Source organism: Helicoverpa armigera, chromosome 14 (genome assembly GCF_030705265.1).
Source record: "Helicoverpa armigera isolate CAAS_96S chromosome 14, ASM3070526v1, whole genome shotgun sequence".
Lineage (NCBI taxonomy): Eukaryota > Metazoa > Arthropoda > Insecta > Lepidoptera > Noctuidae > Helicoverpa > Helicoverpa armigera.
This window is the reverse complement of record NC_087133.1, coordinates 6,773,994-6,918,172: the sequence shown is the minus strand read 5'-3', so window position 1 is coordinate 6,918,172 and position 144,179 is coordinate 6,773,994. Positions and strand designations below refer to the sequence as shown.

Here is a 144,179-nt window from a genome sequence, read left to right as displayed (position 1 = left end):
GAAGAGCGAGAGGGGAAAGGAACTAGATTATGACATAGGGATTTACGCCTAAAGCCTTATACAGCCGGGACTTCTAACATCCAACGTCGAGAGGGATTCGACGTTCCGTTCGCCTAACCGCGCCCCGTGTGCTGTGTTAATAATCTAAGCTACATAATAATAACTAATAGACTCTAAACGTATAATAGGTGTAAAGGTTTTTGATGTCATAAGAAAAACTTGATTTAATGATTTAAAGAATTGTAGATCCTGAAACTGTTACTCATTTGATGTCCGAAAGATTAACATGGGCTTTGTCATAATAGAATGTTTGTCATAATATAATAAATAACTTATTTTTATGATTTTTATTTTAGGAAGACCCGTTAATTTGGTAAGTCACTTTTGCCGTCCCATACGACCAACTATAAAGCTGTGTAGTGTCAATAAAGCACAACCAAGTGAAAAGCCGGTTTTAATAATTAATAATAAAAAATACATCTTTATTACCTTAAAATTCATGACAAAATAAACAAATTATTTATAAAGGAACACATCGGCCGTGCGGCGGGAGTGTGGTCACAAAACGTACGAGCGCACGGCAGACGCCCTTGCATTCCATTTCTCTTATGTACACCATGCCTATAGGTACGTACCTACTACGAGTATATCAGTATGACCGCAATGTCGCCCGCAACGCTGAACGAGACTTTATTTATGCTCAAAATGTTTTACCAAACTAAAGCCGGGCCCAAAATGTTTGCGTTAGATAGAACAATAGAATTTTGTTAACGTGAACAGAAAATATTAATCGGTCACTGGTTTGCGAAATTGTTTGGTATTGTTTTTCTATTTTTTGCTGGTCTATAAAACAATGGAAAAATAAAATACCAAAACCTTTTATCCCGGCGATCGTGTTCGTGACTCATGTGTGAAAGCGCAAACAGAAAAACTTGACAAATAACTGAGTTAAAAACTATTCCAGACGATGAAAAAATCTTACAAACTCGTTTCCACAAAAACAAAATTTATGATCGATTTTCTTTTTTTCTAAGAAACCTTTTCGCTAAACCTAAAAATATAGCTAAAATTGATACGTTCCGTAAATTGAATCACAAATCATTATCATGACCACCATTCATTTTCGGACCTTCAATTATAATAAATCGCCAGTAGTTTCTAAGCCCGTATATTTTACTTCAGTGGCAGTTACAACGGCTGTCCCCTATTGACCCGCTCATCCATCATCCTCCAAGTTGTTATCCCTTCTCTCAGCTAGTTCATTATGTTCTAAACCCTGGACATCAGCACTGGGAGGCTGGTTATGTATTTATGACAGGTAACGTAAATCGATTAGGTGGCTTGGAGGATTGACGTATGGATCGTGTAATATGAGGTAGCTACTTTGGTAAGGGGTGTAACTAAACAATTGAAGAAAGTCATGATGGTAAATTGATAATTCTATTTTTTTGTTTGAAGGCTCTAATCATGGGAACCACATGGTCCGATTGGAAAAAGTCCTTCAGTGTTAGATAGCTCATTTATCGATGACTATAGACTCTAGCCTTCTTCTTACCCGGGTGCGCATAGTAATTACCACGGAACGAGGATAAAACATCTGGTGGAAGATAGTTCCTAATAGATACATAACAGATGACATAGTTACAGTTGACACGTATCCCCAAGTCAACCAAGGATGATTTCACAATGTAATTAGTATCCACATCAAGCGTATGTATGTCATGAATTGTTAATTTAAGGACAGCGCTCATGCATTAATTCCCACAGTGCGCTGAACTAAGATTAAACCATAACCGTAGATGGTGGAACCGTACCTAATGATGAAGGGATCAGGATGAATTTACTTATTTATTTATTTATTAGGATGATAAGTGAGGTTAGGAAAGGTCTGAGTTATGGTAGATACTTGGGAAATATTTTACGGATAGTGAGAAGAGAGCTCTCAAGAACTTTTGATATTAATAGGTATTTTATGAAATACTTAGGAACCCCGAATTTTATGATGAAAATAACGAACTATGGTTATTCTGACAGTAAATCGATTTTGGCATCGTTTGGTACGACCTGCGATAGTTTTGAGTTTAAACTAGATATTTTTATTGCAAAAGCGTATCTGGCGTTTCTTTATCTATTGCTAATGCTAGTTTCCATTTATAAATTTCAACAAACATGAATTTAAAATGTAAACCAGCATAAATACGCGAATAAAAATTTCTGTAGCTACGTAAATCTTCGCGATATAGTGTCATTTTAAAGCATAAGGGTAGTAACATATGGCCCGTTTACAAGACAGTACGGAAATAATGCAAGTGGTAAAACGTACAGGCGAACTATGGTATGATTTAATGTGCAGTAACATTGCCGCTATTCACTTACATGGGTATGACACAGAAACCGCAAAGTGTGCAACGGTTTGTAGTCGTTTTACTTGCATAGCTGTTATTTATTGTTGTGTTGTAATAGTTTTTCTAGGGTATTTTGCGTAGCTGCTGGTATAAAGAGTGTACTGAAATATGCTACCTACATGTTTCAAAAGTAAATAGGTAGATTAGTACTACTGGTTAGTTAAAGCTTGAATAACAATGAAGTGGATTACCTAAATAGAATAAACGTGATGAACGATCTGTAGTAATGAATTTTACAAAGCTATTACACAATTCTGTAACTGCTATTTACCTTTCTTTTTAATAAAGAAAATGTGACACGTGTATTCATGAATGTAAGACGTACCTAAATACATAAAAAACATAACCATTTCCCAATACATTTTCAACAAAGGAGAAAGCACAAAAGAACAAAAAACATTGATTCCAAAAACAGTCATGTACTACACCCACTTTCCACAATCGAGCACACATAGAGTTTCCCGTCACGTCACCGGTTGCCGTTCTAATATTTCATAGAACGGCAAAAGGGCAAATTGTATCAACGGCGAGGCGCCTAGAGTGGTATGTGACAGTAGAGCCAAATTGGAGGCGACAACATGCTTTTAGCGTCTCGTCTCAGCCTCAGACCTCTGCGGATAGTGGTACAATAGGATCACAGTGATGCTGTGGTTCAAGTTACAAGATAAGAAAGGAGGATAATGTTGAGAAGAGGTTTTACTTTTAGTGGTAACGATATTGATGTGAATACCTACAGTATTTAGGATTTTGTTCCTTGGCATTAATTCAGAAGCAGTTTGATCTTTACTCTCACAGTTACGAGTATATTAGGTATATATCTGTTGTACTGGGTAGGATGTCTTTATCAAAACCTTAGTATGTAAACATTGTAATTGAAGCTAAAAAAGGTATGTACATATTCTATTATGCCCACAATGTTCATAATGTTGCTAAACCCCATTAAAACCTGCTAGCAAAAATGTTTTAATGTGCACATAAAGTATCATACCCTGACATAATTTGAACAAATGATGTAAGCAGCTAATTACGTTTAATTTAGACCACACAACATACCGTCTCTTCGCGAGTAACTATTATAAGCATCTTGTTTACGAGGAGTTACTCCAAAACTTTAAGCATCGTGCACAATTAAGGAGTTATCTTTAATGCCGCTTTTGGCTAAATATATCCCAGCTGCTATATAATTTAGCGGTAAGTATATTCTTATTATATAAACGCGCCTAGAAAATTTAAATAAAAGCTAGGGTAAGTCTTCCATATTAGCTCTATTATGAATACTTCAATTGAAGATGAATATAGAATAATAATCAATAGGTATGAAGGATTTATATGAAAAACCTTATAAACTGTTGCATTAAAATGGTGTCTATCTAAATGGCGTTCGTGCAGAAAGCTTCATTTAGATTATTCCTAGGGCTTATTCCCATCACATCACATAAGAAAGTAAAAATGATTGTGGCGCCGGAGTAGCAGATAAAAATCCTCAAGCCTTAGAAACTTTATATTTTCCATCACCACTTAATCCACGTCAATAATTTACAATAACTCGACAGATATTCTTATTCGAAAGCATCTAAGAGGTGTGCTGTTTTCGCAAATAAACGTTCTTCTTACACTATGTTGCAGAAATAGAGTGCCAGTAGTAAAGCACAGTTAAGCTAAGCAAATCTGTATGCAAATTAACACCAGCCTGTATCACTAAGATTGTATACAAGCCCCATATACAGCTTATCTATTAAATACGATTGACTTGTAAAATTGACTGCTATTACTCCGATACGATAAATAGATACACGAATAAGGCTGGTTGTAATAAACTTAATAGATTCGTTGGTCTTAGTTCAGTAGCTCGATATGAATTATGAATGTAGGTTTCTTAGTTAAATTGGACGTTTTATGTTAAAGTAAACATTGTACATTTGCATGGCAAAAGTCTTGTTTATTGATTTTGACAAGTTAGTGTTGGTTTTGTTATAACGAGTTACCTACCGAAAGGTGTTTGATTGCAATTCAGATTACATCAATGCGAAGAAAATGTGACTGGGTTATAGTTTTGCCTTTTAAGCCTAATGAGTAACTAACTTATTATCGACCTGTCGAGCAATCACGTAACGGACAATATCTTACAATTTGGTTTGCCATTTTCTTCACATTGCTGCTTTACGTTTATTTTTCTGAAACTTTGAAAGTTTATAACTGAGAAACTTATGCACCATTCGCTTAAACGCAAGGATTTTAGTACACTCAAATTGTTGTAATAGCAGTGAAGGTTGTTTTTCTACAAAATTGTACCTAAAGAGAGCAAGTTTTTATACCTCCTAGCTTAGTATGGGTGTGGAAATTTTCTTTTCTTGGCGTACTATTCAAAGGGTTAGAACTCAGACATGCACGCTGCACAATCTAGTTCAAAGCAGTCTGTTTTATAAAAACAGTTGTGTAGTCATTTCAAGAAAGTGACTCTAGTCGGTACAAAAGCATTATTCTTCACAAAGAACAAACATATCCATCCGGGGCAAGACGCTACACTCTCGTTGCGGTACATTGTCCATGATTTTGTATGTTTTAGGACAGATGATTTTTTCGCTTAGATAACTCAAGAGTAAAAAACCGTTTTTAAGGAGAAGGTTATCTACATAGATTCTAGCTATAGTCAGAATATTTATATTTTGTCAAATAATGATAATAATGTCATTTCTACCAGTATTTTCTTAACAACCCCAACATATACCAGCTGGTTACCCCCAAAGTATACCTACCCAAATATCTTCAATCAATGACGATGTTATCCTACAACCCCTCACCAGAATTAATTGATAACAAATTGAAATACAACAGAAAATGCACTTGAATATTCATCCTTTTCTTCATTACCAATTGATTTAAAACCAGCCTTAATTTCCGTGCATAATTCAGATGGCACTTAACGTCAGCAGAATAGCGAGAAAGGAAAATAATCACAATTATTTATGATCTTACTCTTAATTAAGATTATAATATTTATGCACAATGGTACTAAAGTCCGCGTGACAGGGATCATTAATCTTTGCGGGTAGTTTTATTTTAATTAACTTAGGTATTTTCATCATTGATGTTACGCCTACCCGCGCCCTGATTTCTAAACTCATCAAGCCTTGATTACGTTTGAAAAATCTGCCTAATGAAGGATGGAATAAATCCAGAAACTTTAGAGTTTACATGTCTATGTAACATGGCCTGAATAAAGGCTTCGAAATTATATTTATTTATTTATGTAACATGAAAGACTTACAGCTAAAATAACTAGGTATAACACAATTATAGTTAACAAGTCTTCACTTATTGGAGAACCTTTATTGTTTTGTATCATTAAATGATTTGTTGGAGGACTGACTACGACCTTATTTTACTTTTCTTTGATGCAGTAAGTATATTTTTGATACTTGATCCACACACCCAAATACAACTTCACATACTGATATTTCAGGGCTTTCCAAAAAACGAAGAAGTTCTCAATTTAGACACATTTTTGTATAAACTGACATTAATTTACTTCACCATAAAACTCTAAGCACCATGTAAACGCTACTCCAAACTTACATATCATAATGAAGTGCATAGCTTAATAACCTTTATGGGTTGCATGCCGTGACAATGGCGTTAGATAGCGCCGGGTATCGCGCTCGCCATAAATTGTGGGCGACTAACATGCATCGAGGCGGCTCACCATGGAGATTGACACTCGATTAAATGGGGGTATGCTGAACTGTTCAACCTAATATTGTGTGTGATACCAAAGGTACTGCGAGTGTGTATGTAGGATATGCCTAAATTATTATTTTATTTCTAGTATCAGTGTGAAAACATTTATACTTACAGATGGATGAGAAATGCATTTGATGGACGGTAAATAAAATTAGCTAGTTCCACGTCGCTATGTATTTCTAGCATTATGGGATCAGCTTGCGCTGCTTGGTCAGCTTAACACCGACACTACTATGATACTTTATTGTAGCTATGTGTAAGCGTATATTTTTGCCCTTATTTTTTATATCTCTTAATTATAAATTGATTGTCAATATATTATTAATAACATAAAATAACAAGAAATAAATCACGTCTAACGGTGATTAGTGACGAACCCAAAACAATATTACCTACTTACAAAGTATGACTGTGGAAAAATATGATTTCAAACAAAATCCTGAAACATGGTGTCCCTACTTTTACACGTCGTCGTCGGAAGAAAGTCGCTGGCTCTCATAACGCTTTCAGCTGACGTCATGAAAGAGCATTCTTGAAATTTCATCTTGCAAAAATGTCTTCTTCTTAAAATAAAACACAATATGTAAGGAAATTCGGTGAGACGCGAAATGAGATTCATCGTTTAATATTAAAGGGAATCGTGACTTTCGGGGGGTAATTTGTATGCTCGATTTCATTAAAAAGGAAGTCTTCGTGGTACGAAAAGATCTACACAAATTGTTTTTTCAAAACTTTTTAGTCAGTAGGTTTAATTTTATTTTATTTTATTGTAATAATTTTTTATTGGTCTTGAAGGTATAATTGTTGGTTTGTTCTTAATTATTAATTTTGGTAACCAAACTACTTCTTTTTAATTGTTTTTTTTTTATTCACTATTTAAGAGCGTGTACGTCAACCGCGCGCCATTTGGCCTAAAATGGTACTTTTCAAACCACTGTTTCTCAGTAACTACTTATCCTATAACTATGTTATTTTTTAATAACGCAAGGTAATTTCACTGTCTATATAGTTAATTGAACATAAATTTCAATTTGTGTAGTTTAAATACTTAAAACCCCTATAACGTAACAGATGTTTTATAAAATTCCCGTTCAGCGTCTATTTCGAAGCTTAAATTCATGTGAAAACAGTGGCAAATCTAATCATATTTATTTTTTTACTCATAGACGAAATCCCCATGCCTATAGTTAGTTGAAAACATTTTTTGATTTAGGTCTCTATCTTTCAGAAAAAAATATTTTAACAATGTGAAAAATTGTGAATTTCAAATGCTTTTTTTACCTATCTATCTTACTTAATTTAATATAACAATTATTTACTATAGTAATATAACTCTTTCTTTAAAACATAAACTTTATATTATAATTTAATCTCTCGTTTTTATTTTTTTATAAATTATTTAAAAACTACTATAAAACGCTGCACGCGAGTCAACTCAAACCAGACCGCCGCAAGGCTTCACAGAGAGAGAACGTGTCGCTCCGTCACATCGCGTAGGGTGAATAACCTCTGCCGTGGATACCGAGAATAGAGTACATTTCAAGCGCGACCAACAAATCTTGATACATTACTATTTTATTTAACGCTCAATTTTGAAGCATATTTTTTTTATCGATTGAGTTGAAATTTTGTTTGAATGTTCAGTTTTAATGACAATGTATGATTCTATATCCAATATGGCGGTATACCCAAGATGGAGAAAAAAATGTTTTTAATGCATTCCTACGACATGGGTATCAAATGAAAGGGCTTGCTATGAATAACTCGAAAAAAAATGTGTCGCGAGTCTAAATCCAATATGGCGGACTCCTTAGGCTAGAAATCACTTATTGCAGATGTCTGTTACCAATCGAGCTATAATTTTTTTTTTTTTTCATTTTGGATGTACCCAAATTTTGACTTTTGATCTCGAATAACTTTTGAAGCATAAAGGATAGATAACTAAAAACTTTATTTGCAATGGTAAACCCAAGCTCTTCACCAATATTTGGCTTTCCGGCAATTGTTGTTATTTGACCACAATTTTTCGGTCTGGAATAGTCTGGATGGACTGGACCATTCATATAAACAATCAATTTTTCAAATCGGTCCAGGCGTCTTTGAGAAATCGAGAACAATCAAATTGAGAACAATCACAAAACAATCTAATTGAAACCTCCTCCTTTCTTTTTTTGAAATCGGTTAAAATACAGAAACTCTTAACATTGTCATTAATCATCAGTCGACTATTTAGTAGGTACTGTTGAAAATTGTATGTAATATACAGAAAGTCCTCAAAACCAAGGTTTTCATAGGTGCCCGATTTTTTTGCAAAAGAGTGTAAGTATTAACGACTTATTTTCATGCTTTTATATTTTAGACATCCATAGACTTACACTATTTTCCCGCTATTAACTATTTACTAAATAATATATTTTTTGTTCTACCAATTTCACTCGAAAGGATCAAAATGGTTTGTGTGACTATACGTGAAGTATGATAGGCACGCACACAGCCGCGACGCTAGTCTGCGCGGTTTTTTGCGTTGAATTACCTAAAGTTGACATCGCGCGCCGAGCGTACACGCTCTTAATAACCGTTTTCTTTGCATGTGGTGTTAGCCTTTAAGAAATTGTTACACGTGCTTTTATATGTATTACTCAAGTTTATAAAAATGTAATGTGTAAACAATTGTTGGCTGACCTTAAATAAATAAATAAATAAATTACCTAATGTTGTACCTATTGTAAAGAAAATGCGCATTGAAAGTTTGACTATCTGTAAGCCCAAAATAGATACTAGCGACAATTGCCTTATTTTATTTACCTTACCTACATACATAAATGAGTCAATAGTTCGAAAATACTCAAGTAATAAAATAGGTACTCATGACCATCATCTGCCTAGCCTTTTCCCAACTATGTTGGGGTCGGCTTCCAGTCAAACCGCATTTAAATGGCAGCCGGGACCTACAGTTTATCGTGCCATCCGAAACACGGAAGAACTCATTATGACAAGATGGTCACCCATCCACGGACCGACCGCGCCAAGCGTTGCTTAACCTTACGATCGATCAATCCGCTCGGCTTTGACTTAGCCACGAGCTCTTGACCAGAACAAAATAATTATACAGATAACTAAAAGTAACAACAAATAATGTAGCTACATCAAGCCCCCATGAGTGCATTTCGTTCAAATATTGGAATAAGCAAAAGCGCCAACAAACGGACACTACCATTTGTCATCGTATTGACACGAGTTACCCAGCAATTAACATGAGTGACCCCATCCGTATGTATCCGCCGATCAATCCATTATAAGGCCATTCTATTTACTAGTTCGGTATGAGTAACTTTTAATTGAGATGGGAGTTTTAAGGGTCATCAAAGTATAAATTACAATATGTACTTTCTTCATAAAACTTCAAAAAGAGGTTAACTTTCCTGAAAAACTTGTATTGAATAAACTAAATGGATCTGTGGTCAAACTAGCATAAATTAGGAGAAGTGAACCAATGTTAATAGGTTAACGAAAACAAAAGCTATTTTTTAACCGACTTCCCAAAAAGGAGGAGGTTATCAATTCGGCCGGTATGTTTTTTTTTTTCTATGTATGTACATCGATTACTCCGAGGTTTATAGACCGATTTACGTGATTCTTTTTTTGTTCGACTCGGAATATCTGCCAGTTGGTCCCATAGTCATCAGGTCAGGATCTGATGATGGAAACCCTGAGAAATCGAGGGCAACCTTCGAAAGTTGTAGGCATACATAGGGTAAAAACTTGATACTCAGGTGTATGCCTAAAAGCACTATTCAACAGTGAAGATTTGGAGCTGACCTGATGATGGAGACCAGAGAGGGACGAGGGAACTCGACAACTGAATATGTAAACTACCTCGTGTTTGGGCTTAAATTATTTGTATTGACAAGACCTTTGCAACAGTGAAGGTTTGGAGCTGACCTGATGATGGAGACCAGAGAAAGTCGAGGGAACTCGACAACTGAATATGTAAAATACCTCGTATTTGAACCTATATTCTTTGTATTGATGAGAACTTCCCACTTATATGGATATTGACAACTATTCGTATCACTGAAAAGCTTTAAATAAAAAACTTTTTTACAAAAAAATTAAACCGACTTCCCAAAACACTAAAAAGCAAAAAAAAAACTAATTTTAGGTGCATCGGCCTAGAAGTCGGTGGCAAAATTAACTTAGTAACATCCATTAGACACCGACTTCTAGGCCGATGCACCTAAAATTAGTTTTTTTTTGCTTTTTAGTGTTTTGGGAAGTCGGTTTAATTTTTTTTTACGCATTCCTGTTATCAAGTTTGCATTGCTAAATCCAACTTTGCTGAAGTAGGTATATTATGCGAATTAGGAACGTGGGGAAAATCATACATACACTTGGATACTTCACATTAATAAAGGGCTCACAAAAGTACCAGTCAGACTAAACTCGGTAGGTATACCTACTTAAAAAAACCTCTCGAGGCTTGAATAGTCAGGACTCGTAATCACAGTCTTACATAGATTACCTCTGCAAGTCTACAAGGCAAGTACTTGAAGTAAATACGTTGAAACAAAGGGAGCGGCCAACCCAACCATCCCAGGATTAACCACGAGCAAATTACATGTAGGTATACTTAACCATTTTCAGGAGATAAACGAAAACTACTACTGCCCAGCCACTTTGCTAAAACATTTTTTCTTATATTCTGGGTTATTTTTATTTATAACTAGCTTTTGACCGCGGCTTCGCTCCCGTCAACTGACTTCTCTACTTTACCCTATTTTTTTCCATAAGAACCTTCTCCTGACAATAACAAACACAACAAAAAAAGAATTAGCCAAATTGGTACAGGCGTTGTTGAGTTATGCGCTTACCAACACATTTTGCGATTCATTTTTATATTATAGATGGTAGTATAACCACAACTATCGATTATTGTCAAAAATCTAAATTATTTTACCGAAACTCGAAGCTACATTTGCAACAGGGAGTAGAAATCAATTCATTTGTTTAAGATATTTCTCGAAAACAAATGAATGATAACTTTACTACGTTCGAAACTATTTTTAGCATACTTACATGGGAAATGTCACGCACTTCTACACACTAAACCAATATTATTGTCCTAATCTGAAGCAAAACCAACTCGTTAATGTAATAACCATTAAAGTCAATTCATTAATATGTTTCGATAACCTTAATGGTATTGTTCATTTTGGTGTTTAGGGTAATAGTAAGCAATAACATCCTTTGTCAATAATACGACTCAAATTATTCACGCTGTGTATTCTATGGCGTCCAGATATCGTCTGTCTTTGTGAATGAGAGAATGGCCTTTAAGTATGCTCGTAGTAGTTCGTGTAGGCAGCCTAAAAGCGTTTTCTACATGTCTTTTATTTAGACTTGGTAACAAAAAAATATAACCATCTATAAAAAAAAAAACAATACAAACGTCATTTTTATGTTTTCTTTTCCATGTACAAAAAAATCTAGATTAGATTTGTGCGAATGTGTATTTATGAAATAAAAAGATACGCAATCAGATTTCAAATACTGCTCCACAAATTAAACTAATACTAACCTAACTCTACCTTTTTTAAACACAACCATCATTACCAACTAAACCGAACGTCTAAATCAAGTTCCCAAAACAACAGCATATAAACAATATTATGCAGCACAATCAGAACGCACTCGGTCCCTCCATCATCGAATCAATAGTCGGAACTAATGCCGCCCCTCAACTGCGGCCAACAGGCAATTAGTGCTAGCCCGCCACCCGCACGGATATCCGTGTGACAAGGATTATGGAGGTAATGGAGAATTTGGAAAATGCGTTGACAGTTTTTCTTAAATGTCGATTGTGGTGACGTACCAAAAAAAAGAATCAGTCTATTTACGATATCTATACAAGTTTTACGATGATTTTTTTATTAAAGTAGGTACATTATTTTCAGAACGTGGTGTTTTTTATAGACACACACTTATAAATGCCATTTGAAGTAAAATCCATCTTTTAAAATACACACAAAAACCTAAGCTATGCTCTTGTAATTTTGAAATATGTTCTCGTTCACAGAAAAACACGACGAATTTAATTTATTAGTAATTTAACATCTAAAGTCTCATCTGGTAATAACGGACGTTTGAAGGGGATATTCACATTAGCAGGACTAAAATTATCATCAAAACACTCCATTTTCTACGCACTCAATGGCGCCTATCGATTTGCACGCGGCAATTATCCTTGCGTTATGTCTGGCTATACTCGGCTTCGATTCGCAGACCAAGGATCGATTACCGGTGTCGGTTAGTGACTGAGATAAGCTTATGTGAGGCATATGTGTGCTTAATTCAGGAAAGGACAAAAATATATAATTTTGTTAGTGATATGAAAGGGGTGTTTAAAATGTCAGCGTCTACGTCCTGCTAGTCACGTATGGATTCGATATTAATTTATAGGCGCATATGTATCATACGTACCAAGTCGATAAAATGGGTCGTAATAAAATTATTTAAAAAAAGTAAGTATTATCCATCAATACAATTCATAAAGTAAAAATTTTCATTAGCTAAATAGCAAAAATAAAATATGTTAAAGTAAAACAATTTTACACTATACTTTTTGCTACTTTTGCCAATTGCATAAAATATGTACCTAAACTTTTCCAAATAAATGTAAAACTAGCTCCCAAAACTAAAAACTCTAGCTTAAAACAAAGCGAACTAGTAAAAGCATATGAGCATCCTAAACTTTGCATACTCGATGAACTTGACGGCTTATATTCAAACTTTGTTGAACAACTTTCGAGACATGCTGCCAATGTTATCTTTTGTCTAAAACACTTGAACAACTACTAGATCTAAACCTTCTTTTGTTTTCTCCAAATATCCTAGACTTACTTTTTTGGAAACGCTAAGATTAAGCGTTGAATGCGTTCCAACACATTTACTTATCCTACCAGCATCGAAGTCGTGGATTTAAAGCATTTTTTTTCTTCGCTGTCGCGTTATTTACTGAAGTCGTTCCAAAGTATATAAACATAATCTACGAGCTGCAGTTCTGATAATAATGGCCTTGTTTATAGACTTCTAGCACCCTCCACTCAAGATATCCTCTTAAAGAAAAATACTCTCAGGATTACCAAACGAATATTAGGGGATCCTACTTAAGTATTAAAAAAATATATACTTAGGTCTTTTTATACGTTCCAATACGCCATTTCCTCAACTTCAAGTCTAAGGCTAACGATAAAATGGTTGTGAAAGGGCAATGGAACGTGAAACGAAATGGAGATTTTCTCGTTCCGTCCTTAGATGGGAGGTTCCCGGCTGTATCGGATTTTCAGTCAGGATTAAAAAGGGTCTCGCTGCATAAATTGATCGAATTATTCTAATTTTTGATGGAACGTTCAAGAGTTTTTATGTTTTAGATAAAATTGCTATGTTGGTATCTTTTGTGACGATAAAAAGGGGTCTTTTGATTTTTCTATTAAGGCCTAGGCATATTTCCGCTTTGCTGGGGGACATCTTCGTTTCTGGGCCGTCGCTTTCATACACCCACTAAATACAGCTGATCCAGGCATGGACTCGGGCAAAACTATATAAAAAAAACTTTCAAATATTTCACAAAGGGATACGTACTCCTTTTCCTATTCCAATCAAGATTGATGTCTTCCACACATGTCTTCAAATATATTATGTTCGGCGCATGATAATACAATTTAAAGTTTTGGAGCCCACATGAGCCTTCGTCTGGTTGCTATGGCAACGCCCTCGCTCACGGATTGCTCGCCTAAATTCCCAGTAAACGCACGACGTGTGTGGATAAAGGAAGCAATTTTCCGAGAAGGTGAATATCATTAGCTGATTCTATCGTATTCCTGTTTGCAGATTCCATTAGCTATACAAACGGAATCGAAAGCCTTATCATAATTCCGACTTTGAATGATGGCTTTGATCTCTTTAATCAATCATTTTTTTATGCTCCAGTATTCCACCATATTGCAGAGGAACTTATACCTACTACTCTTGATCCAAACAAGAACCATTGATCCAACCACCAAGCTTTCACCCATATCAGTCGCTGGGCACTACCAGACAGAGTTCCGTTGGTATTTTTTTAATATTATAAAACCATACTTTCATAATTTTCATCGAAAAACCAAAAATATTTATATCGCCTGCATGAAAGTTCTGTGCGTAAAACTGAAATAATCTTCCATCGACACTACGTAAGCATTCGAGCACTCTTAATTGTATGAAAGGCAAAATAATCCTTTTAATTTTCACGAATGAATGAAAACGTTCATTTGTTTTGTACTGTATCTGAACGAATTAAATTAAAACTTCAGCTGAATGGAATTAATCAGTTCTTTCATTCATGAACCCACTGTGATTTTTTATTTTTCATCAAGGGAAGTTAAAAGTATAAATATAATGTTAAAGAGTGCTATTGTTATTTTAGCTCATTATTCTCCTGCCCAATTCCTCTTCTTTCTATTGAACATGTTGCCTTTCCTTTCCTTAATGTGAAAAGTAGCCATCAGTTCTGGCAAGTAGTAAAACAAAAAAGATGAACAAAAAAATATTTACCTCCATACAAAATCCTCAACACTCCCACAACCTTAAAAAGTATTAGTTACGTAAACCAGACCAAAAGCCACAGTATATTTAAAAAAAGAGATTCAAATCTTCGGGATTGTCGGAATATATCAGGGTGCAATGAAAAAAGAATCGTTCAGGCACTAGTCGCGTCGGCATTCGTTTATTCACCCTCTTTATTTACAGTTGGGATTTTCTGATTTTAACCGGGATTTTCCCCGCACTATCTGTATCGTTCGTTCGCGGTAGTTGTTTTGCTGGTTGTAGACTGTTGCTTTATAGAAAACTGTGTTAGTGTTGTTTGATTTCGGTTTGTGATATTTTATTTTTTATGCTATATGTGTCTTGATTTTTAGCGTACTAAATTAATATTTTAACCATCTTTTAGATGCTATTTTGTGTTTGATACAGCACATAAGTTTACAGCTAATAAAAGTAACACTGCTAATAACTTTGATAGGTAAAATGTATAAACAAAACTTTACTGCGCATGCTAGAGGCATTCAAATGTAAAGGTATTTGAGAATAAAACATCTACTAAAATATGACAGAATTCTAACAGTAGTATTCTGAAGGTACACTAAATAATCATATAGGTAACTTTATTATATTTCTGGGTTCAAATATTCTATGAAACTTCACCCAATACGAACAAAATTGACCACATCTTACAAGCAAAGAATAACCAAGCACCTAGACCATCTAGACACAATACAAAACAACGTATCTACGAATAACAATAAACATAAATATTGTAGTAATACCACAGACGATTCTCAGAAGCTATATCGATAGAATCAGTTATGAGGGTGGAAATCCTTGGAAAACCCTCGCTTATGGAACAGCCAGCATCGCTTTAGACAACGGGTAATAGTTTCTACATGAATATGTAATAAACTACCTACTGCTTCTAGGTTTTGTGACGGTAAGTTTGAAAAGGTTGGATTTCATTTTTGTTTATTATTCATTTTTCTATTTACGGTACAGAGTATAAGAAGTGACAGTAGGTATACTTTATCACCTAAAGTTTAACTGGAAAGAATGCCTATGGCATTAAGTCCGGCGTTATACCTAAGTAGTTTGCATAAAGTTTAAATAATAAATCGTAAGGTATGAAGGGCTTTTTCGGGCTTTTATTTATGGTGTATATGGGATTAATTTTGATAAAAATCATTCCCTTATTTTGAAGATGGTAGGTATCAATAAATATTTTTCAGCATCGTTTATTAAAGTAATTGAAAATCTGGAACCATCGTTTTTCTATTTTAAATTCGGGAACATTATTTCTCACCATATTTTATTACTTTCGTTCATATAAACAAGTAAACATAATAAAACATTTGTTTTTATTTGATCAATACCTACAATACGATGGGTACCAGTTTTTCTAACAAAGAATGTCTTGAGACGTGCTCCATTACATTTACAAACATCCATCCAAATATTTGCTTTGATATGGGAATCGAACTTACGATGGATCACGTAACCAAGGCGCCGCCCGCCTATTTCTCAATACAATCATAAACATACTAAAGTCTATAATATTATCTTCAGTACATATTTTCTACTAGATTTAGATAAATGTTACTTATTTAAAATATAATACATTCACTTTTTGGACTCACGTTGTTTTAAGACATTTAGGGTTTTAAATGCAGAAATATTTTTGCCTGGTAATTTGCAGTTAGAGGTTAATTTACGCAAAACACGCCCGTCAATCTCATAACAAATTATACCATCAACTAAAGTTATTTCGTGAACCGCCCACTCATACACCTCACGTCAAAACTGATCCAAACAAGTTATTTCGATTAACACAATGCCCCATAAAATTGTGAATAAATTTGATTTATGAAAACAACTGCGTACCTTTATATTTTCACCAGAATTACTCGCCCACGTGCAAGGGCGGACAGATGAGCAATTAATCTAAATTAGAGCAATTATTTAACCCTTACCGGTTATTATTCAAAATGAACCGTGCATCAATTGTAGCGGGTGCCTTCGCTCGCTGTACCGAACGGGAAACAGTTTATTATTCACAATTTGTCTGCGATCGTTTTTCGTAAAAATGTTGGTTAATCAGGTTATTTTCAGTTAAGGTGAAATTGGATTTTATAAACTTTGATCAAATTTCTATTTTGTTTTTAGAACGAAATAATGAACAACGACGAAGGCACTGCCTAAAATAATACAAAAACTACTTATGCATGGTTCGGTGAAAAATCCTTTGTATTTTTGTTTCTGATATTTATACATAAACTGCTATGAGCATTTTATGAATTGAGGAATTTACTGAGTCAGTGAATTCCTTTCTCCATCTTTCCTGGTTGGTTAACGTCACAAACCTCAGTGCGAGCAGTTTGTCCATAAAAGGTTTTAATATCATTCCATGAACACGTAATTTAAATGTCAAAATGGTGAGTCCTATCCATTCCACAGCTTAATGATATAAACATTGAGGCGAAATAGTAATTATACTACCACAATCCGACGTTTTTAACCGATTAACCGATGGGACCGATCCCAGCTTGACGCGTTAAATTGCAATTATAAATCCAAGGCGAAACTTTTCGAAACCTATTTAAACTTTACTATAAGAGGGTATATAATGAAAATTGCATACTTCGTGTCAAAACGGAAAGTTTTTCAAATTTTCTTGTCAAAGTTCCGAGTGACGACAAGATTGATCGTCTTGTCGACATGGAAGAAAAATAGCCACGCCGTGTTTTCATGGAAAATAAATCAGGATCTGGTTTTGTTCATTAATTTTTTGTGAACTTTTCATGCTACGAAAACGATGTATAAGGAGCTATTGTTAAGAACACTCAAAGATGACGTCCTTTAGTTATTAAATTTTTGGGGATTTTTCGGCAATAAACGACGAGCGCCCAAAATATTTATTACAAATCATTTTTCATGAATATGGTCAACAGCCAAATAATTCCTAACGCTTTTAACAAACGCTGAAAATAAATAAATAATTAATCATCGTAAATATTAACATACCAAACGGCGAGAACAATATGCACTATTGTGTCTAAATCAAAACTACTGACTGGATAAACAAACTTTTAAATGACCTAGAGGAATGGTCACTTTAACAGTTGATCAGTCAAACATCATTTGGGAACAGGTTCACTCATTTAAACGCAGTGCTCGCGGTATTTTAGCAAAAGAGTGTAAATTAGGAGCGGAGTGAAGTTGTTATTGTGTGGTCGCTCGTTTATCGACCGGCAGAGGTTATCTCATTCGTCGCCGCACAGTCGCATAAGCTATACTCACTTGTGCAACTATGTGAAATAAATTCGAAATGCGTTTTGTTCTCTCGCTATTAATATTGTCGTGTTTGTTGTGCGTGTTTGTGTTGTGTTCAGACATGATTATCGGCGATACTGTACACAGGAAGATGGTGTTCCACCAGAGAGTCAAAGATTTTGCGATACCCTTCAAAAAGAGAATACAGACTTTAACGTATACCGATCCAGAAAAGAGAACGATAAAGGTAAGAACTTAGTTACTTGTTGTTATACCAAAAATATAAATATTAAGTGTTGTATTAAATTGAATGAATAAAAATAAATTGGCAATGAGCAATAGTTACACAATATTTTTGATAATTTAATATCTGTTTACAATTCATGTAAAAGTAAAATAATTGAAATACATTAGAATTAGAATCAACATGACTTTTAATTTTAATTTGAATAAATAAATAAACAAGTTTTAACCCTGACAAGTCACTGCTAATAATTAAATTAATGCCCCAAATATTTATTGAATTTACTTACGAATACTTTTGACATTCTAGAATATTTCACATTTCTCATTAATGGCGTTAAATTGTACCTTGACCGATCTACGTCAATGCGACTCGCTTTACAATTTTACCTTATTTAAAGAGCAATGTTTACACTACGTAAGCAGTACAAAAACTACCGTGAATCATGATAACTTTACTAACATACCAAACATGTTGTAATAAAATCAATTTAGATGATTTTATACATTTTTGTGTGGAACATTCTTTCGTAATATCTTCCTTGATCGCATCTTTGGGTCAAGGATGCTTAAGATATTCTTAGTTAGTTAAAATTTTATGTTGATGAATTCGATTTTATGGTTTTGCATTTAAATTAGTGGGCCGTTCAATTCTGCATAAGCAAGTAGGTAGAATCTTAGAGGACAGATTCCTGCATGCAAATGAAATCATTCACAAAATACACCATGAATAAGGTACCTAGAATAAACCTAATGATTTTCTAAGAATAGAATATCTAAACACAAACAGAAGGAGTCATAATTAATTTAGTAAATATTAAAATTGTTATCACAAGAAACCGGGTAGGTATAATGCGCTAGTTCATAAACAAATGACTATCAAAACAAAAAAACAATTACCTATCAGCTAGGAAAGAAAACAAATATTTTTGTAAACAGCGCTTTGTTTACAATAATTTTAGTTACCGCTGTGCCATTTTAGGTTCTTTGAGTATCTCGTTGATAAAATGTGGTTATAAAATTCCATATACATATTTTGAAAGACAAAATTAGAAGAAACCATACCGGCTTGCGGTCGAGTGATGAAGTCAGCAATATAAAAAGTAATAAGGCTAACCATTGTTCTGAGGCGCAAATAAAATAACAACGTAATTAATGTTGCTAAGAAACAAGAAAACATTATTCTTAATAATGTATGAATATAGAAAAATGTTCGTGACTTCTCGTTTCGTAAATACTAGGTGATTGACGAACTGACGAATCTTAGGAACTATTGGACCAACTTGAGAAGTTCTTTCTGTATAAGATATTTCTGTTTCGAGGAAGGATACTTTTTATTCGGGTGCACGAGTAGTTGGTATAGTGCGTTAGTATAGTGGCATAAATATCATAAAAAATCATTAACTATGATTGGACTAGATTGCTCAAGTTTACCACTTATTTCATGTCATCATCCTTCTGCGCTCATCCCAATTCTTTATTTGAGGTTGGCGCAGCAGGTTTTTTTCTTATTTTGTGGATATCATAATAATTTATCTCTTCTTATTCTCTGCAGGGAGTAGCAGCCATAGACAATGACTTCTCCCACGCCAGTGCCAACATCACCGATGGTGGCGTAGGATACTCTTACGTCACAGTGAGAATGAAGAGTCAGAGACATCATCCTCTGAACTTTGAAGTGGAAATATACGTCTAGTGCGATAAAATGGTGGAAGTGAACAAGGTAAAGAGACTGCAAGACAGCTCTGAAACTTGATGTAAAAAGTGGAACTTCTGATGAAGAAAATTTGTTGTGTGAGAATCGGAATATGAGCAAATGTGGTGCTTCTAGATATTGATTTCTAAGTTAATGCTAATTAAGAATGAATTATCGATATATAATTGTTATCCTGAGTCTTCTAGTACACTACAAATAATGGCTGACTGTACCAAAAATACAACTTCTTATAACCTTACTTTCTTCAAAGATTACCAATAAAGTTTTCGTTCGTTTGCTCTTCTATGATTTGATTTAAGGAAACCAAAGTTAATGCTTATTTATCGTAGTAATATCCTTTGTCCCTTTGTATGCAGTAGGCACCCAGGGTAGGGGAACCCCTTTACTAGGATGACTAAGCGGTAAGGAACCGTCTCGCCTAATGTCACTATTAGTAGGTACCAAACTGACATTATCCTCAAATAGTAGGTTAACATCATCATTAGCCGTTTCAATACTTCATGAGTCATAGAAAGCGTTATAAATATACTTAAAGTTAAGTAATGTTCAAGTCTTTAACAAACCTCTTTTCTAATGGGCTGCGTGCCAAAGTGACACATTGATTTGGTACCCATATCTGGATGTAGGAAACTAATTGTCGACGAAAACAATAGCGCTTTTCCTTATTTGATTAGTATTGATGTCAGGCACCTGACATGATATAGTGCGTCTATGCTACATACTTTTTATATCTATACTAATATTATAAAGACTAAACATTTTTTGTTTGTTTGTAAAGGCTTTGACAGTACTGATCCAATTTGAAAAATTCTTTTACTGTTGGAAAGCTACACTCTTCCCGCGTAACGTAGGCTTATATTCTACCTCTTTACGGAATTTAAAGAATAGAATATAGCTCTTCCAACGGGACGCGGGTGAAACCGCTGGAAAACGGCTAGTTTTTTCAATAAAATTAGTAACATCGGTATGTCTTCGTCAACAACGTTCGTATCAATGCGTCGAGCGTGATTTGCAATCGAATCTAGAAACCCAACAATACCTGTTTGAATAGCTATTAACTCATTAGTAATTAGAGTACATTTGAGGATGTTTGTCGTTTATGTTTACTGTACAAATGCTCTACTCTAAGATACATAATATAGTGATGCGTAAGTAGTCACGTCTGCACTAGTTAAGGCATGATTGTATTTCAAATATAACTTCCTACATTTAGTCTATCTATTTGAGAGAATGTTTAAGTTGAGATGACAAACACACATGCCTACTCGCTTTTATTTGTAAAGTAAAAATGTGATTTTTTTATATTCTTGTTTGTTATATTTATGGCAGTTTTTTGTCAAAGGTAAGGAAAACATTAAATGTATATAAACAGCAATAAAATGTATGAAGTTAGGCACCCTTAGCGGCTTGTATATTCATTGTAAAGGTAAGAATTAGGTTATGGGCTTGATGCTCAAATATTACAATGACAATTTAAATGTTACTTTAGTTTAAAGGACATTAAAAAAATAGGTAACTTTTATAATTTGGTTTTGAGGATTTTGTAATATCATAAATAATTATAAAGATTATTGCTTTCGAAAATGTATTCAAAGATATGGTCAATGAGTATTTGCTAAGATTTTAATGAATATTAATAGTTCCTTGGCTTATGTATATTATGTAAAACAATCTGTATAAATAAGTAATTATAGTAGAGAAGCTGTATAAATAGGAGCACTATAATGTATAATTAAATGCAAATCAATGAGATGTTAAGTTGTTTTATTGCAATATTTCCTTTTTTTTGCCGATATGTGAATTTTTAACCTGCTTATGTGTGGTTTTAGTAGGTCATATTATAATTATGCAAATAACTTGACCTTGAACTCTGCAAACGAATAGATTCAAACAAAGCAAAACTAGCCTAAAAGTACAAAAAGGCTGTATGCCTATATAACAAAAGCAAAAACTTATGAACTGTATTTTTGAACATGGCTTACAAAGTATTCCAAATTATTCTTATAACACTTTTTTGTACACATTGGGTAAACGCTATTTTTCTAAGGGTAACTTAAGAATATTTTCCAAAATCCGTCATTTCTTCCACATCTTCATAGGAACTTTTAAACCCATCCTGTAGACACAGTGACAAATAGCTGGCCCAATGCCAGCACGTTATTAAATAACCAATTTCCCGCCACCGAGTCTTTCAATATGCAAAGGATGACATGCACCTCGTCTGAACAGATTTCGGACATTATTTATAGTGATCGATTTTTTGAGCTGGCCTTATTCCATCTTTTATTTTTCCGAGAAATAGTGAAAGCTGGTTTCATATCTAGGCAAAATAAAAATTGAATTTATAAGTTGTTTAACTTAAGAATCTTTAAATAGTGCCAGCCTTTATAAATTATTTAACTACCTTCAACAAAATGTAGGAATTATAATCTTTTTGGAATACCTAAAGGTGTCTACACACCAAAGCCGCTGATGCCGGCGGCACAGCCCGGCGGCATCAGGCCGCCGGCCGTATTTTGTTAAACAATTTCACATGTTAAAAAATTATATACATATATCTGATATCGGCTACATTTTATAATAACAGTTTATAAAATAAGTAAATCCATATCAATGTACATGTATTTGCACACCTTAAAAATTAAAACGCATAGAATACGTTCACAAAGGTACCAGTAAAACACAATCAACGTACTCCGCATAAAATATACCTCGTGACATCAAATGGAGAGTAATATAGAATTTACATCACGTCCTTTTCGTTCAAATTTTCGTTGATGTTAATTTCACGCCCGTCAATCCCAGAATACATTGTCGTTCGTATATTGGAAACCAGTGGTTTATTATTATCTGAATTATATTGTATTATATTCAGCCGCTCTTGTTAAAGTTGATTTTAACCAAGGTTGATTCTGTTCGGGTTGATAAATATGAGTTGGTAAGGAAAGTTTAGAGGGCGAGTGGATTTTCATCCCTTTTAATGGTATCCCATATGTATCATGATATTATGTCGGATTCTCAGTTTTTTTTTTGGGTGAATAACAGTTATTAACTTACTCAAAAAAATATTTAATTGACATGAAGCCTGTGCAAGCACGTTCATTTAGAAAAAGTATAGCTTCAGTAACAGTTAAATATGATTTGATGAAATATTTAGGAATTAAATGACTGGAATAAATCTGTAGGACCCAGATTTTATGATCAGCCAGCCAGCTCCCAATCAGCCAGAATGGTAATTGATTACAGAACCTAGTTTCTAGTGTCCCTAATATCCAGACCGACCCGAGACCCAAAAAAACACTTATTCAGATAAAGGTCTTATCCAAAAGTATCAATAAAAACCTCTTTGATGACGAAAAACGTGTTGCAAATACATAAAGATACTTATATAAAGAGAAACAGCTTGGATGAGCGCCTCGCTTTTCCTGAGCATCGCTCGCCTCGGCTATAAATCAGGGGAATCCACTGCCCAGTGCCCAATGGTCAACTGACGTCGATGTGCGAAGAAATAAAAACCCTTAGTACGATATACAGCCAGAAAAATGCAATCTATATTTTAGAAGTAGGTAGATCGTAAGCTAGTGATAAGTACCTATCTTGGTTTATCTCGAACTGGCCGATGTGTGTTTTTCCTTTTGCGTCTTTAATGTAGATTTTTGAGTTAAAATTTATATTTTTATACAAATGAAAAATAATTGAACGAGTTAGCAGGATAACTAATATTTTTAATTACCTCTTAACCTTCGTTAATTGATTGCATCATTAAAATGTTATTACCTACGTAGGTATCAAGTTTATAAATTAATATAATCAGTTATAAATAAGGCAAACAATACCATTAGTTGAATTCCCAACAAACGTTGTGATTTCGCAACTCGCTATTTAGTGAAGCTATAAATTACAGTGTTATAGTTCAAATGTTTTGTTAAAGTGTTTTGGTTAAATACCAGTCCGCTGTGATATTTGATGCCGGCCACTTGTTCCGGATACCAACTTTGGAAATAAATTATTGTTTAGTCATTTAATTCAGTAACAAATGCATTATATCCTGTTACATCTACATAAATTCACGTTTGTTTCTGTAATCCCAGTTCTACATAATCTTGAGCAAAAAGGAGTTTCAAAGTCTCAAAAATATAAAGCTTTACCTAAATAAGGTAGATACTCTAAACCTTCACTTCACCAAAAGCCAGTCAGAATTTCATAAAAATATTTACACGTTCAAAAAAGGAAGCCGACGTTCCACATTCATACATTTGTAAACTGGCATTACGACAAACACGGCGCGAAATAAAAAGCATAGACAACGCCCGGAATATTTACGTTTATATATTTCATCAAAGAGACAAAGAGGAAGTAGCGAGGGATAAACAAAAAAGGGTAGGGTTTTTGCCGCCCTCCCTTATTAATGTAATAACTGACACTTTGTTTTATGCGAGTTTCTACTTAACTATAAGTTCGTTTGTGTACCGCGATTACTGGGATGCCTTCCGAGTTGTGAATATTAAATTACTAATTTGCGGAAATGGTAAAGTGCGGGAATTAGTTTGTTATGGAATCATTAGCTGGCTTTTGAAAATTTTAAGACGTAATTTAGTGGGTTCAAGTTTTTATAGATTATTAACATTAATGAAAGCGTAAAAAAGTAATTTTTCAGCATGCTACTTGCTAGAATATCCAATTTGGTTTGGTTAAATTATTTGATGATCTTAAAATCACAATAGCAAATGATAGAAATGCCATGACATCTATGTGGTCCTGTAATACCGCATACAGGACCGCTAAGCTCGTCTTAATTGGTTTTCCGTTGGAATGTTTTCATTTTCAGTCCATGAGTGGAAATGCACCCGATTAATGCCGATCTAGACACACGGCAGTGTGTCCGCCAAGTTCGAGCAAAAAAAGCGACACACCGGCCGTGGGTTATATTACACGAACCATTTCGGGCCAAATTCGACCCCCCTGTAACTCAAAATCTATTTTATTTACGCATATCAAATTTCTAGTATCTGTTGAGACCCCTTCACTTATCTAAAATACAAAATTTCATTAATATACCTATTGTAGGTCTTGAGATATTGACGTCAGAAAATCGCTATTTTTACTATACACTTATTCACTTATTCACTGACTCACTCATCAAAAACCTAGACCACTTCCAATGGTCGTATTGACTTGAAATTTGGCATGGAGGTAGGTCTTTATGTCAAGGTAAAGGAAAAAATCTGAAAATGGCCAAGTGTGAGTCGGTTTCAAAATAATGAAGGTGTTTTATACCCGGTGTAAATTTATACCCCTAAGGAACTAAAACGAACTAAATTTATCTATATTTATATAATATATCTTCGAATGGTACAAAGGTTTGTATTTAGTCAAAGTAAAGTAAAAATCTGAAAACGGCCAAGTGTGAATCACTTTCGAAAATAACGAATGTGTAACTTTGATCCACGAACATAATATATGATAACATGTCATGTCAGTCAGTTGGTAAATCTAGTCCATTTAGTTAATCTAGTTCATTTCTTTGTAAGAAACATGGTGCATATTAAAAAATCTAAAAAATAGTATAAATGAGACATTTCTTTAACTAACTTCAGCATAAGAAAAAAATAAAATAAACAACCTTACAAAAATAAATGAAATCCCACCCAAAACAAAAATGTGAAAGACTGCCAAGTTCGATAATATGGGTATGCTTCGCCTATAAAAGAAGTGAGATCTGAATAAGTACCAAGTTCCATACACATACCTCAGTTAAAAATAGTTACTTTTTAATGATGATTACTTGGCAAGTTTTAATAGAAAATTAAATACTTGATTCATTGCGTTTAGTAGGTTTATAACAAGGTGTATGAAAACTTGCCAAGTAACATCATTAAAAAGTAACTATTTTTAACTGAGGTACGTGTATGGAACTTGGTACTTATTCAGATCTCACTTCTTTTATAGGCGAAGCATTCCCATATTATCGAACTTGGCAGTCTTTCACATTTTTGTTTTGGGTGGGATAAGATCTACCCTATCGCATTTGGATTAAGTACCTACAGGCGTGATCGATGGTATAATAGAAACGCGTATACTATAGCACAGCTTATTCCACTGAGCTTTTGTGTCCGTACCTAATGGACATATTTATTTGTTCCGACATTTCCTTTATATTCAGACAAAATAAATGTTTCACAAATATATTGTGGAAAATTTTCTGACACAAGCAGTTCTCTCCGACGTTATACGAATGAAAAGCTGTGAGATTTTCTTGATACACTTTATTTTGTGAAACAAAACAGAATGCCGCGTCACGCAGCGGAAGCCTTCACGTCCGAGACAGGAGTTCCCTCCAATCGCAGTCCAACTATCGTCTACGTTCCATATCAGCCGAACGTTCCGAACGTTCAGGAATTTCCAATAATACCTTCCACCTAACATATATTTGCCACCTCACAAAAATATGTCCAAGTAATTAAACTCTATCACGAAGGTGTAAAGTTCAATATCGCCTGCACTTTAAAATGAAACGCAAATAGAATTTTGCGAAAGGACTTTCGCGATACTAAAGGTAAATTCGAAAGAGTTTCCAGCTCTCAAAGCTATGTTGTTACCAGCATTAGGTACTTCGCGACGGTAAGGTTAAATCGTTGGCAGTAAAAGGAAATTGCTTCAGTAATGGAATTATTTTCTTAGGACGCTCGGTAAAAAATTAAATTATGCTAAGAAACGCGAATAATTTTTCATTTTTCTTCAAACGGGACAGGCTTAACGACTTTCATAGGAAAACATTACGTCGATCTGGCTATATAAAAACAAACGACTATGAAATTGCTTTATTAATCTATGCTATCGCGTAACAAAATGCATAGCGTGTTTGATTACAGCACTTTAAAAGCATTTTAGAGTTGTATCGAATTCTTCGTATAAGGAAGTTTACTTTAAATATTCTCTTGCGAAACTCTGAGTCAGTAACGAAATAGGGCAAAAATATTTCTTATGTTTTAAATACCCAAGTAGGTAAGGAGCGTCCGGGATTGTTTTAACGTTTGGTTCCTACATAAAAAATGTTTACACTATCAGAGTTGTGCGTCTGTGAGGGTAGCTTTCATAGAGACGTTTAGACGAGGGCCGATAGTATTGAAAGGAGTCATTAACCCAATTCTTTGTAGATATTTTTAGTCCATTCACGGCTTTGTTATTGAACTGTGCTATCAGAACATTGAACTTCCTGATGCGAGTCTTATAGGTACGTAATCCGTCTTTATAGTTTGTGTTTTATAGTGCAGTTTGATTTGTTGATTTTGCTTCGAATATAATGACAGTAGGCCTATTAAACTTTATTGTCTTCAAGAATTTTGACTAATTTTGGCTCTTGAAAAGACAATAAAATCAAGAATTTGTCTTTTCCTCAGTTTTAGGTGGTTTTATTTTTGTCGGTCGTGGCCATTTATGATTTCATATAAATACATTTCACAGAAGCGAACATAAGAAGGAATTTTTAATATTTTTTCGTCGTCTAGCAGTTTTGAGTTATCCAAAGTAAACTGTAGCGTAACAAACTTTTTTTAACAAAAACTCACCAACGTACGCAATTTCGGTCAAACAAAGTTCTACAGCAAGTTCTTATGGCTTGTCATATCAAACTCGCATCTCGCCATCACCAAAGCGGTTTTAATCTTCCCATAAAACGTTGACAGAGGCGGGGGATTTGCTGAGAAGCTAATTGTATAAGACTTGGGGCCATCCATCAATCAGGATCTGTCGGGGACCGGGTAGAGACTAATTTGCTCGTTTGTTTTGCTGTAAGCGCGGCTCGGTCATCCGTTGATAGATGTTTGATTAAACACGGACCTTCGCGCTTCGGTGTCATTAGACGGATTTGTGATAGGAAGGTACGAGTGGTAATTGTGCATGCCGGTTTTTGTGATGTTAAAGATAAATTCATTTGTTTGTTGTTTGATTAGGAAGTAAAATTTGAATTCTCCAAAGAATATGTCTAATTAATACCGATGTGCATTGCATTAGCCTCTCCATTGTGCCAGTCATGCAAAATGGATACAAACGTACGTTAAAAAGTTAAATTATATCGAATTCAAAACTCTTTAACCTAAACATAAAGTAAACAAACAAATTACAAAAATTTTCAATGCATCCACCATAAAAAGAGTAATACCACACATAAAATTACACACACCACAAAAAGCTTGTGTTTATCTCCCTTATCATAAAACCGTTGTTAGTGGTATCGGTGTGCCTATCCAAGACTCGTAGTAAAACGTTGAAACAAAGAGGAACTTTATAACTGACCCAAGCGTCAGGGAGGCTTCAACCTACAAAATGGCAGCCATAAAATAGTAACAGCCGAATTGGGACTAAGGAATATATGCGTTGGGGATAGGTGCAGGGATTTGTGGAAAGACTGCAACGTGGTGTAGACTCATTATTTGCAATGGTGTGTATAGGAAAGAATATTCGTTTAAACTGTTTGGCATATCTATAGATGATCTAGATGCTGATTTCACTCGATTATTTTACGTAGGTTCCTATATGAACAAGCAGGGAAATTGAAGAAGTCGGAATTATTTAGCCTAGTCAGCAGTAGTATCTCTCACCAGGTAATAATCATCCAAGTTTTTGAATGTTAGTTAAACTAATAGCAGTAGTAATAATTTTTATTTGCGTGTACGATTCCGAAAATCTACTGTAGAATATGTAGGTATATTAGAGATTGTATACTATATAGCTAGGGTAGATGGTTCTTTGAACAAAGTATGACAACTTTTATTGCAAATAGTGACTGGCCATCAAAGAGGATTTTAAATGGATACACACCTGGATGTTTTCAGCACCCGTGTTCAGTTACGTACGCTTCGTTTCACTGGAATGGCGCACAATATAAATTCCGACACAAAAATGAACAGTTTATTGGATTTTATTACCAGATTGAATGATTTACGGCATGCCCGATTTGTTTTTTTAAACGCTCAATCAAAAATCACTGGTATACAGACTTTGTTCACTGCTAAACTTATTGCACAGAATTTTTAAAATGCCTTTTCTTACAAATTACGAAGAAATAAAGTTTTCATTGCTTCCGAAGATAAATAAAAACGTCTAATATTAAGTGTAAATAAACAAAAGAAGTCTTATAAAAGTAAGTTATAACAGACCAGAATAGATCGTTCTTCGTCTTCCCCTTTTCTTTGCTCAAAAAAAAGAAACTTTTTTGCTCATACCCTCTTTGTCTTCTCGAAACAATTCACAGAGAACTCCAGGAAGTTTTGTGTAAAGCAATATAATGAAACTTTGGTTATATTATTAGAGTCTGCGTCCGCATCGGTAACACAATCACGAACCACTTTGAGAAACTTGACGAAGGCTTTTTGGTAAGGGAAAGTTTCCTAGGAACGGGTGTGTCCCGCACATACAAATGACTCCAAATGGAGTGGCAAATGTAAGGGGGAATTATAATCTAACGATATCGCTGAAAGAAGTGGAGAACTGAGTTGGTTTCGTTTCCTTGCAAATTTAGATAGGCTCTTTGTATCTGGTTACGTTAATTGGGTCGATTGTGTGGTGTCGTTTGTTCTACAGATTCAAGGCTTTTATGTTTAAATTCCTAAGGGATGCCCGTGATGTGCTTCCTTACAATAATGTTGATATACAAAGTAGAGTATCAACCGCAAACTACATGAAGTCTGTCTAACTTAATACTGGCACCAATATCTTGTTACGTTACATTGTTTTGTTATAGCCTAACCATCGCCTTAGTATCTTTATTACAATAACTTTCATATTACAATTGTTGTTGGTGTATTGACTGGATATTATAACAGGCTACAGAAGCTCGCTTGCTAAATAATTGAGGATTAGTTTTTGCAATAAAAGGAAATATTTACTATTTTATTACATGTGCCTATTTTTAACGACTCCCAAAATAAAGTGATCGTATTATTTTTACGTGTTTCACGGCTACAATTTGTGAGGTCGTAAAAACTGGCGTTTACCAGTTTCGCATTCAGCGTTGTAGTTTTCCGACCACTAAAACGAGGTCCTTAACACTTAGCTCGCTGTAGCATCTTTTTTGTATGGGAACATAAATCATTGTAACGAGCGGTCTTTTCCTGAAGCGTTTTCTCGCGTTTTCCTTGTACGGATGCTGCTTGATGATAAACTACTTATGGGTTTAGAAAAAGTTTGTTTATGTGCCAAACTTCGTGGTCGTGTTTGTAGCTTTTATTTGTTTTTGGGTGAGCGTTTATTTATTTTTTCTGAGTTGTTCGTGTTCTCTGTTGGAAAGAGGTGGAACGTACGATTAATGTACTGCAGTTAGGTGAACTTTTATGAAGTGCGTTAACTTTTTTATTGAATGCCATATAAAACATATCTATGCAATTCAATGGAGCTATAAATGCCCAATTGTATTTATGACATTCCAAATAGGTTTTAAAGTTGCTGGTACCTACAACAGGATATACGAATGTAATCTAAAAAATATCATAAGTGTAATTATCTTCCAATTACAAAAAGCAATCTCATTTCTACGCTCATCAACTTAAAAATAAATACAAATAAACACGAAGCTATTACATCCACAAAACCGACGGATATTAACAGTCGGTAAAAAATAAAAACTGTTTAGGTATTCCTAAACACGTGCTCCAAATAGAGCACAGACAGACCGACAAAACCGTTCATAATTAAAAATGACACTTTTATAATTATTTGAATGTGAATAGACGAGTGTGGAACCATAGAGGTGGCTACGGGCCTATTAAATACTTTTTATGTCATTCAACGATGTAGGCCCGACGAAAAAAAAAATAAACAAGCGTGAAAGAGGGCCACAAACGTCAGAATAGTTTTTAATTTATGGCAACAATTATTTTGAATACGGAAATCTTGTGGATTTTCATTTCACTTTGGCACTATTAATATCGCCCATCAAGATGCGCGCGCGACATTATTTTGCTTAATATGAAACAAAACCGTTATTCCTTTGGTGATAGTTATCATAAATTCAAAATCATGTGTTTTATTATTTTACACTGTTTGCCAATATTATGAGAACCTCAATAATGATTTCTTTATTCAAGTAATTTTTTTGTCCAAACTTTCATCGTACGTTAAACGTAACGATATAACGATATCGGGCTATGACTCATTATTGCACTGCTTATCTAAAGGTTAATTTAAATGAATAACAGTGTTCATAAAGTTTAAAACATTGGTCATTATCGCATAAAAGTTATGATGATGACATTATTATAATTTCTGTGTTCAGGGGCATACCGTAACTGTAAGTACCTGCTGTGCTTGGATGAAACTTGGTTTAATAATAATAATATTTTTATATATTTTTTATGTTATATTTAAAAACGTAAATAATATACAAATGAATAATCGAAAAATAATAATTTTATGAACCCAGTAGGTACATCACCATAGTACTTAGGTACAGTAAATATCATAAAATCCTGTATACTGGCTGAAATTCAATTTAAATTACCTGAAGTCTTATTTAGCCTTTAAAATAAAATGTTTTGGTCATTGGCCTTACAAACATTGTGAAATATTGCATAATCAATAAACACATAGTTAACGTACCGATAAAAATATCATTTCTTAGTCGTTAACAGACGCTTACGACTGATATCTATGTTCAATTCTAAACCCATTCCAAAACAAGCTTTAAACACTCTAAAAATAAAACAAAACTTCACTCAAAACGAATCTAGCGCCTGCTTATTAAAAACATACAAACATAAAAACAAATTTATCGCATCATAAAAGTTATCTTATCTCTCCAGCAATTAAACACATATTAGCTTTTAGAAAACTTACTAACGCGGTTCATTAAATACAAATCTTGGCTAATTACCGCGGCGAGATGTAATTAAAGAACGGTTCCAAGCTGTGATCGGTTCTTACTACAACGAGTTTGCACCAGGGATCGTAAGATGGTAGGCTGTCCACTTCATTAGAGGCTTGATAGTAAGAAATAACATATTTCAAACCATATAATTACTTTGCATATACAGCGTGTGATTATTCTGTGGATAATTATAATGGTTGGGGGTACGGTTTCCATTTATTACACCTGATCAACTCATACCTATCCGATCATCATATCTACTTATTTTCTGAATTATCTTAATTTTGCCGAATTATTTAGATGGTACGGGCGTTTGCTTTTTTGTCCAAGTTATTTTAGAGCATTTTTATAATAAAGAATGACTTTCCTGAGTGCCTTTAAAATGAGGTTTCACCTTTTCTCATGTTGGTAAATAGTTTTTCTTCTAACAGCAGACTTGGTATATCCTACTAATATCATAAATGGAAAGTTTGTGAGAATATATGGAGGTATGATTGTTATTCTTTCACGCAAAAACTGCTGTAACGATTTGGTTGAAATTTGGTATGTAGATAAGTGAGACCCTGGATTAACACATAGGCTACTTTTTATCAACACACCTCGCGGGTGAAGCCGCTAGCAGAAGCTCGTTGATAATATATAATCCAGTAGTTCGGAATCATGTTATAGCAAAGTGATATGTAAATACGTGATAGTCACTTAGAATTTTCCCATGAGTGTTGAATTAATGTATTCGATCGCTTTCATCAATAAATTATGCAAGTGTTAAGTGTGTCGTTCCATTTGAATTACTACGATCTTACCTATTCCCTATAGCAATTACCTATCCGTACACAAGTTTCACTCAGGTACGTATCTATAAGGCACTTAGTTTACAATTTAGGTATTGTAAGTTAGTTTACTAAGAGCAATCACTTTTGTATCTCATGTAATACTAATACACAATATCACATAGGTAGGTACATAAGCAGTGCCATAGACGTAAACTCTAGTTTATAAAATCTAGACATTGCCTTTGACGCACGTTCTCATTTCGAAATGAAGATTCTTAGAGAAGGATGGTCAAGAAACTCATTAATTTGTACCTCACAATAGTACCTAATGTGATATTGGGTTATCTAAAGCATTCATACCATTAAATATTATTGTTTTCTATTAATAGGACACATGTTTATGATTTTCATCTCATATGATTATTTTATAGCTTGTTGACTGTTAATGTGCATGTTATATGTTATAATTAACGTGCAGCTACTTAACATCGCAAGATATGTGATACATTAAATGGTAGCAGCTTGCTGTGACGCTTCGCAGCAATTAACTTGCTCATGTCACTGCTTATGCTGTAAATTATACGCAATATATCCATTGCATAGTTAAACATGCTCGTTATCGTAATAGAAATAGAGCTCATGTTTCTGTTGATAAAGTTTTTAGCCAGCAAAGTTGATAATTATAAGCTTAGTTCACCAATTTACAAACAAATCCTTCAATAGTCGTCCTCAGTAGAAAAGCAGGTTTGTATTATTTTACAAGCCGAAACTTATCCAAATTATCATAAAAAATACATCCTTTTTGCAGTTGAATAAAAAATCATATTGTTTTCATTACACGTATTGTATCTATAACACATTATGGTTAGTAGTAAGTCTTCTTTCTAGGTGCATTTGTAAGTACACAGGGAATACTAGATATTCATTTTCCACTTTTAAATAAACATTTTCCATTGCAATGCAACAGTGGCTTTTAAAAAACATCAAACCACTTTGGTTCGCGTAAACATTGGCCAATTAACTGTAATTTCAGTTCCCTGAAAATTACGAGTCCGGTCTCTGGGGAAATTTTTCATTGAAATAGGAGGAGGCAAAAAGTCGGAACGACATTAATCAGGGAAGAGGAAAAATGAATTGTTCAAACCCTTCATATAGCTGCAGACACTTTCAGTATTTTTATGAAAGATTCTATTCTTGACAAATTGATTCGATTTATGACGGTTTATTTTAGGGTGGACCACGTCTGCAGTAGAAACTCTATCACAATTGATAGGCTGCCGAGTGCCGTTTCACCACTCCACCGCGTTGACTTCTGAGGTGTTTTCAGAAAATTATTAATGAACTCGCATAATACTCGTACAAGTTGTGCCCAGTTCTGATGCAGCCATGTGAGATTAACAATTATGCCTTAACGTAGGTACCTTAAATCCCTTGTTTATGAAACTGTTTAAAATGGGATTCAAATGTTTGCACTTGTTGCTTGTACAAAGATACAGGAACGTTTCAGAAATATCGGATCCCAAAGTAACATTCCATAAAGTACCTAACAAGTTGGAAACCTGCCGTCTACGTAGCGAAATCAAAATATCCTCTATTTCCTTCTGTTGATAAAACGGATTTTGTGCGGAAAGAAAGCAGCTGATACATTCTTACTTTTCTTTTTACTTAAGAAAAATCTCGGAACACAGAACATTTACACAGAACATTTTGTAACAGCTGTGGCGTTTAAACACAAATATGGGGGTATCGGGTATTTTTCCCAAGTGCCCTTTAAAAGAATAGTTCTTGACTCGTAAAGTGCCCACAATACGTGGAATACAATTGCTGTACGACGAAGTTAGGGCTACAAAGTGGGCATCAAAGTTTAAAATTTTCTATTTCGATTGAAGTATGTGTGCGGAAAGTGAATGGTGTCGCGGCATACAGCCTCACAATGTTGGGGGAAGTAGTTTTATGACCCTGGCACCCCAGCGCGCTGTAAGTCCGGGTTGATTCCTTGATCACATAGTATATGGAATATTTTTAGACAGTTGTGTAATGGATTACCTGTCATCTTGGTGTTTGAGATTTAATTTAGCTAATGGTGTCCGCTTTTTCAAACCTAATGAAAATATTTATTTTTAGTAGGTAGTATTTTTGGACCTTATTTCTTCCTCGGCCATTAGGCACGTGGACGTAATGGTAGCTGTTTTTATATTCTTCATCAAATAGGTACCTACGTTTCGTCTTACATGCACCCATTTACCTGAAGTTAGATAAACAGACTTGTAGCCTCTTTAATTATGGGGAGATTGGGATTAACAGGTGCATATACACAGAAAATACTCCTAAAGTATTTTTACGTACCTATATATTTGTCCCTGGCTTATCTCCACCTTCTAAACTCCCAACATATACTATAATCCTAAGAATGCACGAGCGTCTTGAGACGTCTCCCCCAAGTCAGTTGCAATTTTACGAGCGGCCGCCCCAAGCCGGTGTGTATCCCCTGCGTTGCACGCAGACTTCGACAGAAAGTAATGGAAACAAACAACAATATTTTGTAGACGGAAAATTGCTGAAGCACGGCCGAAGGAAAGAATTTGATTTGAACTTTTTAATCTGTTGGAAAGGGTCCATTGGATGTACTTACTGACACTATTCGCGAATTGGTTTTGGTGAAGTTTTATGACCTTCTTTCTGAAGCTGTATTGGAAAATAAAGTCGTACCTACCTACATAGCTACCACGACGTATGTTTCTATGTGTAAGTGCCCAATACTATGTCAGGGTGCACAAAAACGTCTCTATCATCTAGAAATGCACAATAACATCTTACCAATTCTCATCGGTCTACCACCTGCCTATTTACTGGGCTTACTAATTACCTGCATAGAGCTATTAAGAACCGAGTAGGTGCTGTACCTAATAACACCTACGACTAATACGTATAAAAACGCTGTTTCAGACAGGAAGAAAAAACAGTTACCTCACAACCCACGTAATTAGAAATGACGGAACATATATTCACGCACGCTATTCCCAATTTATCGATGTGTAAGATCAGTATTATCGCGGCCGCATCTTGACGATGATTTATTGCCTGCAACTTAATAACGATAAAAATGAAACTATAGGCCCAATAGGGTTGTTTCCAATTTTCGGAAATCTATTTAGATAGCTTCTAAATAATTTTAAGATCACCCTCTCTTTCATTTTTCGTCTCAAATCTTTTTATTTTTTATGTATTACATTTTTTTCTATTTCTCTTAGAATATTGCTCGGAAAACGCTAGATCACGTGACTGTGACGTCAACGTTCTCTGTTCATTCCTTTACATTTTAAAGCACATCTAACGAGAAAAAACTAACGTACCAACTAATGGATTTCTTAATTTTTATAATGTATTTTTATAAAATAGCTACAAAAACTATAATATTTTATACATATAAATTATTTTTATACATTTGCACAAAAATAAAATACCTCAAATGTTTTGAGTTGTGTACGCGGAAAAATGAAACGGTGCAAAGAAACGTAAAGTTTGTGTTTATTTATATTGAGGTTATGTTTGTGTCCGCGTTCAAAAAGATTTGATGCTTTTTCAAAAAACTTAAATTAAATGAATGTCTACAAGGTTTGTGTTGTGCGAGACTGGAAATACGACCATTAGTGCTCCAAATAAACTGTTCATCCACGTTCCGCTGAAAAATCTTGGTTATTGGCAAAGAATTGAGCGACCATAGAAGAGTCTACTCTTGGCAGATTGGAACTATAAGCTTTCATAAATCCTTTCTCCGTAATTCTTTAGCAGTTGTATCACTTAAATGCAATTAACACACAGAACTTCACAGAAGCAAATAAACAAAACATTAATTCTGAGGTTATTTCGATATATCTGTCACAGAGAGAATGACGTCATCGGTCTCTTCTCGTCGTTTTTAATGGCGTGACGTCATAGGCTCTAAATTAAGATTTCATAAATTAATTAAAAAATATATGGTCAGTTATAAATAATATGATATAGCTTATCGTGTTTCTAGTTTTGTGAACTTTCGGTGCATTTATTTATTTTTAACTAAATGAATACTAGGAAACAACCCTATTATGCGTCATTTATAAGAACTCATGCATATAAATCAATGTAATCACGGTGCAGCGGTAATAACAGGCCGCGAAACCGACTTTACTATGCGCCGGTCATACTGAACATGTCACTCGTGTCGCTAGCTTAATAACATTGGGATATTGAAATACTGGGCCTTACACCTACGTGGTGAAGACATGATAACAGGTTAGTATGTAGGCATAGCATATACACCATAGAAGTAGGCATAACATAAATATTAAATATGCATCCACCGTAAGACCTATAGGTACTACTCCTCAGGTAAATTTACCAAGTTGTGCCTAGCGGACGGTGTATGCATCAGTGCATCCTGGTAGGCCACTTAGTACAGCCTTATTCGGGGTCGGAAAAATAATCGCAATTTCGCAAATTCTTCAGATCAGTCCCCCGATCCGACAACTTCTTGCTTGTGGTAGTTGTGGTGGACTACTTACATTTAAGAACCTACCTACAGCCCCAAAACGTAACCGTAGGCTGAGGTGAAATTGGACTATATTGCACCTAAAACTCCAAAATAGAATGGGTTGTTAGGAGAGAAAAGAACATTCGCAACAAAATACCCTAACCAGTTTCGAACACTGAAGCGCAAAATCTTTAGAAATCCTGTGATGCATTTTCACTTTCAACTTGTTTTCCCCAACATAGCCACACCATTAAAGAAATTTAGGTAGATACCCATTTAGAAGTATCCACTACGTTCAAAGGCGAGAGCATGCGTCAACAATGTTTGTGCCCTCGCAAAGCATGAAAGCGACAAATGCAGTCGGACAAACTGCAGGCCGTTTATTCCGAAGCACCATGGGAACGGACACGACTGCGAATTTAAAATTCCATTTCCAGACACTACGAAAAGTTCAAATTGCTTCCATTTAAACATAACTATGTATGCGGGCACATATTGAAAAGTTACCTTACATGCTGAGTTTATATTACGTTCTGAAAGTAAGTTAGCATGGAATAAGGTGGAGTAGGTAATCCTAGTGGCTGGATGGCATATATGTGAAACATTTAGTTTTAGGTTGCCTAGTTATACATAAATGCTAGTCATATGCTTGTTATTGTTTTCTTTCTTTAACATTTAGCACCTATGTATCGTGCAACAATATTGTTGGTATGTATGTACTATGTATGGTGGTGGTTGTTGCTGAGGTGGGCCTACCTAAAAAATAATTCTATATGCACCTAAATAGTTGACTCGTCTATAATGATAGCAATAACAAAGTTTTTGGACTGTGCAAACTATTTCTTTCACCCTTATTTTGACGATACTCAAGGCAGGCCAAAGCACATTTTACAACTGACACTAGCGCCACCTACAAAGTAATGGTGGCAGTTTTTGCGGTACGTCAAGCATTCGGACACACAATGAGGTTCGTGGTTCAATTCTTATATTCGTGGACAGTGACGTCATTCGACATTTTGGCTAGATGGCGCAGCGATCTAATTAAATAAACATTCTGAAAAATTTTATGGGGACCACTGGAGACCAATAATGCCTCTAGAATAATTTTGTTTCCGTGTTTTAGTGTTGTGTTTTGTGCTGGAAATTAAACATTCATTCCTAATATTTACGCTGGATGTAGGTATGAATAGTATCCATGATGGTGTGCCTTATTAAGGTGGAAGTGGCTTTTTTCAGTTATTATCATGTAAGCCAAGTGTAATTACAGAAGAGTGGTAGGTAGGTAGTAGGCGGTAATAAATAAACACATAGTTACGTTTTTTAAATATTTACTAATACCAAATCAATCTTAAACACACATCAAAACATACATAATATGCACAATCTCACTTAACTAAATTTATTTATTCTCTATAATATATTGTTTTTGGAAAACAATTTTAGATTTTGTTATTCTCCGCTATATTAATACTTTAATGAAAGATAATAATAAATATGTACAAGTTCTTTTAAGGCACTCTATTAATATTCGCCTTAACGATAAGTACAAATTAATATTAAAAAAACAATGACATGTAATAAGCCCGTCTGCTGATGGCACTAAGCATGTTTCAAGAAACAAAATTACTAAAGTTATTGCTTATGAAACACAGTATATTACTAGTTATTTGCAGACTATAAAATTATTTGTACGTTAAACACATCTATTTCATCACATATTTTCACATTATTATATGAAACGGATTCCTCGAGTTGTTATGGCATTCGCATTTTATGATTAAATCTTTAAATGCTTATTTGTATTAGTATGATTTGTACGAACTATGTAGATGCATGTATGAAGGGTGAGTGAAACGCAGTCTTCGTCTGATTTTGAAGAACTGCTTGCAAATAAATCTTCTGATGTCCTATGTTTTATATCTGTGAACTCAGAGGATACCAATAAAGTATTTTGAACATTGTTAGATATTGTCCAGCATTATATCTATGAACAAGAAAATTTAGAGCTTATTGTAACTAAATAAAAACGAAATAAGAAGTACAATTATATGGGATGACGTTATGTAAGATGAAACCAAGCCAATATGTTGACATGGTAATGAAGTTTTCTATTCTTTTTAAATATTTCACGGGTACTAACATTTATTATGATATTTTTAAGTGTTAACACGTTACATAAATGAGGAGATGTCTCAAATGATACGTACTTAACTATGCATGAGTGGGAGACCAACAAAATTAAGTACTTATTTATGAAATAATCATGGACGGAGTGTTAACAACTTCGATGATAAGATTTTTTAACTGATTTATTTTTTAGAGGATATTCAACAAAAATGTAGATATTCAACACAACTTTTCTAACATAGAAGTGTAAAAAAGAATTATTGTAAATAATTTTAAACGAATTTTTCTTTTCAATCGATTCCAAAATTTTGACAAAAGCACCTAATTAATGCAAAACGATAAAAAATTACCTACTAATTAGCTCTTCTACTCTAATTACTTAAAAACAATTTTAATTTTAAAGAAAATATGTATCTTCACAGATAACAATCGTGATAATATACTTTTTACCTACCGCATTAATCTCAATATCAGATCTCTATATAATCTTGTAAAAATATTCTCCCAACTTATTTTAGTCGAGTTTACTTTACTAATAAAATATTATTTAGTATTATAACATCTCTATTGCACTAATCGTGATTCATTATGTTATAATATTGCTTTTAATTACATTATGTAAGCTCTATACATAACAATATACATGTAATGACGAATAATTGCCCTTGTTACATTAAACTTGAACGTTTGTGTAATCTTTGAGATTATTATTGGGTAAATATTTTTCACTGAATAAACTTAGTGCAGATCTCTGATATTTGTATAAGATAAGAACGAAATCTAGAGATTCCCGAAGAGATTGTAACGAAGGCACTTATAAAGTTAATAATGTTGCCACAACTAACGTACGTCTACTAGACACTAAAACATTTGGGTATTATTATTTATATACTTAGATAATTAATATTTCAAACTGACGACGATAAATGTATAAAAATTAACATTTAGAAAAGTTAACAATAATTTAATCTCTTCTAACTTAGCTATTAATTAGCATTATAACAATTTCTATAGAACCAAAAAGGTAAGAACATTGTACATTTAATTAAGGCACATGGGATGTACAAATATCCAAAGTTATCTATAAATATTAAGCACTAAGAGTAAAATACAATGCTATAAATATAATTTATTTCGAATGAGAATCCATACACTCATTGACCAATATAAATCGCATTTAACAAAGGAAGACATCGATGATTTCAAGTTTGATCAGAAAAATATAGTCAAATATTACTATAAAATATTTAGTCTTTGGTTTTAAAGTAATGTAGAATAATTGCCGAAGGTTTGTCGGGTCGATGAGTATATGAAGAAACAACCTATATTAGACTATAATCCAATGTCAGTCCAATTATTTAATGAAAAGCAATTTAATATATTTTAGCATCGTAGGTACTTACTTGACCTCTTGCATGACGCCATCCTGTTCTTGTGCGCCACAGACTATCCATGTAGCGTAGAACGATCAACGTTGATACGTATCAATTTCGTGAGCTGTACTTTTTACAGTACAATCTTTTCTGATTGATAGACTTTTCGTCTAACAGGTCAGACAGTAACTTAGTTGAAAAATCATGACTGCGTTACAAAGCTCAATTCATAGAACAGTTTAAAGCAACTAATGAAGGATTTTCTTATTTTGTTTTTGGGAAGAGATCAAAAAGCAATTTGTGTTAGCAAACGTTTTTCAGTATCAAATTAAAATCTAGCTACTCCATGAATTAAGCTTTAGTTAGAAGTCAATATTTTATTCAAACCATCTTATTATCGTGACGGCGCTAAAAGTGCGTCTTCAAATAAATTCTAAGCAAATAACGTTAAACAAAAAGTTTTAAATAAATATCTATAGATTAGGTATAAAGGTGCCACGTTTAACGCCGTGATTTGTCCGGGTAGCCTAACAACACTCGTGCTTCAACAACAACACGTTCAAGCGACAACAGAAGTACAATAAGATACAATATAGTAAATATAGTCGATGGCGTGTGCCATTTCATAAAAAAAAAGTATATAAAAATGTTAATAAAGTTCATCATGTTATAAACATAACAGGCATATAAATGTTAATAGTTAGACTATTATAATACATAGTATAATGTTAAACGTGAAAGGCCCAACAGCTAATAGCTACATGGTGGTCGATGTTCCGATGAGTATGTTACGCGGCGACATAGGGGGCCGGCGTGGAGCGGCCGGCCGCGACTCCTGTTAGTTCCTCGGCGCCGTTAGCACTCACCTAGCCGGGTTAACGAGAAGAGAGAAAAACAGAATGTTAGTATCGATCAAAATGTCATGGTCCGACTACACGAGTACCCCCAATCGCGAGTGTGCACGCTTTACCGCTTGCGTTGCGCTGCCGGAGCCGAGCCGTGACCTCACGCGGGTTAGCGGGGAATGCCAAAATGCAAGACTTGTGCCTATGCAATGGAGTCTCAATATGCGAAAGATAGAGTCGGGTACCGGCAACATGCAGCTATTCAACAGAAGCGATAAACCGTGGTCTCGGATTGATATGACTAGTGTACGGAATTTCTCATAAAAATAGAAATTTGAATAAAAAATGAGGGGGAGTCTATCAGGCATTCGCGCCGCGACACTTGTTCTGTTTGTGGCCCAGTTAATACTATACGGGTACTTCATTAGTTTACGCAGTTAATGGTTGAAAAATGTTAAGTCAATTTAGTATGTAAATGATAAATCTACAAATATAGGATTAAATGCCCAATAGTTCCCAAACGAGCAATGCTTGAAACACGAGCGGCGGTGGCCGCGATGTGACGAACATTGCTCAGACAAACAAGCATAATAAATTTATCACTTATGTATAACCATAGCACCCAGATGCAAGTATGTAAGTTATTCAACACATTGCTGCAACATCTCAATACTGTATATGGCGGCATTCTCATAAAGTTGTTAATAAGTTTGTGATAAACGAATCAATGTCATTACATATTTGCATGTTAGTGACTCATATAATATAAATACATAGTTACAGATAATCTGCAAGTTGTGACAATAGCAGTTATGATAGTGCACTTAATAATTATTATTATGTAAACAAACGGGAACTTGGCCTTGTGGAGTTGCATGTTAGTTGTGTGAGGCTACAATTGACCAAATGACTGCACGTCATCAACTTTATCGACATATATACTCTTGTAACACATAGAACATTTACTTTAGCACCGCGGACCTAACGAGACTAAAGAAAGAAAACAATTAATTTAAATTTCAGACAATTTATTGCGTGTATATTCTCAGAAAATGCATTTATTTACAATCAACAACGGAAACAATACTTTACAAAACATTATCGCATATTATCATCCATTTTATAAAATTACGAATAGCATTTCGACTTAAAATCATTTCATATAAAGAAGCGTGAAAATACGTAACCGACATAATGGATGTCGGATTTAAATCCACAAGGACACAAGTGCAAATTATCTTAATAATAAACCACTTTCAAATAAGAAAGTAGATATAATACCTAAGGCAAAAATAAAAACAACTAGCTTAAAAAATTTCATATAAAAATCTTATATTGACTAATAGAAAGTTGTGATGATTATGAAAAACATATCAAGTCAAAGGAGGGGCATTACGTTTAATACTGGATTGATGGCACAAATTCTGAGAATGCTCTTTCCTTTGACTAATACTGGGCGAGACTCAGGAAAGAAGGATCTCACAACCGGCTTGTAGCACCTCCGTGGATTATATTTGGTAATATTGAACACTACCGTCTACGTACGTCTACGTCAAACTTTGCAATTAAAGAATAATGTAACATCAATCCTTCTTCCCTCAATATATAATTTATGTATACCTGAAAATATGACGACTGTCCGAAGACATGTTGTGATTTCAATCGCGTTACTATAGCATTGAAAACAACTAGGTACAGACAATTAATTTGGTAACGCTGATGTTCAACTTTGAATATAATGATAGAGCGTCTCTAATAATGCCTCGCATCACAACATGTAACAGATCTAAAATATCTATAAAAAGAAATATAAAAATCACAGTTTTCAAATTATGCAGTGTCACCTCAGATCCGGTATGAAGAGCGATAAAGCGTCTTATCCTCATACAAACTATTCGAGAACGTAACTAATAAGTACACAATATAATAAATATAAATAGTGACACAGAGAGACAGTAAAGCAAAGGTACCCACGCATACTCGAGACGAATATGCTTGCTCAGAAATGTAAAATTGAAAAACATACAAAAAATAACAATTGAAACTTGCAAGAATATTGAGATGCATTCGAAAGAGGTTCGGTATAAAAATGCAAGTTCCAATGAATGCGACACCAATAAGACACAAGCAAACGTATTCACCTAGCTGCATGCGTGTGCACGCGCTTCTCACCTTGTGAACAAAATGGCGGCGTGAGAGCGTTTTGGCGGGAGTTAAGGCGCCGGTAAGGCAGTGCGCTGGTAAGGGTGCTCCCTGACCTGCGCGAGCCGTTGCGCCCTCCTCACCACACCTAGCGGCATATACACATTTAACATCTGCGTCTTAGCTCAACATCAAAAGCTTCCAACACCGAGTCGGTGAACCCAGACCTTTGCTTACGGCAATGCGGATATATAATATAGAAATTCACTGGAAAATCAATTTGGAATACAAATACATTTAAAGCTGCAAGACTATATAGAAACGGGCGTAGCTTTACATCTAAATGCTGCAAAGAATTTAATCTCATTTATAAAATAGAAATAGAAAAATGATTTCGTTTTCTAGACTTAACGATCGCAAGTACCTAGATATCACTGCCAAATACTCGTCTCTGTCGTTCGGTAATACTAAGATATAATTTTATGATTAAATCTTCATTTGGCAGTAACACTAACTTCTATTATTATGCTTAGGCCTATAGATTACTCTATTATCTATTTTATTGCTTTGGAAAATATAACAAAATAAAATATTTAAACGAACGGGTCTACGTATGCCCGGTCAAGGTACAGGTAATGGCTGGCTTCGATAATTTCATGATTTAATTAAAATTGACTACAGTGTTAACTGCGATATAATAAACCTAAACAATAATATACGGGTGTATAATATTTTCATAAAGCTCACTCTTTTCTAACCTAACTAGAAATCTTTTAAAGATAATAATAATACTTAGCCTATGGTATGTTTATAAATATAATAATATGGCTAATAAATTAATAAGTTACGATATAATATTTGTAGCAATAACAGTGTGTAGAATGCAGCTGCAAATGTTATTGCTACACGATAAACGTATATAAACATTTAAACCGCCTAGAATGTTCCACGTTTTGTTCGTAATATGAGTGTGTATCGCGTTATTAATTTTGTCAGTTTTGTTAAAATATAGTTAAATAATATGTAAATGTGTTGTTTTCGTAAATCAATTTGTATTTGGTCCCTTTTGCTTGTAATTGCTGAATTATCTATGCAACTCATTGCGTTCATTCAGATTAACTATTGTTAATACGAAATTTCTTTTGTTATTCACAAGTATTTTACTGGAAATATAGAAAAAAGGATGAAAAAAAACCACATGCAAATGGTGGAATTTTAGAATAAATGATAATACTTTAAAGTAAGATATATCTTAGTCCAAAACTCAATGAAGTTTGAATCTACATTAACATAATGTTAATAAATTAGTTGTGTTACAAGCAAGGGTTATCACAAGAACTAATGATGGGTTCTATTATATCTATCATCATTCGAGTGAAGTGTATCAAGTAACAAGACAGGTATATAAATAGGTATATATAAAAAACTCTACGTCTTTGTATATTAAACATCGGTAACTTATATAGAGTTTTCTCGGCAGTTTAGAATTAACTAAAATAATATCTAATTTAAAACAATTATTGAACTGCCATCAGCCCTAACACGAAACAACTGCTATAAAAGAAAATATATTTTCAATAAATATTCTGGTAATTATATTAATTTGAATAAATAGTAAATTATTCTGTTATATAATAAATAATATATCTTTGACTGTCAAGTAAAACAAAAATTATAATTTGTATTGAACTGTACAAAACAGCTGTAGAAGAAAACATATTCGTAAATATTAAAGACGTTAACATCGTAGGTACAAAATAATGAGTTCGTAAGCTAACGTTACTTAAAACAATAAAATCTTAACACTATAAATTGATCATGGCGTTTTATTATGACTGTAAAGAGGACGTCCTGAGGCGTTTAGAAGGAGGATTATGATATCAAGGACGGCAATAATGATGCGTAGTGCGATACGGCGCTTGCAGTCTGCCGTATCTTATTGTGGGCTGATGCGGCCAATGTCAAAAGCCAGCTAGCAGATATCTCGACGCTGCAAACCCCATTAAAATATTTATATCACACACAGTTCAACATAAGCTCGACACCATACGTTAGAATAGTGTACATTAGTATATTAGTGCTGTGTAATCACGAGCCTGATTGTTCTTTGTTAAGTTTTAAATAAGTAGCTGTATTTAGTGAACTAGCAGCATCTAGCATCTACAACCGTTATCGAGTTTCTGTGTCTCGTTTACTCTGTTTGGAGTTATTAAGTCTAATATCGCGCAGCAGGATAATCCCTCCAAAAATGGCTCCAGATGTAATCGGTCAAATCACGTGCTATGGACAAGAAACAATGGCGTTACAATTCTGTCCGTTATCTTTAGTTGTTAAAATCAGTACCATCCCAAACCCCTTAGGAATTATGGTGTCAATATAAAATACATAAAATATTATGTGACGAGAAAAGGCTATAATCTTGCCAGTTTGTAATATATTTGGCATTCAGTATGTCGTATATAAAGGCCCCGTTTAGTAAACTGCTAAAGGCACATGAATTGACCGTTAAAGGAAGCAATTTGTGGAGATTATTCTGCTACCATTCCATGATGTTGCTGGAGACCAGCTTTGCTGAAAGCTTTTAAAAAAATAAGGCATGCGACATACGAATGTAAGTTATAGCCTATGGCCGTAGCCTTATACTGCACTTCTTGTGAACGAGGGGACCTAAAATCTATTCGTAAAATGAAGTGAAAAACCCCATAAGGGCGTAATACTCACTACCTTATTACTTCGTAAACTTATGACTATAATGACTGTTATAGCGTTGATTTTAAAGTCGCTTTTCCAATAGCATTCAGATATCTTTGAGGCTTCGGCCTTTGTGTGTGTTTGTAATTGACATGCGGTTATTTTGTTCGATATTTGTTCCTATTTCGTCGACATATCAAGTTGTAATTTGATCAAATGTTTATATTGTTGTTTTCTTACATTTTGTTCAAAGACGTTTGAAGATTGAAAACCCGGTACCGTGTGTATGTAGCGTTAGTAGATGATAAACGATGTTTGATACATTGGACTATTTTATAACAAATTATTTAAGCCAGTGTCCAGCAACAGGCTTTTAAAAATACTGTGAATTTTGATTAAAATTAATTAACTGTTAAAGTGCTCGTTTATTAAACTGCCCTTTCTTATTATAACGCGTAGAAGCAGAAACTGACTGGCTTTTGAGCAAATGAGCAATTGAGGGCAATCATTGTAGCTGCTCTTTTAAGACAAAGTTTGTACTAATTCAATAGTACTTCAAAGGCAAATTTAGAAAATTCTAAGGCTGCAGTTATCAAACATCGTCCATAATAAATCAACGGGCGAACAACCCACCCGTATGGTCGGCGGCGGCGTACTCGGTGGTGAGCAGCGGGTTGGCGGCGGCCGTCAGAGCTGCGTAGTTAGCGTAGTCGTAGGGCGACGCGTAGATGAGCTGGTGGGCGGGCTCGCCCGGAGACAGCAGGCCGGCCGCGGCCTGGGCCCCCGAGCCGTTGAGGAGCCCGGCCTGGGCGCCTTGCGACATGCGCGGCGACAGTATCAGCGGGGCCCCCAGCGGAGCCTGCGAGCGCAGCGCCACGCCGCCCACTCCGCCCACCCCGCCGCCCGGGGCTAGCAGCCGCTGCGTCTCGGCCGCGGCCGCAGCCACGCGCCGCCACTCCTCGTCCGCTGTGGGATCGTCTGCGTTGTATCAATCGAACGAAGGTCAGCCTAGCGTTGGGTACTCGCTACCCTCATGTCAACCCGTTGTATTAGCACAGTTCTCAATTCAAATGGAAAAATCTGGTTTGTTAGTAGAAAATTTACAAATTGGCGTGCGCGTTTGCGTGAAATTCTGAACAATATCGGTGATTTAAGCTTAGATATACTGAAGTATATCAGACTGAATAGAATGAGAGGATGAAAATATAAACATTTGGTAATCAAGATATAATTTCAGAAGTTCAAATTAACGTGCACGTATAACACTTTCATAGAAACCCATAAAATATTTATATATTATGCCCAAAAGAATATGTAACATTGGAAATCAATCGTGATCATAACTCATTTCGTCGTCTGTAACGAATTCCACTTAGGCTCGAACGGTTTCCAATGGCTCTTAATTAACGATAAGAGATCTTGGTGTGGTGAAATCACCCATGTTAATAGTTAACAACCGTAACATGCCACAAATCAATTAAGTTAGTCATCTTAGCAGTCGCCTCGATGACTCACATCCGCAAACAAAAGACACAATTTATGCTCACTTCAACAATAGGAAACGTAATGAAAACAGACCAGAATATGTACAGTTGTCAGAAAACAATCCGATGAGAAAATAATCCCACGATTATTATGTAATTTGCCATGCAAAATAATGTGTCCCACAACATTGTTCATCCAGGAAACAATCACAATTACTAGAAAGTACCTCGTTATCCTCCCACATTTCTTCGAAATGATTGAAATTCCTTAGAATGTGTGTGTGAAAGGCATGATAGTTGCATAGAAGTGTAAAGTATCCCCCGGCCCTTTTCACTAATTAGCACCCTTGAAAATTTCACTCAAAACCCTTTAAGCCAATTCGATGAATATCTACTCCATACAGTTGTCTATATTCTGAGTATACAATGTACTGATATTTACGTCAATTTTAAGAGTAAGCCAGCTGAGGACATAGGACCTCTCTTAGTTCTCGTAAAGAATGTGTTCGAAATAGTTTTCTTCCGTAGACTGTATGGAGTAAGATAGCTAAAGATAGATGTGGTCACGAAGTACTAAGAAATGGAGTGTTAATGAGAGCGAACACGTCTTTGCAAATCGCTGAATTGAGGACGCGCCATATGAATTGAGGATAGAGAAATTGTGTAAGTAGATGTGGATTGTCATGAGTATTCCATTTCTTACTTCTCCGTAACAGTGTTAGGAAGTCTTAGTGGGTAGTTTTAGTGACAAAACATGAATGCGACCATACTTATGAGGCACTGACCGTTGACGGGTACCACTGCCTTGGTGCTGGAGTCGCGGTAAGTCCCGTTTATAATTGCCAACTCCATCAGCTGACGTTTCTTCAGCTCATCTTCGCCATCGGCTTGCTGTGAAAGAAAAGGGATGTTTATGTGATTCATGTTTTTTTCAATAAACAAAAATAAATAATAAACCATCCGTGTTTTATGTTATTTTATTCAAGGTATGTTTCAAAGCGGTTTTTCTATGACACATAGGCCAGGTTAGGAACCAGTCTAGACGATACAAGCCACGATCGTTTAGATTTCTAGTTTTTGCGTTTTGTGTGTGCACCAACTCCGTAAGTCAGGTAGGTCGACAAACCACTTTATACAGTTTTTCTTTAGACAAGGGGGGAAGTTGAGGCAGTCCAGTAGGTACAATAAGTCTAGAACTAAAATAAGGTCACTGTCAGTAAAATACTGTATTATTACTGTCGTAAGACTATATTTAGGCAGAGTAACTCGTAAATCATTTTTGACTTTGATGGCAATTTTGCAGCCAAGAATACAAATTGGCAACAATATTTAGAAAAACACACATTGAACCGAAATAAAGGAAATGAGTCAGAATATTTTACTACACTTGTTTGTCCTTATCCAAAATAATATAAGCTATAAGCTAGGTACTGTTTTAATAGGTCAGCTACGGAAAACGATGCGAGTGTAAAAAAGGTTCGATCCTATCACATACATGATAAGTTACATCATTTCTATTTGCAATTCTAAAGATCAATATCATATTTTTGTGGTAACTGTTTTCTGGGCTGGGTTGAATGCATGATTTGCTTTTTCTCTATTAAAAAATATGAATCCACTTGCGAACTCTCAAATCTCGAAAGTTGTCGTTGCCCTAACTAAATTTTTCAAGAATGATAATGGCATCACAACATCCATTGAGAAGAATGAATAAACTAAAAACTCCATGACTTGACCATTAAGTAAAAGTAGAACATACTATCAAAACAGAATTATTGAGGTATCTAGGTAGAAGGTAACCAGTGTCTGTTAATTAGTAGTAATGAGTCCGAGCCTTGCCGCGGTTCAACACAATTGCTAATGACGTCATCACGCCTTAAATGCACGGCAATGAACGTAACACTCGGGGAGATCTTTATACCAGATAGTAACACAATGTTACATTTTTCTCAGGGAAGATTCTACTGATATTCAGTGGACGAGAAAATATTTACTGTATCTTATGAGGAAGGAAACCGGAAAGCGATAAGCTTTTTGTGTAAGACTCTGATTTGTGCGTATTATAAAATTAGGATTTGTGGTTATTGGTGGTACAGTAATGAGGACATTAAAATAATTTGCTACATAATAAAACTCGCGGAACCATTACTGTTCTGGAAAGTTCTATCGTAATGACGGAAAGTTCCGGGCAACATCTGAAGGGAAGATCTTATCGGACGGACGTGACAGCGTCTTCAGGTTCTATCTTTAACTTTGGAAACCCTAAAAGCGACGCAGTGAGTGAGTTACATACGAGGCTAGTGGAGTGTGTGCCAACATTTCTATTTGGCATAACCGTCTGCCAGTTTCTTAGAGAGTTTATCTTAAACAGATAGTATTCGCGGCAACTCGAACCATTCAGTGTTCGCGTGGTAACAGACTATTAACTTAGCCATAGTTTACTATTACGGAATATCGTTACAAGCTGAATTAAATTAAAATTCAAAGATTCAAGATTGCTTTGGTCATTCTATACCAAACCCACGCGAAAGTATTTAAAGATATTATTTTATAGTGATAGGGTTTTGACGGAGAATAATAACGCATTGAATATTTGTTAAGCTGTTGAGTCTGAATATACCACACAGAGAATCAAGTCATCTTCCTTAGCTACTTCTACAGTCATGTCAAAATTAAACCTAAAGCTGCACCACAGAAATACAAAAAATATGTTTATAAATATGTTGTGATGCAATTTTTAAGGTGACGTTATCAACTAATTGGTAACATTCCTTTTTGTGGTAGTAATAAAAAAGTAGTCCAACTTGGGGTTTTTCTTCAGATTTAATTCGGTTAGCGAACACATTGGTCCAGTATGAATTATGGATATTTTGGCTTCGTAGTCAACAATGGCTATTGCTGTTATTTTTAGAACCAGCTAAGCTATTCAAGTGCCCGTATGTATGTACTTCTTAATTGAAAGCTAGGCACGCCTAAAGAATCAACGTGTCGTTGACAAGTGTAGACAAAAGAAAGTGTACTTTCGATTCTATAATGAGAAATAGGACGGGCTCGTTTTCTAGAAAGATCTAGAAGAATACTTACAGGTACAAGCAGACGTTTGACTTCGTCGACAGCCCTGGCCAACTTGATCTTCGCCCGGTTTTCGGTATCCTCAACTGTGAGTAAGACGTGGAGATCGTCGGCCAAATGTTCCCAATTTGGCTTTCCTCTGTTTGCATCCTCCTGAAATTTATTAAAAACATTATTAATATTGTATACCAACGTATCTTCAAATTTTTACTGCTCTCCCAATTTAGCAGTAATTAGGGCTTTGAGGAAAAAAGAAATGACGTACAGCCAAGATCCGATGTTTATGTTATTGGGGATTTCTTGCTTTAGTAATGGCGTCATATCTAAGACTATTTCAGTATTTTTTACTGAGAGTTTATTCATGCCGTTTATATTTTTCAAACCTTCGAATATCAGCGTCCGGGATGGCTAAACGATAACGAACTCATTATCTGGGTTAGTTCAGAATTAGAGAGCGAAAAAATAAATTAAAACTAGCTATTACTTTTTCAGTATCCACAGAACAGTCAAGTAGGTACCAATACAATATTACATTTTACTATTGATAGTTGAAGTATGGTTATGAATATAAATAGCCCCGTACATTGCTATAGTCTCAAGGACGCAACTGAACGTTAATGGCTAGAGCACTTCAAACAAGCCCATACAAATCTAAACGGAAGATCCATATACGTTTCTCAATGTTTGGGTAATACTATTCGTAGAAATTGATTCAATCGGAGAGTTATGTTTCGATATTCGGAGCAAAACCACATTTACAGCAATAGGTAAATACGAACTGAGTTTGAGCCAGAAGGCATTTTGAAGTGTTAACAGATATATTAAATATAAATGTTTCGTTAGTTTTCTTCTTATGACAATAGCTGTTTTAATGGCGTGAGGAGGTAAATGAGGTTTATAGACGCTTGCCACGGCAATGCAAGCCAGTCGATATGCAAATAGCGAAGAAGTGAAGTTAAACTTGCACTCGCTTCAACAGAATTAATTAGATAGCAAGCAAATAGAAAAATATTCTGCTCTACAGCTCAGTAAATTATATGCACGCCTGGTTAGGTGTGCCTAATGCAATGACGAAATACATTCTAAGTTTACTTTTCGTGATTAAGTAGTTAACTACTTCCCTCTTGCAGTGAGTGGAATTCGAACGAGAATTATCTAAAATAAAAACATTGATCCAGCTAGAGACTGCTGACCACAAATCCATCTTCCAATAATTGACTGGGACATTTTTATTTACTCCTAACATGATTATAAATTTTTACAATAATGTCTTCATCAATTAAGTTCTATTTAAACGATTAAAATACGAGTCTTTAGAAATTATTGAAAAGTGAATTAACCTGATACGATTTCCAATGGAGGCTGCGTGGAAAATATGAAAGTTAGTTTTAAAATGTGCACCAGCGATAAACTTTAATTAAATGATTTATCTATCAAGTTATTAAAAGTCTCAAGCAATATATTGCTGGAATATTAATAAAGATTTAGATTTTACCTTTTTCTTATCCCTCATTGATCCTTTTCCTCTGACCATGATTTTGCAGCCTGTTTCTTGTTCTAACTGTTTAGCTGTCATGCCTCTGGGTCCTAGAATCCTTCCAACGAAGTTGAACTGTAATAGAAGAAACAAAATAATATTAAAAAAATATAAAGTGGCAAGAAAAATCGATTGAAATGCAAAACTATTCACCAAATATTTTGTGAGATCATCTTGCATCAAAGTCCGAATAAACGTAGGTTGCAACACATGTAACGTGTTTCAATCCAATTAAAACCCCGAATCCGATCCACAGTAAGATTTTTCATTCATCATCTCTCTGGTAATTCATTCAAAGTTTAAGATTACGAAACGCTGCGACGTCGTCGGCGCCACATGCGAAGACCTAATTCAAGTGTGTGACTACATTTAATGCCATTAGCTGTTGGATTAATTACTCGCTTCGTTTCACATAAACCATATTTCCTGCACATACGCATCGTGTACATACGTTTAACCTCAATACGTTTGCTTCAAAGCATCGGTCAGCTCGGTGTATATGAACTGTGAACTAGTATCATTCTGCCGTCCACGAGCAAAGCTGAGAAATGGACCAGTTGGCCGCCAGCCAAACGCCGGTTCACACTAACGTCTTTTTTTCTAAAGGGATATTTCAGGAAGCCGAACTACGGTTCAAAATATACAATAAACAAGCGTAGTAAATAAAAATCGAGGTTAGAAATTCGTCACATGTCTCATGCTAAATTGTTTTGCGTGACAGCATGCAAATTGCTCGAAGATGTTATTATGCGACAGATATGTTAAGTGACGTTGGCCGCAAAATATTCATTTCTTTTGGTATATGGAGAAGCTAATTAGGCAGTTTTAAAGTCTTTATCTGGGTACGTTTCCTTTTCAATGACAATGGAATCTTTTTTTTGAAGTAACACCATATTCCATTGGAAATATGAGATGCGGAAATCAGTGCCTCAAACGAACTGGGATCATTGGTAGCCGTCGCGGTCCAGCGCCTGCCACGACGACAGGCTACGAATTGTAAATCACTCAAAGAATAGACGGACCGAAGTAACGTATGCCGATGCATATCTTTATAGTACACATAAATCTTTTAAAACAAGTCAACTGGACCAGCCTAGACAAGTATTAAACTGAAGCTATGAGAAAAGTAATGAGCCTATGCGGTACGATTTTCCATAGTGCGCTGCAACGTTACAATATTTAGATAAGCTTCAAAACACATGAGAGATTTCAACACGCTGCTTTTAAAATTTCACCAAATAAAACAAAACAAAAACGTTTCAAACCACACAATCTGAAATGATTGAAAATATCATTTAACCACAGGTTTTGAAAGCTTATTTTCTTTGATGTATACACGTAGGCTGCGGGTAAAATTTCCCTGTAACCCGTTTATATGACCGTGGTTTCTAAGCAACATAAAACCCTAGCCGTAATCTCGTAGTGATCATAATTCCAAAGTGGAGGGCCGTCCTGATGCTGTTTAGTGGTTGGCCACAAACAGCTCGCTTTAGAACACTTCCTTTGCTTGTCGGCCATAACGTGTGTATCCTATTGTACATCAAGGACCTCGTAAAATATTGCGTTCAAGCTTAGATATTCATATAACGCGTGTTAAAAGAACACGCGTGATTCAAAGGTTTTTATAAGTAAATCGACGTAAAAAGATGTCTGCCAATGACCTCCCAAGATTTTTCTTAAAAGAAAGATCACACTCTGTCTCTATCACAGTATATTGAATCATAACTAGAGGCGAATTCCAAACTAATGAATTCCTGTCTCCCTGTGTGTGTCAAATTATATATCTCCGACGACTAGACGGGTGTAATGAATATGGGAGTGTCTGAAAACATTTTCATGTCAAGAAAACGTCACAATTCGGCCATGTGACGGGAAATAAAGTTCGGTCGCATACGCTCGGTCGCCGGTTGAGCCGGTCGCCGGACGTCGGGCCACGTCGAAATAGCGACGCGATTGTTGGCGACGCGCCCGTGTTTACTTTATTGCATTTTTTCACTGTTAGTAATATTTTTATTAGAAAAGTAATTATTTTATTTTCCACATTACAGAAATACCCACCTGTAGACTGGCTTAGATTCACGTTCGTGGCAATTTGTCTCTAGACTTATTTTACATTTAACCTAACAGATTCGATTGTATAATTGAACACAGACTACTTACTCAGTTGCTAAGGTAGCGCTTAACAATAATACAAGAGTCATAATTTAGTTCATATCAATCCGTTCAATTAAATAGATACGTGGAAATCGAATTGTACAACAGTAAACAAAAGCTATGGGAAACGTACACCGCCGCCGGCGCATCTAATCGATAAACATTAACCAATTGCATTCCAGCCCGCGGCGCATGCGCCCTTTACCTATCTATATGTACCCAAGTATCTACGATTACAAGAATTAATGCAAACACCACTTTATCTGTTTGAGTATCGGCTATTATCGGAATAAATGCAAATAAAGTTATTTGTTTGTGCAACAATAAATCAGTAAACGCTACTAGTATTAACGCATTATGAGGTCCGTAAATAGGAATTAATGATAAACTTATCGGTGTTGCAGTACAGGTATTGTGGTACTTTAATTCGTGTTTTTATATTTAATCTGACAGGTAAGACGATTTACGTCTGCAGTAATTACGATTGAGTACATTATTTTAATGATTCTTGCTTACAAATAGCGTAATTCAGACTTAACCTAGACCATATATTTAACAAGTAAGTAACACGAGTACATAAAACAGGTAATATAAGTTAAAAGATAAAACAAAGTCAGGAAGGAAAAATCATTGCGCAAGTATTCCGCTGATCAACAATAATAACGAAGAGTTACCAATACACCGCACAATTTACTGTTTAAAATAAATGATAGCGGTACAATTCACGTAACGTACGGTAGTCCGTAATGCGGATATATTGGTTATATCGCAGTTAGTGACGTTGTCCCCTAACTGAATCACAATAGTGTTTATGTTGTGTAGAAATGTGCAAGTTTTCCGTACGTAATTGCCAGTGGTTTTGTGCCCTAATGATAGCGCTCCGATAGTACCGCAAACCACGTGCAGTGGGAACCATAATAGTTAGGTGAAGTCGCTTTGTTAGCGAACATAGATAAGAAGTATTCTTTATATTGTCAATACACGTAGTGTTTTTGATAAATCAATTTAACAAGAACTGGTGCAAGTCTACATATTCATTGTTATACCTTTAATTTGTCCTAAATAACTCTGTTCATGTTCAAACAACAGACAAGATTTGAATCAAGTCAAAACTATTTACCATAATTGTAATTAAATGTTATTTATCGCAGCAATTGTTTCTTCAACAAATGAGAAATATTACATTTAGAACATTGCAATATCGTCAATATGATATAAACATACGAGCGATGATTTTGTAATGAATATTAAATCAACAAAACACGCTTAATGATTGCTCTTGTAACCTTACATGCTTGATTTATTGATATTCCTTTAATTAATTATACAATTCATTTTGTTATGCACGTGACTGCACTGCAGAATTTATAATATTGTACAATTAATTCTAAATGCTATTCCTGGAATTATCGGTTTATCTTAACCTACAGCGGATTTCAATAACCGAGCTATCGAGCGAGTGGAGATCTAATTTTGACATTAACTAGACACGGGTAGCCGTCATTGCTATGAAAATCCTTTTGTAAATGCTACGAGTTCGCTTATATCATATCATTGGCACAACAAACAGTTTCTTTGGAAATCCATGTTATTTCAGAATTTCTCGGAAAAGTAGATATTTCTGATATAGGAATGAAGCACAGGTGTCCTAAATATCTAAGTATGTAAATCACAGAATATGTATCATTTATCAAAATGCATCTGGAATACTAAGAGCTATTTCGTAGCTCGATGAGTGATGGGATGACGAATCTACCAGTAGTGTTACGAAACAAAAAACGTGACAAAACTGAATACTAAGCACAATAAACGGGTGTATGTTGTCATTACACCGCCCGTGGCCGTGCAAAAATTATAAATTGCGACATGGATTTTCCGACAAAAAATAATGTGCCTACGTGATGGGCAGTTTTCACCAATAACAAAACTATCCTCCTTTTTAAACAATTTGAATAAACATACACATTTAACATGAGGCAAGTCCAAAGGAATGGCCAGTTCTGATAAAGAACCTATATTAAAATTGATTTTAACGATATAGAATTGAATAAAATAAAGGTCAAGAAAGAGTAAACCAATGATACATAAATAAAAGTTATCAGAGATATCTTCCACTCGATAACCAATATGCGGAGTATTTGTATTCATAGCTGTGATAATTTCAAAACAATGGAGATTTTTTACTGTTACAGATTAGCTTATCAGAAAATAAAAAGTAGACTGCAAGCTAGTAATAATTTAAAAATAATCTATGGCTTCCGGCTATTGACTTATTGTCGTCATGGTGCTCCAGAATTGTACGTCACTACTATGTTTACAAAGAAATCCAATTCATTAGTAATCCAGAAAATGGAACTCTATGTAGAACAACTACTTCTGCAGGTAAATTCCTAAACCATTTTCGAACCAAAAATAACCAACCGGTTAAAGTAAAAACCTAACAAACACAAACAGTATATTTTTGTAGAATATACAAATAACCATACATTTTAGCCCTAATAAACCAAACAAAGAAAAGTACAATAGAGCTACAATAACAAAACAAGTGAACTATTGACCGGCGGTGATTGGCCATCATTAGTGCGAGACTGCGAGTATGCCGGATGAGTGCAGGTGGGTGTGTACCTACCATATTGCAATTGATTGATGGTATAATTCTAACATAATTGTCGTCCAACGATTGGTCACGACGCGATCCGAAGTCGCCTCGGGGCTGACTGCTGCTGCGCCGATTGTCAGTAAAGCTTAGTACATATTATTATTCTACAGATAAATTACTAACCTCATGATCATTAACTACCTTTGCGTTCAGCTGTATTATCATCCAACCTTTTCGAAGCTTACAAGGGGATAGTTTCTTGGCCAACCAATCGCGGAAGTATATTACACGGATCAGTGCCATCTGACTTGTGCAACCCAACTAAATGATGGGGGACACTGCAGCTATCCTTAAACTATCCTACTCAATGTTGCGTGTAACCTATTAACCTTTCCCGCATTTAGATGCGTATTTGAACATTCTGGTACTTTATTTATTTATATGTCTATTTACGATAAAAACTGTGTGTATGTATGTGGGTGTTTGCGAATAGAACGGAATTTTGGCTACCAAGCGTAATGAAGAAACGTGTCAATCGTTACATACGGATTCTGCTTTCTTCTTTTTTATTTTGCAATGCTTTAGTTATTTCGGCATGATGCCAGGGCAGTGTAGATGCATATTAATAAAAATATGTCGCGTTATTACATTCTTATTACAATTTGCAGGATTCTAGATGGAACAAGAGACGGCGAGGGCGAGGTGTGACTTGCTATCCACCCACGCAAAACGTAAACGTAAAATAAACAGATTTGAATCACAGCATGCTGGCAGACAACAAGCGAACCTCTTCTACCTTTTCTCATACTCACACAACTATGCTTATATTATTTTCAGAAAATGAGGCTAACAATATACCTATCTATTTTTCAAGTACCAGGATCTAAAAATATGGTGTCTAGTCAAGCCTTTATTAAGGATCAGGCCTTAATAATAGAAAGATAAAATGATTAATCCATAAGTACAGTATATTTTACGGGACAGACAATATCTTACCGTAAATACAATAGCTAGGTAATATTGATTAATAAATCATTCCATACTTTAATGACTTAACAAGCTTTACCCGGGATTAGTCACGACCCTCTGTACCCATTAATTTGTTGATTTTCTGTATAAATGTGACGTAAATTTTAATTACAACAATATCTTCATGTATTTCACAGAAATTTGATATTGTTTATGTTTTTAATACTAAGTATAAATTATATTTTATGAATTTCTAATCCGAGCCAGATGTCATAAAACAAGTGTTTTATTGACATGTCAATGCAAATCATGTATCAAGTAGCTTTAGATTAAAATACACGAAACGATGGTACATTTATTGAAGATGGAAGATTACCAGCATATTGGTAAACACTGAACAACACGGATGATTCAATAAACAAAGCAAACGAGGATTAACGAAGTAGATACGAGTACTACGGAAGTATTGGGCGCAGTTGCTTCTAAAACAATATGGAAGACAATGTACTAATAGATACCGCTGTTAGACAAAGTCTAGAGCGGGCTGCGACCCGTGACCCGTGGCCGCTGGAGCGCGACCAATCCGATCAACCTCATTACGGGTACCGAATGCACTGCTGCATCTAGCCTTACACGTATGGAGGTACTAATGAACGAGCCCATTGCTTGCGTTTTGACGATCCAAACAAAGGAATGTTAGGGTCGCGTGATCCGTGACAATTTGAAGTGTTTCAAGTGGTGATAAAGTACATCGTTACGTTCATTATACCTCTCCACGATGTTACTTTGGATCGAAATTTAATAATCTAACACTTGAATAAGATTTTAATGACATTCCAAATAATTAAGCAAAGGAAATTCTTAGTTCAATTCTTTGACAGACTCTTCCGTGCACTAACTTACTGAAAGATTAATAATCTACGCTATAAATCTTAGTTGGAATATAGAAAGCAAGTTTAATAGCAATGTGCTCGTTATCAACATTATTTGTAGTGTGCGTTCAAGTCGGTAGATACTCTTGTACTTTCATTCACAATGGGGAACGTTGATTCATTAAACATGTCCAGCTGTTCCCGAGCGTTTAAAGTTAAATTTTTCCTTGTCTTACTGTGTGAAAATGTCAGCTGGAATCATTAATCTCTATCATGCAATTTGCATTTAAGTTTGTTTCGCGTACAGAATAATGTGGGAGTTTGCAATTGTGAAACAGGCAAGAGGTGAAATATAGAATTTCTTATGTTTCTTGCACATTCTTTTGCTGTCACTTTATCTTTCTTTTCATACATACGTAATTTCTCAACCGGTCATTTTTTTGTTTCTATTTTGTAATCCCATAGGAACTACTTAAGCTCCTGTATAAGTAGGTACAGTCACATGCTTACTCTATGACGTAAGCTATTTTGTGTAAAACTGCCGTCATCCATTGTTCCTTGGAAACGTGATTGAGTTACAATCATTAGGAAGTAGTAACGTTGACCATAATATCCATGCTTTATTAATGTAAGCTGCTACTTTTATTTTAGTTTCGTAATGTTTAAGCTTTACCTAAATAACCCTGTTAGCACATACCTTTTGGATGGAGTCACTAAGCTTGTGCGTTTTAGAGATAACGATAGAAGATAATCAACAAGTAGTTACTCGTAGTTAATAGACAAAAGCGTCCGTTATGAGTTAGTGTCGAAGGCGACTGAACTGTGACCCTTACGTGAAGTAGGACCAATCCAATCAACCTCATTACCCACACACACCACTCCTTGTTATCAGCCGACAAATATCAGACCAACTATTAATTCCAAATTGCTTATATCATTAAAATTATCTAGCTTAGGAACCATCCGATGAATTCGTATGAAAATCAATGTGAATATAAAACTGCCGCGATGAAAATAGAGACTATAATAGAGTTCAATGAATCCATTCTTCATTTGTCCAGATTTACAGTGTAAGAGATAAATGGAACGGATATTAGCGGCACACCCACGCATGCGTTTACTGCATACGTTATAGCTTAATATTGCGGACTTGAGCCATAAGAAAACTTCATTAAATTATACAAAGGAACGATGTCAGAGAAAAACACAGGGCAGTATACACCCACGCACTGCCACAAATTTAGATAACTACACGAGCAAAATTTAAAAGACAGCAAGACAACTCCAACCGGTCAGCTTTTGTTTGTGAAAAACATGTTTGAATGTGAAAGCCTAAAAACCGTATAAGAAACATAAATTAACGCCAATATAGTACTTCTCCTGCGATGGGACATTATGTTGAGCCGCATTTTCTCGTAAATTTATCTTTTTTATGATTGTGGGTGTAGATTATTATTTTAAACCAACCGTGATATGCAAGACCGCACTCTGAGCCAATTGATATCTAGCTTTTGGATCTGTGAACGTCCCATCATTGCTTTCCCTTGAAACGCGTTTACAATCTATTCGTTCTTGTCCCGAAGATATTGCAAGCCAAGTATTTCTGTTTGAATCAACGCGATCCATAAAACTTAAGTATTCCAATCGATTTATTGATGTATAGATCGAAATATCGTTAATCTAATACTCGATCTAAAATTCTCGGCTGGTCGTAATCTAAACAAGTTTCTCGATGGTGCAGTAGCGCGAATTGTTTAATCTTTTTGAAACACATTCGCGAGCTTTTACTGATGTTTGCACTCGCGAATGATAAAGCACACACTGCTAGTGCCAGACATGTTTTCACTAAAACAATTCAGCCGTCCGGCCGGTTCGTCGGCGAATATAATTCTCTTTTACGTTCTTTCCTATAATAGTCAGTTTATAACTGCTGACTATCGCGATAAGATTACATTTATATCATTTTCGTAATTTTACGGCAATACTTGATTATTAGTGAAAGTAATTTTATATTCCCTTCACTTATTAATGTGTTGAAGAAGTGGCAACATCATGGAGGAATATTTAATTATCAAGAACCGTGATAATGAATAATACAAAAAATTCCCCTTATGAACCTGAAGTAAAACACCTATCACAAATTCAGTTGATACAATCATAGTTATAATCGAAATAGAATAGGGTTAGGTCAAACATGGCAGAACCGAAAAAAAACGCACTGCCAAAAGAACTGTGCGTGGGTTTTATGGCTACTCTCTCTACTACCGAATCGGATTCAGCGAATCCAAACTTATCGGTCGATGTCATTGGCTTTTGGGCCATCATTTTATTGGCTGTTCTGCCACACCTAACATTGTCTTAACAAAGTAACAACCAGTTTTATAGCAATTCCTACTTGTAGGTACCAATACAAAGTCTTATAACCACTTATGTATGCTCTGTGCGTTCAGAATAAGTAGCTAAGCTCTCCAGAATCATAATGAACTTCTAGGCTTTCCTCTTTTATGAAAGTAATCAAGTTTCCACTTGAACCCACAGATAGGGACAATTGCCTACATATAATTCAAATAAGTTCCCATTTAAATTCCCTTTATAAAGCAACAGATGCCCGTGTTTTCTCTTAGTGTGAGCACGGCTCTAAGATCCTCCATTAAGACACGCATCAACTGGTACTTCTTGAGAAGCAAAAAGCTAAAGTAACGGTCCCCACCGATATGGCAGGATTTAATAACTTCTCCGGCCCTAAATGGAGAGAGGCAGATTTCGAGGCACGGACCTGCGAATGTATCGATGTCGATTCTTTATCAAGATCGTGACTTTTGCAGTCTGAATAAAAAGAACATCTGTTTGACAAAAAAATAATATAAATAATGCAGTCAAAATCGTGGGAGAGCTAAACTCTAAATAAAACTCTTTTCATACGAAATTATAAAACTTGTAAATTGTTTACAGAGAATCAGATTTATCAAAACATATTCCACGACACATGTAGTGTGTGAATGCTTACGTGTTCGCGATTTATACACTGAAGCCTCATAATTTCGTTTAAGATTAATCTGTGAGAATATGCGCGAATACGTTGAGCACATTACAAATGCAGGCAGAACATCGATATTAAATTATTTGCATTAGGAAACATGTATTTTATCGATGTGTTAACATCACTATGCAACGCGAGCTAGAACCTGTGGGACCAGAATGAGGTTGGAGCTCTCCATCTAGTGGACTATGATCGAACAGCTTCGAGCGCACTCGTATGTGCTCAGCATATCATTTGCAACACCAACAATGCGGAATCCAACATGTTCCGCATTTGGTTCGCATTTTTTTCTATAAAGGACTAGGAAAAGAATTAATAAGGTAACTATCTATCCTGCATTTCTATATGTGCATAACGTCTCAATCTTGAGACTGAAATTATTGCTGTAAATAGAATATAATACTTACGTGATTTGTTTATAAATCAATGAATACCTAACATTCAACTAAGTGGAAATATGTGGTTTGTTACATTTTTCTCAGAGTTCATGCCGGAATAGCTGTATGAGCTATTATAAATCCAAGAAATCAATCAGGGTGAACTTGAATATGAATTTTCTTATTTGTCTAACCCAGTTTCGCTAATATAAACGAACAGGGACCGCGTGGAAAATATAAACCAGAGTAATAAACGCGTAAATACGTCCTGGAACCCGCATAAACAGGAACATAACGGTGTATCAAAGAATTAACACGTCGCTATTTTGTTTGCGCTATAAAGATGCACGGTACAGTTACAAAAATAAAACGTTTTAAGACGTTAGTCACAGCAGCCGGTGTACCAAAAACTATTGTTTCGACAATGTGTGGAACATACGAATCGCATTGGTACTGCTGGCTCTATTTCAGGAATAGTTAACGTTTACTTCACGCCGCAGTTTTTGTGAGCAAATAAAACATTGATGGTATGATTACCAATTGTGAAAACATTTATTTTAAGAATTGGCAAAATACAGCGATTTGTTTATGCAATAAAATCTTTCGGCGTGTCTGCAATTATTTACGATAGTTTCTTAGAACTCCATCATGTGACATCCATCCGCATCGTTAAGGGTTTCCATCATTATTACTGTGAACGTGACCGATGTCTCGGGACGGTTCTTTTGATCGACAATCAATATCATTCAACGATCAATTCATCTTAAGATTTACGTCTACATTGTTAGATTCCTAGCAGTTATTCAGATGATCTATGATAATTTAGATATTACTCGAAACATAAATATTCATGGTAATGACTTATATCATTAGACAAACGAGCATGGAAACATCGCCACAAATAAATTCATACTAAACGTCTATAAGTATGAAGAACTTAAAGAAGCATCGAATAGATTCTTTCAAGTTAAAACCTTTTGACGGAACTCGACTGCCATTAGTGCTCGTGTTTCTCACATCATCACGTGATAAATTCAGAAATTGTTATTCAGCTACTCAAAATTGTAATAAAATTCAACTAAATTAATTCAGTGGCAGAGGTTCGTTAGATGACACCATATAAGGTGATCCAGACGAGTTGATGGCGCCAACAATATATCTCTATGAGTCAACACACATCTCGCTAATGTTGATCAGTTTCTAAATAAGCTTTTAAGGAAATATCGGAACCATAAATTTTATTTCAGTTAGAAAAAATAATTAACACGTAGGTAAATTATTATAATCACCATTGAAAAGTTAAGATCTTTAAAAGGGAATATCGTTAAAGTCATCCATGATATATTTATGTATAAGTTGCAAGTCTGCTCTAATGAAACCAAACCCAAATAGAGTATGGTGAACTTTTCGGTCTACATGTTCAGTAAGTACTTATTACATAAATAAACTAGCTAATACATTGGAAGCCAAATAGCGCGACATGTGAACTGATGCATTGACAATATTTTCATCAACTGCAATCGAACTTGGCACCGACATGAATATAGTGCTAACCGATTTTAATAATGAATTATTCAGTTCATTGAACTCCTTGCTTAAAAAGGTACTCTTTTCGCTTGTAAATGATTACAAATCTCTTAGTAACAATGAATGGACGGTATCGCTGAGGGTCGCCCAAGAATCAACAATCATGCCAAAGACGAGATAGCCCTGACATAAGGTACCAAATGTAGCAGCCTGCCAACCTTGTATTTCTATTTGTATGACTAACGCAACTGTTACCTACAGTAAAACTCGCTGTTTGCAACAATTAACTCGATCAACGAAGAAATGTATAGAATTCTCGTCTGTTTGAAAAACCTCAGGAAAGCTAAGATGGTTAAGATAGCTTTACGTGTATCGTGACGTAATTGACAAGCGTCTTCCTTTATTACCTTTTTGCAATTCAATCAATGCTATCATTAGCCGAAGGATCATTTAAAAACTGGTATTTTTCTACAATTATTTCGAAATGAGTTTGAGTGTACCATTAAAAGCATATACATATAGCATATGAATTAATTGCTGTTTTGTTTGCACAGCAATACAAATTCATTACGGTTATAATTGCTTGAGCACATCTCAGGAATAATGTGCATACAAGTTTCGTTTGTCTCTGAGCAGTGTTTACACTCACTTATTACAAATACTGTTCAAAAGAACTCTTGACAGTTGAATAATTAATGACACAACAATTCTTATACTCCGTACGTTATGAAAGTGTTCATTGATATGCTGATACTTTAATGGTTGATGAATGAAATATAAGGTGTATGTATGTATACGACAAATTAAGTTGTAAACAATGACATTATGCGTGCATGTTTCCGCTTGAGGTATCAAAACAATGTGGGTAAATATAGGGTACAACCCAACAACCGAATAGGAAGCAAGATGGAAACAGCAATGAAATTTAAAAAAAAATATCTATACCAAAATAAAAAATTTATAGGTACAGTATTGATACCTAAGTATTTACCTGTTAGAACTATTTTTATGAAGAATTGTTCACCGACAAGATGACTACCTACATGTTTTACAGCTACGGAAAATTCACACTCGATAATGACCTAAAACTGTGAAGCAGGTTTGCCTGTCGTATATTTTCTGTAAATCCATAAAGTTTGAAACGATACGGCTTTAATTAGAATTTCTCGGAGCTGGAAGTAATAAAGCAGATTGGTGCTACGTAGTTACGCAGTAAATTGGGGGCTAAATTTTCTAGAACAATGGGAAATGCTCCAGAAAACGCCACTAACCAATTGCAAGAACCGTAACTTCCTGGCTGTTAATCAAAAGATTGCATATGTGAATATAAATGGCGTCATATTTTAATATAGTCTTAAGTAATCATAGTTTTCATTCCCTTGACCCCGCGGACTGGCGTTTCAGATAAACCCTAGGTCCAATGTAAGAACAGTATGAATTACGTCATTACTTACATCTGGATGTTCTTTGACTGGCACGTAAACTTTTTCTGTGAGTGTGGTGACCATGCCTTCAGGCTCTGGTAGTACGAGTGGTTCTTTCTTGACTCCATTTATTTGGAATAAACTTGCTCGAACTTTTGCTATTTCTGAAATGAAAAATAACATTTTGTTAGTTACGTGGATAACATCTGCTGCAATAAATTTTACACATGAAACATGTCATATTGACTCGTTAATTTTAGAATACCGTCCCAAACGTTTACTAGTAAATATAAAGGTTTATGTCCCGTGGAAAATTCCTGTTTTTACGAGGACACATTTTAGTTTTCGGAAAACTTACAATGCCTTATTACGATCGTTGGTATTTATTTGTGAAATTTGGAACAGTCATTCATTGTGGCTTCGTGAAGTAGGTAATCAATATTTTTAGTAACCATCGGATCTGTAATAAGTTTGAAGGCTACGACAATAGACCAGCATGACATCATTGACAGACATATTGATAGATCTTATGCTGCACCTCTAATAATACGGCAGGCCAACATACCGTGCTGAGGCCACTCCAGCGACAATGATGTAATTGAGTTATGACATATTTTGATCATTAATTTACGCATGACTTCAGCGAGTGGACGAGAACAGAGAAAAAAGACACAAAAGTACGGCGAAAACAACAAGAATATTTTTTACATACGTTCAGATTGCCTGAATAACACAGGTATCTTTCATTTTTATTCGTATCACCATATGATATTCAGAATCAGTTCACACCATATGGCTCAAATATTACAGCAAAAGTCTGCGATTTCCCCACCGTATGTGAGAAATCGCTGTACAAACGCAGGATCTCGTTTTTATCTTCCTTATCGAGATAGAGAGGCAATGAGTCATCGGTTAATTTCCGGACGACGAATCAACGACCATCTGTTTGGCGATAGGCCTGTTTAATTTTGACAAGATTATAATACAAGAATCACTACGCTATCTCCCATCGCACGTGCTAAAAGTTTTAATTTTGTGGTAGCTTCACTATCTTTAGTCAATCAATCAATTTAGGCATAAGCGATTCACCGGGATTCCTTACTATCTTATCTGACTGATAAACGTTTTTCAAATTCAAGTACGGCTTCTGAAGAGTTTAAAGTGATAAAAAATAACAAAATGTTTTAACCTCAAAATAAATGGTCTTGCGCATTTTTTATCGGTTAAATACGTCCAGTACAGTTATGCGGGTTTTCTTCAATTTGTTAATCTCTCACGCTATCAAATGGCTCATATGCGCAGACGCACGTATCCGCCTGACCATACCGAGTCTGCTGAGGGGCTGGCGACAATGCGGAGGAGCTTTCACGCCATATAAGGGCTGCAGAGTGAGTAAACAAGCCATTAACCCGCCACGGGGCTCGTGTGATAGCCGATGGATTATGTATTTAATTGCCACCTTTTCCTGCATATTGATAGCGGATGCATTTAGGATGAAATGTTTATACCTACTTTTTATTTTCTGCATATTTTTTTCTTCAAACTACTTAATCGGTAACTGATAACATTAATTAATATACACGCTACTGAATTTTACATTTATAATATAGCCTTTATGTTTATTACTTTGCAATTTAAATAAGCGCTGTCGCTGTTTATTCGTTTATTTGTGTTGGTTACAATGTCTGAGTCATATGACTAAGGTATATTGAATAACTTGATTAATAGGACGGTAATCGTCATTGTCAGCGTTTGTCTATTTGACAAGTTGAATCGTCTGATGGTCAATACAAGGTTGAATCAAGAACAGATCGTTTAAAAATCTTTTGTAACATGTCACACGACGTTGACGGGTGTCGAAACACTTGTAATATACGTTTAACAATGCAGCAGTCTTTGTACTGGTAAATGAGAGTACTAAACAAAAACAATTGCGGTATAATAGAGGCTGTGTTCTGAAGCAGGTGGTTTTGGGGGCTGTCCGTCCGTCACTCCACGTCTATGCGCTAGTTTGATTAATGTATTCGGATTTGACGTGAACGAGTTTCGGAATATGTCGTTTGTAGGAGGTCGTTCTTGCGCAAGTCACCAAACTTGTGTACCTACTTCAATCTCGTGTGAACTATGAGCCTGATGGTTTAAGTGATGGACGGCTATTTACGCAGCATTGTTGAAGTTTGTACATCTTTTAACGTATGTTTACACCACTAGCTTTTATTCCTCACTAAAAACGCAGCTTTAGGCGCTTTCATTATAACGTATAATGGAAGAGTTAAAAGTAACGTGCAGGAGTTATTTATGAGGCTTGCAGATGTAACAGAAAACATTTAATGACAGCTTGCACGCTCATCGCCTACGAGCATTACATTAACCTATTTCTTGAAGATGATTCTTTCAACTTGCGGAGGAAGAGAGGTTAGGTATTATTCAAGTTTTTCACAACTGTGGAACAAATTACTAAACATGCAATCAATCATTGAGGCCATGATGACCAATTTAAATATGAATTCATATTTTAATCGATTTTAATTAAGCAACAAGTTATAATATGATTAATTTATTAGATGATGTTTTTAAATTTTGGAAAATGTCTTTTATAAATAAATGTAAAGCTAACCATAAACAGGTTACAAAGCCACACAATATAGTTATATTTGTTAACAAGGTTTAATTTTACCATTTACTCAGATTACTTCAACCGCAATCGCGATCATTCTATGTGCATTGTACGTAATTCTAGCCTGGCGAGACTCCCTTTGGGAGCAAGTAAGCAAATTCTATCTTTGTGTCTCTGAGTTAAGATTGAAATTCAGGTGGGAAGTATTGATATCTCTATAGCATAATGATGTTTGAACGCTGGCGTAGGAAGAGCATTCACTATAATAGGAGAGCAAGCAACTTGTGTGTCACTGAGTGACAAATGTCAATTGCCGCTTCGAAGTTCGAGACCACCTACGGAAAAGGGAGCGCTTTGTGATTGACTTGGACTTTTTTATGAAAATCAATCAAAGTAATTTAAAGTAAGTCTCCTATTAGCATACAATCAAGAACGAAATGAAGCTTTGTGAATATTACCTGTAGGTATGTACTAATCACCTGTTATTAAATGGTTATTTGGTTTGTCCTGGTTACAGGTCAATAGCATTTGTGGTAATTTCCTTAATTGGCACTTATATAATGCACAATTTTAATTGAATTTGTAATATATCTCTTGAGTTAGCACAAGAGAAATATTTACTATCAAAAATAACTCGTAGTATTGCACATTTCCTCTCCGGAGTGTTGCGACAGCGAGCCTCACACACGTACGCTTACTGGTTCCAGATAATGCAATGCAATCTCTCTTGCATTGTCACTGTCCACAATGGCGGACCGCGGTGCGTTCACTCTGTAATCCCTCTCCCTCATTCTATTCTAATACACACTTAAGAGGACGAATTGGAATTTTTGGCGCCAAGGATGTCAATTTTTCTCAGTAAATACAAAACGGATCAAAATACAACTTGGTTACCTGAAAGTTCATGATATAAGCCTTATTTTGTTAGTTGTAGAAACATGATTAGGTAACTTTTATAACAGAGAAAAATATATCAAACATACCTCTTTTTAAAAAGAGATTCACATATTATGGGCAAACGGGACCGATTTAAGCCTCTTAACTTTTTTAGTAGTTGAGTATATACATACTCTTTAAAATGGTAGTAGGAATTTTTATTAAATTATCATTTCTAAATATTAAAATTACAAAACCATTTTGTCGCTTACGACTTTTAGTTATAAGCTAGCGCGCGTATTGTTATCCTCGCCCCGCTCAGACGCTCCGACCCCTTTTGGCGCCTTAGATGCGCGTGCCGGTTATGGAATTATTGTTGACCACTTCCTCGCCTTAATAAGCTGTAACTTCAAGCACAACAACGATATTATCACACGGAATTGGACGTCTTGCTACGTGATTAGATTTTTACTCTTTATCACGAAGACTCACCGCCCACAAGGTTTATTCGTTTCTATAAAAAAAACTTTAAAATCTGTTTTATTGCCCACGGTGCGATCTTTTAAATTATGTATTAAATAAACACGTGTGGTTTTAAGACGGGATTGAACTCGACCCCTGGACAGTTATAACACATTCTACGATATTTTTCAAGATAAATGTCAATCGGTCGTGAAAGGTTACAAATACGTTGCTATTGATTTTAGCATATTTATAAATAAAAAACTGATTGATAACATTTACATTCGAATGTTAAGCAACTGTTCTTGATTATGATAACTATTGAATTGATTAAAGTTTACTTGGTTAACGAAACTATGAGGTTATTTTAATAATTTCATCATTTATCAAATTACATTACATAGCGTTTTCAATTTTAAAGGGCATTAATTTTATATTACGGTTCCATAAGAAATATTCTGCCTTTAAAAATGCCATCAAAGAGTCATCTACGCGCAGTCTGCTGAGCGCTACAGTTCCAGTGAAACAAATGTTATAATTGGTTCTAAGAATAGTCACAAAATCACTTTCGTTTGTGGACTCGGTCGGCGGAAACAATTAATTTCTTTCATCACCAAGAACAGTGCTGGTATTTCGTAATTTAACGACGACGCCAATGCAACGGCCGTCATAATAACAAACCAAGTAAACGGACGCGCGGTCTAGACAGTGAAATTACAAGGTGGTGCATTAATTAAACTTGACTGTCACAATTGGAGCATAAATGCACATGATTTATATGAAACCATGAAGGACTACTAACTATTAATCTTCATATTTCCACATTGGTGGAACTCTAAAGATCAATGAGAAATCTTCAGTAGGTGTAACTATAAAGTAACAATTTGGAGAGGTAAACTAATAGTTACTAATAGCTTGTTTTATTCTAGCGTTGAGATTAATGCTCCCTGAATAATATATATGAGGGCAAATTAAGAACAATGTGGATTGAAGGGGAATTTTCTCACGTTGAGCAGCGATGCGTAAACGCAGCACCACGGTCAGTTGCGACCGGCTTCACTTGCGCCGACCAACCACGGCGACTTGAATCACGCGAATAATTATGTTGATATATTAAAATGTGTGTGTGTAATTACCCGGCAAAGAAGTGACATTAAAGAAATCAGACAACTCTGGGAAGAAGTATACAATAAAGCTGTTGGTTTTACCTATTCCACGAGGGCTGATAAGAAGAATGAAATATGTAAAAACTAAGGAGTATTTTACCTTCACATAAAAAAAGCATAATATTTGTATGTTAATATTAAATTAAATAATGTTTTTAAACACATCTACTTTAAAATAGCACCTATTAGATTGGAATTGAGGAAGACCTTTAGGCAAGAAGCCGGTTCGATTAATAACCGCAATAAATAATATCTGGACAGAAAATCATAGAAGATTACCTGTGAATACCTACCATCTAACAAACAGTAAACGTGTTAGAAACAAATGAAAATCAATCATATTCTATAACAACCTTTGTATTAATCATGCAGTTATTAATTGATTTCTTGGACATATACCTATTATCTCGAGACAAATGCAGCTCTAATCGCATCCGAAATACTTTAGTGTCACATTGGTAGACAAAGAGAATACATATCCGGTGTATTCTATGAGAACTATTGTGTTTGTGGGCAGCCCATTTGTAATCAAGCTTGACAAATTAGATTATTAAGTAATCAAACCGGATTGCACAACAAGGCAGGCTTACAAGGAACGGAACTAATGATCTTAGACATCAAAGTGTAGTAAACTTAGAATATGAGTAAGTAAGCCCACTCAATATATCATATAACAATAAAGTAGGATGTATATTAATAGAAAGCGATGCACTTGAGAATGATGAATGGGAACAAGATAATCAAAAGGCAGTAGTGAGTTAGTTGCCGCTACGGTAGCCCCAGACAATACGCAGCATCGGACAGATGTACCGGCTCATCATGGCGGCACGGGCTTTTGCTTCGATATTTCCTACCAATAAAATAGGCCCTTTATAAGAGTAACTGAAGGAATTGTTGCTTATTGCACGTGAAGCACGAGATCTAGATAAGATCCAAAGCACCGATTAGAAATATTACGAGTCTGCATACACGGTTGCTCAAGTTTAATTTGTGCTAAACGTAAGCCGCTCTTGTTACACAATTTCACGTATATGCATAGTTCATTCATAAAAAAGTTGCTTAATTTCTTTGCCGTAATTAATGCACCTGACACTTGAAGCTTAAAATTTTATACTTGAAGAAAAATACTAAGATGCAACTACGAGTGAAATCTGATGTTATTAATGCTAGTCAACCTGGAAGACAAGAGTTGAGCGTGACAGCACATACAAATCACATTTTACAGCTATTTAAAAACACTCATATAGTTCCTTCAGTAATATTCGACTTCCTGTCGTCGATGGCAAGTAACATAGGCTAATGTCTAGTCATGCACATGCATTATGCACATATAGAAAAAAGAATCAATAAAAAGCTGCAGCTGTTGAATGGTAGATACTTCTAGCTCCATTTTAGTGGTCCCTCAACATCCGTAGACACTAAAGAGAACGGAATTGATAGAAATATTTTCAATTGAGATGACTAGATTCATATTGATGGATACTTTGGCCTCTTCTAACTATGCATTTAACTGCAAAAGGTAATCTTTGCGATATATTGGAATTGCTAGCACGAGCTAAGATTATGGCCAAAATAACTCATTTACTTTTTGCTTACCCATGGAACTACACATAACAAATGAGAATCAACTAAAACTATGTAAGATTAAGTTATGTTAAAATTGTTTGTATGTCAAATGAACATAATGATGGTCTTGGTGTACAACGTATAATAGATGGTTCTTCCAAGATCCCCATTAGTCATTCCTCGAACGCGTGGGACGATGACAATAATTATACTTAGAAAAGTGACGAAATGAGATTGAAGGTGATTCATTTATGAATGAAACGGTTATGTAGTAAAGATACAAGTCAATTTGAAAGGTAGGTAAAACAATCGATGGCTTTGCAAAATAATAAGTGCATAAATCACAGTAGGAACGATCTGGCATTGGCCATTACGAAATGCACACAAAATGGAAACCGGTTGGAAATGCCAACGGCGCAGGTTGTCTTAACAATTGTGATTGAAATGCTTTTATCTAGCTATCTTCATCTATGCTTGTTCGGGGGAACCTACTGTCACATTGTTAAGACACAGATGCGACATTTGGAAAATATCTGGAAACCATTACTGTAATGGATAAACATTTAAAGGAAATATACAGATATGCCGTTATAAATATAAGCAAACTCTAATATTTGAGGTGCATACCACTAGTGGATTGGTCTGCAGCTAATTGTGTGAAGTGTGACTGAGAAATATGAATATCGCCAGCAAAACACGTTATGTTAATTTCAGAGAACGTGTACATAAACAGGTGGTCAAGCGTAAATGGTCTAAAGAAAAATAATACTCATATTTATGAATGGCAGTTAGCAGACATCGGGTGTGAATGAAAAAATAAACTGTTATTTGCATACCACTTCCAAAGGGTAGAAGATATGTCACGTTGTTTGTCACTGTTACGCAAATATGTCCAAACACACAAGGGGACCTATGGATACCGTAAATAAATAACGAAATATCAAGTATACGGAAGTGAAAACGGATAGACCATTGTATAAAAGTTTGTTTTATTTATTCTTGGGTATATTTACCCTTTAAAGCTAGGTTATCATAACAAGATATTTTATTTGGCTGACCATCGTATTTTCTTCATGTAACTTGAATGTAGGAAAAAATTTCAACAAACTTCATAGGAAGTGTAAAGGTTTCTAAAGCGCGTACTTTTAACAAAGCTTAAGAAGATAATGTTCAAATAATAATTGTGTAAGCTCAACATCACTAACACAAGAATTATATCTCAATAAATTGACTAAGCGAGAAGGAATACGCATGTTTTCATACAGCGCAGCTACAGATTTACGGCCCTATTCGTTAGGATTTACGCAGGTTCGACACGTGTAAATAAGCTCAGTAGTTAACAACGCCTAAATGTGTCAAAGCTGAACCAATGGGTGCTGTTACGCGTTCGAGTTTCCAGAATACTGGCCGCGATCTATACTATTTATTCTCCGAACACTATCCACAGTTGACGGTTCTTTTATTATAGCTATAAAAGCATTGGAGTAAACCGGAGATTTTCGCTGATTTATCGCCTAATATTTATTTTTCACGGTTTACTTGTGGGGCCCATTTGTAAATATAGGACTAGTTTACAGTAGGGAAACTGGGGTTTCCTTTTTATGTGGTATGTCGGTGCCAAACAACGTGACTTGATGCGACGCGGACATTAATATAATACGGAACATTATCGTAAAACAACAAACTAGATGTTTCAGTGTGCCGTGTCAGTTGCGACTTTAATGTACCGTTATGCTAGTTCAATAGAAAGTTTATAACCTCCGGTGTAGCCGTCTTATAAAGCTGTTCACGCAAAAATCGGTGTCAGGAGGAAGGCATAAAATTGCTTACTAGTCAATGAATATAATAATTAAAACCGCCATGAATCAGCTCGATCGGGGCGTTCTGTATATTGTTGTGACATGTTGATATTCAATACACTGACAGGCAGTTTTTTCAACTACCGACTATAAAACCGAAGAGTCAAATGTCGACACCTACCATTCTGGAATGGGCTTCGTATTCAATGGATGGCTCGTGGGCGTAGCTTATAAACATTGAATGACAGAATTATACCGATGACAAACTATTGAATAAACACTTTAACAACAATTTTAAACAGATTTAATGGCGTCATAGAATGTGACACATTGTGTGTCTCATTTTACAACAACAACAATAATACACAGTTCAAGCTTATATTGAATATACATTCAATTATGGTTAAGTTGCATGGAGTAGCACGAGAGAATAGCGGTTCTCGGTTGCAAGCGAGACGGATTGTTTGAGGCTAATATTTGACAATAGCAAGCTATGAGCCAGCGAAGTACTTGGCTCAGTCAAGACAGTTTGACTTAGCTTGCCATTCATAACATATTGTTAACGCGGCTGGTAGCAACGCCTACAGCAAGACACGCGTCAATTCATTTTAGAAAAACTTATTGTAATGAGCCATCTCACTCAATCACACGTAAATACTTCATATGTTAACCACCTACGCAAACTGTATTTCAAGTAAACATGGATGTCAATGTTTAATGGCCCACAAAACATGATTATTATTACTAACATTTATGGACTGTCAAGAATGATGCATGCGTTTTTTCAAGGATACTAAAACAATTACAGATGCACAATGATTGAATTCAATTCAATTGCAATTCTTGTAATAATCGTAGGTGTAATCAAATACACGTAAGGCCAAGCTCATGTCGTTACAAAGATAATTCTGCTAATTAATTCTGTGTCCCTAACCCAATATAAAGCGAAGTGTCATGTACAGTACACACCTACTTAGCCAGGTAAAAATTGGCATCAGCGATTTAATTAAATAGACATTCGATTTTGATAAATTAATGACGTGGATAAAGTAGCAAAGAAATAGGTGAAGATTTAGCCAAAATTAGAGTACACCTTCGTATCCAGAGAACGTTTCGGTTTGTGCAATCAAGAAGGATATGATAAACGAGCGGGAAAAAATGAGTACAAGAAGTAGGACAAAAAACTAGCAGAAAATAGGCAAAAGCGAGATATTTATGTTTCGAAAAACTGGAACTATGCAGAATTTCATCAGTGTGATGAGTTTCTGCTCCTATCGATATAAAACACGATTGTACAAATACGTAAAACATTAATGACTTGAACAATAAATAAGACTGCGAAAGAAAGCTGTTTCTAGGCGTCAGCAAAAACACGTTGAAAATCTTTATGACTTACGAGTCGAGGGTTCTATAGAATTTCTCACGTCTCAACACTAGTGAACCGAGCTTACCTGAAATGAAACATAAACAATATTAGCGTTGTATTAGCTAATGATGCACAGACTTCGTGTTTATTAGTTCTTGCTATTACTGTTGTCTAGTATAACAATGATCTATTGATCAACAGTATCGTTGATCAGGTTGCCGTAGGGAAATATTGAATGTGTGTGCTTGCTTATTTGCATGCTGTATACGGATCTTAGGATGACCATACTAGAGCACTTATGTACCGATAATGTTTAATATTAATTAATGTCATTAATAGGACACGTGTCAATTAACACTTATACCTTGCTTAGATTATATCACTTCAAGGTCTTTAGAAGAAAGCAAATCTCCAGACAAAGGAAGATGATTGTTAAGTTTGAGATTGAGCCCATATAGGTATGTAGTCAGTTCCAAAATCGATGTAAATATGTAGTCGATGCAAAATCCTGGCAGAAAGGATGAAAATGGTTAAAAAACAGAGAATTCAGTGTTATTAGCGATTTGCTTTTCGATGGATTTTATGTGAGTAAACCAATGTTCATGATTCAGACGTAGTTTTCCTAAGGACCTACCACTGTACCTATTATTATGCCACTGCGTACTAAGAACTGAGGCGCAATAGAAGATCACAAATATTCAGCCAACAGTTTTCAGTGCGTTGTGCAACATAAAATGTTGGTTTAGTCATGTGATGCAAGTGCACGTTTAGCTTCTAAAAAACATTTAGTGCTTGTCTGACAGTATTTGCTAAGCGTGGCAGATTTCAATGTTACCGTTTAAAGATTTACGAAATAAGTAGGTACTACAACCAAAACTTGTAGAAACTAAAGGAAGGAATAAGAAGCCCGATTGCCTAGGGTTCACTTACTATGAGATTTCATTAAGAAAATTATTGTGTACAGTTTTAGTCTTTTCCAGAAGTTCTTACTCCTTAGGTACCTACTTGTTGGCACTTGTTGGATTGAACCTAGAAAACCATAAACAAGTAATCTGATGAATCTTGAGGCTGTGCCATTAAATGTACAGTTCAATAAGGCAGTTGACAACACTCAAACGAAAATAGCAATGACATAATTTGCACATGGAATAAAATATGTTAATACCAATAGACAAGCAATAACGAGCATTGTTAGGCGCGAGCACGTTTCACGAGACTTTGTTAAACAACGCTGCTTATACATATAATTAAACGAACCAAATGTTATTTGATATGACAGATGAGATAATTCCGTTTATAAAATTAATAGAGAACTCATTCATAGCTCTGACACTCGTGTAGCGGTCACACGCAACTAGAGGTGATAGTCAGAAATAACCGTCTCTATTTCTTTGTGGATGTTCACGCGTGAGACTCTTGGCACTGAGTTCAAGCACATGCACGCAAAAAGAAAACAGTGCAATTAAAAAATCTGAGAGGAAAAATATTCTCGATAATCGCTTTGTTTTTAAATTTCGTCGGCGTTAGTGACGAGGCGTTATGGCGATGACAAGCACGTGTATTTCAAATCTTTAAGCTACACGAAACGGATTTTATGTTTAGTTGTACTAAACGAAATTCTTTGAATTAGCTTGTCTAATGTAAAATAATTTAAAAGTTGGCAGTGTTTGTCGCGTGTATTTCAGTAATATGTTGAGATGGTATTTTATTCAGATGACATTCTGATTTTAATCGGTCCTCAATGTCTCAGAAGATTATTACGACGAGGAATTTATTCACTCTTTCTATAATGCATTCTAATGAAAGTACGATTTGATAGCAGTTACAACTAGGGCTTTCAAATACCGGATTTTTTCAATACCGGTATCAATACCGGTATTAGAAATTTCAATACCGTGATCACGTGATCACGGTATTGTCGGTCATGAAAATATTGCAATACTCCAGATATTAAAAGTTGTCGCTCCTTTATGCGTCTTCGAAGTGCTTTTGCAAGATTTTGGCTTAAGTCATTAGCTTGACCATCTAACTTCGTCAACATAAATTTTAGCGCAATATCCGCTTTTAGTAAATTGGCATCCCGTTTACAAACTAATATAGTTACTTTGACTACAGAAAGGCTGTTGTAAACATTTTTTAATATTGTCAAATCGAATTCGTCTAATTCGAAATCGGAGTTTAATTTTAGATCGATTAAAACTTTTAAAACACAATCCTTTAGTTTCAAAAAGCGTCCAATCATAGCCCCGACACTATGACTAAAAATGAGATTGACTTCATCATGACGAACAAGAAGCACATAGTCAGAGACGTCTCCGTGATCAATAGGTTTAACACCGGGAGCGATCACCGACTTGTCCGAGGCTCTCTGAATATCAACTTCAAGGCCGAACGTTTCCGTCTGATGAAGGCCAGGTTCCGACCAACACTGCTCCAAACCATGACAGGATCTGAAACCACAACAGACGTTAACCAGAACCACGAATATGTGGTTCGGATCCTCAGGGAGGAAGGTTCGAGATTCTGTAACATGCAACGTCAGGGCTTATAAAGAAACGCCGTGAAAACCCGCCTCGTCAGCTAAAAAAACACGCCATTTCACCGAAGACCTGCCAGAAGTCAGCAGTGGCGAAATCGAGATCGCTCTGAGACAGCTCAAAAATGGAAAAGCATGCAAAGCAACAGAGCTATTAAAAACAGGAGGTAAGCCCGTACTGGGGGAGCTCCAGAAGCTTTTTAATGCCGTCCTGTTTGAAGGAAGAACTCCAGAGGCGTGGAGTAGGAGTGTTGTCGTCCTGTTCTTCAAAAAGGGAGACAAAACCCTGCTGAAGAACTATCAGCGGGCGGGTATGCTGGAGATAAAAGTTGGCGCTTAATACACAAGTGTGAAGTGTGAGAATAAGATTACGAGTAGGTACATACATCTTACGAGTCGTAGTTATTTATCTTATTTAATACAACTTCCTGCTACTTATTACAACAAACCACAATAATTAAAATTATAAAAAGATTGTAATACCGTAATCACGGTATTGGCTCGTCAATACCGGTATTGAAAAAATACCAAAATATATCCGTGATCACGGTATTACGGGATCCCGTAATACCGGTATTGAAAGCCCTAGTTACAACCTATTTCATCAATTGAGCATTTAAAAGCTTTACGTCTCCTTGACGATGATTCCCCGTCGCTTTTATGATAGGAATAACATGTACCTACTACGTATAAAGACATTATGTTGGTGGCTCCCACTTAATTAATAAGAAGTCGTTAAACTCTTGGCTTCAGACTTAGGAGCAACGTTGGGCGTACTAGTTGGATGTGTCGAGATACCTATTTGTTAATCGCGTGTGATTGGTCGAATTTAAAACTTTATTTATTTTGGCTGTTAACAGAGGTAGATGAACGCCGTTAGAAATTGGCCAGGATCCCAATGGCTTTTATAATTTCAGCGGTAATTTCTGTTTTTATTATGTAGGTAATTTCGTATTTTAATTCATTAAATTCGTAGTTATTAATATGAAACATTAACTGTATAATAAATTAAATTGCAAAATTTTGCTTGTATGTTGTCATTAAATTAACAGGTGTGTAATTTGAGGCTATTTAAATAAACTTGTGTTTGCATTTAGATTTATTCAACGACATGCATCGAATTTGTTGCATAGGATTTCCCTAGTCACAGTAACAATACTGTGAAATACAGAGTTAAAGATTCTTAACCTACATCATAGATATTTCCTAGACGTTCGACATTATAAAAATAATAGCCCTTTTCAATTATGTGTAAGTATCTTCTAGCTACAGATCCAATGAGCATATGCTACAAACAAAACCATTAATTTCATGGATATTGAGTAGAAAGTATTAAAATATTCTTAATAAACGTTAGAAGATTTCACATAACCGGCAAATGTTCATAGTAAACTTTATACGATGCTGTTTAGTGTTATTGTCATGATATTAAGGTAAGACAATGCTTACATCATTGACGATTGACGATAAAATTATATAGGTAACATCAAAGTGAGCGCTTGTTGCTGTTTTAATGCTGCATTGTTAGAGGTCGCAGCAGTTAGTTAATTATACGATTTCAACGACTAAATGTCACAAATGATGTGTTTTGCCGCAAATGCGTTTAATTGCACTCGGTGTTGGGTGTGGTGTTTTAGATTATTCATGAATTAATAGAAATTAATAGCCTGTTAGTAACAATTAATTTTCATTTATTGTAGGGTGTTTATCGCTTTATCGACAAAATAAAAAAAAAATGTTCAGAGTATTTTTTCTGGCGTTTCTTGACTGCACACAATAATAAGAAGAGCTAAAAATGCGGTGAAAAATTCGGTCAACACAACACTGAAATAAATCACGCAGACAATTTGTACAAAAAAATCTTAGATCGTTTCAAGCCACATTTCTATTATGTAAGAAATTGAACGTGCCCACAAACACATCTTCCTATTTTTATTGCCTTCTATTTATTTAATGACTTTCTTCATTTTATGACCACAAAATCAAAACCTATAGATAAGGATGGAATGAAGAAGTTAAACTTGTTTTTTGAAGTAAACATATTAAAGTTGACCTACAGGACACATTAGGTACGTATATTTTCACACTCACTGCCAATAAGATACAATAATTATTATTTTTCCTTAAAAACTTGCATCATGATGACTTCATTATAGAAATATTGGCGTAACTCATATTGAAGGAAACTTAAAACGCCGGTGTTGTCTTACGATAAGTGTCTGTTTCGGGCGAGTGAACCAAAAATATAACCACGAGTTGCATTCATTTATTTGTCACAATTTAACTCCCCATAATACTATGGGTCACTTTAAGTTACTGAGAAAAGGTTTTAATTGGAAGGAGGATAATGTAAGTGACTCACTGGCTGATCTTCGCAATTCAAGAGGTCCCAACATGGTCTAATTGAACCGAATTCTTTCAAACTGGGTTGGAGCTACCAACAAGTGAAAGAACTAAAATTGGGAGCACGTGTACAAAAACATTTCAACTACAACACAATGTTTCAACATCACTCTCAGTATGGTTCATATCATAAATGGAAACACGACAATACATTCGTAATAACCCCACATAAGAATGTGATCTTCACATCCGCGGATAAAAGAAAGAGTACAATGTAAGTTTAGCGCCGGGCTACACAATATCCATTACAAAACCAGTACCATCTAATACAGACTGCGTCAAAACGTCACTTCACCTGACATGAACACTAAAGGCGCATTTTTATTGATTATAGGGCAAAGGAATACATTGGACCACCCACGGAGGCCAGGGTCTAATTGAGTGTACAACCCATTGTCCACACGACAGAAAGTTCAAAGGTCCCTTGATAAAATATCAATCAAAGAAGTATTTTTTTTTTCGAATGAAATTCGTCATCTCATGTCGGAAGAATACTTTGTTACGGCCTGTGGTTTTATTAGCTGCGTGTAAATTATACGAATATTATATTACATCGAATTTAAGTACAGTGAGAAAAGGCTTACAGAAATAAGAACGTTATTTGAATTGCATAAGTAAGACAAAGTATTAAGCAATTCTGTATGATGCATGATGATACAATATCTGTTTAAATCAGTGTTTTCGTCCTGTTAGCGTCACATTTTCTATCTTGTACATCTATCGTTCTATGTACTGGGTTTAATAAAAAATACCATATGACGGATTGTTAATCTACGTTAGTTAATCTCACATTAACTTCTAAGATAGCTACAAATCTTCATCATAAACAAGACATGCGCAATCACGATAAATACACGTAAAGGGACACTGATGAGCTGTTAATATATTGACCAATCAACTTAATAAAGTACGTAATTATAAATGTCGGTTTGACCGCTGATATTTTATGGTCAGATATCAATCAAGCAGGCTTTTAACCATCTTCAAATTTATTTGACAAACGTTTAAGTAATTTGGTCGTGTTATGTTAAAATGAATGCGTTATTTTTTAAACATTGATTGATTGGTTTTATGTTGCTTGCAGTTATGTCATATATTTATAAATAACTATGAACAATTCGACCATGACTCTTGAAGGTACACATAAAAATCTCAAGTGAGTACTTCAAATCTTAATAAATGGTAATTAAAATAGCTGCGTCGGTAAAGTGCAACGTTTAACCTAGGGTTGGTTATTCTGTAGCCACTTCAAAAGCCGTGCCTGCATAAAACATTATGTATTCTCAGAAAATCACTAAACAATTGAATATTTACTTACCTATCTGATGCTTATAAAATTATTGAATACGCTATATATTAATGTAGATTTATTCATTTTATTGTCAATCATGTGTTATCGATCACGACATGCGTTTGGTATAAAACTATAACGCAGTAGTAACTTTGATACAGATCAGTAATATAATATGTTAAACATTAATGTACTAAATACTGTAAATCCACAAAGCATCGTTGACAGCCCTAAAGTAACACAAATGCATTACTAAGAAGAGTCTTTATCTAATGTCGGTAGCAGAGATGAAACAAACCGAAAGATTGTTCGGTAAACCAAAATGATAGGTTACAAGCACGATGCGAACATAATTCTATGCATTTATTTTGAGTTGTACTAGCTATCAATTTGTCTAAGGTAAGTATTAAGGACCAATATTGTTTGCAGAAATATAATTATCTGATTGAAAACAATAACAAAGCATTTGAACTTGAATGGACATAGAGGAAAGGGAAAACAAAAACAATCTTGGATTGATTTTGTAAATCACTAGCTGATACATAGTGTTTTTTTTTAAGAATATGGTTGGAAAAGTTGTCACTAGTAAGATGACGTCAGAATAGAGTAGTAGCAGTTTCTTTAACTATTAAGCTAGTTTAATGGCTAGCAAAAAGTAGAAATTCAAATGATGCATATCCCAACTTGAAACACCATGAACAGTAGCAAAGTCTTGCTAGTACCTACATAATCAACACAACCTTTTGGTTCATTCTATTAAGTCATCAAATCATAGTGCAAGAAAACTTAACACATTTATATGGATGAGCAGTAGTCAAAAGTCATTAAAACGTAAACTTGTACAATTTAAGCGTTTGCCTATTTAACTGGAGCCATTCATTCACCATCCAAAAGAAGGTCACTTAGATGTCGCAAGTACTTACTGTGCTCATGTAATAAGGTTAAATAAATATGTAATTTGTGGATTAGGTTATGTTCGTCATTAAGCACCCACGTTGAATCGGAACTATCATTACGAAATCGAAACAACGCACATTTTATAAGTATTCTCAAGAATTATATGTAAGTACCCACCACCTACATGGAATAAGATAATCTTTATATCGAAGGTGAATCGGCCGCCCACAGCATCGGCAAAAAGTATAGTCATCAGCTTACATCTAACAAAGGTAGCCGATTCGCCGGCCGCCTTAGTCAGAACGCCCATAATGACGAATATGGACATTTGTACAGCAATGTGTAGGTGGCACTTAGAACCCGGCCCCTGCCCTTATAAGGTACTATGAAAACTTCTATCGATATACGCAAAGACTGGCATAAGAAGCCAATTTGGGATTTGACTATAGTAGAAATAAAACCAATAGCGATGACGGGTATCGAAATACTAAATAATGAAAAGAAGATTAGTAGTTTTCACAAATCACTAATGTATCAAAGAATAGATAAGTCAATCATATCGTTAACTTTCTCGATTGTTACAAGACTCGGATGACCAAAAAAGTTGAGATTGACGTGAATTGATTTAATTATCGCCACGGTATAACTGCATAGAATTCACGTTCGCGCCGCATTGATTTAATCCGAGAATAATAGTGTAACAGGCATTCGATAAACGCCTTCTGCGATAGGCAGTCGACAGCAAACGGGTAAAACAAATCGTTTTGGAATAGTTTCAGTAGCTTGTGCAAATCCACATTCAGAATTAATATCGCATTTAAATAAGCACACAGTGTACGTTCTGAGTGATGTTTGGTCAAGTCAAATTGCTTGCTGGACTATTGCCGGAGCAAATATTGTCGGTAGAAGCAAACATTTAAAATGAAATGATGTAGCAAAGCTGATTGGATGTTAGTCCATTTTAAATAACACATTTTTACAGTTACCCAACTCACAAATTCAATTTATGACAGCTGGGTAAACACAAAATAGGCCACTTTCCTAACAAATGACGCTTCCATTAAAATTACCAATTTGGCACGACTATAACTGTTGAAAGATTAGATTGGCTTCTATGAAATATCGATGGCGAGTAACGATTCTGATGGATGTTGCCACAAGACCATATTTCATGCAATGTATGACCCATTGTATCTAGCCCTGTGACAAATTGCTGCTGCTAGTCACACCGCATACAAGTTTCGATGACAATATTGTATACCGCAATGGAATGTGCATGGTAGATCTTGTAATATTCGGGTCATAGAAAACAGCTGAATATCAGTTACTGCAACTGTTTTGCATTTCATTTGGCAAAAGTCTCTTAGAACATAATGTATTGTCAAGTAGACAAGTTTGTATATGTTTAGCAAAATATTTGAAACTTTCGAAAAGATTGATCGAAGAAAAAGAACAAAAAACTATTAAGACACTGTTATCCATCATTGTTTATATCAATTTCATTGCTTCAAAGATTAGACCGATAGAAATGTCAATACAATAAATCGGTCTTTCGGATAAGTCACATTATATTCTTCCTCCAGTTATTAATCAGTGGGCGCCACGATTCTTGTCTTAACGTTCCCGTTAACCTTAAGACCCGCCTTTGTAATAAGCTTTATACTGTGTTCTAAACAAAATACCTAATAAATTGCGTCACAAACAAGTATCATAACGAAGATAAAAGGATCAGTAGCTACACAAGGCCACATATTGTCAACGTTACGCACAATGTTAGCCACAAAATAGCCTGGCATGTTTTTAATTTCAATAGCTATTTACCTTTCTTGTTTGTAAGCATTCATGTTTAATACATACGTGTGGACAGTGTTGAAAGTAAACTGTAACCTCAAACGCGCCCAGAACTTGTCACGGAATTATGGACTGATTTTATCCTAATGGTCGCCAGTTCACGATGTTTAGATAATATAAATTTGTGATTTGCATAATAAATGAATTTGAAGGAATGTCTGAACAAGATTGACAGTTTAGGTACTACAATAGTAATATATTGTGAGGAACACTAAATATTAATGAAGAAGCTACTACCTATGAATTTGAACATCCAACATGACTTTAAGATGTAATTGTACCACAGCTGACGAAAACTGACAACTAAACATAGTGCGTCCTATTTGACTTCACAATCGGCATTCATAATCCTAAGCAAACAAATATGCAAAATTGAAGTCGCGCTACATTTCGAAATGATGAATACAAATAGGGCTAATAACAATGGTCAATGGTTGGCGTCTCTGGCAAATTGCAGCTGTTGGTACAAAGAGGTGGATCATTGGCGCTAACACCGACCACGCTTCTGAAACACGAGACGTCTGCAACTACTCCGACGGCCGACACACTTACGTGCTATAAACAATCGAATACCAAAAATAGATTTTATTACCAGAGCAATTGAATTCAATGTCGGTGCAAATGATATTGTACTGTTCATTGTGGAATGGTTTACTTCATATCAGATTCTAAAAGCAGCTCACTTAGGCTGATTGTTGAATGATAATTATGTTATGAGAACGAAGGGTTTGTATTTTACGTGCACAGGACTTGCGGTTAAGTCGTATTAGAACAGTTATTTTATTGTCATTGATTTAGTTAATAGGTCAGACATTAGTCCGTTCTAAATGTAAATTTTGCACGCATGCGGCACTTATGTTTAGTTGAGTCAACTAAAGGCCAGATGCCACCAGTGACCTCTAATACAGACAGACCATGTCAAAGGGTAGCCAATTGAAATAATAAATCGATATTTTATCGCATAGGAAACTTAACGTAGATGGACATTTGTTGCGTTGTGTATGGTGTTTTAACATGTTTCGTAGACCAACCCATTGTCATTAAAATTCTTCAGTACGCAACAATAGGCAGTACATTAGTAACAAATGTGGAACAACGACAGGAAACAAGAGAAACGTTTGTTAAGACTACGCATCGCATGGGACGGACAAAAAAGGAAAAAAACTAACGGTCATCCCTTTGTCTTTGTCAGTAGAAGAAATCATTGAGCAACGTGACGATTGTTTTGCAAGATAAGTACAAAGATAATGCAATGAAAACTGCCTACACTTATTTGTATGTTAATTATACTTGCTCATTCAATGATTACATACATATGCATTTTATTGAAGGTTTGTCAGGAAATGAATTTTATTATGGGGTGTGGGCTTTGTTGTTGTAACTGTATTTTTAAAGATCATTTTTTTATTACTCGTGCATATGAATGTTTCTGTATAAAAGTGGTAGACAACTAAGTAGCGATCCTGTTCCAGTGCTTGGAACAAGAAAAGACCTTTAAATAAGCATAAGGAATAAAAAAGACATAAGAAGAAACGAATGACGTAAATGGGCAGATGATAAAATAAAATCTTAAAACCGAATGGAAGAGAGACACAAAATTGTACTGTTTCTTGTTTTTACAGTAACGGGTCGACGTTAACCTAATTTACAACAAGTTCTCGTGATCAGCTGATTCTAGGTCACCTACCGTTAAGTGAACATTTTCCTGGATCCATGGTTATGAAGTATCACTGCGTAACTACCTACTGTGGAATAATTACGATTTAAATGGAAGATTTATCACGGTATTTACGTATGTACCGTTTCTCGAAACATTTATAAATAAGCTAATAGTCATCGGCACGTCAAGGCAACGAAACTTGAAACTCTCGTCTTGAGATTTGGCCAATTTGATGTGACTGGAATTGTTTAGCCACAAAGTTATCCTTATTAAGACATTGTTTTTTTTATATATAAAAAGATTAGAATAACTGTTTTAATCACGAAACCAACAATACGTGTATCATAACTAATTGAACAATATTGAGCATATTGCATATACTCAAAAGTTATTCTGTCTTCATAACTGATGTCGGTGTCAAATCATATTTAAATCATCTGGCTACTAGCTTGGCAGCAGTAGGTCTGTCACACAAATAAAATTTTATTATTCTCCGAGCATCTATGAGCGATCGTCGTCTACACCGTTAATCAGAATTTCAATTAATAGATTTACGGCTAAGAATTGAACACTGAACAGTCGTAAAAACGACGTGACATCAGTAGATCCTACTTGTAGAATTGACAAAGACGTTAACCGAATTTAAAAAAATCCAATGAGCAATGCGATTCCGTAATCCTATAATAATGTCTAACAAGGCAAAAAATAAAGTTACTAACTTCACACTTTTTATAAGGACGTTTGAAGATTACCTCATACTCGTACATAGCGCGCGCGCCCCTCGAGAGAGATGACGTCATCAACAAAGGAACTGCGATTGAATAATAGGGGGGACCCTTTGATAAAACACAAAAGGGAACCTGTGCACAGGTATGTTTATAAACAGGTGCAACTTGTTCATCTTTTTTTTCTATAAGAATATTTGAGAATCTATTTTGCATTGCTAAGGTCGAATTTAACTTTCCCAAATAGTATTTTTATTAATAAATATTTAAATTAGAATTCTGCGATATTTCCTTATGAATTCATTAACACAGTGAACCGTGCAAGCTAAGATACGAAGGAACCAGTATTTATGAAAACGCAAAGCACTGATTAGTTCAAACACCCTATCTGCGTTCTCTCTGCAATACAAAGTTTATCCAGACAGTCTTCACATTGGTTTCCGGTCATAGATTATTTAAATTTATTACTCACTAGATATTTTGGATCTCATTTCGATGTAGTAAAATAAACATGTTCTAATACTGCTTATAAAACGTAAGACACACGTGTTTGTTTACATTATTACTAATCTTTTTAGCGTCCGAAAAGTGATATCATGCTCCATCTAACGCAAGGTTCTCATCGTCCACTAGTCAGAGGATATGATGACGTAGAAACAGAAAAAATAATGAGAATTAAACATTCAGTGAGCGTCATAGCTTACCGATTTCTGTCACTTTAGAACATAACAGAAATATTTTGTGAACGGTTCATCGTGAAACAGATCCCGTCTTAAAAGATTTATTCTAAAATCTTGAAACGAATAAAACAAATCACTTGTCTTCTTTATAATTTGATGCATTGCTGTCTAATTTAGCTGAAACACATAATCCATCAGCACTACGAATTTGCTGCATTGTAGAAATACCATTTTGTCGTTATTAATTGATGCTAATATGCAAAAATGCCTTATAATTAAAAAAAAATAGAAAGTTTAGAAACGTTTAATTGAATATCTCCCCTGACGTAGTGCCTATTCATACAACGATATCCACATGAAGCCAACCAAAACCTAGATCATCAACAGTCATGTAGGTACCTGCGTAACTACAAAACTACGTCACGTTTAGAAATGCAGCGACCGAGGACGTGACAATCGAACGTGACAGACGAGTTAACATTATAAGCAACACCAATTTACATAGATTAATTAAGTAAACAAAGGCTTCGGTTCCAATGACACGAGGGAAAATATTCCTAACATAAGAAAAAGTTTCACTTCATTTAAATAATGACAAAACTCAGTCTTAATTCTGAATGTAATATTAGCGATATATGCAAACGAAGTCCATGCGATCGGCAAGTTCAAGGCTTTAGGAAGCGGACACAGTCGTCTCCTGCGTTCTTATATCAAAGCAATAGAGCTTACATCGGTCACAATCGTAACGAATCGCTTACGATGAACGTTTCAAAACTGCAATCACATTGTTACGTGTCGACGGACGGCAACAACCTGATTGTACCGTTAAGCGAGCCGCGCAAAACTGACCTAGTGCCGGGAAAGTTATCAGGGACGACAGTGTTCCGTTTCACGACCCAAGCCGAGCCCAGCATTCAGATCAATCATGACGACTACATTATACAAACTTTTTAACCATTACCAGAACAAACACTGGGTCATCACTTTGAGATAATATCGTAAGAAATCAAATCGGTGATGTCATTGCTACAGGACGTCCTAATGGTAATGTTAGTAGATCAACCAGAGACGCTGGTTTCGTTATTAGTTATGAAACGGCAGACTGTGTCATATCATTCCCTGTTAATGAACATTAATTCGTTGCAAGTGGAACTGATTCAATTGCTATCACCCATGTAGAGGTGGCATTGAACTTTGTCGAAACAATTTGTATCAGCCGTCTTGTAAGTGTTCAGACGGTGAGTTCAGCCAGTTCTCGATACCTAACGGAAAATATTAAAACCGGAACTTATTGAAATGGGTATGTTCTAACATGGTTTTATTATTTTCATGCTCCCTAGCGACGGGATGGCAAAGCTAAATTAATATCACATGATTAAACATTACCATCAACACTTACAGAATATCTCGCTATCACAAATCATCTAGAAAACACACGCAAACAATCCTAGACTATGTAGCATAATGAACCAAATTACTTGGATTATTTCTGAAAATTGAATACAGCTCATGTAAGCGGCGTATCAAGGATGTTCTGATGCATGGATAAGGAGTGTGTTGTATTTATAGTTGCACGCGGGGTCGACGTTCCTCGCGCGTCTCCCACGCCGCGCTTGCCCGGTGCGATGAGATCTACAAATCTGTTACACGATGAAACACACTATTCGCAAGTAAATGAAAATTATGTCTGAATATTGCCTTCTACAAATTATATTTCTATTCCTACTAAGACCAGCCTATACGTCTAAAAATATGAAAAAGAAATATTTTAATGACGTATGATTATGGTAATCGTCAACATTAGTAAGGTCGCATTAATTAAACGTATTTGTATTCGAATTTGTCACTGCAATTAAGCTCAAGATTTGTCCAAATAAATCAGATGTGATTGATAGCTAAATATGGTTTTGAGAACAAATAGCTGGTTGTGTACATAAAAGCTTATTTGGCATATCGGTTAACAATGATATATCTTACTAGATTGCTTCGAGAAAACCAAATTATTCCGACATGGGGGTTTATGATACCAGTTGCGCACAAAGTGGAGCACGTAACTTTTAGCTGTCAGGATAAAGTAAAAGATATTTGTTATTATAAACAAGAAAATTTGTTAGACAGCGGCTAAAACATGATTTCAATGACTTAAATACGAGGTATTTAACTGTCTTGAAAATATTGGAGGAAGACTGATGACGTACACATATGCTCGTGAAGTCGTGATGCATACACAAATTTTTGTTACATGTTGGAAGCCGAACCCAAACTATTATAAAAAACCAGATCAATTCTGAATAATTAAGAACTAAACGAAACGTGCACTAAGGACATGAAAACAATGAAAGAAGCTGCATGCAGTTTGAAACGGTAAGTGGGTTCGTTATTGCGACTACAGTTCGTGCTTCACCTATTACGGTGTCCAGAACGTGGAGGCACTTTATGGCCCTTATGTCCAATAGCCCCAAAATGTAGATTACGTCATTTGTACGGACAGTGTAGATGTCCAAACAATGAGTCATGAAGTAAAAAAACGAATATGCAAATTACAATGTTTCGAAGACGCCCGAATAACGCCATACATAGGTCTAAATGGCAGCAGCAATTACACTACACATTGATAGACCTTTAAATAATTTGGCAATATGAATTTATGTTCTACATGCTAATGAATCCTTTCAGTTTTATACATATACAAAGTGATAAAACTTAACAAAGATTTCAAGAATTTCTCAATAACTCTCCAGACGACTACATTAATATTTGAATACATTTACAGCCATAGATTGCAGACCCGGCGTCACTTGTCGCAGCTCATTCATAGTCTTAGAGGGAAGATTAAAATAAAGATAGTTTACGTCTGCGAGGATAGTGAAAAATGAAACAGGTGATGCGAGGACTTCTGAAGCCACGATATGGGATGACAAACAAACTACGGTCATTCAACTCCACAGGAAGAATGTGTTATGGCGGCTTGATTTAGTACATTAATGTTTATGTTACAGTTAAGATTCTCGAAAAGAAGGCCACTTGGGTTCCAACGTTTTTTTTTATTCTGATCAGCATAAAACTTAATAACTGATGAGCATACCCTGACAGGACTGACATTAGTGTTAAAAGTCACGATTTTCTTTTCCAACATATTCATGGAAAGCGAAAATAAAGTTACACTGACTAATTACTGCTTGGACGGAGTCCCAACCAGATAAACACCTAAACCTCAGCCAAAAATACACAAGATGGCGTCGAGTTCATAATAAAACAATTTAATGGGCCAGCGCGCTTTCCGCGGTGACGAAATCTGCGCCGACGCATTCTCGTTGCGTAACTTGAAACGCGATCTGTTGCAAGAGAAAACTGTTTAAGGTCAAAATAATTACATTTCATCTGCAACATTATTTATCCCCACAGCTATCTACAAAACCTTTCTTTGCTAGTCAAAAAAAGACTTTTCATTGTTTGGTTTGCCTACAATTTTTAAAAATAATATTTATTTTAGTAGAACACAAATTAGTGGGGCGACAACAACGAATCTGACGATTGTTTACGCGCGAGTGCAACGAACGGGACGGGCGCGGCGGAAGCTTAGCGGAACCTCGCGTCATTGGCTCGCGTCTACTAGCCCAAAACTTGGCCACCATCGCCACGCCACGCTTCATTCATGGCACATATTATCCGTCGGCCATACGTTATATTTAAGATAACAATCATCATGAAAAAAGAAATAAATCCCAACATAAACATCCATCTAAACAAATTCATCCGCAGTCTGATACACGAGAATGTTTGCCTTCCAGTGTCCAATTTAAGATATCATTAAGTTTAGTAGTTGTATAAAAAAATCATAAAAACAAATACCGTTCTTGTACCGAATGCTTTAGATTTAATGAGTCGAACAGATTTATCGTGACCGGAGACAAGTAAGGAAATATTTAGGCACTCCCATCCTGAGCGTCTTGTAATTTTTATTACGCAGGCAACCCCGCCCTGCATTGTTGTGGGGTTTAATGAGCGTACGCTCGTGCCGACTGTGTTCCTGTTGCGTTTGCGAGTATAAAAATACATTGGATATGGCAGGCATTATCGTCTTTATGAGAATTCTTTAAGAAATCTGCCTGCCATGAGCTATTTTATTAGACTAAACATTTTGGTATGCCATTTTATTTTATTGGACGGCATGAAGTGACCTCGCGGTATTTTCTCTTACTAGAACGCCGTGGCAGGTAACGCCTTTGGATTACGTGCACATGAACATCATGGCTGTGCATGTTCATGTAGCAGATGTAAAACATACCTTTTTGCTGTTTACTGCAAATTTATAGTATGAATGCAACTAGTTTAGAACGACGAATAGCAGAAAATTAATACTAAGTTACCTTATGCAATAAAAAAGTCAATTCTTATTGTAAACTTACATACAATAAAAGAAGGTAATATTCGATGAAACATTAAACATCATAACCATGCACGGCAACATACCTGAAACAAAAAGACATAAAATTATATATTTACCATAAGGATGGCAACAGTATTACTACAGTCCCAAATAACGCATCCGTGAACCAAACCGCCTCCAGATGGTTTATAAATACACAGCACCATGACATTAAAAATATCCAATTAATTCGTATTAAGTCCTATTTGAAGATAGCTTCCAAGCGAATTTATGCTTTATTAGTAAACAGTCAAGGTTCATAAGCCCCGCGTGAAGATGCTACTTTCAGAGATATCAAGAAGGCGGCTGTGTAAGTCGTTACTGTTCCGGATAGCGTTTGATATTTTTGCTTTCAGAATATTTTTATTTAGAGCATTAAACTAACATTTAGTTTACGAGTCAAAAACTTCAATTCTAGGTAGAACATTTTGCAAACATGCTTTGCTGCACCAACATACCAACGAAGCACATTTCAGTACTAAGCTTCATTAAATAAAATTGATAACATTGTATAATAATAACAACAAACTTTAATTTGATATTCAAAGGGGACATCACAAAGCGCAAATTATAAAGTCACCGTTAGAAAATAATGAAATGCAGGATAGATCGATGAGGACGCATGCGGGTAGTCGGACGCAGCAAAAATTAATGGCTATAACAGTTTTTTGTATACGATGGGGATTGCTTTCTGACAGACGTACACTGGAGAGGTTACTATAATACGAATATGGCATAGTATTAATTTTGTGTAATTTTAACTTTTAACATAACCTTTTTCTTAAAGAGGATTCATTTCATATGAAACCGAAAAGAGAATGAAGAAGACTGAGGAGTAACTAAACTGTGGTTTAACGATAGAATTTAGTATTATCTCAAGTCAGATAATCCCTAATAATTTATGTTGAGTCTACAGAAAATATTTCAGTAATTCCGTAATGCATATAAATGACCCAATTAGACAAAGTTGGCCAGCGTCCAGAAAACAAGACTGGATGCAGTTCCCTCTATTTAAATTACCAGTTTACTTACATAATGTGCCTTCTTGTCCGTTTTGTAGCTCTTGCTTTGAATCATAGTCACACACAGTACTTTAATATTCATATTAAGTGTCTTAACGACCTGTTGTGCGAGGCCTGGAGAAACCGCGTTATGAACAGGACTATTATCATCATTAGTGCAGAATTACGTAAATGTCGAATAATAAAGTTGACATTAAAGATACTGACAGACTACCGACTGACCTTAGATTAACACCACAATCTTGTCATCTATAAGCAAGTTCGTTAATAAGATAAACAGTAACTTTATATTCATAATACAAGTGTTATTGCAATCATCCTAACCTACATCCAATGTCGCTCAAGGAATTCATTGTACTTGGGTGAACATTCCACAATGCAAATATTCTGAGTCAATTAAATTAACATTAATTTCGGTTCACAACGGCACATGGTGTTCTATAAATAAGTGTGTTACGCGTTTTTTACCCAAGAGCGTTTCTAGGAATTTCAAAATTTACCTCGGCGGGGGACTCCTTTCATTCCCAACAACGATGTTATTTTTTGTACCAAAAGAAGCTGACTACCTAAGACAATTTCGGAAAGCACATGTGACCATTATTTATAAAAATCTAGTACATTTACAAATGGTATAAAGAAGAAGTAATTAAATTAACAGATGACGTCGCGTAGGCGAGCCAGCAAACACGTGAAGTGTTAGTTGAGCTAGAGAGTGACAGATATATCTGTAATAGGCGAGTAGGAGTGAGATCGTAATAATCTATCAGCATCTGAAAGTAAGCAAAGACATAAGCAGACGACTTCTCGCCACTGAGTCATCACGACCTTTTTATATACGACGATGTAGAACAGGACATTTAATCGATTCAGCTGATATCTGTATTTCCTGTTATAATTATATGTAATAACCGCAAAATAATAATAGGTAGTCGCAGGTTTGCTTCTCCTACCTTTTAACTTATTGTCGATTTCCTGTGACCTTGTATCATTAATCCAAAAGTACCCATGGTTTCGTCACAGCATAAATAAAAAAATACTACAGTAATCGGATATTTGTTCAGTAATCGTCAGTGTTTGATGTGTGCGGTTTAAATCACGTATCACCAATTGCACAATCGCATGAATGAACCGGTAAACGCTGTGCGTTCACCAAATTGCTTAATGCAAAATGAATGGGACCCTTAAGCCGTCTACACTAGAACCGACGGCAGAGCGGCGCCTGCGCATCCCACATGTGTGGCGCAACGGAGGCACTTTCGTCATGTTTGTATTGCTTGTTAGTAACGCTTTGCCTATCGATTATAGAAAGCGAATCTCAGGAGTCGATGAGAAAAAACTTGCCATACTCAGTGCTGATGTCAGGAACCTTTTTTTAGGTTTTGACTAACAAATACTCATTAGCATCGCTTTGAATACATTACAGTTTAAACGTTCGACAGTATTTTACATCTCAAACCATAGTTAGCTATGTATTATGAACTGCGTAATACTATCAAACCGACGCCAATCCACAAGTCTCTAAATGTCGACTGTCGGGCGCCACCTACGTACTGCTGTAGAAAGTTGAAGAACTAGACCAGCCCAGTTTGGACGAATTACGAAGTTTACCTATAAGAAATTACGCAGCATTACTTACTACATTTTCTGTATAATTTTAAACGAAAGAACTTATTGATGACCCTTTAAGTTTAGACAGTAATATATCAATGAAATGTACAATCTCATGACGCAGTCTATTATTTCCGTATCCGCAATTAAAATTCGTAACGTGACACCGATTTCATTACATTTGCATTGATTACAATAAAAATGAACACCAACGCCGATAAAAAGAACTAATTATAATTATTGGAAACTGTCGTCAATGTAAACATTAAATAACAGGTCAGACAGCGTGCGCCCGCGCTGCATGGATCGCGATTAGTGTGGAGCGTGAAGGCCGGGTTAGCGTTATCGTAACCACAGTAATAGGGTAAACAATAAATTTCACATTTTTAATGAAACTCCAACTACATATAATCTGCATTTAGTTTTACGGCTGAAATAAAATTAATTCGATGTGGTGCAACTACTTACTTTTGTTACAATGAAAGAGAAAATACAAGTTGTTAGGATCTGTTGGAATTTTTGCAAGATGAAATATCACGGAATCAAAATCTGGATATTTTTATAATATTCCATGGTATTATATTGTTTTTTAACTGTAACCGAGTCCCAACAAAACAAACACTGGAAATAAAAATGTTGATGTAAACGTGACATTCGAATGTAGAATTATCTGACGTGTGCCAAGCAAGATAAGTGTTCATCTATAAATTAATCTGTGGATGCGACATGCCTTTGTACTTCGAAGTGATTTATTAAAACATTCAAATATTATTTTATTGCCTTATCCAAACGGATTCATAAGTATTATACAAGATTTACATTCATTCGTTGCTTAGACAAAGTATGAAACTGGTGCCTGAGCAACATTTCTAACAACAATCCTACTCCATAGACCAGATATCTAATGGGATTTTCCAGATTATGCAAAACTATCTGTACTATGACTACTTATTTGTCTTTGTTTTATTAACCTTGAATTCTAATCTAATTTTATTTTTATAGAGAGAGGAAATGTTGTTTTTTATCTCCTGGTTTTTAATCATTCGAATCAGAATTTGTTGGCAAACGAGTTTAAATAAGATAAACTTTAAAGACTGCTAGGGGTTTCAATAGTATGACGAATAGATTTGGTGATCGTGAAATTTTTGACGACATGCAAACCACGAATCGTTTTCACATTTCTAAAGTAAAAACGACATGACATAGGTCTGTATTCAATCTCATAGAAGGAATGGCACTGAGCCCTAATAGTGGAAATACTGTAATTAAGAAATCCTTCAATACTGCAGAATCCTACAATTCGTTCCAAAACTTAAGCTCATCAATCTGGTTAGCAATCTTTTGAATAAGCTCTTATTGCTAGTGTTTATTTGAAAAGGCATTAAATAAAACAACACATAAACGAGAATTGAATAGCGTAGAATATTCAATAAAATTGAATTACACCTATTGGAATTCTATGTGGACCAGAGGTGCACTTAACCGAGAATCAATAGTCAGGTCGGCTCACCTACAACAAAAACCTTTTTTGTCAAAACATGAAGATTTATTGGCCTATTGTCCTAAGTGGGTCAGCGATTTTCCATCTGGCCATCCATGCAGTATTTACGTTTCCCACAAACAAAGCAAGTATGTACGTACGTGGTAACTGCTAATGCATAAAACCAGTAAACGCTTCTAAAGTCTAATCAAACAATGACAGTTTCAGTTAGTTTCACGTAGGAAAGTGTGTGACATGACACCATGTTTATATGATTAACTGAATAAGCTTGTGAACTCTAGTCTACCCATACGGTTTTTCTAAATCAAGAAAAATAATGCTGCATTTTATTTAATTTTATGTGTCAAGGAAATAAAGTTAAATATGATAATTACTTTAAATCTGATATTGAATCAAGACTTGTTTGAATAATTTTTGCGAGTTATGCAGACGTTATGTATTTTAAAAATTATGAATTTACCAACAACGTAACAATTTGCAACAATTCTGTCATCCACAAAATTAGAAGTCTTCAGACATAATTAAGTTGCTTATTAAGAGATCTAAAGACAAATATTGCCGCAGAATACTGCAATACAAATCTAAAAATCCTTTAAAATCAATGGTTGCATGTACCAGTTCTCACAACACACCCAAATTGAATGTTTGAAAGAGATAAAGAAGACATCCGCCGGATTGTGTGAAGGCTTAAAATATACTTCCCTATTTTTCTTAAGCTGCTATTTATTTTAAAAAATATGATTATTTAAGTTAGTCAGCAACTTGACCCAGAATAGAGATTGCTTGACATGGCAAGTGACTGTGAGTTGCATGGTCATTTCTAAATGGACATGTCACGTTTTTGGAACAAGTAATATGTTGACCCGTCTCTTTCTGTGAGGTATCTAGCAATACTGTAGGCGTTGAGGGCCACAATTAAACAAAGCAGGTCCACCCAAGTTACCTCTGTCCGTGGGCTGTCAGCTCCCACGCATTGACTGCGACCTTTTTGTTTAGGTACCAGTTAGCAATCCGTCTTATTTCTATTCGTGTTACTAAGTTGCTGAATATTCACGTATGCTAAGTGGTGGCTTAGAGAGAGCACATAAACTTAAATTATGTTTAGATAGAGTTGTCGTGCAACTCGGAAGGTGAGCCAGCTTTGTTTATCTGCAGTTGATACAGAACTAGTATTTATGGCTAAACTAATTGATTTATGAGAAATGATATCAAAGGCTCTGATTTATCATCGAGTTTCTGGTTCGCTTTCTCATTTCGATAATAATGGAAAAGAAAAAAAATATAAAATGTTAGTGGATTCAATAAATCATAGGTATGACCTGCGTAGGAGCCCAAAAGATGCGATGGTGATATTATAGACCCGAAATATAAAAGCGATATTGGACGAATTGTTGGGCGCTATGCGTAGGCTTCGAAGTCCCACCCACGGGACTGGTTCCTTCCACATTCTGAAGCGATCGATTTTCATTTCAAATTACAGTACTCACACGCAGCCCACGCTTTGTTCCCGAACGCGTTCTTTGTGCATTCAAGTACACTAAGTATGATGGCCATCCAGTTTTCATTAACATTCCAAGTTGATCTCGTTTGATTCCAATATTCTGCATTTTTTTTTAATCTTTAGGATTTCTAAATCTTCCCTAAAATAAAAACACAGGTGCGGCACATATGTTACGGTATGTAGTGGCCTACAAACATTTTCATGGTCTTGGAAAAATATCTCTCATTAGCAGAATGATCACGTTGCTTCAGATAAAGCGTAGATACGTAGCGGCAGTGTCGTGGGAACAAGCGAAGAATAGATGTCTCGTATGATCCAGTTTTCTACAGAGATGCAGTGTAGCCTTATCGAGGTCGGCGCGATAATGAGTCGCGTGTCAATATTTGCTTTCTGTAACATTTTCTGAAGTACAAAGGAAGTAAGAAAGCAAGTGTTTCCACACAATTCACGCACTTAGGCAGGTACCCAAACGTTCTTCATACAGGCTTTCCCTCGTTTGTGCTGCACCGACGCCTTCTCCATGTTATTATATGAATTCATTGCATTTAATCCTCGTTATACATACTTTTTGTTTTGTGCATATCAATACCGCCGATGCCTTGTCTATATTTTTTAAAATCAATCCTCATAAAAATATATGTTCCTTAAAAGGTTTTTATTCGAAAAAGATTAGGTGGATAAATGTAGGTAAGTACTGAATGAATAACATGTCTTAGGAAAACCTATATGGCGCATTGATGTAAGGTCGGTTGACAGTCAAAATTGATTGTATAATATAACATCGACGGCTGTTTTGAATCTCTGCAATTAAGCAACCCACAGCAAGTTATAACATGTCAGAAAGCGACTGGAACAACCTTGGCTTCTACACCTCCACGCTACCCACGGCTACCCTCATTTGGTCATCGACGTAGGCGCACCCGCCTAATCGCATACTAAGCAACCTTATAATGACCTAACTAAGACTCACTTTTGCTACAGGGTTGCGGAACCGAGCGAAGGCATCAAAGGTAGGTGGCGCCTACGCATCAAAATGCAATAATTGCATTATTAAGTAGGTATTACTCGTTCATTGTAATTCGATTTCATTTAAACAGGGTCACTAGAACTTGTATACGCAAAATAATTGTGCGCCAGCAGCAACTTCAGATAATTCTGCGAGGCTTCAAGATAATGTGACAAGTACCTACTGCAAAGGATGAATAAAATTATAATTTTTTCACAAAGCATTCTGTGCTGATATTTTCCGATAAGAACAATGGCTTAAGGCTATTAAACTCATTTTTATCTCTTATCTGGGTTTAATCTACAAATCAAGTGTGTGTAACATATTTGATAAAACTTATCTATAAATCTGCCGTTTTTATTATCCACTTATATTGTTCATATCAGGATAGATAAAATTTCGAACCGATTTTCCATTGATGTCTCTTTATCTTCTACCTTCATACATTACAATCTAATGTTTTTTTATCTGTATTGAATGTTTTGATTGATATATTTGTATGTTTACTTTGGTTAGCGCATTGTTATCTAGCGTTGCTTACTGTTCCTCTTGGAATGCAAACAGCCAAATAGTTGATTCAATATGTAAACATTGATCGGTCGATATTGTTTGTGACTATCAAATATTCTGTGTACCTAACAAAATGTCAGCAATTACATTTAGAGAACCCGTGTCTATTATTATGGATGAACTTTAAAATTTATCAATCGAAACATGCTCTTTAATAGCATTTACAATCATGTAGCTATATGGTTATATTGTAAGTGTGTAAAAGTCGTTCCGGCCTTTTAGTGACATGCGTATTGTGTGTAGCTACATCAAAATTATGCGGGACAAAAGTGTCGAAATCGTGGTCGACTATACTTTTCTCGTATGCCTAATATTCCAGCGTCTAACGAAAATAGCCGTCGTAATTTCTTAGTTCGGCGTAACGCGATACGCCACGCCTGTCGGCTGTCAGCTTGCCGTCGATATTTTCGTCAAGTCGTCAGTGCCCACAGTGGTCCAGCGTGACATGTCAAATAAACCATAAAATTTCAACAGCATCGCTGTACTGGACCACGTAGATCGTAATTTATATTAGACACAAACATGTAAAGAACATAAAACTTGCCAATATCGACGAATAAAACTCGACATTTCCCAATCCGCCTCGGGTGAGTCAAACCTTACCAATCTTATCAAAACGAAATTAAAGAGTCAGTCATCGAGTCGAGAGCTCTTGCTTTTTAAGGCAAATGTTAAATCAACAAGTTTTCGAATGTGATGCAAGAAGAATATTACCAGAACCACGTGTTTTAAATTTACGTCCACGCAATATCAGTACAATATTGTTGGCACTTTTATTAAAATGATGTTACAAAGCATTGGATACGGAAAATTTCAATCCACTTGGACTGTTCTGAGACGAATCCTATTAGCCTCATGAGCCACCACTGACATTATTTCGTAAGTGCTCATTTAAATGCGAGTAAACATTGGACAATATGAGACCAACGAGAACATGAGGACATCTGCTGACGATTCAATATAACAGAAACTGTTTGCCTACTTTAAATGTAAATTCAGAACATTACCACCACGAAATGCCGCATATAACTGACTGAATTCGTGTCAGTTACTTAGCTAACCTGTCTTGTGCATCAAAAATTACTCTTATTTAAGAGCTAATTCATCTTACTAGCTCAAACTAAAGTTCCGTTCTTGATTGAAAGAACTCGGATGGAATACATTATGATCAGTATATTGCGTTCAACTTAGTAAGTAAGTATTCATACCTTTTAATCCCAGAGGGCAACACTAACAGTAAATCGTTATGGCTGCGACATTATGACATGTAGAGGTATCGGTCGGTCGAATAGACCTTGCTTTGCTGCGACACGTGAGGCGAGTTGCTAATGTGTTTTAAAGTAACACGTCGCCTTTTCAATGAATTTTGCTGTTGCCTCGACTCGTCTTAGAATTTTTATTAGTTTAATTATGAAAAATGTTACAAAAGTTTATATTTTGCTTTTACCGAATAAAATTTTAAAAACTGATCTGATACTTTTATGTAGTTCTTAGACTAACTATACTAATTATGGTCCCTAGGTATTGGGTACTGTTATGTCTCGCTATTTTCTAATATACATATAAGTATTAGTATTTTGAATATTTGCGTTGCTTGATTTGATTCTAGCGAGCGACAAATATTTGCGAGATTTAAAGATATTGGGTTTGGGACTAAGATGCTGTACCTAAGTGCATGCTTAGTCCATGATTATAAAAGATCAATGTAAAGACTATGTAGGAAAGGGCAATGGGGTTATTCCAATTTGAATAAAGCAATATGTGTAAGCAACATAGTGAATTTTATTGCTAGATCTTCAAGAAGAAGAAAACAATATTCCTACTTCAGATTTTATGACCAAGTTCTTTTGATCAGCCTTTCAATATCAATAAGGGCGTATGCTAGGTAACTGCTTTAGTAAGTAAAAGAGTTCACTTAAAGGCACCAAAGAGTGTTAAACCTGTTTCTCATTAAAATAGGTATAAGGCTTACCATTATCATAATGACGTGATAAAGCTAGATAAAAGAGCACTGGAGCTCACTAGCTCAGGATTGACGTGAGTCTTCCCATTAAAAACAAGGAAAACGGAAACAATAGCCTCACAAAACATCAGAAACAAAAGGCACCTTAATAAATAAACTAGATACCCATTTACTTTGTTTTTTAAACCTACCTGAGGCAATTTTAGAAAAAGAGAAAGGAAAACATGCATATGAAAATATAGTCATTCATTCATCATTCTTAACTATGTAAAATGTTCATGACTCGCTAAATACATAGGCACTAGTTCTAATATACATTAAAATACATTCTATATTCAAATCGCTACGGGACTCATTTTGCAAACGTCAAGTTAGTATAGTCGGCAGGCGCTCAGTAGCAAAGATAAGGGCTACATAGTATCCATGGACTGGTTACGTGTGGTAATAAAACGAGGCTATAGATCGCACAAGGAGCGGTGCGCCTGCGCAGCGCTACGTACAAATCTCGTATGACTGAGAATGGTGGACGTACGGTACCTACACAGAGTGGCGACATTCCACCAACTCGCGCGGAATGCAAGAATACGGCCCTGCGAACAGGTTACCCCCAGGGCTTGTGATCCTTCATCTCGCGCGTCCCCGTTTAAAATATAACCTCAAAGTCATAACTCGACTAATTAGAGATTTATTTACAACAGCTGCGTGGACAGCGTTATGAGACACATAAGCGTAGTCACCAAACTCGTTTACTACATGTAGGTACATTTCACCGATCTCTTTCGTCGGCGACAATCTAACGACCGCTGACCGCAAATCGGCACAGAGGCGGTCTGCTTTACTTCGCTTTTCGAAATGAAGGATCGCATTACAAACACCACTGGACCATAACTCGGCGGGGCGAAGACAAAAATAAACTTAATATCGTTTGCGTTGTAACATTTGTCGACGCATCCGATTTATGATCGCCTCGGTGACAAGCATCGACGATAGGAACTAGTACTTTCGGCAGCCGATGTATTATAAATAGTTCGACACGATTTTGACCTACCTTCATCCAGAAGTCGCTCCATGTGCATGAAAACATTCGGGAACGCAGCCAGTTGCTTCCTGTCTTTGAGCAACTGAGCTAAGTAGTCCGCTATACTTTGCGTTGAAGGATTGTTATTATCACACATCATGAATACTATTTATACAACTGATTACACGTAAAATGTTTATTCCAACACGATCAAATTAGATATTGTACTTTAGTTACTGATTATTGTTATTTTTGTGAGATTATGTTAGTTAAATTCACTTCCACACACATCGAAGTTTCGATCACCACTAGCCGAAGTTGACCGAACTGAAGTTGTGGGTGAGCTGCGCCTGCGCTCTTGTCGAATGGATTTTTTGTGAGCGCATGCGACGTCGGTCCGCTGCGGAGGCGTAATAATAACATACGGTGATCTCGCTCGCGCTTACGATAGCACACTCTGTATCTGTCTCTCTCTGGCGCCACAGAAAATAAATGCGATTTAGTCGCCATCTAGTCAACCCAGTTACAACTATAATGATATTAGTTGACATGACCGTAACTATTCTACGTTATTTCTATCAATGTATGTATTACCTACAATGCAACAGAAGTGCTGTTTTACTGGATTTAAATTAGTTTAGGGTCACATTCAACGTAAGTGCTATTTTAGGAACTCCATACTTGTTTAGAAAAATAAAGACGTACAATCGAGGTTCAAAAGTAGTTTTTAATATATAAATATAAAAATGATTACTTGAATTTAACTTATTTAACAACTACAGTATAATTGTCTTAAGAATAAATATGAGTTCGTTGAAACACAAGCAGGATGACCTAAAATAAGGGCAAAAGGCGTGACAGAATGCGCCTTTTTAGTTCACCATACATGGGCAGTGACACCAGTCTTTTTAAAATCGTATTGTTGCACATCGGTATCTTAGTTATTTTATTAAAGTAACACTAAAAACCCGACTGGGTTTGTCTCGTGGGTAGCTCAACTAAAAGAATGAACTTTAATTCAATAAAATTAAACATCTAATTGAAACCCAAAAGTACTTCAGATTTAGAAGCAAGTAAGTACTTAAAGATGAGAGGTAAAAACTTTCTCTAATTTAGAATAACGGTAGTAATCAAATGCAAAAGTTTATTCAAATAAAACAATGGATTCATCTAAAACTACAGTGCACATTCATTATTTTTCAATTGCGTTTGCATAGCTCCGGTAGTTTGTCACGAGTAATTAGGCTCAAGGACTTATTAAGCCTACTGCAATTTAAGATAGTTCACTTGAATAATATTAATGAAGCGTCATTAGTAGCCTTTCTAATTCCTAATAAGAATTTTATTATTTTCTAAGATACCGTGATGCAGTGCGTGAAAATGATTAAGTGACAAATATTAAAATACGCACGGTGTTTGCTTAATTCAGTAATAAAAACCAGTTTTTTTTATTTATTAGATTTTTTTTAACAAGAAAAAATAATTGAAAAGATATTCATTTCATCATAAAATAGCCATTCTCGTTAAACCATTTTGAAGTTCAAGACAATATGGACGTTCATTAGGAAGCTAAGTAAGGTATGATTCTAGATTTTATTATAGCACAAACTATTCTTAGAATTTTAGAGCTGAGTTTGAGGCTCAGGCACGGTTGAATGTCAAATTTTGCACTAAGTGACTGCAATTCGACCTTCCCAACCCAATCATTAGAGAAACTTAAGTGACTTAACTAAAATTCTCACAAATATCAATAAAGCGATATTTAACTCCTCCTCTTCGGATATTAACTGCCTCGTTGGTCTAGCTGTCGCAAGTGCGGCTGCTGAGCACGAGGTCTCGGGTTCGAATCCCGAGTCGGGCCGAAATCGCTTTGTGGGTTTTAGAAGACTTTCACAAAGCAGCCCGGAGCCTGGAAGCTGGTGATTGATACACCCGTGCATCGGAGAGCACGTAAATGTCGGTCCTGCGCCTGATCTCTCTCCGGTCGTGTCGGATTGCCGTCCCATCGGGCTATGAGAGCTAAGGAATAGTGAGTGCACCTGTGTCTGCGCAAATGCTCGTGCACTATAATATGTCCTGCGTAGTTGGCTAATCTCCTTACATGAGAACAGCCGCCGTAGCCGTTAATCGGCTAGGAGGACATCATCATCATCATCATGTTTCATATAAGCTAGTTTTTTCTCCTTTTACATAAAAGGAGTCAGTGGGCGAATAGAGAATTGGTTTTCATATTATTAAAGACGTTACGCAATGTGCTAAGATAATAAACAGCGATTGCTAAATAAATCTTTATGATGGTCGTAGTCGCATTTGGATGTTAGAAAAATGTACCTAAGATAGGCAACTCGATTTATTGCAGAAGAACTATTCACGCTGTCTATCTACAAGACCTACATAAAGAACCTAGGCATTCAGTCGTGCACATCTTATAGTTCAACATTTGAGAAAACCAAGAGTTCCGTTCTAAATGTACCAATTCTTTTTCTTTTATGTGAATTGCTAAGGTTAACTGTTCACAATTCACATAACACAAACCATGCTCATTTCCTACTTATCTTGCGCAGTCTTTGTCACTAATGGTGACTTTAAAATTTATTTAAGTGCCACAATCAACCTGAAATTATTTTTGTACCACATATGGACTGAATTTCATACTTGATGAATGCTGACAACAATTTATTATGAACTAGGCTACCATGCCATTTTTAGCTAGCTTATATAATTTTTTCAAGTCTACCGCAGCTATGTGGGACTTCGCTAATATTTTTTAACAATCTCTCTCATTATTTCCTAAATCATTGATTGGTCAGATAAAAATAAAACTTTATATCACCGTCGAAATTCGTTTTTAACAAAGCCAGCACTTTGGATCAATTAAAATCACCCAAGTTAGTTACGTTTTATCAATTCTGTTAAAAGGATAAATGGATAATTGACCCCTATCCGATGTTCTCGTGGATCTATCGAATTAAACGGATTAAGCACACAAGTTCCACGCTCTATATTCCGCTATTATTTCCGAATTGAAAGCTTTATTACATACATGTCAAATAGAAGGGTCATAGTTACCCTCCTAGACTATACATAGGACACAATTTGTAATTACTCCGCAGTACTTATTTATAGCGGTGCAATAATGAAGCAACAAATTCCTATTTAAACCAAATTACATTAACAACGCATATTACTATTAATCCTGTCTAACAATCTATTGTTTTCCATAAAACCGTTCGGCGATGACCATGTGGATGTATTTTATTACAAGTTACCTGCATTAATTACTATTTACCCACTACTACTGCAACAAGTTTACGTCATACTGAAGATGGCTGCACTTCTTATTTAGAAGACAATTTTCCTTAAATAAGTAATACCTACCACAGAATAAACTAACAAGGAGGTTACTTGGAGTAAATTAAATGAGCTGCAAAATGCTAAAAGTATTTAAAATCGTTTTATGACAACATTTTTCACCGATACACGGGCTTGACTACCATAAAAGCATCGTGATTATGCGGCCGCTCCAGCTATGGCAGCCCGTTCGGACTCTAATTATCTAGGCGCTATGGAACTTGGATATACGAAGATGGTAAGTAACCAATGTCGCTATCAGATATCTAACTCTCTGCAAATAATAAAAACATTAGATTGCAAATGTTATGAGCAATACCAACTCCTTGCATATTCTAATGGGAGCTTGGCAAATCGCTTTGTGTTAGCAGTATAAAATTACTTACGACATGATCATAATTTTATAAGCTAGATGAGTGGGTCCAATGTACGTTCATTGGATTTTGTTTTTTTTTTTCAGTGCAACCACATCAGATCCACCTTAAAAGTTTTTTGCTAAATTGTTTGGCTAACTCTTTTTCAGTAAAAGCCGTAAAACGTATGAATTCTAGAAAGACGTCTTAAACTAATTTTGAACAAAATTATTGATTGCCGCATGTCGTTAAAACGTAATTATAACAGTCATGACTTAGAACGTTGTCTTGTTATAAACAGCATGTGCACAATATGAAATTAAAATAACGTCAAGTCCACAACAATTTTTATGTTCATGTATGTAGGTTGGAGTGCCGTGCGCACAGCTTTGCGTCTTGGATATCTACATGTCCGGCTTTCGGCCTACGATTTGTGCGGCGAGGAAAACATTGCGTCACCCAACCATCGTGTGACCATTTGCTACTACAAGCTTCCCATCTTTGATCTATACCAAACGATGACACGAAAATGCCTTGTTAGAATACGAAATGTTTGTGCTCCATATTTATTTATTGGAACGATTTTAAACTTCTACCCCATATCCTACATCCTTAGTAAATCATCGTCACATTTACTTTTACGAGGCAAAGCTTCGCCTACTGGTTATTAATTTTTTTATTGAAACCAACTAGACTATAAAGTTACTTTATTTTGACATGTTTTAAAATATTGCATTGCTAAATGGGTGCTCTGAAATAATCTTCATCGAAAACTTCCAGTTGCTTCAGCTTTATGTACTGGATCAAAAATGCGTGAGTTTTATACATAATATATCGTTCATTTTATATTAAGAACAAAAATCTCTAACCAAACGATCATTTCGATTAGCAAACACAGGCGACACAGGCGAACCTGGCCTGGACATTTACAGGTTTAGACGTAAAAGAGCCGATTACCAAAGCCAACAACATCCATCCAGGCTAGCTTCTGGAATAGCTCCAAATGTTCGACTAGAAATTGATGAAGAGAGGCGTCAGAAGACCTATGCAATATTACAAGAAACACGATCAGAATTTTCAAACAGCAGGCTGCGGACACTTCTACTAATTTATTCAAACACTGCTTGGAAAATATTCATACTTACGACATTGTTCATAGCATACATTCTAGACACTTGCATTTATACGTTCTACAGATCAAGCGCAAGACCGTTTTGGGGCATTATCGTTCTATTGTGTTTCAACTTCATATTTACATTCGATGTTTGTATCATCGTCGGCCTGAAGTTCTTTAAAAAGTGGCGAAAAACTCTTAACCTTGTCGAGCCAGACACATTTAAAGTAATTATAGATATTATAATAGCAGTACCATACGCAATTCTGTATTTAGTGGACGATTCGATAATACAGATTAAGATCCACGGAATAGTACCCTTAATGGCAATGATACGGGTCTACAGAATTATAGAATATTTTTACCAGCGATCTTCTCAAGCAGGCAGTAATCAATGGACTACGTTTTTGTCACAATATTTAATACTTTTCTTTCTATCTGTCCATACGTGGGCATGTGTATGGTATTTGTTTGCGAACAGAAGCTTTGACGTACATAAGATTCGTACATCGTGGTCGTTAGCAGCTGTTTACTTGCCCACTGAGGAAACGCTCGATTGGTATTATGTGTGTACATATTGGTCAGTCATGTTTCTCACTACGAACGCCCTCGGAGACTTGTACCCAGTGACCACTTCTGAAAGATTTGTCGCCATACTAGCAATATTAGTCGGTTTTCTCCTGACAACTATTGTCTTTGTCGGATCATTGACTTCACAATTTATTACTATAACGACGAGACGCTCAAAATACGTGAGGCAACTGAAGAAAATTAAAAATCATCTCAGGTTAATAAAAATGGATTCAGACACTACAAAGCGAATTATCAGGTATGTAACTTCTAGATATGAAATAAGTTAAATTTAACAAAATAATTATAATGCATTTAATTCAATAAGGTATTACGAGGATCTCTGGTATCAAAAGTCAGGAGTTTTTAAACCCAAACTTCTGAAACTCCTTCCCTATCCATTGCAAATGGAAATCTGTTACGATCTGAATGCTGTCCCACTGTATAGCTCGCTGATATTCAGGAAATTACCGGAAGCATTCCTTAGGAGGCTATCTTTAGACATGAGTCACCAGTTTTATCTACCGGGAGACGTTGTATATAGCCATAACCAGAACAAGACTATTATGGTAAGTCTGCATGTATATTATCTGTTTAAAATATTAATTAGATAGCTGCATCTCAAATGATCACAAGTTACTGCATTACTGTTGCAGGTATGTGTCACAAATGGAGTTTTAGAATTGTTATCAGATGAAGACGATGAAAGTCCTATGATTTCTTTTGCAAAGGGGACTTGTTTCGGCGAAATTTCATTAGTCTACAATATTCCGGGTAACTATAATTCTATCAAAATTTTGGATCAAAGAGCGGGGCGCTATCACTGACATCGTTTTGTTTTCCTACAGCACGTTGCACAGTCAAAGCAGCTACATACGTAGAATGTCAAGTCCTAGAAAAGACCAAATTCATACGACTAATGATTACCTACCCAGACCTCGTAGATTCGATACGCACTGAAATTGAGGAACGAATTAACAGAAGTCAACGAAGAAAATTAAATCAAGGACAGAAAAACGAGTTCTCATTGAATATCTACGCTTCCAAGGATCGAAAGAAAAGTAGCATCAAATGTTTGAAGGATAAATTGAGATTCATTCAAGGTATTTTTCGATTCTAATATCTGTAGGTACTCATACTCTGAGCGCGTTAGAAGCTTAACAACTAATTCGACGTTTGACTACTCCTTAGGTGTAACGGATGTGGATACTTTGACAGAAGAAGATCAACTCGATGAAAGCTGCCTAGACCTATACATTTTGTCCGAGCATATTAAAAAGAAAGCTTCAATGTTCACATGCATCAAATCCTCGTTTCCTTGGATTTTAGAAGCTAATTGCCCGCTAGTCAAATATTGGGAACTATACATGCTCGCTATAGTATTCTACATATGCGCAATTTATCCTTATTTTATAGGATTTAAAAGAAGTTTTCCTGAAGGCATTTATTTCTATGCGCAAATAATTATAACTATTTCGTTGATAGTTAATATTTGTATAACAACAGTTACTGCAGTAAAGACTAAAAAGAAGTACATAAACGATTTCAAAAACATTGTCAGTTACAGAATGAATACTCTTGGCTTTTATCTTGATGTCGTAGCGATAATACCCTTCGAATACATAGTTACTATACATCAATCTGTGAAATATCACGATAACTACAGAGATCACTTATTTTTTTTATGCAAAGGTATAAAGCTTTGTTTAGTGTGGAGACTGTTAAGTTTCTTTGAAAAAATGGAGAGGAAACTTTTATTGAATTCACTCCTTGTCAAGGTTGGTTGGTGAAAATTAAGCTTTTATACTTTGATTTGCTACCTAATAATTTGATGTTTATTACATCAAATTACAGACAGTAAAGTATTGCGTATGCATATGTTTGCTTTGCTACTGGTCCGGCGTCATACTATACATGGAATCTTGTTTCGTTAACCGATGTTCAGAAAACTCGTGGTTTAGCAGAGCTTTAACATGGGACGACCAAAAAAGCGGAACTAGGGCCTCAAAGTAAGTCATACATGTTAGTCTATGTTTGATCACAAGTACATATTAATTTACTTTTAATCTAGTCTGTGTAGCCTAATCTACATGTAATAATGCTTAGTCACAGTGAAATCTTACTTTCACAACTTCACCTTAGATAGGTAGATTTATTTACATCAAGAATTGTACAAACTTCCCAAAATTTGCATTTGTTGCATGAAATACATAAGATACGTAATACATTATTTTGGATCGAGGATTTATGATTCATCAAGTTTCTATTAAAGTTTTCCGCTGAATGATTTATTCTTATGACTCATATTAAAGACACAAGTTATTATAAATTCAGATTGGCTTTCGTCACTGTGTACTTGAAGTTTCAGATTGAGTATACCGTTTAAATTTTCAAATTAACCGCAAAGTACATGTCGCATTATACTCACGTACACACTTTGCTGCATTAATAGTAATGCAGCATAGCGTGTATCCGAATAGTAAGAATATTACGTATAAATTGCAACTGATATATATATCAAAAAATCCCTTGATGCTTTCAATAACATTGGCACCTGTCTGAGTAGGTTTTATCTTCTAATCATTTTCATCACTTCCATTACTTAGCTAGAACCTTTGTTTCCAGAACTAAGTTTCCAGTTATAACGTCGGTATACTTTGCGACAACTATTCTGCTGTCTGTGGGATATGGCGACTACACTCCCGGAGACATCTACGACATGGCTATTGTGGCGTTCCTAAGCTTATATGGAGTTTTACTCACTGGATTTTGTGTGTCCGAATTCTCCGCTGTTGTCACACATTGGACAAGGTAACTAAAGGTCCCTTATAACGTATAGAATATTGACTAATCAGACTGATAAAATTAATGAATGTTCGCATATCTTGATTGCGCAGAACTAAGACAGCGTTTCTAGAAGTGATCATTACTATTGATAAATTTATGAAAGAAAACAATATGCATCCAGCAATCAAATCAAGGATAATGGCGTTTTACGAACTACAGTGGCAATACAATTCGGTAAAATGGGATAAAATAATGCTAATACAGCAGAAAGGACATGACTAATGAATAATTATTTGTTTCTTAATATCAGGGTGTAGAATTAACAGACGATAATTGGCTTGAGAAGACTGTGGTTCCATCGGAATTGAGGAAGAAAGTGTTACATCAAGCTAGATTTAAGGCACTCACGTCTATCAAATTCTTTCAAGTTAAAAACAAAGCTTACATTCATACATTAACAGAAGGTAAGACTTGCATATTTGTCAGTCAAGGGAACTCCAAAGATTGTCTTCTTTCAAACAACGTCTATTAAGACTCAGCGGAACAGTCTTTCAATCCCAAATTAGTTTGAAACAATCTTTAATTGACAGCAATCATCTTAACTACAAATGGCTAGGAAGGAACTGTTCAACACAGAGTTAAACAGTTTTGAAGTCAAGGCTAAAATCGTTCGGACTTTATCGGAGATTTAAACTGTTTCCAATTTAATAAAATATCATAAAGGTGAAGCTTAAACCTTAAAAATTGTTTCTTACATTGCAGCAGCGAGAGATATCATTTTACCGCCAGGAGAAGTTGTATTCTATGGGGGTACAATAACAAGGGAGTTGTACATAATTGAGAGCGGTTACTGTTTAGTGACGTCCAATGAGATGAGAGAGACTAAATCTGAACGCGTTATAGGCCCAGGCAACCATGTGGGGTTGCTGGTGCTTTTGTATGGCATCCCCACTCTCAGCAGCGTTGTAACATTGACTCATTGTAAGGTAAGCAGATCTGTGGGTCTCCGCGACCTTTTACAGGTGGGTTGTTTGTGGGTAGTCATCCTACGCTTGCTTTCTGACATTCGAAAACATTTTCGACCCTAATTAAGGTTATTGAATAAATATGATTTGATATACATATGACGCAAGAAAGATGAATATTAATAGAAAGATCAACATATATCGTATCCGAATGATTTTGTTACTTCTCAACGAAATCTATCCTGTAGCTCAGATTGTTGCGAACAATAAATCAAATGTAAGCTACAGAACATTTTTCGGTTCTGTTGCTAATGCTGCAGATTTTATTCAGAAGATTGAAACGTCTTTTTATTTTTCTGAATCACCTTTTACAACTAGCACGGAATTATAAATAGTGAACGACCATATCGAAATGGAAATGAAGGAAGTAGTAGTTGATTAATATCTATACCAAGTTGATCAAATAACGTATATAAATTGTCCTCCTACGCGACATACAACAAATGTTTTGTTGCTTTGACTTTTATTTAAGGTTATAATGTAAGTATATGGTATAAGGTTATAGAGTCAATAAATTCCTGTTATTTTTCAGCTTGTAAGTGTAAGCCACTACGCATACACGTCGGCGTTAAGTTTATTCCCAGACATGAAAGAACACGAAGGTCTCCTGAAGCCAGAAGAACTAAAAATCATTGAGGAGAAGGCTAAAACGCAGACCGTAGATTCATATTTACAGCATTACAATCGATTAGCAGAAAAAAAGCAAAAAGTAAAGATAACAAGTCTTCTACAAGAGTTTTTCAACAGTAAGTTTTTTCTAGACAATAAAGGTGAACTTAGTTTCGGAGTTTTATGTGTTGATCCATATTATAGTTGGCGACTCCAGAATGAAGAGTAAAGATAACAAGTCTTCTACAAGAGTTTCTCAACAGTAAGTTTTTCTAGACAATAAAGGTGAACCTATATTTCGGAGTACTTTGTGTCAATGGTCCACATTAGAGTATGAGGCTCCAGAACTTTTTATATTCCAGTCGAATTACATCTCGCATTTATTTACATCTTGCAGATTCCTTCATAGACCTTTCACTGGAGTACAGTAAAACAAAAGAGAATTACCGGAAATCTTTCAAACAATTTCATGTACTGAACAACGTTGCTTCGTATTTACTGATGCCAATTGCAATAAGACCAGATGGTATATTTTTGAAAACGTGGGCGATCCTTCGCGTAGCTACTGCATTTTTCCTGTGTCTAATCATACCCGTAAGATTCTATTATGATATCTTTATGACAGCAATATGGATTGATATTCATTTGAATTAGGATCTTCTAGTCTAGACGAATTTGTTATTTCTGATGCATTTTTATTTATTAACTTCGTGAAAATGGAGTTGTTCAAATACGGCAGCTTGTTTTGTCTTCAAATATATGTGTTTTATACTGAATTGTCTTGATTTCCGAAGATTATAAATTATAATATGGTCTATGTCCCTCAAAGCTGTTTCATATTAAATGGCTCCCGATTTCAATAGAGGGTTTTATTTTATGCTCTTCAGTTATCTATTTACCCATTTTCGCCCCTGATGCTCACTGTTTTAAAACTTTTAAGGTAGTTGTATGCATGGCGCCACAATTCGGATCATTTAATGTGACACTTGTGACTTTGGAAGCCATCTGCTATATTGACATGTATTTAATGCTACATGTTGCGTATTATGGTTCCAAAAACCAATTGATATACCATCCTTATATGACAGCAAAGCATTATCTTCAGGTAAATATTTAGTTTTAATAAAATGATTAGTATTAAACGATACCCAAGTATTATACGCCCACTTGAGAACGACTTCTTGATTTGACCAAACAAGTAACAGGAAAAGAAATAACGACTTAAACATGAAGAACAACAATAGATAAGTTCGTAAATGGAAACACTACATACTTAAGTTTCCTTTCCATTCGACCAAATACAATTTAGAAAGTTTGTCTATCTAAACAGTTCGTGGGCATCATGACATCATTCACATCACTCTTTTATTCTCCATATGTGAAGCGAGAGAGCTTTGCCTTCTGGCCATTTACTTTGTCTATTGCAATTTTCATTCATTAATATTAACTAATCGAAGTTAACAATTTCAGGGGCAGTTCGTAGTAGACTTTATTACATGTTTCCCATGGTACGCTGTATGGAAGCTCTTTGTACCCAAACACAAAGAAGACCATTCTGATGAAGATCACGAAATAAACCACCATATGTTCCATTGCGCCTTAAGAATGATTAACGTTTTGCAAGTGGTTAAACTTTATACTGCGTCTTGGGCCGAGTCAATAGGTGCTCTGAAAAGGGTAATTTTTCTACTGTATTATTTATTGGTATATTTCTAGTTTGGTGACGATGCGATTTTCTTACACCGATTTATAAGTTCACATTAAATACTCTTTTTATTCATAGACGTTCATTTCGTTTTATTATTTCATACAGTGAGCCATTTGCTCTTTATTTTCGAGTCTTCGTCTTTTCAGGCATACTTCATGAGCGTGGTTCATTTTCTCCTTCTTACATTATTCTTCTGGAACCTATACACTTCTCTGTTAATCGCATTATCCTGTAGATACGTAATAGCTGAAGACGCAGAAGATTTTGAATTGAAGATTTCAAAACTACCGAAGAAAATTCCTTACATGAAGACAATTTTTCACCCTGATGGCAATATGGTTTGTCTCGAAGGCGAGTATGAATAGTATACGATTTAGGTGTATTGCGACACAATGTAAGCAAAAATTTCTGTCAATGTTTGTCTCTAAGTTCTACCATGCATCATTTTTTCTTACAGGTTCTTGGGTAGACGGGATTGTAATTATTGATGGAAATCATATGGCACCAGCTAAAATATATCTTCTAGCTTACTATTGGACCGCAACCAGTTTCGGAGGAGCAGGCTTCGGCGATATCACACCTCAGAATATAGTTCACATGATCCTTTGCATTTGCGTCAATATACATGGCGTCTTATTTTTCGGGTGAGCGCACTGAATGCATTATGAATATCGTATTTTTAATTATATTTGGGAGGAAATACCCTTGATTGATTCTATTTAAATTTATGAATTCATCATCGGTTTTATTATCACGATCCCCTTCACGCAGTCCATTTAACTTCAAGTTTTACCCTGGGTTCCAACCTTTTTTGTTAGCTTGACAGAACGCTCAAAAGAAACAATATTAAATACAATTTTTGCTATCCATTAGATATGTGTACGCGAGAATTGCATCACTCAAGGCCATGGCGGATCAGGTCGTGACCAAGTTCCAAGAAAATCTGAAGCATTTAGAAATGTTTTTGACAAGAGAGAAGGTGCCATTTGCACTTAAAAAGACGGTAATAGAATATTGGAAGTACCAGTGGAAGAGAACAGGTGGATGGTCGGTACGTAAATAATTGCATATAAAAAAAGAACTACTTAACACATAAAAATAAATAAGGATCATTTACGATAATGTTTTCTTTCTCCAAAGCACCAATCGATACTCGGAAAACTACACGCAAATCTGAATGAAGATGCAGTCTTATACATGTACGAAAAAACGTTGAGAGAAATCCCGTTATTTGAAGACGTCGAGTATTCCTTCTTCAGAGCTTTCGCCAAGAAACTTAAAGAACTCTACTTCCAGAAAGGATATATGGTTATGAGATCGAACGAAGTTATAGATACTATGTACATTATTTATCGGGGAAAGGTAATTTTACAACTGGGATGATTTCCAATGTTAGAGACAGATTTGAATGAACATATAAATAATTGTTCAACTCCCCAAACAGGTTGATATAATATCCAATATAAATGAAGTGGAAGCTTGTATGGGCCCGGGAGGAATATTCGGGAACATAAGAGGAGCTTCCAAGTATTTAACCATGTCAAATGTCGTTGCTAGTAGGAACATTGATCTGCTTTGCATTCAAGGAAGGGATTTCTATACATTATTGAAGGTATCCAATCAGATTTACTGTTAGATGAAAACATCTAAACCTGATTGTGTTGTCACATTGAAAATCACCTGCAATGCTTTCTAAAGATAAAAACATTTCAATGGTTCCGATTTTTTATATTTTGCAGAGCTACCCATCTGTTTTGAGAAAAGTAAAGCAATCGGTTGAATCAGCACCAAAAGACTACGTGCTACCAACAGTAGTATCAGAGAGGACAAGTGAAGAAGTGAGGAAACTCTCATCATTTATCCTGATTCCTTTTAGTACTTATTGTACGGGTAGCACTTTCATAGAGTACGTTTGATGTTTTAGCAAATAACAAACGTCCCAGCATCGTACAAGTCTGGCGAAGAAGAGGAAGAAGACGTTGACATTGATACCAATGTTTTTTTGGAGGTACCGTTAGGTTTTCATTGTTCTTCGAGTTGGTAAACTAGAAACTCAGCTACTGCCTCACGCAGGCCGTGCATGTCAATATGATGTTATTGATGTTTTTGAAGAAACTTCTAAGATCATACTTATGGATCAATATTTAAACTTGCAGAGCCCAGACAAAAGCTTAGCAGAGTCGCACGGTTCTAAATCTATAACATCAGCAGGAAATGTTAATTATACTCCAGCAGCGTTTTTGCTATTAAAGCCACATAGGTAAAGTATTTTCATAGTTTTTGCTTGTAGGGTAAGAGTTGTTACTATTCAGATAAATCAATGGTGTTCTTTTTTACAGATGGTTCCGTAGTAGCATCGTTCCGGACAGCAAATTAGTCACTTTTATGGGTAATCACCGTACCCGTGAAACTTTTACATAATTATTTACTTTTTGTTGACCTGGATAGTAACCAACATTATTTATTTGCAGAATACCTCACACTCTTCCTGGCTTACGTAGATTTCATGTTGCTTGTATACCAAATGGCTTTTCTCTCAATACCATTTTTCTTCTATGTGTGCGTCATTTTCGACATATTGTTTCTGTTCAAAGTTTTTTTGGACGTGCACAGTGGTTACATGAATAGATACGGAGATTATGTTTTAAATCCACGCAAAGTCAGGAAAATGTAAGTCTTTGACTTTCTACTCAGTTTTTGTTTTTTAATTAAATATGTTTTCTGTATAACCACTGCCAGTTAATATACCTATGTATATTAAGGCGCAGACTCCGAAAGCAATACCACTTGACGTCCTTTATTTACATCTTACAGGTATTTCTCGAAAGTTTATCTTCGAAGGAGGGACTTTTTAGCAAATTTTCTTATTTGTTACTTCGTGTTTGCTCTGCCTCTGTCGTGGTCAATGAAAATGATAATGTTCTGTTATGCACGTTCGCCCCAACTCACAAGAATTTCATATTTATTTACGTATCGAACACACAGAAAAACGAGTATTGGTTCTGCGAATTTATTGTTTAAACTGACGTAAGTATCAGAATAAGTTAGCAATAAATATCCAAGATAATTAATTTATTGAAGTAGAAATTGAAAATATCGAATAAAAATACAAATATTTTCAGTACAATCGCTATATGGGCATCAATATTATCGCACGTAAATGCTTGTCTTTTCTTCAAATTATCGTGCCTAACACCGGTACATTGCACATCGGCTAATTGGATGTCCAAAGAAGCTCTTAATCTACGTGCCAAATATTCTGAGGTTAATATGACTTATTCCGTTATTTGTTCATAGCGTCCGTGGCTCTTCCATAAAATCAACAGATTTATTATCATGGAAGAGCTTGTGACTAACTAACAGCCGCTTAGGTCGGTTGATGCTTGTAAAAAAAAAAAAACAGTTTAAACTTTTTTCTGTCCAGGGCAATTTCTTCGCATTATACGTGGCAGCGTTATGGTATATGATCAACCTTCTTACAATAACGGGCACAGGAGATGTCTCGTCACAAAATAGTTTCGAAGTCATCGAAACTATTATTGTTATCATCGTTATCAAGTTTTGCACAGGTATGTGGTAAAGAGGAGTCAACATAAAAAAAGCAATCCAGGTTGATGGCATATTCTGCCGGGGCTGCGGGTTGTTCGAAAGAGATACCGACGATACGACAGTTTTTACTCAGTAAGAGTCTGACACTCCCTCACCGCTGCTAACCTACAGCGGGAGGGGTCATTTGATGATTTTTGACGTTGTTAAAAAAAAAGGTTGATGGCATATTACTTATTTAAACTTAGGCATTAAAATACCACCAATAGTTATATCACCAATAGTGCGCGGTACGCGGTCGAGTACGGACGTGTTTGCGCTGCACTGTATGAATTTTAAATTCGCGAATTGCGCGGCTATAGCCGCTGCCCGGTTTTCGCTATGAGTGCACAAACGCTCATAGCCAACGAAGTGTTGGCATTTATCAAGCATGCCATCGACTACATGGACGAGGTTAGCATCTTGCAGATCTGCAAGACTTCGTTCAAGGAAGATGAAATTAGCAGTGCCAAATTGCTGCTGTTCACGACGCTTGGCAAAGTTAGCCAGATGCCGTCTCGTCGTAGAGATGGCACAGAGAAGAGTCTCCAAGACATCGTCACGTTGTTGAAGGAGACCGACCCGGACGACGTGCCTGAATTCGTGGCGAAGGATCTCCACAAGCTTCCTCCCGTCACATTCGACCACGTAGACGTCACCAGGCTGCTGAAGGACATCACACTCCTGAAGCAAAGCCAGGCCGAGATGCAGCATCAGCTGGAGGTGTCCAACAACACCATCAGTGATCTACGGGCAGAATTAGTATCACTACGTAATGCAATTTCTGCAAGTAGGTCACCTATCGCCAGCGACAACAACAACGTGAACACGCGTCGCGGGGCGCAAAATGCCTCCATCTGCAATTTCGAGTCGGCGGGCTCGATTGCGTCACCTACTGCCGAGAATGCATGCGTTGCAACGTGTGCCGCCGCCGTCCCTGCCTCGACACCGGTAGAGACGATGACTAGCGTAGGTTCGACGACCCCCAAACGAGCCTACGCAGCAATTGTAGCCGCTAATAAGCCTGTTCAGACAAATAACTCGCAGGCTAAAATAGCGGGAAATACAAAAGGGGGTAAGAAGAGCCGATCGAAGCCAAACCAGGTTTTGAGACGGCAAGGTCCGAAGGAAGACACGTATGACAAGGATGGTTTTGTCAAGGTCGAGAGGAGGAAGAAGAAGAAACCTCCTTGTCGGAACCAGTGCGGTACAGGGCTGGCGGGGCCCAATATGCTGCTCCGTCCAGCTATTCCAACGACGCTGCTGTACGTGTCCAGGCTGCACCATTCCACGAAGGTAGAGGAGATCGTGGAATATCTGCGCGTTAAGACCAACTGGACCTTGAGGGTCGAGAGGTTGGAACCGCGTCACAACACGAATTTTAATTCGTTCGTGGTGCGTGTGCCGACACAAGGTCTCGAGAAGGTCCTCAAGGAAGATTTCTGGCCCAAAGGTGTTGTGTACCGCCGGTTTCGTGGCCGGCTACGTGACACCAGTCAGCGAAACACGACGCCGACACATCGTGTGTATTAGTTTTAAGAATATTTATTATGTATTTATAGTATGTTTAAGTTTTTATAGATGTATAGTATTGTATATATTAATATCGATAATTGTATGTATTAGTATCGATAATTGTAAGTATTGTTATGAATAATATGTGTGTATTTGTATTTTTATGGGCCCTAGTTGCCTGAAATAAAGGAATAAATAAAATAAATAAATAAAATAAAAATGCACTTATTTAAATATTTTCAAGGTCTCCTGATATCAGAAATGTCAGCGATGATCACAGCACATTCATCGTCTCGCATAGCATACGACTACAATATAAACGAATTGAGAGATGGACTCCGGGACATGGACTTGAGTTTACACCAAATGGGAAAAATGTGGGACTATGTACGCGAGCTATGGAATAGACAACAAGGAAAACAAGTAAAGTTATTTTTGCTTCAACTATCCTTAGGAAAATATAAAAATAGTGATCAAACTCTGCGGGAGGGCCAACTAACTATAGCTGAATATAAAATATATAATTTTGGCATTATAGTCATTTGTTCATCCTCAAACACACCCACTTGTCTTGTTGCCAAATTATCGAATAACGACAAAAGAACATAAATTATTATAATGTGTTCTGATTTACCTAATTCAAATGTATGACAAAAATTGTGTTTACAAAGTTGTATTTCACATAATCTATCACATATATATGTCGCCGAAACAAGGCTACTAAGAAGGGTTATTATCGTTCTCTCCTTTCATACTTATCAAAATTAACTCCATTATGAAAACCCTATAGATGCCTTCCTTGGTCTACAAACTACCATTCCGTCTACGTTGCCAAGTGATGCAAGCCGTCTACGGGTCCCACATTCGAGAATCCGTCATATTCAGCAAAACTGACGACGATTTCCGAAGGATGTTGGCCATGTGGATGAAACATTGTGTTTTCTTCCCCGGCAACTACATCGTGCAGAGCGGTGACTCAGACCAATGCATCTACTTTATACATAGAGGACAGGTAAGCAAGTGAGGTAATCTGAGCATCATGATATCACCGTCAATTTGTCACTCATATTTATCATTATTATGCAAGTTAATGCAACTAGATGGAAGATATTAATGTCTGCGGGTAATTACCATTTTAATTGCAGGTAGAAGTGCTTACAGTACATCCGAACTTGACGGAATCAATTTATGATGTTTTAGGACCAGAAGACAGCTTTGGGATTGCTCAGGTTAATTATTTTGATTTAATATTAATCTAGCCAGTTCCATTGTCCTCGTGGGGACGATTATGTTACGATTCCGATTATATGCGTTGAGGTAGGGGGTTTCATTCAACGATACTGCATGGCTCGTTGATACTTTGAAGATTCCTTTCTGAGTCAACACGTGTCATCGTATCATCTGCCTAGCCTTTTCCCAAATATGTTGGGGTCAGTTTCCAATCTAGCAGGATGCAGCTGAGAAATGGTGTTTCACATAGAGCGATTGCCTATCTAACCTCCACGACCCAGTTACCCAGGCAACCCGATACCTCTTTATGTGCTACGATTATAATGCAAAAAGTGAGTACATCTATTTATTATGAATTCCAGGGTTTGTTTGTGGGTTTGGTACATCACTTTTCGTTCCGAGCTCGCACTGTGGTCGACATAGTGTATTTAAAGTTGGACCAATGGAAGTATCTCCTTGATTATTATCCGAAATCCGCTAAAATTGTTCAGAAGAAGGTCGCGAATGTTTATTTAGCTATTTAATGGTTTCTTGGTATGTTTTAGTAATTAAAGTTGTTTAAGTTAGTTAGAATAATAAATTAAGTTTATGTTTTGAATCTGGCTTTTATTGGTAACCAGTAAATAACAAATGTTTGGTATAAAATCTAAGGCATTAAATACCTTCATTATAACTATGATTAACATTGTACCAAACTATTAAGCATTGCGCACCTATAAACATCTTTGGAATGTCAATAAGATAATCGCATTACGACAATTGAAACTTATAGTTAAAAAGCTTAGGATTAAATGGCCCTTATCTTTGCTATTATTAAAATAAAAATATAAAAGTTGTCCTGGCAGAAACATCTGCTAACTTCAAATCACTAGAACAACATTCAATAAATCTTATGTGAGTAACATATCCTGGAGTTGAAATTAATAGACATTTCCATCAAGACAAAAGCACTACAAAATTCTAAGTACTAATCAAAGAAAACAGAACTAATCAACTACTACAAATAAAAACAAAAAACAGCTAAGAAAACATAGACAAACAAATCTTACCAAATAGAAACTTATTGGTATGAAAACTTATTTATTGCTGTCGCTTTCTCTTCCTGGTAACCCGCTGTGAGATCTCCGGTATGACATCTTGGCTCATATCCATGGTTTCCGATGACTCTTGAACTTGTGAAGGCCCAGCTATGGACTGATTATCTTGAGTGTCATTTGTTCCCTCATCTTCAACACTGGAGTCTGCTGAATGGCGTGAATTATCTGATACTTGTGTCTGCGTTAGTCTGGAACTGGTTTGAAATTTTTGTTAATATATGCTCAAATATAATATGACATGATAGAAGATCATATTTGTTACACTATTTATGACTGAAGAACGGTTGAACCAATTTGGTTGAAAAATTGGTTGGGTGATAGTTTATAACCAGGACACAGACAATGGATACATTTCATCCCCTTCTGGAACAGGAAGTAGTTCCCACTGGATGAGATGGGCGGAACTTAGTTATACATGTTACAGCCAAACTAATAAATCTGGATATTATATTTGTCTAGTCAATTTGGGTATCATATATAATGACAAGTCATTATGTATAATATCTATTTGATCACTATGGCTGTAACATATTATTTAAATTTATTTTATGACAAAAAAAAAGTAAATTATAATCATGAATTAAATGGTATGGTTTTTATCAGAAAACTGTATAACCTTTAAATAATATTGATTTCTGACACTTACGCGAATATTAGACATTTAAATAAAACTACTTTTACGGATTTATCGCGGTTATATTATATTATTTAATCCCGACGTTTCGGATCCTTTACAGCATCCATGGTCACGGGCAGACTAAGGTGTTGGTCGTCTTGATATATTAGTTACAAACAGCTACCCTACATTTTGTTAATTATTATTGACAATCCGATTCACGCAAAACGAGCTAACTGTATCCTTAGGTCGAGCAGTACTGTATAACCTATACATATAAAAGAATACCCACCCAAAACAAAAATGTGAAAGACTGCCAAGTTCGATGAAATGGGAATACTTCGCCTATAAAAGAAGTGAGATCTGAATAAGTACCAAGTTCCATACACATACCTCAGTTAAAAATAGTTACTTTTTAATGATGTTACTTGGCAAGTTTTCACACACCTTGTTATAAACCTACTAAACGCAATGAATCAAGTATTTAATTTTCTATTAAAACTTGCCAAGTAACATCATTAAAAAGTAACTATTTTTAACTAAGGTATGTGTATGGAACTTGGTACTTATTCAGATCTCACTTCTTTTATAGGCGAAGTATTCCCATTTCATCGAACTTGGCAGTCTTTCACATTTTTGTTTTGGGTGGGATTTCATTTATTTTTGTAAGGTTGTTTATTTTATTGTTTTCTTATTATTAAGTTTTGAATATGCACTATGCTTCTTACAAAGAAATAAACTAGATTAACTAAATGGCCTAGATTTACCAACTGACTGACATGACTTGTTATCATATATTATGTTCGTGGATCAAAGTTACACATTCGTTATTTTCGAAAGTGACTCACACTTGGCCGTTTTCAGATTTTTACTTTACTTTGACTAAATAGAAACCTTTGTGACGAATTTCAGATCGGTACGACCATTCGAAGATATATTATATAAATATAGATAAATTTAGTTCGTTTTAGTTCCTTAGGGGTATAAATACCTTCATTATTTTGAAACCGACTCACACTTGGCCATTTTCAGATTTTTTCCTTTACCTTGACATAAAGACCTACCTCCATGCCAAATTTCAAGTCAATACGACCATTGGAAGTGGTCTAGGTTTTTGATGAGTGAGTCAGTCAGTCAGTCAGTGAGTGTATAGTAAAAATAGCGATTTTCTGAAGTCAATATCTCAAGAACTACAATAGGTATATTAATGAAATTTTGTATTTTAGATAAGTGAGGGGGTCTCAACAGATACTAGAAATTTGATATGCGTAAATAAAATAGATTTTGAGTTATAGGGGGGTCGAATTTGGCCCGAAATGGTTCGTGTAATATAACCCACGGCCGGTGTGTCGCTTTTTTTGCTCGAACTTTTCGGACACACTGCCGTGTGTCTAGATTTTTGGTTCTTACCTGTCCCTATGCTGTTAAAAAAGATAGAAACATCACAAATAAATAAAAAACAAATTCCATTCTATGAGTTATAGAGGATAGAGTATGTAGTCAAACAGTAATAGTATTGTTTGTTTGCATTTTTTCAATTTAGTATACTAAGTAGTACCAATTTACACATTTAGCAGGATTTAGTTTAGGGCTGATCCAGATTCTTTATAGTGTAATTCACATTCATCATCCTCCGAGACTTTTCCTAACTATGTTGGAGTAGGCAACCTGTATAACCGGATGCAACTGACTAAGTGTTTTATATGGAGCGAATGCCTATCTGACCTCCTCAACCTGGGCCACCTAACACCTAATTGGATTGACATTAACAACTATAATTGAAAAAAGTCCTCTATTTAATTATACTAGTAGTTTCAACCTAAAAAAAAAGGTTAAACTTACCCTTCATTATTGAGACGCTCCAATTGATCTTGATTGAAGTCAAATTTGCAGCAAGGCCACTTTTCCACTTTCTCCAAGTACCGGATCAGACATCTTGTGTGGACAGCCTTACTGCAAGCCGGGCAGTTGTAACCCTGAAGTAAGATAATATAAAAATGTTAAAAAGAGCAGATAATGAATTTTCTGTATAACGTTTCAGAGCAAACAACTTTCTGTCTACGTTTCTGCTTCACAATAAATAAAGTATTGAATAAATAATCTTGCAATATGTTAACATGCATTCAATTTTATTCATGCACATTATTATCAGGAACTTGAGTCATTTAAGTGGCTTTATTTATATTATTAAGTGCAGAACTGATAAAACAATTACAACATAACTGACTTAAGACTAACTGACTAGCTTAATGTAGATTCTTCTTCTTCATCATCTTAAATATGACTATAAAAGTAAAATATTCAACAATTAAGAAAAACCAGCTTTAATAATGCACTACAGACATTATACTGTTGGTAGTAAAATCTTGCAATTTCTGTTTCTTTTCACTGAACTGCTGAGAAAGATTGTTTCTATACATTTTACTAAAATTATCAATTAAATATTTATTTATTTATTTAATAGTTCATGTACACAGATACACACACAGAATACAGAAAAGAAGAAAGATAGAACACATAGTACATAGGCACAGCTTATTTCAAGAGAAATTTCTTCCAGCAGGCCCGTTATGGGAGAGTTAGAATAAGAAGAGATGCAGATAGTGTGTAAAAAAGAAAGAAGCTATAACTAAAAATAATTACTAAGATTAAATACTTCTTAAGGAACGTTATAACATACTCGGAACACAATATTTTTGCAGAGGCAGCACTCTTCAACAGCATCTGGCATGTTCTGACGAAAGTATCCTTCAAACTCATGGATAGCTCGCACTCCTAAAGCATAGTTGTTCTGTTCTTGATCCAAGTACCGCATTCTGCACCAAGTGTCCAGCAGTTTCTGAAATGTTTTAGTTTTTTATCATTTGTATGAAAGTATTTAATTATTTTGCTGCTTAACTGCACTTTCACCCTTGTCCAAGGAGACTTTCTTCCCGTTGACAAACAAAATATTCTAGCATAGTGTAGCTTTCTAACAGTGAATTTTTCAAGTCAGTTCAGTAGTTTCGAAGCAAGTTTAACAAACAAAAAAATTATTTCTCACAGTTGTATTAATATGTGTAGTTATACACATATTAAGCTCAATTGAGATGTTATAGACATTACTTGTATTATATATATGGATTTTAACCATGATATTGCAAACAGTAGTTGCAGAAAATATAAACAATATCATTTATGATTGACTTACCAGCATAGCCATTACTCTATTGGAAAAATAATTGATAAATATACTTACTTGTGCATCAGTTTTAGTAAAAGTAGATTTCATTCTACTAACTAAATTAATAGCATTTATTCCTGTAATCTGCCTTGATTCCGTAGTCATGATCTGTTCAATGAGGATCCTAAAATACTCAAGTTCAGTAGCAGAAAAGAAATTCTGTGACTTTGTAGCATCATCATAACCAAGGGACAAGAATATTACTACATCTTCATTAGTGTACTCATCCTTGGCTAGTTTAATTTCCTGTTGAAAAGGTCTGATTTGATCATTGATAGCTTTTACCACATCCTGCACTGGTGGACTGGCTTCATCACCTGGAAGTTATAAAAATTAATTAATGAATAGTAGGTAATTCAAAGCCCTCATAATCTAATTTCAAATGGTCTGGTTTAAGAAAAGTCAGAAGCTACGTGCACAGTTCCAAATTGGTTACATGGCGAAGAACTAGCACGAAACTCCATGGACACTCTTTGATAAGTTTGATACTTCATATCACTACTATAGGTAACTCATGTCAAATCCATGAAGATATACAACATCGCCGTGCTTAACCTAAGACGACCTACTGACCTAATGTTGTTTGCTATAATTCATTATTTTACTCGAAGATCATGTAACTTACCGTTAAAGTTATTCAAAACAGTTTCAGCGTCTGCAATTGATAGAACACCTTGGCTGGCAACAGTTTGCAGGAAAAACCTGTGCAATTTACCGTACGTCATAGTGAATGCTGCAAAGCTTATCAACGGTTAGTAATTAAGTAAGGAAAATGTATTTAGTTTCTAAATTCCCCAGAAGATCCAGAAACAGACCGCCAAAAACAAAACATTGAATGAATCATAGACAAATTGAAATTGACAACGACTTTTCGCGGCAATGTCAATGTCATTGTTAACATAGACAAAATAACTTTTTATTTCTTTAATTACTAGTCTTTTTGCTATAAACTAAACAATTCGATTTTTTACACAGAACAAGTTAAAGTTGGTCTGATTCCTAATGCGACTCCGATCGTGTCGTACTCTCGACTATGACTGAACGCTGGTGCACAATAGTTATTTACTAAGTTCTGTGCACACGGCTGACCCACTTCGATAACAGCCGCATAGGTAATTATCGTACTAACCTTAGAATCAAATACCTACTTATATAAATAATATTTATATAATTTGTAAATAACCAAAAGAAAATAGGCTAAATAAGTAGAATTATGAACGTAGATGATACTAACTGCCTTATCTTTAATAAGCTTTTTATTATAAGGTTTTTAAATAATTTTAAAAGTATAAGGGTAATATCAACCATCATTTCATGTTAGGTAAATGTTTAAGTATGTAAGGTCCCAAAAGGGTTTGTTATGTTTTCATTTTATTTGATTGGTAATTTCATTGGTACCTAATGCTAGGTTTTCAGTAGGTAGGTCCCTACCTATTAGATACTTAAATAGATTTTTTTTTATATATTTTTATAAAATTGAATAAGAACTTCATAACAAGCTCAAACCCGTTTAATAGAGCGGAGCTAAACCGCAGCTTTCGAAAGTGGTTAATTGCAACTGTGTTTGTGATCGTTTCTTTATGTTACCAATTCTTTTAATTTGTTGGTTAGTGGAGCAACTTAATAATTTAAAGTTAGTAAATAAGCCTATAAATAGGCAGTTACGTAGGTATTATCAGTGAGGTATCTGAAAGTTTTATCAGCGAAGGAGCCAACTTGACAAAAGCAAAATAACGTTTATACCTACTTACTTATGCACGGAAAAAGTTAGGAATCTTGTTCACATAGCTCGATATTGCATGTTTAAGAGCGTTACCCAGTTTTTAGGTCATTACTGCAGATAAGGGGATATGTCCGTAGGTATTTAAACAGGAACTTACTCCGATAAATAAAATGAGCTAGCTCGTTGATGTGTAACAGTTCCTTTATCAAAATAGCGTTCAACAAAGCAACATAATAATATTATTTAAGAGCAAACATACGGCCCGTGAGCCTCGTACCTACTCCTATTAAAGTCGTAATTGCTTCCCCGTTCCCTAATTACTGCGTCCTGTGTCCCCGTGCTCTCTTATCAATTATGGGGTCCCGTCTCGTCCCCTGTGTGATCACCACAATTTCAAAGGAAAAGTTTGCGATAAAACTTAATTTATCGGGATGCGTGCTCATAGATAAAATCTGTTAGGTACTTAGGTGTACCTACATAGTACTTACCAACTCTTTTTCTTATTTGTTTTGGGGTGCAAAATATGAAGGAAATGAGTCTGAAAAGAAAATATTCTGCTTCCATCCTGTTGCTATAAAGCTTATTGGTCAGATAACATTCAAGTAGGTAAGTACCTAAGATTTATTTTATTTACACTTTACAAAATATTGCGAATCTTTTAAAGGGACAGTTGCAAGAACGTATTCTTTTATAGTGTCTGGCAATATCTGCTTTCAAAAGATATCCGATGAGACTCAAGCACCATTTAAGCGATTGGATATAAAGTTTGAGTACCCATCAGCTTTCTCTACGACAATCATTTAAGTACCTACCTAGTAACATTATTTTAGAAGTAGGTATCCACTCTTTAAAACATGAAATATGAAAGTGTGGTACTGAACCGTGATTAAATCTAGGTATGTTTAGATGAGAGCGTATGAGCGTATCAACAAGAACCACCTAAAACATTAAACTTCAACTTAACAAAGTACGAAAATATAAACACAAACATAAATTCATTAGTTTTCAGTACCCACGTATGCTTTTATAGACGGCATAACTCTCTCAGTAAATTATCTAAGCTACGAGCGCTTTCAAAACTTTTAATGGAGTCAATTTGGCCTCGCATTCAAAACACCTAACGTACTGGATGCCGAGGCAGGCCAGGTAAGTACGATTTATACAAACATTAGTGCCGAGCCTTTTATACGAGAGCCAACTTTTCTTAGATTTTTATGCTTTTTGAATAACGGGATGGTTCCGTCAAAGAATTTAATTTCCGAGAAGCAATACACTGCATGCCACAAAACTAAGGTTTACACTTTCATTATTTCCAAGGAAGCACTTGGTGCACTTTTAGTTTTATTGAACAGTCTCTGTGGTACTAGATATTTACGATAGTATTCCTCTATTTTAAGCACGATGACGCTCGCTCTCGGGTGTTATTTGCCACACACCTTTCTGTAAAACTCGTTCAAGTGCATCGCATACATGAATAGAACGGAAAAAGCTACTGCATGTTTTAATCGAACTACAAAAAGTGGAAAATAGACACACTGGCAGACACGGTGGAAGTTTGAAAGTGTGCCAAATAGTAGTTAAAGTTTCCTACTTCTAGTATGCATCTAGTGGATGATTACACTGCTTTAAAAAGTTTTCTTTGTTGGCTCTGAAAATATGAAGCCACTTTGTGCTCGAGTAGCGATGGAACCCGTGTAGACCCAAGAGTTTAAAAATACTTAATGCTCGCATATCCCGCAAAACTGTTAAACAAGTAGGTAGCTATTGGAAAGTTTACTTAAACATTTTATTTCAATATTATTAAATACTTAAACATTTTGCTACTTTGAAATTAACGGTCCCTTGCGAAAAAAAACAAAATAGAGGTAGAAAAAAATCTTAAAATATGTCACTCAAAGAGCAACGTCAAAAGATTTTTCCGAGAGACAATAATGCGATGTTCAATGAATATACTTGTCATTGTCCAACATTCAGTAGTAGGCGAAGCGTTAACAATTCGGTTTGAAGGCAGTTAGAGAAGTTTTAATGGAGCAATTTGGAGGTGTATTGAAAACAGCCGGCTCTCGGAAGCGACAGAATAGAACCAAGCGAGGCTCACTCCCACCTCAGCCGATTAAGAAAACCAATTCTAATTTTCCAGTTTCACCTTGTTTCTCAGTGTAATTTTTGCATTGTTGCTAGGTATAATGTCAGCTACGATGTTGGGATTAAATGTTAGTGTACTTTGAACTAATCCTACCGCTGCTGTTGCTTCACAATGGGGTTAAACTGCATAATGCGTTCTTGTATGTCGGTATTGAATATTGAATGTTTTGTTCAATAAAGGGATACTTAATATTCTGTTGTGGTATTGACTTTATGTAGAGTTCAAATAGTTAGATAAATTTAGGAAAAAATATAGGTAGGTATACCTAATCATTGTGTACTCGTTAACTTGAAGTAGGCAAATTTATTTTGATTGAATTAAGTCTATGATGTACAAATTAACTATACTGTAACCAAACATAAATCTAGACAGCAAAATTGTATAAACTGACATACCCGGGGAATTTTCACCAACTTGTGTTAACTTCCTAAATTATAACGCTTCAAAATTACTGCACATAATTCCCTAGATAAACGCAAACTCTACGAATGCGATGTGTGCTAAGATTTAATATTGTATTTCTGCATGAAATGACGCAGTTTTGCATAGAGCTAACTGAATGCAGTCCATTAAAAGTTCTAGCAACATTCATAACTTGGTGCTCGAAATTTGGTCTTAGCTAACAGTTTACCTTTAGATATTTATGATATAAGGCAATGGTTTTATATGGTTTATGTTGGGTGGTCTACGCGTTGCTTGTTTAAATTAACCATTTAAAAGCATTTATGACACGCGTCAGACTAAAGGTATAGGTAGAATCCACCAGAGAGAGAGAGATGACTCGTAAGTAGTTAAAAGACTACCTAGCGACATACAGTTTTTATTCAAAGCGATACACAAACTTGAATGCATTTAAATAGGTAAGTATGCCTTCAGCAATGAGATGGGCGCCTGTTTTGGCAGTACAGGGCCGTAACATTTACTTCAAACAAGTCATAACAGATGGAGTTACTGATCACTGGCCTATTCAAGACTTGAGAAAGTTTTGTGCACTCAGGTAAATTATAAAGTTCCAGATTAATAGGTACCTACTAATTGGCCTTAGACACGGTTTAAGTATACTGATCTGAAAATGGATTTTTTTATAAATCTCAACTATCCCTGTTTATTTTTTCCAAATATTTTTGTAGAACAGAATTTCACATTACCTATTAAAATTTTCAACCTCCAAGCGACTTTAGTTTCCATACGATTTAATTTCTCGCATGTCTATCCACCGAGTACAGAGTGCCGACTTCGTAAGGCCGAGTACAGAATAATTTCACGGATGCTTTACCGACTCCGCGGCGACAGTGATGTATGAAATTATTCACTTTTGTGGGTTTTTTTTACCTTAAAGATGTTTAAAAATATAAAAATTATGTAAAGATGTAAAAATGTAAAATGTGTTATGTAAACATACTTGTATAAGAAGACTAATTAAGGCCATTTCTTTTCACGTTATATCATGAGGTTTTCAGCGTGTAATAAATTCACTTATCGTCTATTAAATTACGTTATATTAAATCCTTGGTTAATTAGCCATTGAGGCTGATTAGTTCACACTAATCGTATGTTTAATTAACGACCTTAATCAATTATGATAAGGTCTGTTTGGACACTAACGTCTCCGTCAGTCAATATGAGCTAGCGTAGTTCTGTACCTGCGACTTCAATCAATGTTGATTTGAGCTAATAAATGCTTTTGTTTACTTAGATAAGTACTTCATAAAATATCTTTGCCATTGACAGGTGCCATTAAAAGTGGGCCAACAATACAATGTTTTTGAACTTAAAACATGTCATTCGAAAATGTTTGTTAAGATAAGTGTTCCATTTATTCGAGAGGTCCTTCAAATAAACCTCCAAGAATGAACAATCTAAAACCAAATCAAACCAGTCCGAAGCGGTTTCTTTGTTTATCTACAAGTAGGTGTACATACGATTTGGTAATTTCATGGTATCGAACAGAACTAGTTTGTCTCGATCACCCCTTTTTTTAAAGTGTAGCGAACGAAATGCCTAGTTACGGTGCTACAAACCTTTTTTGGAACTACGGAACCAATTTGGCTCATATTTGATCTGCATTGAGTAGTCACGAATTCGCCGATCGAATACATTACAGATTCTGTTTCAGGATCGAAACGCTGCAGTGTTTTAAAGGGGAAATGTACTTTTGTTTATTTTTGGGCATGTCAACAATAAACATGGCTGTGAGCAGTAAATGGAAAACATTATGGACATGTATATCCATCTGGTTTTTACAAATATTTGTTTCGTATGTAACAAACCATGTATATGAAATGGTAAAATAAATAATGAACTGTGACACTCATGATTTTGCGTGTTGCAAAAAATAACTGATATGTACACGAGCATTGTTTATGCTGAAATAAAATAACAGCAAAAATTACCTATTTATTATAAACAGAATTTGCTTTTTCCTCGGCACCTCTCATATTCTGAGCGAAATACTTCGCATAAGTACTCAAATAAAAGTAACGTCATAATGTCCTCGTCAATATAGCTCAAACATCTAACTTCAGCTGTAATTAATATGAAAACGGAACTGATAGAAAGAGCCACTGATATAAATGAAACTAACCTTATCTTAAATATTTTTTATACATTAAAATTTAGTTACCATATATCCGATCCCAACAAATTATCACCCCTAAAATGTTTATTTTTAACTTCATTTATAATTTATTTTGGAACAATGGCTTTGTATTATAATAAAAGTGTTATAACTTAGTAGAAAAATGTTACAAAACTTGCCGCGAACTGCTCGACCGAAAGTAATTCAAACAAAGTAGATAAAAGTTGCGGCGCTAAAGAAGCGATTAAAAGAAAAATTAGCATTCTTTCAAATTAATTACTTCCATAATAAAAGTTTTCTTTATAGCAAAGTATAATCCGAACATTCGTCGGTTAAGTTAGATAGTATCTTACCTAACTTGTAGCATAATTTTATTCATTTTAATTACTCTATGACCTGAAAAGGCTCATAGCTGAGGACATGCTAAGTCTACTTGAAACTGCAAATTATTATGATCTTACTTCTTCGCAGAACAAACAAATCATAAAAATAGCGCAATATAACGACATCCTGCAGAAAAGCAGTTTTAATTAAAATTCTTCCATTTGCAAATGTGTAAAAAAGGCAAGTAGTGAAAAAATAGGAAATGTTCGGAGCACAGTGCTGTGCACTGTATAATAAAGTATGAATTTAAATCGGCTGAACATTGGCGCGTAGTTTTGAACGGTTCCCTAACTGCTCTATTAATTCGCAGTTAGTTTCTTTCAGGCCCGATGCAGGGTTTTGCTTTTCCTATCGGTTACTCGTTATGTCGGGTTTTGCCTGTTTTTCTCGTACTTTTGGTCGGATGTGACGCCCTGTGGCCCGATCCAGTTTTTGTGTTTATATTAACTTTGTTCCAAATCTGGCGTCGGCTGGTTTGCTCGTTGGGTATCGGGATCAAAATATAACATTTCATATGTTTTCTTGCTGTTATATGAGTATGATTTAATATGATAAGCTTTAATGGGACTTGTTTTATAGGAATATGTTTGATATTTCATTTATGTAAGTTGGCCTCAAATGAATACTTAGATTACTTTAAGTTCAACTTTTTACGAAGATTTGCATCAACCCTAGGTAATCTGCAAACTGGATTCTATACTCATTACCAGCTTCGTTAGAAGGTATTAATTTTGGCAGATCCTAATACCAGCACTCGCTCGTTGGTCCCAACAATCACAAATATTTATAATTCGTTGTCTCCAAAATTATTGACAAAGCATTTTCAATATGTCTTGAGAGAAATATATAAGTACACAAGTGAATATATACTCGTAGAAAGAATCGGATTCACCGAGGCTTTCAACTCCTCCACCGAAGTATTAGCTTAGCTTACACGAACCGGACATGCTCCGTCGATGTTTACTTATTGTTTAGTTTTTCTTTAATTTTGTTTGTGTTCTTCACATGCTCGCTCACTTTAGTGGTTTGTACAACCTTTTGTTTTATTTGAACAAAGCGCCAGGAAATTAGTTTCATGTACGTAAGTCTTAACTATTTTATCAACGGTTAACTTGAAAAAGCTTTTGAATTAAATTGAGCTCTTAATTTTAGTACTTTTAGAAAATTAAAAGAAATGCATTCTTGAAACATAGCCTAACCCTTAAATGCATGATGATGTATATATACATCGGTGTTTTCGTCCTTAAATTTTGATTTTGATTTTAACAATAAATTGATACTTTGCAATACAATATCGTTTTCGCCAAAGACTTTTGGTGTAGAAGTTAGAGCACTATATTGCCAAGACTTTTCCTTAAATAAATAATGCCTACTTCTAGCGCTAAGAGCTTTTCTTACCGGTACCCAGTTATAATCATATTCTTCATCTTTGATGCATTTCATAAAACAATATAGACGTTCAACGGTCTATATGGCGAAGTTGTGTAGTAATTTAAGGCGATACCAATACAAGGCCATTCGTCAATCACTCCCGTCGGTGGCGTCTTGACAGGCGCTGTCATGAGCTCTCGAGGCGTGAGCACCAATATGTTATGGACTTCGCAGATACAATATGTTGGTTTGCTAACTAATATTATAAATGCGGAAGCAATGCGTCTGTTTCCTTCACGGCAGACACCTGAACTGATTCTGATCAGATCACAAAATCGACTGTATGTATACACAAGAGCATTTCGGTTCAACCAGTGTCCTCTGGTACATTCTTTTAAAACTTCATTTTTTGTTTTTATTCAAAATATGACCAGTCATCATTGCACTTAAAATTATTACACGTAACTAAATATGTATATGTATCTATAGTATGTTTCTGCTTGGGCAATTCTGTGTTCAGAGAGAGAGAGAGAGTGTTACATATTAGCTCGTTAATAATTTCTTGTCTGTTGCGTAATAATAATGAATTGTAATAGTTTAAAATAGAAGCCGTTAATTAACATTTAATTTTACTTAAATACCACGCTCTGATATTATGAGAATATTTCTAAAAGTCTAGATTTTCTGCAGGCATGTACTTTCTTATAGACAGAGTTAAATTAAACAACTTATCTTTTATCAAGTGTGTAATAAAAAATATTAGAAATGGCTGCTTGCCTATTGCCTACCCATAACTGCAAATTAATCTCAGAATCTCAACACTTGTAATTCTACTTTTTTACAAAAAGAAAAAAAAACTGATTTATAGTCTTTTGTAACATAGTGGTTCTTGGCAAGAAAACCCTTTGTATTCAATATAATTTCCATTTCCAGTCAAGGAGGGATGCAAAAACAGCGGTATCAACTGTTTCCCACCCGGTGCAATTTGTCAACTGACGGTGAAGTATGTGTGCTTGCACTGGCGTAGTTTTTAAGCTAGTACTTATTCACCTATTTGTTTGTTAGCATTACTGAGTGCTGTATTAGGAGAGGTTTATTTATATTTCATTTTTTTATAAGCCTCCCCAGCGGTTGCGACCAAGTTTATTTCCGAGCTGGATAAAAAGTTGCCTATGTGTTGTCTGGGGCTCTAGATCATCTGCTTAGGTACCCATTTAATCGGTTCAAAAGTTGTGTACTTAAGGCTCGACAGACAGATTTACTTTCACATTTATAATACCAGTAAAGACTAGTACAGATTACTAACAACAGCCTTTCTATCATTTTCCAGATTTCAAAATCAAGTTTGAAAGCAGTAATCGAGAACCAAAGCTAATGTGAGCGCAAGCCCAATAGTCTGTTACGTTAATTGAAACTGAGCAAACCCACAGAAGCAATTTATGACGGCTAATAAATGGCACGCTGTAGTGTGTTGTGTACAGTTTGCCAAGTTGTTTGTTTAGCTGTAATGGATTATTAGAATGTGGTCGCTCCGTCAAAATGTTACGTGAAAAATTAATGTGGATTTTTTGGAGATCCGTCCGCGCGCCGATGTTTGAGAAGCATGGTTAGGGAAATATTTGACTTGAATATTAATAATAGCATCAACTTTGTTTTAGGCGTTAGCAATATTTTTGGAGAAAACAACACTTTCATTTTCGTGTATGTTATGGAAGTGTGCACGTTATTTGAACAAAAGGTTGACTTAGGAACTCAATTACGAGGATGGGTCTAATTTTTGGAGTGCTCTTACACATGTCTATCTTAATATTTCCTCCTCGTGGAAGGGTCCTACCCACATTAAAATAATGTTAGTAAAACTGTCTCAAGTAGATACCACTAGTCCTTATTGGAAATGTATAGCGAATATATGTAACAGCACACAATCTGAATCAAAACGCCATCTGGTACAGACTAAAAATATGTCTATTGGTTGTAGATGTGTAGATAGGTGGAACACAAACGTTGGCTCTTTGCCATTCAGCCGTTTAAAACCTGTGGGAAACTGCCTTTTCATTATTTAATTCAACAACCATCGTATTTGCGCCAATGCCAAAATATATTGAGCGAATTCAATAAAAGTTTGTATACGTGCTATTAAAAGCCACTGTAAGCGACGATATTTATGGTACTGCATTAATGCACGATGCCGACGCTTGATACTGTGAAATTTTATTAAAATCGAATTATATTTTGTAACGTATGAGCCATAAGTCCATTAAGTAGTCACGTCAAGTCTTCTTATTATCGGGTGGATCTTAATGTAGGCTTTTTTAAAAGTGATGTGTGTAATTTATAATCGTGAATTTTACCTCGGTATGTGAGTACGTATAGCGGTGGGTGGATAAACATCTTTTAGCCAAGCGGATTTTGGATTAGTTTACTTACGTTTCAGAAAGCTTTATTTCCCACTGTGTGAAGCCACATTCTGTAGTGAAACCGTATATTAAACTTGTCAAATGTTCAGAAAATAATATCGGAAGGAAAATTAAAAATACCCTGTTGAAGAGAAGGAAAATTAAAAATACCCTGTTGATGAGAAAAAAAAGTTCATCTTACGCTCCATCAACCACCATTTTGGTTAGCAACAAAAAGTGTTCATGTCAAAAAATAATAAAAGATAGCAGCTCACACTTCTTTTAGAACAGAGCTTTCTCCCTAAGGTACCATTAGACATCTTGTAACCCCCCTTGCTTTTTACAGGCTGAGCGCCTTAAGTGCTCGCCTGCTTAAGCCCAGTGATGCTATAAAGGCCGGAAGAGGCCAACAGCATCTGTCCATTCGAAAAAAGGAAGACAATAGACGGAATACTAATGTACCTTGTACAGTGCATTAAACGTGGGCTAAGGCTTTACGCTAAGTGGTTAGGGCTTTTTTTGGTGAAATTTGACGTTTTGTGGTCAACCCTTTATTAAACGGTTTTATTTAGCTCACCCAGTTTGTTTTATTATTTATTCATTCTTTCTTGGGTCAAATTTAGTAATTCAAATTTCACCCTCTTCCTGTCAACCGATTAATCTGAAATTTTGTATACACCTTTAATTCCGATGACAATACAATATAGTAATATCAATAACATTGTAAATCCAATATGGCCGCCGGCACAAAATGGCGGATAACGTAGATTTTATCAATCCCATCAATATGGGTATCAAATGAAAGGGCTCAACAAGCAGAATACAATATACTATAAAAAATTGAAATCCAAGATGGCGGCCGCTACAAAATGGTGGATAACGGAGGTTTTATCAATCCCATCAATATGGGTATCAAATGAAAGTTCTCAACCAGTAGAATACAATGTACTATATAAAATTAAAATCCAAGATGGCGGCCTCTACAAAATGGCGGATAACTTAGGTTTTATAAATCCCATCAACATGGGTATCAAATGAAAGGTATCAACAAGTAGAATACAATTTACTATGCAAAATTGAAATCTAAGATGGCGGATAACGTAGGTTTTATCAATCCCATCAATATGGGTATCAAATGAAAGGGCTCAACAAGCAGAATACAATATACTATAAAAAAATGAAATCCAAGATGGCGGCCGCTACAAAATGGCGGATAACGTAGGTTTTATCAATCCCATCAATATGGGTATCAAATGAAAGTTCTCAACCAGTAGAATACAATGTACTATATAAAATTAAAATCCAAGATGGCGGCCTCTACAAAATGGCGGATAACTTAGGTTCATTTGATACCCATGTTGATGGGTCTCAACGAGTAGAATACAATTTACTATGCAAAATTGAAATCTAAGATGGCCGCCGCTACCAAATGGCTGATAACAATTTTTTATCAATCCCACCAATATGGGTATCAAATGAAAGGGCTTCACAAGTAGAAAACTGTCAGTAACTCCAGCGGGGCCCAACAGGGCCAAGGCCTGCCTGGGCTGCGAGATTGTTCGAATGAGTTACCGCGGCCCTGGTACATAAAAGGCCTACGACGGAACAAAACGGTTCTTATTCAAGAGTCTGGCACTCCTCACCGCTGCTGACCCACAGCAGGAGAGGTCATGTGATGATTTTGGGGTCGTTAAAAAAAAAAGTATCTGGAAGGGCTATGTATTGAGGAATTAGATTGTAATAAATTGTATAGAATGAATTAGATAGAATGAGGAATATTCGGTAGGCATTTTCATTAAATACTAAAACTAGAAAATAAAAATCGGTAAAAACTTTTAAGTTAAACGGTTTTATCTTATGTGCACTGAAAACTAGAAAATAAAAATAGTTACTTACCTGTCAACCTAAGTAGGTGGTCCCGATCATATTAGACTAAAATAAAACGTGGGGCCCTGTGAAATCCTATGGCAAAGCATATCTTTATACTTTGGTAGATCATGAGCTACGGCTGATTATTGATTGTCAAAATCTCCAGTTACGATTATAGTAAGTCGATGCAATCCACACCTATTATACCTCTAGAAGAGAGTACTACAGCAATAGTTAATGGGCCCCACGTTTTTATTTTAGTCTAATATGATCGGGACCACCTACTTAGGTTGACAGGTAAGTAACTATTTTTTTATTTTCTAGTTTTCAGTGCACATAAGATAAAACCGTTTAACTTAAAAGTTTTTTTACCGATTTTTTTTTTAAAGATTGTTTTTAAGTTAGTTAGTTTTTCCTCTAGGTTTGCCTTTCTTATGTTTTGTGACTATTCAAGTTTTTGAAAAACAAAAAACTGTTACTCATACTCGCAAAGGCATAGTGCCAAAACCCATAACGCAAAATAACTACCGATATATTCAACGCATACAAACTCATCATAGGCTTGATTATAAACACGACAAATAGTTCCGCTCATCCGACACGTTCCATCAAATTCCTCTCATACAAGCGGTGTCAATAAATTCTTCCTCCATAGTCGCGGTTAAAGGATGACTCACATAGTCTGAATGTCTGCAAGACTAACATTGTCAACTAGAAGGTTGTGGTTACGCCGGCGTATATAGGCTATGCAACTATTCGGAGTCAGCGTTCCTGGAACTTGGCATTTACCACCTTTCTGTAAGCGTTTGAGTTGGATGGGCATGCCTGTGCAACGTGTAAATTGTAGTGTTGATGTTGTCTTATTTGTTTAAGCAATTTGACATCAAAATTGAAGGCGTTTTGTCTCTATCTTTAGTATTTTTGATTTACGTTTTGCTTTGCATTTAGTGATAATAACGTCTCCATGAAAACTGAGCGAAAAGTAAATAAAGCGCGTTCCCCTTAAAAGCGATGCTATTATTAATTTATGCGATGAAAGTTACAAAGTATCCCAACATCACGTAATCACGAAATAAACGCTGGCACCATGAACCGGGAACAAAACACGTTTAACATACGAACTCGCAAATGATAAGTGACAGGTTCGAAGCCAATTCAAAGTGAAAGATAAATAGTCCGAATCTGAACAGACAAAGCACACTTCTGACAAATTGTTCGTGTTAGCAACTCCATTGGTTCTAAAAGAAAAAATATTGCCAAGGAAAATCATCAGGAAGTCGGTAGCAGGAAATATCTTGGTTTTGGTAGCCCTCCCCTTGAAACGGATCATTTAACACTTGATTTGATTAACGATACAGATGTTTGGGGAAATGTGCATATTGATATCATTATACGGTTACTGTTCTGTTGCTTTAATTAATAGATTTTCGTCAAAGTTTTAGTTGGTACCTAAACAATCTTCATTTATTTTTCTGATAACAAAAAATGCATAGGGGAGTACAATTAATGGAGTACGTAAGGGCAGTTTGTAATGGAGTACATAAGGAAGTGCTTAGGGGAGTACATAATGTAGTACATGAAATAAGTGAATATCATAGACCATCGCTTTTTTCGTCTTATTTAGAATACCTTAGGCAAAATAGCTAGGCAGCCAGTATCCCTCCCCTGTTTACAACAGTTAAATATCCTATTTTTTTATCTAGGTAGTGTCACGCAATATCTTACTCTTGTAACACAAAGGAGACCCACATTCACCTTTGTTATAATTTCCTAGTCTTGTACTAAAGAATGCAAATTCGGGGAAGAGCATTCACTAAAACAGCAATTCTAATTTAAATCCGGCTTTTCTTCAACAAAACCGTGCTTAGTGTTCGTCGTGAGCGCATCTGTAGAGCTTGAGTTTCCATGTTTTTCTTTGAAGTCAGACAAAGAGAAAATGTAATATAGGTAGTTCGTAGAACTAAATATCCTACCGAAAAAACCGTTTTTATGTCATCGTAATAATTTTCAGTCCATCAGATTTTCTGCTCGGTATAGGCAAATGTTAGTTTAATTAATCAAGGGTGAGTTTCGAAAGTGGCCGAAAAGTGCTGGAGTGGAGACCACGGACTAGCAAGCGCAGCGTAGGACGTCCACCAACAAGGTGGACAGTCGCCGGAAGACGCTGGATGCAGGTCGCCTCCAACAGGTATCTGTGGAGATCTAAGGGGGAGGTCTATGTTCAGCAGTGGACGTGTTTAGAGACGACAGGCCCGTGTCGGCGTCGTGTGTTGTTCCTCGCGCTTCTCAAAGAGAGTGAGCAAAGCCAAAGCCAGCTGGGGCCGCTGGATAGTTCGAAAGAAACCGCGGCCCCGATACATAAAGGACTTAAGAAGGAACATTTTGGGTTTTGGCCATTACCATTAAATAGCCTATTTACCATTAAATACACACCGGGAGCGTGTTGTTTGATGATTTCCCACAAAAAGGCTAATAAATCAATAAGACCTGATAAAATCACAACTGTATATTTAAAAAGTATCCAGAATAGAAAATCTCTCTTCTTTACAATAATCCTGTTGAAGAGTTTTTCCTCGAAGTCAGACCAAGAGAAAACTTCTTTAAAGAATTTAAAATCCCTTAAAGAATTCTCAGAAGTACCTTACCTAAACAAACGAATTTAGAATCCCTAGGAGATTGTTCTAGAACGAATACCTTTATCGGCAAACTATTAGTGTCGGTACTATAGCCCAAGTTTGTTGACTAACAGTTTACTAACTTAACGCTTCATTCGAATTGCTCTGGATGTGCTAACCTTCCCCAATTTATACTAACAACGTTTAAGATAATTTGGGATCTAACAAGCTTTTATTACCAAACACAGAACTAGATAAAATAAATTACCTCTAATACGGATCCAATTTTGGTGAACACACAAGAAAAAAAATTGTATATTTTTCTTCAAGAAATTACAATACCTATTTATAAAAATCAAGCATCTCACAAAAAGCATTGTTTGTTACAACAAGTAAACAGCAAACTGCTTAAGTCTTGTGTCCCGTTGTTTCTACAACAATTTATTTTTACAAGTTTTTATATCAAGAAAACGAGCTATTCATGACAGGACGGAAGCGTCTTATCTATAAAACAAACTTCGCTAAACGGATCGCCTAGAAAAACTTTCGGTGCCTCGAAGACTTTGCCACATCAAAGATCTTAGGGTGACCTAAAAACTGGGTTGGTTAAGTAACTGTTTTACATTTCTCGCTGATGAAGTTATGATGAAGGGGTGGTTTTAGAAAAACTTATCTTATGAAGAGATCAAAACATTTTTGATGAAAAATCTTTAACATTCCAAAAACCCTTTATTAGGCTGTTATATGATGATAACTACTGCAAACTAGCTAAAATCTACTTAGGTACATGAACAGCGGAAAAGGAACAAACAGAAGAAGCATTTTGAAATTTAACTAACAAAATTGGAGAGGCCCTCTCCAATTTGTTTGAACTGAAATGATTGCAAAATTTTTCAAAACAAACACACTTTCAATATTACGGTATTGAAATAAACTACAGTTAGTATCAATTTAATGATAAAATCTGTACGAGGCTATCACACAAGCGCAGATACGATCATTTGTTCATGAAAATGAGTGGGATTTTGTTAACATTTTCCGCTTTGTTCTAACGGGAATGCACGACCACCTCTCTCCATTTTGTTCGACAAAGCAAACTTAACGCTGTTTGCTTTTTGCCTTTCGATTGTTGTTTAAATAATTAGTTCAATTTTGTATAGGAGAAATGCCTGTTTTATAGGAATAATGGTAGGTGCCTCATGAATAGTTTGTTTTTTTCAAAGAAATACTGCACGTTTGTCTGTATGGATTTTTAAGCGTCTTTTTATTGTACACTTCTATTGGTACCTACTCCAGTGTTTTGTTACTACAAAACACCATTGTAGAACTGCGATTAGATTGCCATGTACCTAGATTACATACTAATATCAAAAAAGCGTCTCAAACATTTTCAGATATTATCCAGGATTAACGGTGGAATGTAACATGCTGCATTCAGCACACATTCTGGACAACAGGGCACTGAAATCATGTTATAACTGAAACGGGCTTTATAAGCGCATAAATTGGCGATCAGCCATCGTGCGGTTCAAAAACGGCTGTAATTGGCGCTACCATAATTTAATTCTGCTAACGTAGTGTTTGAGCTGATGCCAGCGAGCTCAAATTCAATAAAAATTCAAGCCAGCTCCGACCGAATCATGGGCCATCAATTTTGCTTCGATCTGTGCACTTTGTCGATATCTTGTAAACAATCGATAGACTTATCGAGTAGCTCGGCAGTATCTTAGGAAGTGAGTAGGTGTGTTGCGTATATTCTCAGGTAAATTTTATAATCAAAATGTTCATTAGCGTTTGCATGGCTTCCTTTAATTACTTCGCAATATATTATGAGGAAGACTGATTTTTGAACAGAATATCATATACATACTTAGGTAGAGCTGAATTTATAAATTGTATAAAAGTACCTATCTTCCTACAGGTTTATATAGAAAATTATATAATTTAATAGGAAACAACAGGGAATATTAACTTAATTTTATAACGTAATTTACTGTAAAAGACAATTTTACTCACCAGCCTTTTCTTCGTTATTTTCTGCGTCCCAGTTTACAAGGAAACATTTAATTATTCGGGAACAAGAATTCATAAGGTGAGAATGAAGTATGCATATGATTAAAAAGTTGGCCCACATGCTCTGAGGTTACAATAGAAATTCATACAGAGGAGACTTGTTTACATAATAATTCACTTAGAATTATATAGAAAACAAATAGTAGGTATCTACACAGGTAAAGGTGATGTGTGCTACATACCTTCGTACAGTTGTGAGGCTATTTTCAATTTACCTCACTTCATTTAATAAAAGAAGTCCATAAAAACTATCTAAAGTCACAAAACTTGATGTTACTAAAACATTTGTAGCAAATAAAACCGAAATATTTGTTTTGTGTATAAGAAAATGTAACCTTTATTTTCGTACAAAAGTTAGGGAGTTACTTTCAGTAAAACTTCAACGTCGACGTTCCCACATCAAACACAGACCAAGTTTGTTAAGTTTTTAACACAACTCTTCTGACTTTTGGAGTATCTCGAAGTTAACATTGACATTTATTCAAAGTGAATCTGGAGACGACGAGGTACTTATTTAATACAAATGTTTTGAACGTTTTAATCAATAATTAACTCAAAATTAACCCTCGATTTTAAGATTTTAAAGTGACAAGTAAATTGATGTACATAGATAAAAATTAAATTAAATGCCAGTATTATGGATGATACGTTCATCAAAACTGGAAAACACTTAAAACAAAACTACACGTTAAAGTTACAAGTTGTACTTGGTTCTGTTTATTAGTCATAAACAAAAAAAAACAAAAGTTCAAAAGTTATGAACTCGTAAAACATATAACTCTTAATAACATACGCGGACGGAAAGACGGAACACGACAGTCGACAGGTCTAATAAAAGTCCAAAGAACAATATTACCTATGTAAATGTTTCCAACAGCGTACAGGTTTACCAAAATGTACATAAATGTAATCGAAACTCATGTCAGTTAAACAACATTTAAAGCAATAAAACAAACATTTTGCCTTCAGCGCGGCCACCGCAAAATGTTTCCCGTCATTACCGCCGAGTAAACTGTAATGAACGATTTAAAAGATATTGCGGCGCTATTAAAAATATTCCCGCTATACCAGATAATGTTCATACTTTCAGAAACACGATAGTTTTACCGGGTAGTGCCGGTTAAGGCGAGGAACACACGGCCCGATCTCCCCACAATTCATTTCTCATTTCCGTAACGTTCGCCCGCCGCTGATCCCCGCTCGGTCACAAACTCTCATCTTGTAACAGGTAATTTATTTTACTTAAAACGCCTTCCATTCCAACAAATAACGGTTTGGAGAATGGAATGAGCTGGATAGTTGCAGTTTTAACTAAGGTTCAGTAAAATATTACTCGATTAGACTTTTCGCGCGCACGGTTTCTAAGTCCGTGATTTTTCAAGTAAGATAGTTCGAGTTTTTCAGGTTTCTATTTTCGTTGTTCAGTATTGTAGGTTCTTATGGCTAGAAACGGCAAATAAAACACTTTACGTTGTGAATGGATCAAAAAGCAGAGCTTTAAGAGTTAAGCCGTATGAATCGACTCTCTGAGCTATTGATTCACACTTGAACGTCGCGTCGTTCACATGACGATCCAACTCATGCAGTCCTTTATTCGCGCGATATTTTTCCACATTCTTTGGTGAATTGGCGTTTATGAGTTAACGTAAAGTGGAAGCTTATAGTTTATTATACATAAACTAGTTTGATACGAAAATCATAACATGTTTCAAATGATTAGTTAGGTGTATCGATAGCCACTCTGAAATCAACAAACAAAATTGCGGTGTGACACTAATTTAAATTGATGTTTTCAAAATAACCGATACCCATTGCACGTTATGCCTGCGAATGGTATAGTATCGTTTTTTGTATAGATTATTACATTTATGTAAACACTTTATTTTTATACCAGTAAGGAGTTTCACCAGTAGACATTATTTTGAAGTAAAAAAGTACTTAAATTGCTTTATGATCAATCGTTTGCCTTATGTAAGTAATAATAATTATAATTCATGAATTTATTCTGAAAGTAATTCAGATTCGTACTATAACTACAGTTTATTTGTAGGATTTGGAGCGAATGTGGCGAGACTAATTTCACGCCGACTTTGAAAGAGAGCCAGCGAAAATCAAAGCTCGGTTTACTCGTAAAATATATAGCGCTAGTCTATATTTTGGGTCGGTAGTTGAGCGCTATTTCAGCTGCTGTGAAATATGGTACTCGGTTCGAACAAAAAATATACTTTGTCAATTTGATAAGTCGACAACTTGTAAATAACAGGGACTGTGGGAAAATGTTGCTTGTTGTTGTTTTTTTTTTGTATTTTCGGTCTCCGGCCCTATATAATAATTACTTACTGAAATTCAGTAAGCATCTGCGAACGTATTTTTAACAGTATTTT

At 35.5% G+C, this 144,179-nt stretch overlaps 4 protein-coding genes across 11 annotated transcripts; 2 read left to right on the top strand and 2 right to left on the bottom strand.

Annotated features, from left to right (window-relative positions):
* Positions 1–17,922: 17,922 nt before the first annotated feature.
* Positions 17,923–21,717, top strand: LOC110375654 (uncharacterized). The gene is made up of 2 exons (XM_021333863.3): positions 17,923–18,252; positions 19,804–21,717. The coding sequence occupies exons 1-2, from the start codon at positions 18,061–18,063 to the stop codon at positions 19,942–19,944; spliced, it is 333 nt and encodes a 110-aa protein (XP_021189538.2). The 5' UTR covers positions 17,923–18,060; the 3' UTR covers positions 19,945–21,717.
* Positions 21,718–38,422: 16,705 nt separating this feature from the next.
* Positions 38,423–102,259, bottom strand: How (held out wings). Of its 8 annotated transcripts, none has more exons than XR_007510524.2 (8): positions 101,888–102,259; positions 65,375–65,508; positions 52,341–52,457; positions 50,858–50,998; positions 48,544–48,664; positions 46,923–47,267; positions 43,629–45,878; positions 38,423–41,477 (listed from the first exon to the last, which is right to left on the bottom strand). XR_007510524.2 is itself a non-coding variant. In XM_021333833.3 (8 exons), the coding sequence occupies exons 1-7, from the start codon at positions 102,015–102,017 to the stop codon at positions 43,670–43,672; spliced, it is 1,065 nt and encodes a 354-aa protein (XP_021189508.1). In that variant the 5' UTR covers positions 102,018–102,258; the 3' UTR covers positions 38,423–41,477; positions 43,629–43,669. The 8 variants fall into 8 exon arrangements, 7 of the variants coding, with proteins under 7 accessions (XP_021189508.1, XP_021189509.1, XP_063893947.1 ...); XM_021333833.3 differs by having other exon boundaries at positions 43,629–43,746; positions 101,888–102,258; XM_021333834.3 differs by lacking the exon at positions 38,423–41,477 and having other exon boundaries at positions 42,468–45,878.
* LOC110375651 (non-structural maintenance of chromosomes element 1 homolog) lies at positions 91,677–125,492 on the bottom strand. Its single transcript, XM_064037882.1, has 6 exons — positions 125,266–125,492; positions 124,656–124,957; positions 124,098–124,256; positions 123,260–123,393; positions 120,754–120,995; positions 91,677–91,712 (listed from the first exon to the last, which is right to left on the bottom strand). The coding sequence occupies exons 1-5, from the start codon at positions 125,363–125,365 to the stop codon at positions 120,785–120,787; spliced, it is 906 nt and encodes a 301-aa protein (XP_063893952.1). The 5' UTR covers positions 125,366–125,492; the 3' UTR covers positions 91,677–91,712; positions 120,754–120,784.
* Positions 105,937–120,267, top strand: LOC110375652 (uncharacterized). Its single transcript, XM_021333862.3, has 32 exons — positions 105,937–106,374; positions 106,451–107,504; positions 107,574–107,814; positions 107,902–108,019; positions 108,094–108,348; positions 108,437–109,023; positions 109,100–109,254; positions 109,871–110,056; positions 110,143–110,266; positions 110,343–110,496; positions 110,795–111,018; positions 111,590–111,803; positions 112,064–112,260; positions 112,607–112,771; positions 113,137–113,343; positions 113,521–113,725; positions 113,832–114,018; positions 114,248–114,425; positions 114,515–114,736; positions 114,819–114,986; positions 115,114–115,212; positions 115,299–115,382; positions 115,531–115,634; positions 115,714–115,763; positions 115,846–116,044; positions 116,189–116,401; positions 116,497–116,638; positions 116,799–116,943; positions 118,719–118,897; positions 119,265–119,486; positions 119,620–119,703; positions 120,067–120,267. The coding sequence occupies exons 1-32, from the start codon at positions 106,371–106,373 to the stop codon at positions 120,226–120,228; spliced, it is 6,528 nt and encodes a 2,175-aa protein (XP_021189537.2). The 5' UTR covers positions 105,937–106,370; the 3' UTR covers positions 120,229–120,267.
* Positions 125,493–144,179: the final 18,687 nt, after the last annotated feature.

Bases quoted from the DNA above. Each gene is read 5' to 3' on its own strand.
- LOC110375654 (XM_021333863.3), top strand. From the start codon at position 18,061: ATGCGTTTTGTTCTCTCGCTATTAATATTGTCGTGTTTGTTGTGCGTG. The intron at 18,253-19,803 runs GTAAGAACTTAG...TATTCTCTGCAG, and splicing joins CAGAAAAGAGAACGATAAAG to GGAGTAGCAGCCATAGACAA.
- How (XM_021333833.3), bottom strand. From the start codon at position 102,017: ATGATGTGTGATAATAACAATCCTTCAACGCAAAGTATAGCGGACTAC. The intron at 48,665-50,857 runs GTAAGTATTCTT...TTTCTTTCACAG, and splicing joins TCAAACGTCTGCTTGTACCT to CAAGCCGATGGCGAAGATGA. The intron at 43,747-46,922 runs GTGGGTTGTTCG...ATATGCCGCTAG, and splicing joins CGCCGCCGCCGACCATACGG to GTGTGGTGAGGAGGGCGCAA.
- LOC110375652 (XM_021333862.3), top strand. The intron at 108,020-108,093 runs GTAACTATAATT...GTTTTCCTACAG, and splicing joins ATTAGTCTACAATATTCCGG to CACGTTGCACAGTCAAAGCA. The intron at 119,704-120,066 runs GTTAATTATTTT...TATGAATTCCAG, and splicing joins ACAGCTTTGGGATTGCTCAG to GGTTTGTTTGTGGGTTTGGT.
- LOC110375651 (XM_064037882.1), bottom strand. From the start codon at position 125,365: ATGACGTACGGTAAATTGCACAGGTTTTTCCTGCAAACTGTTGCCAGC. The intron at 124,958-125,265 runs GTAAGTTACATG...TATAACTTCCAG, and splicing joins TGTTTTGAATAACTTTAACG to GTGATGAAGCCAGTCCACCA. The intron at 123,394-124,097 runs GTATGTTATAAC...ATCTTACTTCAG, and splicing joins GCAAAAATATTGTGTTCCGA to GGTTACAACTGCCCGGCTTG.